At 34.3% G+C, this 144,179-nt stretch overlaps 9 protein-coding genes across 11 annotated transcripts; 5 read left to right on the forward strand and 4 right to left on the reverse strand.

The window, feature by feature from the left end:
* The first annotated feature begins 5,999 nt into the window (after window positions 1–5,999).
* Window positions 6,000–64,382, forward strand: LOC128178651 (uncharacterized). The gene is given in 62 exon segments (XM_052845915.1): window positions 6,000–6,065; window positions 8,106–8,269; window positions 8,868–9,196; window positions 10,799–10,942; window positions 21,055–21,211; window positions 21,364–21,519; window positions 22,150–22,286; window positions 22,392–22,562; window positions 23,932–23,975; window positions 24,103–24,134; window positions 25,063–25,163; window positions 26,182–26,343; window positions 26,446–26,492; window positions 26,976–27,089; window positions 27,592–27,714; window positions 27,993–28,073; window positions 28,316–28,327; window positions 29,543–29,644; window positions 30,381–30,409; window positions 33,786–33,883; window positions 34,106–34,297; window positions 36,209–36,267; window positions 36,358–36,368; window positions 37,885–38,009; window positions 38,462–38,593; window positions 38,788–38,840; window positions 38,932–39,039; window positions 39,235–39,345; window positions 39,659–39,696; window positions 39,781–39,878; window positions 39,961–40,122; window positions 40,212–40,261; window positions 40,358–40,380; window positions 46,281–46,396; window positions 46,468–46,638; window positions 46,805–46,863; window positions 46,963–47,076; window positions 47,459–47,490; window positions 47,868–47,968; window positions 48,524–48,682; window positions 48,998–49,044; window positions 49,244–49,357; window positions 49,481–49,609; window positions 49,726–49,845; window positions 50,732–50,769; window positions 51,020–51,117; window positions 51,224–51,391; window positions 51,568–51,617; window positions 51,704–51,726; window positions 51,840–51,955; window positions 52,036–52,179; window positions 53,603–53,661; window positions 53,755–53,868; window positions 54,008–54,051; window positions 57,310–57,401; window positions 57,595–57,750; window positions 58,130–58,176; window positions 58,293–58,321; window positions 59,297–59,400; window positions 62,912–63,070; window positions 63,721–63,764; window positions 63,881–64,382. Coding segments are annotated over 61 exon segments (5,976 nt in total). The 5' UTR covers window positions 6,000–6,065; window positions 8,106–8,152; the 3' UTR covers window positions 63,892–64,382.
* Window positions 64,383–66,549: 2,167 nt separating this feature from the next.
* Window positions 66,550–73,907, reverse strand: LOC128177063 (neuromedin-U receptor 2-like). The gene is made up of 3 exons (XM_052843586.1): window positions 73,892–73,907; window positions 73,678–73,741; window positions 66,550–68,105 (listed from the first exon to the last, which is right to left on the reverse strand). Exon 3 carries the CDS (start codon window positions 68,099–68,101, stop codon window positions 66,947–66,949), a length of 1,155 nt encoding a protein of 384 aa, XP_052699546.1. The 5' UTR covers window positions 68,102–68,105; window positions 73,678–73,741; window positions 73,892–73,907; the 3' UTR covers window positions 66,550–66,946.
* An 8,294-nt stretch (window positions 73,908–82,201) lies between these two features.
* Window positions 82,202–83,888, forward strand: LOC128177463 (C-C chemokine receptor type 5-like). Its single transcript, XM_052844172.1, has 2 exons — window positions 82,202–82,276; window positions 82,472–83,888. Exon 2 carries the CDS (start codon window positions 82,503–82,505, stop codon window positions 83,628–83,630), a length of 1,128 nt encoding a protein of 375 aa, XP_052700132.1. The 5' UTR covers window positions 82,202–82,276; window positions 82,472–82,502; the 3' UTR covers window positions 83,631–83,888.
* A 185-nt stretch (window positions 83,889–84,073) lies between these two features.
* LOC128178150 (uncharacterized) lies at window positions 84,074–88,562 on the reverse strand. 2 transcript variants are annotated; one of them, XM_052845188.1, is made up of 2 exons: window positions 87,710–88,562; window positions 84,074–85,171 (listed from the first exon to the last, which is right to left on the reverse strand). In XM_052845188.1, exon 2 carries the CDS (start codon window positions 85,164–85,166, stop codon window positions 84,267–84,269), a length of 900 nt encoding a protein of 299 aa, XP_052701148.1. In that variant the 5' UTR covers window positions 85,167–85,171; window positions 87,710–88,562; the 3' UTR covers window positions 84,074–84,266. The 2 variants fall into 2 exon arrangements, with proteins under 2 accessions (XP_052701148.1, XP_052701147.1); XM_052845187.1 differs by having other exon boundaries at window positions 84,076–85,171; window positions 87,389–88,558.
* Window positions 88,563–89,129: 567 nt separating this feature from the next.
* Window positions 89,130–96,196, reverse strand: LOC128178151 (uncharacterized). Its single transcript, XM_052845189.1, has 8 exons — window positions 96,034–96,196; window positions 95,363–95,518; window positions 95,111–95,171; window positions 94,299–94,359; window positions 92,730–92,807; window positions 90,920–91,027; window positions 90,561–90,680; window positions 89,130–89,443 (listed from the first exon to the last, which is right to left on the reverse strand). The coding sequence occupies exons 2-8, from the start codon at window positions 95,493–95,495 to the stop codon at window positions 89,225–89,227; spliced, it is 780 nt and encodes a 259-aa protein (XP_052701149.1). The 5' UTR covers window positions 95,496–95,518; window positions 96,034–96,196; the 3' UTR covers window positions 89,130–89,224.
* A 2,235-nt stretch (window positions 96,197–98,431) lies between these two features.
* Window positions 98,432–115,356, forward strand: LOC128178989 (WD repeat-containing protein 81-like). Of its 2 annotated transcripts, none has more exons than XM_052846442.1 (26): window positions 98,432–98,627; window positions 99,166–99,344; window positions 99,609–99,750; window positions 100,031–101,131; window positions 101,357–101,536; window positions 101,852–101,892; window positions 102,209–102,356; window positions 102,484–102,665; window positions 103,016–104,042; window positions 104,443–104,755; window positions 104,853–104,992; window positions 106,817–106,936; window positions 107,240–107,522; window positions 107,700–107,858; window positions 108,068–108,185; window positions 108,392–108,504; window positions 109,140–109,293; window positions 109,814–109,884; window positions 110,122–110,302; window positions 110,434–110,536; window positions 111,014–111,147; window positions 111,237–111,298; window positions 112,259–112,398; window positions 113,677–113,776; window positions 114,150–114,250; window positions 114,875–115,356. In XM_052846442.1, the coding sequence occupies exons 1-26, from the start codon at window positions 98,547–98,549 to the stop codon at window positions 115,001–115,003; spliced, it is 5,502 nt and encodes a 1,833-aa protein (XP_052702402.1). In that variant the 5' UTR covers window positions 98,432–98,546; the 3' UTR covers window positions 115,004–115,356. The 2 variants fall into 2 exon arrangements, with proteins under 2 accessions (XP_052702402.1, XP_052702403.1); XM_052846443.1 differs by having other exon boundaries at window positions 108,071–108,185.
* Window positions 115,357–115,516: 160 nt separating this feature from the next.
* LOC128178990 (dentin sialophosphoprotein-like) lies at window positions 115,517–129,713 on the forward strand. Its single transcript, XM_052846444.1, has 6 exons — window positions 115,517–116,451; window positions 118,960–119,064; window positions 121,841–121,893; window positions 123,562–123,678; window positions 125,831–125,975; window positions 126,751–129,713. The coding sequence occupies exons 1-6, from the start codon at window positions 116,268–116,270 to the stop codon at window positions 128,844–128,846; spliced, it is 2,700 nt and encodes an 899-aa protein (XP_052702404.1). The 5' UTR covers window positions 115,517–116,267; the 3' UTR covers window positions 128,847–129,713.
* Window positions 129,714–130,561: 848 nt separating this feature from the next.
* Window positions 130,562–134,159, reverse strand: LOC128178991 (probable 3-hydroxybutyryl-CoA dehydrogenase). The gene is made up of 7 exons (XM_052846446.1): window positions 134,010–134,159; window positions 133,174–133,310; window positions 132,833–132,938; window positions 132,398–132,492; window positions 132,041–132,137; window positions 131,699–131,797; window positions 130,562–131,464 (listed from the first exon to the last, which is right to left on the reverse strand). Exons 1-7 carry the CDS (start codon window positions 134,056–134,058, stop codon window positions 131,172–131,174), a joined length of 876 nt encoding a protein of 291 aa, XP_052702406.1. The 5' UTR covers window positions 134,059–134,159; the 3' UTR covers window positions 130,562–131,171.
* Window positions 134,160–134,324: 165 nt separating this feature from the next.
* On the forward strand, window positions 134,325–143,133 carry LOC128178992 (calmodulin-lysine N-methyltransferase-like). Its single transcript, XM_052846447.1, is given in 11 exon segments — window positions 134,325–134,348; window positions 134,350–134,612; window positions 134,936–134,997; window positions 136,760–136,820; window positions 137,487–137,541; window positions 137,964–138,027; window positions 138,566–138,632; window positions 139,432–139,506; window positions 139,599–139,662; window positions 140,073–140,201; window positions 142,924–143,133. Coding segments are annotated over 11 exon segments (942 nt in total). The 3' UTR covers window positions 143,002–143,133.
* The last annotated feature ends 1,046 nt before the right edge of the window (window positions 143,134–144,179 follow it).

Genomic DNA, 144,179 nt, shown 5'->3' on the forward strand with positions numbered 1-144,179 from the left:
CGGGGCGTTTAGATTTTAGGCCTGTCAGTTTCTGCAGAGCTATGAATTGTTATTTATTTCCATCAGAAATAATGGTAATCATACTTTGTGGACGTAAATATTTAACAATGAATTCTTACCTTTGTATTAATTTTGTCAAATGACTTTTAACCTTTAATCTTTTAGATTGGCAAAACTAATTTAATCATAAAAGTAAGAAATACATTTTAAGCTCAAATCAAGTTCTCTTTAAAGTGCTCATGAATTAAGGAAAGACGACGTTAAAGATTTACCTATTCATCAGAATACACATATATATGTCTTGAAAGTTCTTAAAAGAGTTTTAAAAAAGCTAATGTAGTTAGAAATCAACGAAGCAGCAGGTGGTTTGATTAAGAGAGGTATAAGTAACTAATCGATCTTGATTTACCTACCTTGATGTCACCATTAAAGGCACTGGCAACGTTCCTGGTTTCTGGACCAACATTTTAAATTTTTTTTTAAAGTAGATCCAGTGTTCTGTGATGTCAATACAGTGAAAGGGTGTGTTTGGCATACATTATAACCATAAAATAATAATATAAAAGGCCAAGATCGGAGCATTGTGACACGCCAGCATTGACTCTTCTAATGGAGTCTTCATTTGTAACTCACTTTACGAGGCATTCATGGATAGCCCTCCTCAACCAGATTACATCATCGACAAAACAATTTTAGAAAGCTTTATCTATCTATAAACTAAAAATCAACGCACCTACGATAAACAGCTCTACGAAAAAGCAAAATATCAATAATCTACGGACATTGGCCCGCACGAATTTTAATGATTCAAGAGTATATTCTTAAACATAACTTTTTGCATATTACCTGTGCAGCTTTCAAAATAACAAAACAATTAAAAAGTATTGCCACATACGAAGACAGTATATCACATGTTTGCAGTTAGAATTCAAGTTGTGCAATGCAGAATCCTTACGCTGAAACAGACGTGCCCTTGTGAAAAGGTTCGAATTCTCTTAGAGAAATTAGAAATTTGATATTTTTCTGTGATGTAATAGCAGTTGTATTGTTTAGAATTTATATAACCGTAAATTTGTCTAAATTATACTTATTATATTGATAAAAAATATGCATAACTACAATCAGGAGTCGTCTGAACAAAAGCTTTTTTTTTTTGGTTTTATGTATAAATTAAATCAACTCGTGTATTTTGAATGATCGACCAAAATTTCAATGTGCAGAATCAACTTTAAAGCGATATATGTTTACGAATAATGTCAAGTTAAGAAATAAAATAATTTGTGGCAAACAAGATGATCCGATTCAAGGTGTTTATAAATAATTGAATTAAATGGCTGAAACAGAATCAAATAATTTGCCATACAAACGAATTATCTTAAAAAGTTATATACTTCGCCCATTTAAACCAACAGGATATGTCTCCTTTCAAAGTTAGAAATATTCAAAGTAAATAAAGTAATTTCTTTATGGGCAAAACAAAACAAAAACCCAAACCAAACCAAACTGCATCATGGGAATGTAAGAAAAGGGAACCGGTTGGTGTCGTTCCCGAATGATTAGGTTTTTTCCACCCGCTTATTATGCGTCTATTTCAAACAAAGCAAACTTCAGAAATATTAGTGAACAAAATGTACACAAGTTTATTTTTGATTTACTAAAACATTATGACCTTTATTTTTAGTAATGTCAAAGTCGTAGTACAATCATAGCCGCCTCAACGTCAGGGGCAAATTTCATTAAGATCGAGGCAAAATAACAAATAACATGGTACCTTTTTATGCCGTTTGATTTTAAAACAAACCTTGTATATCATTTTTTTCCATTGAAATAAGGCTTAACTGATCGGGAAAAACTACTGTTATTTACCATCGTTTAAAAGCGTTCACAATATTTTATATAAAATCGGTCAAGCAGCTTTAACTTTTTTTCTGCATTGGTAAAAGCAATCTCCAATTCACCAACATCGGATATATGCTGTATCGGTGACATATCTTTCGATGGTTTGGCATTTCATAATTGTAAAGAATAAAAATTTACGCGGTAGAGAGAGGACGCGATTTAGGAGTATGAAGCATATCGTGAGTTTTAGTTTAATGAATCTGAATATAGTCAATGTAATCTTATCATACATCTATATAATTCAATTAAAAAAAGAATATGATTGTATGTGTTGTAAAATTATTGCATCAAATAAGGGTTTTTTTTAATTCCATTTCGCTTTTTTCTACACACACGAATAATCATTTTGTCTTATGGTTTTCTGCATTTAACAACTACTTTATTCCTCCGAGTATTTGTATTTTATCGTACAATGGCTAAAAATGCTATAAATATACGTAATTAGGGATCATTCTTTGAATATTGTGAGGTGATTATTTAGGTCGTGTTGTGTTCAAATCCATAATGAAGTACTTTAATTTTGGCTTTATTGAAATAGATCACGCCCTGACAAATCACCTCATATAATACTCAAAATGATTCCTGATTCCTTAGGAATAATGATTAAAGACATCTTAGTTTAGGATTTTCCTGAGATACCTTTGGTTTTTATCCGTAAGTTTGTATCGTCGTTTCGTGGACCATTAAGACAATAAATCATGTCTGCAAGTTTAGGGCAAGTTCAATCGTTGAACTACTTCATGTTAAGGTCGGTGGTTGAGATATTGAAAAGTTAATCATAGCACATAGTTAACACTACAAACGACCCTCCTACCGTGATATCGACAAAATGAACTGGGCCAACACGGTGCTCGTACACCAGAGGTCTGCTACAAATATCTAGATTGCGACGTTTTAAAAATTTTGCAAACACGCTTCAGGGCACGTTACTTTAATTCTTCGTGAAATTGCTTTATATTTCAATTTAGTCATAAGACTGTATTTAAAGTAACCGCATATGTTAAGTAAAGAAGCAAATGCAAAATATACGAATGAATTTTGTCCTCAAAGGCTGTGACTTCATTTCCTTCGAAAAATTATCATCCTAAAATCACAGCTTTTCTCTGATGCCAGGCATAAACTTGATTTTCTTCAAACTACATGTTAAATAGAATTTAAAATTTAAAAAAAGAATTCGAGCCTTATGTTTGTTTTGTCCAGATAAATTATTTAACATACAATTGAAATGGCGTAGCAACTACCTGGCACAACATTTACAAAATAATTATTTTATTTGAAAAAAATTAACATTTTTTCATACTTATAGTGATTTCACAAGAAATTGAGAGCCGATTTCAAAAAGAAACTTCAGTGTTTACCCCTACACTTAGAATAGTAAAGCGAGCTATGTGTTGCCAATCACAATGTATCACGATGTTTCAGCGATATATATCTATATATTTACTTATTCTACTGTCTTTGACTGAGATAAAACCACAAATAAAAAAAAGTACATGTATATTTAAATACAGTTTATCAATGACGCAGAAAATGATGACGAATTCAGGATTTTTAATGAATGACATTGAAGTGACATCGACTACAAACGTACAAGTAGAATGGTCATTTAGTCATTTAGAAACTGTAACAAGGGCACGCATGACGATGAATACCAAATATGTCAAGATGTTTGTACCGAAAAAAGAGAGCATTAAACATCCCAGGAGAAAAGGTTTCATCACTTGTGGAAAACCCAATAAAATGCCTAAGAAAATGGTTCGTAGAATCGCCGACTGACAGCAACCAATCATAGGATTGAATAAGTATTAACATCATGACCGAAGAAAGTAAACACGCGCTGACTACAAGTATAATACAAGTTTTGATTAATGAGCATAGAATCCTAACTACTGAAGCTGACGAAGATGGTGCTAAATTATGCGATTGCAATCAATGCCGTAAAGAGTTGAAAAGGGCATTACATGGCTACTTAAAAGCTGGTTAGGAGTTCCACCAAGCCTTATTTTAATCGCAAAACGGCCCGACTTCAGTTACTCCTGTCAGTTGGGATTGAATGCAGCCTGGTGATGTCATATAAGAAAGTCAGATGCAAAGAAGTTCAGACAAGGTCAGATTGCAAAATCCGCCATAACAGCAGTAGTCCAAGCAGTCGAAATCCTGTATAAAGAAACATACTCGAAAAAAATATACAGACAGAGAAGGGATTAGAATGTCACACTTTCAGCAGCAGGCTGCAATGACGTAGAAAAGGGATTGTGTAGCGCTGAGAACGCCAAGACAATAGGTTTAAGATCAGAAGGAAATTAGAAAATAACGAGTTGCAGAACTTGGCAAACCGTAATCCTGGATACGATGGGAGCCTCTGCAACAATTTATTATCTGAGCTATGGAAAAAGGACCAATACAGAATTGCATTTCTTTAACGATCAGTATACGATGCCTTACTATCACCAGCGAATCTACAACAATGGAGATAAGTCAAAATTCCTAAATTTAGCTGTTTGGGAAAAGACACCATAACTCATATCTTATCCGTATGTTCTGTTGCACTGAAATATAGACTGCACATGTTAATACGCGACAAAATTTCAGAGGGTTTGTAGATGTGTTGGAGAAAAAATCGAGGAACAGAAGACAGGCGACATCGAGAAGGGAGAACTTAAAAAGGAATAATAAATTAACACAAGAGGGTGGCTGGGAAAAGAGAATAGACCTAAACAGAAGCAAGGAACAGCGATAATTGCCATGGGGCCGACAATACCAGGAAGAAAAAAGCGACGAGGCACATCAGAAAAAGAGATCGTAATTTACGTACGTAATCGCTGACTGTAGGGGGAAGGGTTTTAAACCTTTATTGTTCCCAGCCGAGGATGAATGTAAAAGCGTCCTAGCTCAGTCAGTGTTAAATCTGTTTTAGAAGCTAGGGACTGTGTCGACAGCGTGTGAGGCTGCAGTTCGACAAGTCGTAGAGACAGAAATCTACGACTAGACTCTTATTCTAAACAAACAAAAACGGTTTTAAAAACCACATTGCACCCATATTATCGTTTCTACATCTGTTGTAATCAATATATAAATTAATTCTTTCTTTGTGTTCCTCGGATTTCCCTAATTAAAAAATCTCTTTTACTTCCACCGGTATTCACTTAAGTGAGATTAAAAAACCAAACTCTTATTCATGGTTATCATTTTTACGATTAAAGTATAGCTTTGTTTTATATGGCTTTATAAAAATATTTTCTTTCAATCAAACAATTCAATCAAAAGCAGATACTTTATCTAGAAACAACTGAACATTGAAGGGCTGGAGGGTCGTGGCTTTTCGTTTAAAGGTATAATTAATCCCCTTAAGAAAAAGAGTACTGCATAAATATATTGCATAATATTCAAACTTTGAAATATTTGGACTTTTTTATAGTTAATAGCTAAACAAATCATGTTCAGCAATTTAAGGAAGATCTTATTGTTAATTTGTTGATTACCCAGCCTCTGTAACATCTCAGTAAAAACAAAAAAATCTTATTAAAAAAACAATTTTCACCTTTAGAGATGGGATTTTAAAACATGTCATGTATTTACACTACTTGCCAAAAATCATATGATAAGACTTTAATCTTAGTTTTTTGGGCCACTAACATTACGGCTTTATCGGATAGATGTATACTCGTATGTAACAAAGGTACACTTAATTAATTTGTCTGCTTCAAAGAAAAGAAAACTATCATGCATATACACTGTATTGCATAGTCATCAGTTTAATTTCAGAACAATACATATTAAGTATGCATAATTGCTTTAGATTAGCAAACTCTAAGCGTCCTGATACCATTATGGTGAAGGCCAAACATCAGGTAAAATGATTATCAAAATGTTTTTCTCTTATTTTGTTGAAGAAGAAAAAAACCTCTACGTAAACATTTTTGTGTCGTTCAATTTTAATTGTTTGTACTGGACATTTTGAAAAACGTTGAGTAAACACGATCTGCCATTTATCTCCTTCGATCTTGCAAGAGTTTGATCTTTCGTTCTGACTACAAAAATATTTTTTTCTAATGTCTGTGTCATAAATCTTTTTTCTATAAAATTCACATGACTTAGAATTTTAATCAAATCAGCTTTAAGAACAGTGAGCAGCAAATCAGTTTCTTAATTTTCTTGTCCAAAAGGTAAGATTTGCATACATCATATCAATTTATAAATCTTGTTGATATTTTTTCTGTGCAAGTTCATAAAACAATTATTAAAAAGTTGTCAACTGTAAAATATAACCCGTAGGAATCTTTGTAATTATTGTGTAAATGAATATTTCATCAACCATATGTTATTTATTAGTCATTGTATTGGTAAGGTAAAATCTACATTTCATGATCAACAAAGTAAGTTTTTAAAATGAGTTGGTTTAAAATTAATAATTCTGAATGCCTTGATAGATCTTTTGCATGTGTACAAAAAGGGCATTTTTGATATTTTGAGATCCAAGCGATGAGTTAAAAAGCATAGTATTAATAATTACAACATGTTTAAGTGTTTGATATAACATGATTAAAATAAATAATTTACATGTTTATGTACAAAGCTTAAGGTTATATTTTCTATGTATAAACCCCAAATTTTGGTAAATTCTTTACAACATTTAATAATGAGTGTATTATTTTGAGAACATGCAGATTTCTTGCAAGGGAAATTATAGCTTCAATGTCACAAACAACATAAAAATTTCTTATACTTGAAAGGTTCAGTGTACATAGTTCTTTTGATGCCAGAAACTACTTGTTGAGGAATTTACTTATGTTAAAATGTAAATAAAAAGAAAAACATATTAAATAAAATTTCAAATAATGATTTATAAATGAGACGGTACAAAATTATCACATGAAAAAGTTAAAATGTGAGTTTCATCGTGGGCGACTATTGCAGACATAGTTTTCTATTTTAAGGTAAAGATCTAGTAAATCAAAGGTGCCTACAGGTTTATGAAATTCAAGATATAAATTATTTTGATGATGCTTCATAACAATAGCTTTGTTTCATAGGGTGAACCGGGGCTTGAGATTTTGGGAGACACAAAAAAAATGTTGTAAAAAACCATTTTCTATGAAATATGAAGGATAAAAGTAACAAATCTCGGAGTTTTGTGTATTTTTGACTGAAATATATCTAGAATGCCTTCAGTCTCGCCAAAACGGTATTACACAAGCTCTTGACCTCCTTTTTAAAATGATGTCAAATAGAATATAGGTACCGGGATTACATGTCTCGTGATTAAATATGGAATATAAATATATTGTTTTATTTTCTACATAATTTCTTTAAAGCCGTAAAATAAGGGGAAAGATTCATCAAATCAATTATGACATAATGGTTCTAGCACCAAAAAGACAGTCTGGAATTATTTACTAGATCTTGACCTTAAAAAACACCAAAGAATTGAGTGATCCACTCAGTTTTAAGAAAATTACAGGAAAATGCACTGTTTATGACATCACAATTACCCTTGTGAAATTTTAATCAGGTAACTATTCATAGATGTTTTAAATTATTGGTATTCTTGTGTAAATAAATGTAGAAATGTCAATTGTTTTACGTTTTTGATAAATACCTTAAAACAAGGCAACATATGACTGAAATTGTACCTTCACTCAGGTGACAAAAGTATATCATTTTTCGATTTACTACATATTTTATTAAAAACAAAAATTTTTCAAAGAAATGTTCAAAGAAAAACCCTTGTTCAATTTTCAAAAGACTTTAATAAATTCAGGATTTTTGTTTAGCTTTTTTGGTATCATATTTATATATTTTTCAAACGTTCTGTTTCAAAGATTTAGTATTTACAATCCAAAGTAAGATTTGTTGCCTATACATTGCAAACGATAATGTGTAGAACTTGAAATTATCCTGTGTTGAGCTTGAAATACCAAATTTTACTTATGTGTTTTCATAGAAGTATTTCAATGTGTGTCAACAATTGCAAATTGAATCCACTGTAATCAATTTTTTTCAAACTCTGACAAAAAATAACAGCGGAAAACTTAAAAAAAACCAGTCTTGTTTAAAAAATATATAGATTAATAAAAAAAAAAGACATATTTTGTAAATGCGTACCACTGATGTATCAAGAAATACATACATGTACAGGCTGATAAAATTTCACTATTAAATGGAACAACGTAAAGTTATTTCAAAAAATTTGAATTTTTTGCTAGAAATCTAAAAATTCAACGCCCTACATAAAACCAGATCTGTCAAAGGAATGAAACCTCTTTTGTTCTCACTCCTTCTTTGTCTGACATTAAACGAAGTTTATGGAATCTATGGCGGTTGCATGAGCTATAGCAGCAGTCCGAGCAACGTTCCTGGACATATCGAGGTAAATCAACTATAGAACTCTGACTCTGTAAGACTCGTTATTTATAGCTTAAAAGAAATGCGGTAAAACATTTGCTAATAATTTTATTAATATTAAATAAAGTATCTTGCCATTAGGGAAAATATGCTCTTGTTAACATATCTTGATATAACGTTTATTTATTTAGTTAGTTACAATGTAAATTAGTTCAGTTGTAATCTTGGTCACTACGTTTTCTTTCTCACAATCAATACTCATGTTAATATATACTTAGAATTGCAATGAAAATTCATATATATTTAAGGATTAAGGAATCATTTTTTGAGTATAATTAGGTGATAATTCTGTTCGTGGCGTGATGGTGTGATCAAATCCAATAAAGTCCGAAGGGCTCTATGATCTTTAGGTTGATGGTTCATTAAAAAAAAGCTGATTGCTTTCAGACCACTGATTATTGTATTCCGGACAAATATATTGTCTTCTGCTATGTAAATTTAAAATGAAGTAAGATCCTTGTTTACCTTTATGTAAACTCTTAGATTAATTTTGATAAAAATTAGTTTGTTTTCATTGAGTGTATGAATTTGATTGTTTATTTTCCTGGGTTTTTTTCGGAAAGGTAAAACTTTTTTTTCTCAATGGATGGAAACTTCAGCGAGGCCCATGTGAAAACTGCACAGAAAATGACGAAGGATCAGAAGTGACAGCTCGACGGAAGCAATACATAAATGCTACAAATGACCCTGAGGCTTTTGGAAAATGGTCGTTTGAATGGGAATTACGAGGTCCTCAAAGAATAGGATATCAAAATCTTACATATAAAGTCAACAAGAGGATAAGGGATGTTGTTATAATGGTCAATAAACACGAAGGCTGGGAATTAGAAAGTTCTGAGATAAATTTACTTGTGTCTATGAACACCAGCGAACCTCGCAGATTTGATATAATGTATGTAACCAAATGCAAACTAACAAAAAATTACATCAAAACTTTGTTAATTGTCATACACACAGTGCTTCAGTTTGGAAAAACTGTTCTGCTTGTTGGATCATTCTAATAGTGTCAATTATTTTGATTTCAAATTGAAATAAATGTTACGAAATTGTCGAAACGCCATTTACTCTCTACATGCAATAGATTGACTAGGAAAGCATAATACAGACTGTAAAATGTCTTACTGATTCATATACTAATAGCTACTAAAATATTACAAAACTCATCAGTTATAGCGAGGTCCTTGAGACAAATGTTTATTTTATTTTATCCGTAATCCGTCATATCCGTATAACGAATTCGTAATAATTACAAAATGTGTAGCAATCACATCGTCATAAATTGCAACAATTGTAAATACAAGAAGTAAGGAATCATAATTATATAAATACGGGTTGGTACGTGATCAAATCTACCATAAGGCCCTTGTATGTTAGTAAAAGTTATCTCTCTATCATCCAGAACTCAGCCTCCAAAAACAACTTAATTAAACATTGACGTTTTGCTAAAGTCCAAAATCAAATTTGTTTCTTTCTTCATCAGTTTTGTTATTTTCGTCTGCAAAATTGTTCAAATGATTTTTAACTTTTTTGCCCTAGAATGAATGATTTTTAAAATCCAACTTGACTTTAATGCAAAGATAAATTCGGGGTATTCAATCATTTAAACAGAAATCGGCTTTAGAGGGGCATGGTCACGATTTTGGTTAAAAATTATTTTTCCGATTTTAATATTTACAATGCTTCAGAAAGGCATTTTTAATAGGCAACCGAAATTTTAGTGTCATTTATTGAGTTTAAAGCGAGTTACAGAGCTTGAAATTCTTCGGTATGTAAACAAAGCGTTTGTTTACATTTTGAATGTTGAAATAAAAATTTTAGTTTTTAAACTTAAAATGAATATGTTAAACGTTAGGAACTGTTTATCCATGCCTAAAATAAATAAAAAGATATACAAATAAGATGGAAAAGATTTTTTTACTGGTATATTGAACCTATGTTAACAAAAACAGGGCACGAGCCTTGTTTACATTAGAAAGAATTGTAAGCACTTTATCTTGCTTATAACTCTACGAATCAATCTCAAAATTAATTTGATTATTAGAAATGCCTTACTGATGCATTGTAAACAATAGAAATCAAAAAATAAAATTTGACCAAAATCGCGACCATGCCCCTTTAAAGGGATTTCGTTTGAAACGTTGAAACCTGTGCGGAAGCATCCTGAAATGGAATGAATTAAAGTTTGTTCAAATTATAATTGTCCAGGATAGTTTGGAGCCACAATTAAGAGCTGAACATTATTTATTTTTTAACATCAATCAATAGAGATCTTTTCAGCTACACGGTTAACCAAAAAACTTGTTAAACGCTTAACGCTTAGATAAATAGTTAATCAGAATAGCTAGAAAAAAGCACGGAGAAATGTAGTAATGACAATATATCATTCACAAATATACATCACTTACTTCCAAATACTATAGTATACATATTCTTTATTCCTTTTGTCAAATTCGAACATCTTTACCTTTTTTGTCTATTTATCATGCTTTTCAAGGTTTGAAAATGTAATGGATGGGACTTTGACGAATATGGGCCGAGCTGTTCCAGCATTTCTACAAGTAAAAGTTGATCCATATAACCGGACTGACACAGGAAAACCAAACAGTAGTCCTGTGGTCTTAATAAAACCGTATTACAGGTGAGTTAAGTTTGCTATCTAAGCTCAATTTAGTTCAACAACACTCCTTCATTGATTACATATATTCATGACGTTGCTATTTTAGATAACACAAATACCAAATGTCATCGCTATATATGTGTGATAATTTCAGATACAGTTTTGGGATTGTTAAAAAAAACTTCCTGTTCAGTCATTTGTATCGCCACATTGCTATAGAAGGGAAAAGATATTATACAAATTTTGACGGGTTTGTCAGCAATTTTGATGAAATGAGCCACTGAAGAACAAACTAATTTTATTCCTAACAAATGTAAGAACGGATGAAGACACAAAGTGCCATCTTATTTTTATAGAGAAGTGTAGAGTTTACGATGCGAGTTTAAGCTTGGAATCATACCTTTTTAGCTCACCTGTGCTGAAAGCTCAAGTGAGCTATTCTGATCACATTTTGTCCGTCGTCCGTCTGTCCGTCTCTCAGTTCGTCTGTCCGTCTATAAACTTTTGACATTTTGAACTTCTTCTTTAAAACCACTTAACCAAATTCAACCAAATTTGGCTCAAAGCATTCTTATGGAAAGATGAATATAAATTGCAGAAATGAAAGAAAAATTTTCATTGAAAACGGAGAAAACCTCAAAACTGTAAAAAAAAAAAAGGGGGGGTGCATTTTAAAATAATTTCTTCTCAAGAACAACTGAGGCAAATTCAACGTAATTTAGCATGAATAATCCTTATGGGAAGGAAAATACAAATTGCAAAAATTATGGGCTAATTCTGTTTCAAATCTGAGTTATTACGAAAATAATAAGAAAGAAAAGGCGTGTTTATAGCATCCATGAGTCTTGGTAAAATGGTTAGGCATGACCGGGCCAGGGCAAAACAAAAGATTGACAGTTATGAATCTGCCAATCTCATTAAAATTTCAAGATATTTACTGACAAGTATATTTGTATTCGCTGTAAATATTACTGCAAAATAATGCGTAATTGGAATTGACGATTGCCGATCTGCCCCGGCTTTTATTTTGCCCCTGCCCGGGTTTGCTTACCCATTTTACCAAGACTCGTATTCTATAATTCTAAAACGAGGTTCTTTGTTTAAAGCAGCCATGACACTATATGATAAACGGGTCGATCTGACAATGACGAATATGTTTGTTGTGCAACAGTTCGTGTACGAAGGGAATCTTTGAAACATGCAAAATACATTGGTGCCGATTTTGTGAAGTAAATTGAGGCTAAATATTTCAATGCGTTGACAGTTTTCACATATGACGGTGGTGTTAGCTTGTTGTGATTTTTGTTTCGTTTTCATTTATGATTTGCGTTAACCTGGGAACTGTCGCTTGTATTTCCTGATTTTTACGTATCAAATCAAACAGAGTCTTCGGTAAATCAAACAGTTTACTGTTTACCTGCGCAAATTAAGCAACATCTGATGTATTAAGAAAGAACTAAAATGCAATTCATTCAGGCTATCGGTAATTCAGTATCATCTTTTGCGTAATGGTAGAATAACGCAATATTTTTTGTTGAGATGTTCGGCATTTTCTCGAGTTTATTCAGTTTAAATAGAGTTTAATATCACTGACGGAAATATGTAGATATATACATGTATATGATTCATTTTGAAAAATAAATCGTGTTCTTTATTTTTATAGTGCATGTTTCTTGTGTTTAATTGTTTACATTTTCTATTTACTTACCATATTTGAGTGTTAAGTTTCGAATTATAAGCAAGATACAGAGATTTGCTCACAATTCTATGTTTGTACACATATCTGAGGCCATTCATTTTTTCCATTTTAAATGCCGAATAGAAAATACCAAGTTAAAAATCTTAAGCTGAATGTAATAAACTCATGTGAACAAAATACATGTATGACTCAAACCTAGCAAAATTTTGAGCTCATCTTGCTTATAATTCTACGATTGACGCTGAAATTTTGGTTGATCATTAGAAATTCTATATGAATTAGAGTATGTTAAATACTTGTACACAAAAAAAAACTAAAGAATGATATGCTGTATTTAACTACTCGCTGGGACCCCCTCTTTATACAATGAATAATATGAAATGTGAAATGTGAGTAAATAAAAACGACATCGTTAAAACAGTTTCCATAGTTCTGACACATTTTTGTTGCGGAGTTGAAAGAATTATTGCTATTCTTAAGAAAATAGTACAGCGGACAATTATCCTGGTTTGTAGCCCTTTGTTATTTTTGAATAAAAATGAAAATAATGGGTGGGCCATAGTAAATTAGAGTGATGTGCCTGTCAATACGGTAACATTGATTTTTATAGCTCTTTAACATGTCACGTGACAACATTCCAGTGTATTCATCAATCAAGTGAGAGTAAAGTTATAAAAGTCACGAGTTTACGCGAGGTAAACAACAGTCATTTAATTATAATGGAGAAGACAAATTAAATTGTTGAATTTTTTTTAATTTGAGAAATTGAGCACATTGAGGTGCAATTTTCTTCTTCACATATATACATGTAGGATTTTTTTTTGATAAAATACAATAACTATTATATTTTTTTAAAAAAATACAATAACTAGTAAGTAGTTGAGGAAGAGCTTAAATAAATAAAATGTTATTTTTTTAACATGGGGGGGGGGCCTCTATGATGAGTCAAGTTTTATATGTAGGTTTAAGAAACAATGTCTACTGCAAAAAAAGGGGGGATATGGTGGCATATATCTGCCCCTTGTGGGCAATTTATTTTTCTATCAAATATGTCAACTGGAAAATAAATATGTTGACATGCAAGATAGTTATGTCAACATGAAACATAACTACGTTGACATGAAAGAAAATTGCAATCAAATGAGAATTATTAAAAGTTCAAAGAAATCTCAATTATCGCCCACATGTGACATCCAAGATGGTAGATGCTACTTATTCATATCAAAATACAACTTCTTTATGTTAACATTTATGATAAATATGTTGACATGCAAATTATTTATGTTGACATGCAACTTAGTGATATTTGCATACTACTTATTATGTCGACATGCAAATTAGTTACGTTTGCATGCGAGATAAATATGTTGACATGCAGCTTAGTTATGTTCACATGCGAGATAAATATGTTAACATGCAACTTATCAATTGCATGTCTACATAACTAAGTTGCATGTTAGCATAAATAAGTTGCATGTCGACATAAATAAGTTGAATTTCAATATAAATAAGTTGCAAGTCAACATAAATAAGTTGCATGTCAGCATAAATAAGTTGCATGTCAGCATAAATAAGTTGCATGTCAGCATATATCAGTTGCATGTCAACATAAATAAGTTGCATGTCAGCAAAACTAAGTTGCATGCCAGCATAAATAAGTTTCATGTCGACATAAATAAGTTGCATGTCTATATAGATAAGTTGAAAGTCAACATAAATAAGTTGCATGTCAGCATAAATAAGTTGCATGTCAGCATAAATAAGTTGCATATCAACATAAATAAGTTGCATGTCGACATAAATAAGTTGCATGTCGACTTAGATAAGTAACATCCAGCATCTTGGATGTCACAAGTTGGCGCTATTTGAGATTTTCTATAGTTTTCTTTTGATTGTAATTTTCTTGCATGATAACATAGTTATGTTGCATGTTGACATAACTATCTTGCATATCAACATACCTTTCTTGCATGTCGACATATATGATAGAAAAATAACTTGCATACAAGGGGCAGAGATATGCCACTCTAGGGGGATGAACTGACGTTACAATCACTTTAAAAGAGTTGATACAGTGCAATGAATATTTATATATTAAAATCTTTTTTATTCAACAAAATTGTATCTGAGACACCAGGATATGTTTTATTTTTTTTTGCATTCAAATTTACGTTGTTAATTTTATTTTTATTGATTTATTATAATTCCTTGTTTGATCACATGCTGTGCTCGCCCCAACGGTCGCACCGTAAAACGTATTAGTGAATAAAATAAATGTGAGCATTCATCCAAAAGAGTGCAATTTACAACTGTTATCTGTATCTGAAGAAATGTCCTTATTCGTCAGCTGTTCTTTAGCTTAGCCTTTGCAAGATTTTGAGAGGATTTTGGTGATTTCAGCAGATTTACAATATATCTTCAGTTAGAGCAATTTCCCCTTTTCAGTGCTTATTGTGACGTCAAAGCTGACGTTGGTTAAGTGTCGTCTTACTCTTTAAAACTCCCCTGAGAAATAAAAGTATGCGAAGTATACTGTTTTATTTACTTAAAACGCATGATGGTCTTAAAATTACACATCTTATAACCTTTTCAAAGGTTTTACTTTGATTAGTGGGAGAACGTGAGGTTGGTACGTTAGGTTGGAAACCATTGGTACTATGAATTGTGGGTCAAAATTTACTGACGCCGAAAAAATCTATCGGATAAAAATTGCCATGATTACAGGGAACTACAGGGACGATTAAAACAATGCATTACTGGTCCGATTTACTGACGCCAAAAAATCCGTTGAATGAATGTGCAACTAGTCCGAATTTTCTATTCACATACGCCTTGCCGGTAGAGCTCCCTTCGCTCCGGCGCTGCGCGCCAGCCAGCTGCGCTCGCTCTTACACAAACTAGACACAATATTAACAAAGACAGTCAAATATGTGACAGTTATGAATATTGCACAAACACACACCAATCATCACACATCCCTCATACTAAGAGAGCAATATATTTATGTATCGAAAAATTGACACTGTATGCTTATTCAATAACATATTTTTTCAGTGTGTGCTTAAAAAATCAAAATATTAACAGAATAATATTTACACACACACACACACACACACACACACACACACACACACACACACACACACACACACACACACACACACACACACACACACACACACACACACACACACACACACACACACACACACACACACACACACACACACACACATATATATATATAATTCTAGAATTGTTTTCTTCAATAAGCATTATGACGTCAAAGTATCATTGTTGACGTTATCACTAGGTAACGTAACGTAAAGTTTTAACGACTGTAAAACGTCTGAAGATTTTTAACAATGAAAGCGCTTATGTTTTGCAGTTAGTGTTGCTTTTTTCTTTTATTACATTTTTACCGGACACAAAATACTTTTGTTATATATATATATATATATATATATATATATATATATATATATATATATATATATATATATATATATATATATATCCGATTGAACCCTCTACCTAATGGTGGCTTTAAAACTTGTTCTGACACCAGATGTCTGTTGTGCAAACACAGCTCTGATGCAGACGACTTCACTAGCCCCATCACTGGCCGTACTTACAAATTTTTCGCAAATACTTCTTGTCGTACTGACAATTGTATATACCTCATCAATTGTAAATTTTGTCAGAAACAATACGTAGGGGAAACAGGAGACCTCCGCAGGCGCATCAATAATCATCGTTCCACCATCAAAACTAAGAAAATTAAAGAACACGTCGTGGAACATTTTAACTTAGATGGTCACAGAGGACATGACGGTTTTGGTTATCGATCACAACACAGACTGGACAGATGCGGAGAGAAAAAATAAAGAAAAATGTTGGATGCATAGACTGAAGTCATTCCCCCCTGACGACATGAACAAATTAAGTGACTTCACCAAAATGAACATCAACTAAGCGTAGCAATATCACCATCTTCATCCTTTTGGGTCCATATACAAATATTCATTCATGTAATTTATTCAACTTATTAGCTCATTCCTTGGTTTTGTTATTTTCCATTGTTTTTTATCCATTTTATTTTCTTTATTTAACTCCCATTAGTTTTTAGACTCTTATGTATATTCATGCGGTCTTTTACAGAGCCTATCTTCCCTACAAACCTTCACTACGAATTCTCTTACTAGTACAACTTAATTAACAGCAACCCTCAATAAGCAAATAAATTCGTTCGCTTTATCTTCTAGCACTTCTTCACAGACCGTCCGCTGCGTCGGACGGGATTTTTCTTTCTCGGGCTTGAAATCTTTAATACAAAGATGTAGCTGCCACGTTTCGATCCGGTGTTTATACATTTTTTAGTTTTTATATATTATCTAGTTTTTAGTTTAGTGTTTTTTTTAGAGATGTTTTTCTTCTTTCATATGTAGTTTTTACTTTGTTGTCCTGAAGAAGGGACGGTTCGTCTCGAAAATTTGATAATATTTTACTTTATTGTTCGTGTCGTTGGTTATTTTTAATGCTTTTTTTATATCTCATCTTATAACCGTGTATCTTTTGATCCGACACTATAGATAACGAGTGTTGTTGGTTTGTTAGTGCTTCTTATATATAAATATATATATATATATATATATATATATATATATATATATATATATATATATATATATATATATATATATATATATATATGTTAACAATGTAAAATATCTTTTAATGACATATTTAATTACATTAAACAGTGGGTTTTTTTTCATATGTGATATGAATTAATGACAAAAGTTGTGTATATAAGTTTGACACTCACCAAAAAATGTTTTAAATATTAAAAAAATCTCCTATGAATTTGTACATAAAATTTGCAGGGTTAGATCCTTCCAGATCTTTGCATTTGTTGTTTAGGAGAACCTTACAATTCTGTATTTTCACATTTGTGAAATCACCAGCAATACATTCTTTGCAATAATAACAGCTCAGATACCTTATGACTTTTTTTTCTACGGTGCTGTTTGAAAAATCGCTGGCAAGGGGGATAACTCTATTATTCTGTCATTTTCAACAAAAATTCGACAAATAGTCTATCAAACAAATCCTTAATTCTTAAGAACGGATTTTTATAAACCTTAGAGTTTAATGTTTCGTTTTCAAAAGATTAAAATACTCAAACTCTTTTTTCTTTATTTTACTGACAAGAAGCGATAATAAGGCGGTAGTCTAAAGTAGAGATAAATGGGTTAAGATTTGCTTGGACCCTGAGTTCCACGCACAAAATATATACGCGAAATGAAATCGGATTGAACGGGATAAATTCAGTTTGCGCATGACATACTGTGTATCTAGTTTCTGTGCGGCATTATTGATAGAACACGGAACCAGGCTAGCACATGTTATCTGAATCGGGAATGTATGCCATCAGCACAATCATGTTAAACTACAAAAGCGCTGAAATTGTAAAGTTGTCAGTAAACAGAGCAGAAACAAAGTATTCCTCTTAAAGAAGTGATTGGAATATGATATTTATTGTCAGCATCATGAAATAAGTTTATGTTATGCCAAAACAACATTCAATAGCATAAATTGCGATGATTTTTTTGTTTTCCTAAATAGCATACATGTGAATTTAATTTTAGGAGACGAAGCTGGTTAAATTGCAAATATATTTATACACATTAAAGGCAAACATGAGTGAATAAATATCTCATTGTATTCATGATAGAATTATTCTGTTAATTTTTCAACTAAAATTCGACAAATAATTTATCAAACAAATCCTTAAATATTTCTTCGGAACGCATTTTTATAAATTTTAGCAGTAAATGTATCGTATTTAAAAGATTAAAATACTCAAACTCTTTTTTCTTTATTTTACTGACAAGAAGCGATAATAAGGCGGTAGTCTAAAGTAGAGATAAATGGGTTAAGATTTGCTTGGACCCTGAGTTCCACGCACAAAATATATAAGCGAAATAAAACCGGATGGGACGGAATACATTTAGTTTGCGCATAAGCTACTGTGTATCTGGTTCCTGTGTAGCGTTATGGATAGACTACGGACTACGGAGCCAGGCTAGGACACCTTATCTGAATCGGGATAATATGCCATGAGCACCTGCATGTTAAACTTTAAAGGCGCTGAGATTGTAAAGTTGTCAGTAAACACTACAGAAACAAAATATTCCCCTTAAAGAAATAATCGGAGTGTGATATTTATTGTCAAGATCATGAAATCAGTTTATGTTACGTCGAAACTACAACATGCATTTAATAGCATAAATTGTGATGATTTTTTATTTACCTATATAGCATACATGTAAATTTGATTTTAGTAGACGAAGCTGGTTAAATTCCAAATATGTTTTTTACGCATTAAAGGCAAACATGATTGACTAAATATCTGATTGTATACATGATAGAATAGTGATGTGTCTGTATGAAAGTTTAAATCTCAATTAAAGGCATCAAAATATGAAATTAAGAAATGATTGGTATGTGATATTAACTGCAACCACAAAAAAACAAAGCAAAGTTACGTTTTCATAATTTATGTTCGTTAGAAATAGCACAACAAATTCATTGGCTGATGTCAACAGTCGTCGAAAGACACTTGTAGGTTTGGTAGGAACACAATATTTTCATTTATTACTCCATTCTGTACCTGTGTACACAGAGCATGCACATTAAGTTACACATACACATAAAATATAATACAAGGAACGAAGTTTTATTTGGTAATGATAAAAACCGTAGAATGAATAAATACAATATAATTTATGTAACATGTAGTGTATTCATCATTTTACCACTTTTGCAATTAGAGGTCTCCCCAGCACATGTTATTTTATTTAACCAAAGGGAAAGAGTCGATGAAATCTCACATAACCTTTTGACTTTCATGTTTCTGTTAAAAACACATTCATAAGGTCTGCGTATTGCAGTCCTTTTTTTATTTCAAAAACAGCAATTTGTTTTTCTTAAATGTAATTTTATGTCGGTTTAAAACCATAAAATAGAAAAGTCTTCGCCGGTGTTACTGGGAACATTAACAAATAATTGCGTTCATGTTTATTTTTTCATTTGCAACTGCCGATCCATATGTATCAAAACACAAGCCCGTTTTAACATTAATTTCAATGTAACCACAAATAAAGAAAGGGGTCGAACTCTGACCCAGATAAAAAACTACCAGCTCGCTTCAAAAGCCTAATAAATCAATTGATTTTTAAAACACTCGCAATATGCATGTATTTTTCATAAAAGTAATGTCTGAGATACACTCATGCCGAATTTCAAGTTGATGGGTCTTAAAATCGCGGAGATATACGACATTATTCTTTCGAAGTCGCCAGTTTATTTATATTCGGACATTTACCGGTCCAGGGCTCACGATAGGATTTTGCCTATGACAACAGCATTATTGCAACAAGTCGAGAAACATTCGCACTAATCTTTTAAAATCTTACATCAAATGCAAGCTACTCACATACAAAAGCTCCGATAAAATTCCTTAAATACTCTCCATACTGAACTTTTATTCTGCAATCACATTGACTTCTGACAGGGCCAACCATTTTGACGTCTTTGAGAAGGACTGATTCTGATTGGACCATCAGGAATATTAACCAATGAAACTGAGTTTAAAATTAGCTATAACAATGGCCGGTCTGGTCAGAAGTTGATGTAGCTGCAGAATAAAAGTTCAGTTTGGAGAGTATTTAAGGAATTTTATCGGAATTTAAGGATGTAAGCTGCATACATTTGATGTGATATTTTTAAAAATAAGTGCGAATGTTTCTCGACTTGTTGCAACACTGCTGTTGTCATAGGCACAATCCCATCGTGAGCCCTGAACCGGTCAATGTCCGAGTAAAAATAAACTGGCGACTTCGAGAACATAATGACGTATATCTCCGCTATTTTACGACCCATCAACTTGAAATTCAGCATGAGTGTATCTCAGACATTACTTTTATGAAAAATATATGCATATTGCGAGTGTTTTAAAAATTAATTGATTTATTAGGCTTTTGAAGCGAGCTGGTAGTTTTTTTCTTTATCTGGGTCAGAGTTCGACCCCTCTCTTTATTTGTGGTTACATTGAAAATAATGTTAAAACGGGCTTGGCCCCTGTGTATCAAAATAAATCAGATAAATTCTAATATTATGCATAGTTTACAAACTACATCATACGGTTTAAAATTATAAACTGTGTGGCCAATATTCTTTGTAAAGGTCCTTGAAAGAAAGACTACATAACACTGCGGTTTTATACAATAAAAATTTCCTGTTGATACGAGTGCTATGTAAAACTGGAATTATATGGATAAAACCTTCTCATATAAAGCGTTCAATCCAAACGACAATTTTCAGTAATCTGTTTTTGAAGAAATGGTTTGTTTTTTTCATTTTGTTTTAGTCTCGAAAACGGAAAGACGCATAAAATTCACATACCAGCTGTTGATGATGATGCTGATGTTATTGAATGTGAACTTTCTAATTTTATCGAAGCTGGGGCTTTCCAAAAAATAGTTAAAAATCTGACAACTATGAATATGATAAGGATGAATAGAAAGGTACTGTTTTATTGCATTTTTTTTTTTCAAATAACACACCTTGAAGATAAATCTAGTCCTATCTTTTTCAATTTTCACTACTCTTTAAATGATCGATTTAATGAACACAGGACAGTTATAAAATACTGACACTATTTTATTTCTTTGCAAAGGATTGTTTGCTTACCATCAACCTCAATAATTCAAGATTCAGCGTGGGTGACACTTTTGCTCTTCCAATCACAGTAAAGGACTATGGTAGAAAATACATTGTGACACTATCACGTCATTCCGCATATGAAACTCCATTAGGAAGAGTTACTTTATTGGTACGTTCTGATATTTTTAGAATTCATTTGTGACGATAAGATATAATCTTGAATCAGAAAATCATTCTTATTATCACTTAAGCTAATCAAGAGTCGTAAGAATGTTGTTTGGCTTTTAAAGACTAGTAAATATAAACTATGTCGAAACTTCACAAGAATGTAATTATGTCTTTTAACGCTTGCAGGCACTTTGCTAATTGTTGAATAGGGGTTTGGGCTGCCTCTGCATTTATTACGGCAACATATCATATTTGTTTATTGCAAATGTATCTTGAATCAAATTGCAAATGAAATGAAATGAAGTGAACAATAAATTCAAAATGTACTTTAATTCTCCTGAAGGAATAGTTATAAAACAAAATAATTCTTGAAACCGTATAAAAACTACAGTTTCTTGATTGAAAAAAAAATATTATTTTTATTATTATAATAGCTCCCGGTGACACAAATAATCGATAAGAAAATGTATGCAATTAGTATGATTAAAATAAATGACATCAGTTGTTGTGTAAAAATGGTGTGTTATATGTACCTACATTTTTTGGATCAAGTACCATTTGACATCGTTCATGTGAAACAGTTTCATTTAAAAAAAACGCTAGTTCATTGTAAATTTTATCTGTAATTCAGATGTATTTCAAAGTAACAGGAAGGACTGATCCTCCAGAGTTCATACCACCAACACCACCAAACAACCAAGCGTATACTGTCTATGTAGGCGGATATTTCTATATCAATGTGTATGCAAAGCCCACCGACACATCAAGGCAAGAGATATATCAATCCCTTTTCTTCAATCTTGAAATTTTTAATTAAGTTTTAGAAATGTTAGTGTGGAGTATTTTTACTCAGCAAATGTATATTCTAAATAGAAGAATTATAAAATTCAACTTTCTGAGAAGAGACAGGACACGCGTGCAAAAGACAGCGATAGAGTCCGTTCCAGGAGACCCAACTGCAGTGTACATATCAATGGGATGGTCTCCTGTAGACAGTGATATTGGGAAACACATCGTGTGTGCAAATGCAGAAGATAGCAATGGGTATGGTTAGATTCTCTGGAAATATTTTTATACCATTTGCGTTTAAGTTGTGGAAATGAATTTTTCACATCATTAAATGATTTTTTAACTTGCAATTGATAAATGAAATCTTCAACACGATATTTCAAAAACACTTTTTAAGTCCAAAGTTCATATAAATAGTTTTGCAAGTCATTGCTCGTCCAAAAATATAAACCCTGTTACTTTTTAAAATTATATAATGTCTTATAATAAGATTTTTTTCCTAATATCTTAACAAACTTGACTTTATTTAATTGTCCAAAACCAGACATGACTCCGTCTAGCTTTAACATGATTATTTTTTTCAAATCAAATGATTAAAATAAATACATCAATTATTTTTAGACTACAAACTGTCCTGTTAAAAAAAACATTGAGTTAGTCAGACCTATTTTAAAAACAATATTTCAAACCAATCGGACGATTTTTAGACCATTTTTGCGAATTTTCTATGCATCTTTCTTTTGATCGAAATGCTTGTAAGATAGGTTCCTATTCATCAAATGTTTGGTTAAAATATTGTGTTGTTCTCTAATAATGATTGGTACATTTTGTATGAAGGACATAGTAAAAAAATGTTTTGCAGTTCGCAATACAGCGATCCATCAAAACAAGTTCTTATTATCTATTTATAAACAAATAAATATGTATGATGCAATTTTTAATATATTAAACGATAGGAACATTTTTATATAAAGAATGCAAAATACAAAATGAATACTTGCAAAATGTGATTTATCTTGACACATTTTTGTATTTACATGGTCAACTTTTTTCTCTTTTGGGTTTTTGAATCATTTATGTTATATTTTAGAGTACTAAAAATATAGGGGTTAAGGACAGACAAGACGTTCCTCAATTTTATATAATTTTCCTTGATATTTCATTCCTTATTTATTAATATTAAAACCTGTTAATTCCCAAATTCAGAGTACATTACCAGGCTCGATTCGGAGCTAGAATATTTCGAATTTTTCTTAAAATAGCATGCAAAATGCATTTGAATGCTTATAAGTAAAGTCATACTATATATTTTCATTTGAACACGTTATATCCAAACAAAAAAAAGAATCATATTACATAAAAATATAATTATGAAATAACGAAGTGGAAATCTTCACATTGTGGAGATTGGAAAAATGGAAGATAGGTCGCGTCTGACCTTAAGTTGCTTATTTTCTTTTTACAACGTTTAGACCGTGTATACGCTCAATTCGCTCCCTCAATTTGAGATTGGAAAAATGCGATACATTATTTTTCTTCTGTAAATGCCTTAGTGTTTTGTAGGGAACCATCATCAATATTTATGAGTATAAAGAAAACTTTGTTTATGCAAACTTTATTTCAGAATAAGTGCAGTTTACTTGCGTTGCTTTAGAATTGACGTAAAAGGTAAGACAATTTTATAAAACAAAGTATAAAAATAAAATGTTCAATATAATCAGAGATATATCAAAGCAACAGGTATAAAAAATCCTTCGTCTTAATAAAACTGATGGATTATAAATATGTTTTACAGCCAGCATTTTTCGACCACATCCGCCTAAATCGGTAAGCTTTACTTTGATTTTTTGCCGGGAAGAGGAAGTGTTATTTGAAATTTTTATTCATGTTTCGCCATATTTAGCTCACCTGTCCATTGTCTGTCGTCGTCATCTTTGGCGTCGTTATTGTTGTAAACATTTTTATCTTTTTTTCTAGACAAAGATCAAATAAACTTTAAACAAAGCATCCTTGTGAAAAGGGCTTTTAAGTTTGTTCAAATAAAAAGCCAGGTCTACATTAAAGGAGATATTCATTAGAATTATTAAAAAAATTATTGATATTTCAATAAAAGAAAACCTTTCTCTCATAAACCTAGAAATATCAAACTATGGAAATATCTTCAGGAAGTGTTGATCTAAATTTGCTCAAATCATGATACCTACGATAAGGTTGGGACCGCAATATGGGTCAAAATGTTACATAGAAATATTTAGAGAAAAATATTCTTCTCAAGTGGCTTTTGAGGTAGATTCAAGTTTGTTCAAATTGAGATTGGGACATATTGAGTTAGGGTTGTGTCGATTTTTTACGTTGGGGTATACAAAGAAAATCTTTGATAAGAATCTTCTTTTGGAAATCAAATCATCCAGAAAGCTGAAACTTGTGTGAAAGTTAGTTTTGTGCATATTGAAATTTGTCAAATCATGATTCCCGGGAGAAGGGTGGGCACAATGGTGGGGATGATAGTTTTAAAAAGAAATAGACAAACTTTTTCTAACAAATACTGAAACAAAAAAATAGAGCTTTATATTACATAAAGATATGTAGATAAAACTTGGAAGATAATTTTTTACTTTTTAAGCAAAATCTACTGGGCTAAATTGTCAAAATATTTTCAATTTGATATTGTAATGTTGTTTCAACACTATTGTTGCTTTGGTGAGCAATGTGGCCTGTGGGCCGCATATTTATTAATTCGTTATATCCGTTATAGGGAAAGCCTTATTTTGCGTCAATTCCATATCCACAAGACATAATTTGCCATATTTATTCATATTGCTTGTTTCCTGTCTTTGCTGCGACAGACAACACAGGGTAAGTCTGATTGTTTGTTTTATATGATAAAAACATTAGAAATCACAGATAAAAAAGCTCACCGAGACGAGGCATCACCTTTATGAGGCATGACTTTTATGATATTATATGAAAAAAATAGTTATTAATCTTGGGAACCAATGGGCACTGTAGTGTGGTTTGATACAATATCGTATATCATATGTTAAAAAACCGTTTGAAAATCATTTGTAAATTTCAAACGGTATTGTAACCTAGAAATGGCTATCAAAGTGCACCTGCTCCAAACTCTTTAACTAGCTCCAAAAACATTAACCTATGGCTCAAAAGCATTCAAGACTGCATGTAGACTGCATTAGTATCATATGACCCACCATCCAGATAGGTAAAGTGACGTTTGGACCAGTAATAATTAAGATATAATAATTAGAGGGCACCAGCTTCAAAAACCTTAATCTCATCCAGAATCCCAAACCTGTGGTTCAGATCCCCCATTCAAGCCTTTCAGGTGCATTGGTATCATATGACCCACCGTCCATGCAAGTTTGGTGAAGTTTGTATGAGTGGTGATTTAGAAATGGATATCAAAGTCCTCCTGCTCCTAAAACTTTAACCTGCTCAAATAAACCTTAACCTCTTCCAGCATCTAAAATTCATAGGTCCAGTTGCATTATCCATGCAAGTTTGGCAAAGAAAGAACAAGTAATAAATAAGATACAGGACCTGCAACAAAACTTTAACCAGGTCCGGACGCTGACGCCTGGAGTATAGCATAAGTTCCTTCCGACTTCGTCTCGACGAGCTAAATTTCTTATGTAATGTAAAGGCAAATGCATATGCATGTATCATCCTTTAAGATAAAACACCATATTAATTGATTGAAAAAGTAACAAATCGGGGAATTATGTGAGGCTTAACATTGTAAAGTTTTGCAATATTAACCAAAGTGTATCTGTCTTTGTAAATGCACTTTTTGTGAAGTTTGAATCAGTAGTAACTTAGAAATGGCTAATCATGCAAATTATTTTAAAACATTTAGAGGTATCGTTGGAATCACTAGCACGGACACGAGCGTAGAAAATGTCACCATTTACTACAGCCCGGATGTGATAAATGGTACAATACACACCAAGATAGCAAAAGTGGAGTTCTTAGCCTTGACACCAGGTCCCCGAAAAATATGTTTGAATGCCACTGATCGGTAAATGTTCTATCTCTAATTCTTTTGCCGACGTAAAAAAGTTTAATATCTTTTTTATAACTTAAATGAAAATATAACCTGTCATTTTTATACATGTTTTAGATTTGAATGGACAGTGGGGTGTCTTATTGTCGCAGTTGAAAGACAGGGTAAAATTTAATTTAAGAATAATTATACAATGGTTTAAAGAAAGATATTCATCGTGAATAATGATTTCTTCAATGAATTAAAAGATTATTTGAAAATTCAGTGTTAATTAAAAACAAAAATTAACGTGAATTATACTTGACACATGAAGCTTGACGACGGTAAGATTTATCATTAGGAGCTATATAAATTAGTTGACGCTTAGATGACCACCTAACGCATAATGGCCTTTTGACGCTGTCCTTAGATGACCGCCGAACGCATAATGACATTTTGACTTTGTCCTTTGTTGAATTACTTGTAGTAACGGCTTTTAACATTTGTCACTTGATACAGTAGAAAGTATCAATTTTCCACGCAAATTTGGAATTTCAGCGAACGAAGTGTATTCTTGTAAAACAAAAGTACCAAGAAATGTGTCTACTTGTTATGTTTTAATAACTTATAACACGTACTCTATTTTATAATTTAATTTAATTTTATAGATCCATGTGAATCCAAACCTTGTCAAAATAATGGCAGATGCACAGCTTATAAAGATAAATCAGGTTTTATATGTACTTGCCCCGAACGATTCAATGGTACATTATGTGAAAGACGTAAGTAAAAAACATTCTTTATCATATATAGTCATTATATTCTGAAAGTCTTTAGTTTAATGATGTATACATTTTTGGTCACCTGAGTCACTCATTGACATTGGTCTTCGTTCGCTGTGCGTCGTCGATTAACAGTTTTACATTTTTACTATTTGTTGATTTAACAAATCCGATTGTTAGTATTTTTTAAGCATCAGCCTAAATTATGAAATTCATAAACTCTGGGCCTGGGGTTTAGGCCCCTAAGGGCTGCGCAAATATGATAACATTGATTGAAACAAGGAAAATCGACCTTTTGTTCTTATTCTATGTAATTTTATTTTGTCTTTAAATATGACAATTTCAATTGTTCGTGTCATGCATTATATATTCTGTTTACCGGCGGCTTAGTATCTAAACATTTATATTACATCCTACACTTTTAAGTTGCTTGTCGGCGCGATGGTGAATCTCCATTTACGTGAAAAATATCTCTGTGCTTTTTATGGTAAATGTGTTATAGGTATAAAAGTCTGCCAACAGAGACCTTGTGTTGGTTCTAATGCCTGCATTGATGTGAATACGCCACCGTACTTCATTTGTTTCCCATGTCCACCGGGAAAGACGGGCATAAGATGTGATGTCGGTGAATAGAGACATTCTGCATTTATTATCTCGTAGTATTTTTATACGATGATTTCATTGATATATAGTGAAATATCAAATACAAAAAACAAACACTCCCTTTCCACGATAAACTATTTTCTCATATATTGATAATCCACGAAAGTTACAAATAATTATTAGCCTTGTTTCTTTAATTGCAATAGTTCTGCTCCATTGCCTCTGGAAACTACCACAAACAAAATATTCAAAAGAAAGTTTAAACATGAATGTTGTAATTTAATGATTGTTTATTTCTAGATATTGATATTTGCCATCCAACCACATGCAGTGAATATAATATTTGTCAGCAAAATAATGGTTCTTATCAGTGTCTTTCTGGTATGTTGACTTTTAAATTTTTCAAACTTTTCATATAGGTTCCACTTTAGATTTCCGGTTTGGATGTTTTTTTCTTTGAAAGTTCATTGAATTATATGCACAAACTATTGCCAAGCTCTTGTTAAATCAATTGTAAAATCAATAGTGTATCTTTGATATACTTTATAATTGAGCACAAATCAAGTATATATATAAATATATATATTAAATGAGCAATTTGTACAAATTTTCCTTTTTTCCAGTCGATATACAAGGTAAGTGTTTGTTTCATTCCTCAGTAAACTTTTTAAAAAAGTTTTTTGCTAGAAACAAGACGATAGATTGAACCTTTTGAGACATACGTTGTTACTGGTAAATAAAAAATGCTAGATACGTGTTTTATGTTTTATGAACAGCCAACTTATATTTTATGAAAACAGATACTATTTATACATAAATGCTCATTCATCAAACGAGTCACCTGACCAGAATACTGCCAAAACAGTTAAGATCCAAAAATAGAATTGCAACACAAACCAAACACATCCCAAATACATGTATAACCTCAGGGCAAGTATCAAAAATTAAAAATACCTTATTGTACTAAATTATCATTATATCAATATACACTGAACATACGTTTTATACAATGTAAATGATAAATAACAAATGCATGTACCTACACCATAGTGTTATAAGTTTCTTTAAAGAATGCGTACGCTTTTGCAAATGAGGTGATGGTTAATCTGTAACCGAAAAAAAAACCAAACCTACCCCCCACCCCCACCCACCCCAAAAAAGATAATGACAATAATGACAAGAGAGTAGAAGAGGGGGAGTAAATCTTGAAAATTTGATAGTCCGGACAAATAATATTCAGAAAAACACCACAAAATCATTATTAATATATATAGCCAATAGTTTTAAAACAGTCGACACCATATCACTATTTATCATTATTCGTTGTTTTTTATATCAACCTTACGAGTTATTTTAAAAAGTAAATGTTTTTTAATAAGTCGAAAGAAATACTACTGCGTCAAATTTTAAAAAAGTGTAAAAGAAAATATAAGAAAATTGCTTTGTAAAATAAAAGATTAATGTAACCAAAAAACTTTTTTATATCTTCAAACTCATTTCTCTATGTCTATCAATTCGTGTTATACGTATATATAGCTTTAATCTTACGTTTTACAAGGATTTATACAGATTAAGCAAAGGATACAAACCAAAGCTATATATAAGTTTGCGCTAACGGTGTTCGAACTCAACAAACAGAACATATTGAGACAGAAAAAATGCGGTTAAATGGATGGTAGATAATTAAATAAATAGATACTTGTAGAAAATGAATATATAAATATGTAGATTAATAAATGAGATAGATAGATAGATAGAAAGAGATATATATACATTTTTTACAGATATATAGTTAAATAGATGATATCACATGAATGTAAGCATTGAGAGGTGTCTATTGTGTTTTATAGAGCAATGCCCTCATACTTGTTTGAAGAGCGAAGCAAGAGTTTGTGTGAGGAATCACTGTGTTTGTGCTTTGTGGTCTCAACATAATGAGACATGCAAGTCAAGTAAGTTTTAATAATTGTTGTTAACGTTTAAATCAAGAACATTTAACTTACAGTAATTATACACATGTAGTTTAACATAGCTTTAGAATTGTGTAATGAGATTTTATTACAATTATTATAAAGGACTATGTGCGGTATTATGCAATTTTTGCCCCCGATATTAATGTTTCATAAAGAACTTTAAAAAATTAAATTTAAGATAGATAAAATCATATTTAAAATAAGGGTGTAAAAGTTCATCACCACAGTAACGTCATACTGTAGAAATGACGTCATGAAGATTGTCTTTATTTGATAAATTGGTGTTTTGTAGCAAGATATAGGTTTTTTCGATGGTTTTTTATCGAGCGCAGGCTTGATTAAGTACCATTTATTAGTAAAGTGTGTATAATCATCTGAAGAAAAACGTGTTAAAAATCGCACTTGAGCAGACCTGCGCTCTATGCCTCCGAATGCAAAACATAAAGAAAAAAAAAGAATATTATCATTGACTTGCAAAATTGCGGGAATTAGGTCATTTAGGTGACGAAATAGATAAACAGCTAATGAGCAATGATAACTAAAATCAAGATTAAATTGATAGGCATCTCTGTACAATGATTTATGTAGATTTGATTTTTATACGATATTATTTAAAGAATTGGTTAAAACTGGGGGCAGATATTTGACCATACCAAATAAAGTCCTTTCTTATAATATCATAAAAGTTAATAAGTGTTAAAACATATTTTCGTAGATTATACAGACAAATCTAGTAGCAGCATTGTGAGTATATTCTTTATTTTAAGCATGATTTGAAATATCCTTTTCAAGAAATGCAAAGTAGTTTTTATCTGCAAGCTCAAATGAGCTTTTCTAATCACATTTTGTCTGTAGTCCGTCTGTCTGTTTGTTCGTCCGTCTATCTGGTTGTCTGTAAAATGTTCCCATTTCCAACTTCCTTTTCCTAAACCACTTGGCCAATTTCACCCAAATTTTGCACAAAATATAAATTGCAGATATAACAGGCCAGTTTTTATTTTAAAAAAAAAACCTCGAAACTGTAAAAAAAAAAAAAAAGAGGTGCATTTTTTAAATACATGTTTTTTTCTCAAGAACTACAAAGAGGAGAATATAAATTCCAAAATTTAAGTGCTAATTCTGTTCTTAATTTGAGCTAAATTCGAAAATAATAATTAAGCAGGGAAGGGATTCAATCAGTTTATCATATCACGAAACCGAGGCTCTTTGTTTGAAGCATGGATGCATGTTAAAGGGTCAATCTGACTAAGGTCAATTTGTTTGTTGTGCAACAGCTCACGTGCGAAGAAAATCTTGAAAAGTAACATGCAAGATATATTTGTGCCGATTTTGTGAAGCAAATTCAAGTTAGATATTTCAATGCCTTGTCTTTTTCACTTGTGACGGTGGTTTTAGTTTGATTTGATTTTCTTATCTTTTTTTAATTATTTGTTAAGGATTGCCTGCATTTATAATTTTTACGTATCGAATTGAATCAAACATAACCTTCGGTAAATCGGGCAACTGAATGCTTTAACAACATACTAAGAGACAATTCATTCAATTCGTAATTCGGTATGATCTCTATGCATTGGTTGAATAATGCAATATGTTTTATTAAGATGATTAGCATTTTCTCGAGCCTATGCAGTCTAATGAGATTATTTTCGCTGATGAAAAATGTATAGGTATATATAAGTGTTTTTTGTTTTAATGAATTGTGTTGTTTATTTGTTCTATTGCGTTTTTCTTCTGTTTTTTTTTTTTTTTACAATTTTCTATTTACTAAACATATTTGAGTGTCAAGCTTCAAATTATAAGCAAGATACAGAGCTTTATTCACAATTCTATGTTTGTAAGCAGAACTGAACATTTTAAATTTGAATAGGAAATATCAAGTTTACAAATCATAAGTTAATTGTAATAAACCCATGTGAACAAAAACATGACTCAAACCTATTAGAATAGAGAACTCTGTATCTTGCTTATTACTTTATGACGAGTGCTGAAATTTTGTTGATCATAAGAAACATTTTACTCAACAATAAATACTTGTACAGAAAAAGTATGATGTGTTATACCTACTTTCTTGAACCTATTCTTATTTGATAAATTATATGAAATATCCACAATTTGATAGTTTGCAAACGAATATATATAAAAAGACTTATTTTAAACAGTTTCCACAGTTCTGCCACATTATAATTATGAAAATACATCTACATTATCCTTTTTTAAAAGAAAATATTGAAGACAATTAACTTGGTTTGAAGTCATTTATTGTTTTTGAATGAAAATGAAAATAATGGTGGGCTTTAGTACAAAAGAGTGGTATGCCTGTCAATACATCGAATAGTTCTTTAACAACAATCTTTTATAAATGGGTAAGACCATTTAAATTATTGACTGTGGTCTTAGCAACTTTTGCCTCAGAGTTAAACACTGCGTACTGGCTTTCAGACTATCTGGCGATCCTATGTCCTTTTTTGTTAACTTTTAAATATGAGATAAAAGCTGTTAAATGAGATACATCTCATTGGCATTGCATATTCATAGACCCAAAAAATAATCAATTAGCTTTATATATATTTTTACTTAATCTTATAAATGCCCAGAGAATGAAAATAACCCTAATTTTTAGTTAGATTTTTTTGGTTTTCATAGAAATCAATACTTCAATAAAAAATCTTGCAGGTAAATGGTCATCACTCAGGTAACCACTCAAGTAATGAATCACTGTTGCTCTGATGAGCGATGTGGCCTAGGGGACTCTTGTATAGATTTCTTTCAATTGCTACCATGTAATGTATATCATTATCTTTAGACAAAGCCAATTTCGTTGATAAGGTTAGGACGGGGATTATTTGGGGTTTGTCTAAAAGAGGGGGTTTTATTTAAAGAGTTGGTATGTTTGTTTATGAATTCAATAATGATGATGTGACTAAAGTATAGATGAATGGAACATGTACCTTTTATAAAAGTAGCAATAAGGCAAATGACGTAACATAACAATTTTAATGAATGCCTACAAACCATTTGAAAAACAAACTTTCAAGTTTAAGACAAGGGGTTATCTCAAAAGAGTATCAATATTTATGTAAGTTAATCACTTCTTTTATCAGAGGATCCATAATAACACAATATTATAATGATATTGTACAACAGAACATAATTCCTTTACAATCTGTTTATTAAAAAGCTAAATATCTAAGTCTTTCTTTATATGTAGTCGTCAAAGAGAATAATATCAGGAACTTATATTAAGCTTAACATAATTACACGCTTAAACTATATGTCATATATAGATAATCAACGTTTTCATGAGATATCGACATTTGCCAAGTTAAGAAGAAGAATCGTATTGAAATTCTGTAGGGAACAAATATAGGGCCGTTCAAGATGAAACCCTTTTTTACAGAGCACAGAAATGTTTCTTTATGTTTAATACCCAACAATTTGATAATGGTCAATATTTACTTAATTATTGAATGACGATTAATGATTTCCTCTTTACAAACTGTTAGATTTATTATCTCTGCATACCAAAGTTTCTTAAAGTACACCAGTTTTAATTTAAAAGTTGTCATCTATCGTTGTCCATTATTAAAGGTATAAAGTAATCAAAACCATGCAAACAATTTCAAAAATGTAACCCATTAGTCAAGGGGCCGGTTGCAGATTGTTATTTTTCATATATGTTGTATGCTTAATGTTGTGTATGCACAATTTCAATATAAGAATGACTTACTATCAAGTTTGTGCGACAACCTTGCCAAATATAATAACAAAATGTTTTAAACCTGGATTGTTTTACTATCCTGTAAAATCTGCTCATGAAATAATTTAGTTTTAAAACGGCTTTTTCAATTAGATTGTACTATGTGAATACATTATATTTAGAAATGTAAAGTTTTAACATAAAGCGATATGTTTTTACAGTGACAAAACCCACATTAAGATTGAATTGCAGCAAAATCAAATGTATTTCAAAACGTTTATATTACAAAACGTTTATTGTATTATAAAAGTATTTTAACCAAGAAGGTAAAATCTTATTAAGGATCGATTATGAAAAAAAAATTAAAAACAACACATGCACATTTATGGCAAATGACAATTAATTACTTTATTCCTTTTGTAGATTCCGTATTTTGCAGCACCGACATTATCCGTAGGGTCTGTTATAATATGTGATTTCTATGAGAGAACCTGTGAATTCCCGGTTTATGTTTTTTCAGAGTAAGTTTCATATTTTGAAGGGAATATCATTAAAAGCAATGTTATTTGTTTATCATTTTTTGATTAGAATAAATTACTTTCTAAAGTAAAAATAAGTAAAAATAATTTTTTCTATCGAATTTTATTTCTTCACAACATAGTTCTTTTTTCTATACGACAATAAAAACTGTTGGTTTACGGGGATCAGTATTTTATATATAACTATGTTTTTGACAATTACAGATCTACTCCAAAGGTGTCTTTTTTTAGCAAAATGAGCATTTACAAATCACTTTATCGTGGCATTACTGTTTTGACATCAGAAAACAATACTAATCGTATTTACCAATCAACAATTGTGATTTCAAAAAACGAAGTCAACAATCCAAAAAATCAAGAATATGATCTTTGTCTAAACGTTGCCAGAAATACGACGTAAGTATTCATTTTATCGTACACATGTACATGTGTAAGTTCTTCAATAGTTTTGAGAACAAAGCATGTTTTAGTTTGTGGGTCACTCGGATGACCTATTATTATTAGTCTTCGTCCATCGTCCTTCGTCGTCCGTTAACAATTTAACGTTTAACTTCTTCTAAAAACCTTTTTTTTTTCTCTTTAGTGCCACACGTATGCTAAAAGCTAAATACATGTACCTCAAGCAATGTGAAACCAGTTTAACCTGGCTGTTGCCATAAAAATAACGTTGGCAACGCGCTTGAAGTAAAATTTTCTAATCAAACTTGCAATAATATAAAAATATATACTTAATGAAGCTAACTTGAATGCAAGACGGCTAGTGATACACCCAATTTACTGCAGACCACAGAATAAGAGGTAGAAGTTTGCAATTTTACAAATCTCTCAGTTTAGATCTTTATTCTGCACAAGCGAAACCAATTCTGTGTTCATGTATATTTAAGTGATGGAAGGCACCAAGTGTGAAGACAGAGGAAAATGAGCTTTTCAGTGACCCTATGTGATTATCGTTGAAGTGAAAATTCGTTTATGATGTGGCAGTTCAATTTTTAGGGTCACTGACAAGTATCAAATGTTAAGAAGAGATTCTTCACGCAATCGCAAGACCATTTGCCAACATCATTGGTTCAAATTCGTTCTAATGAATGATTTCGTCAGGCCACATAGAGAAAACATCATGAATCAGAACTGTGATGCGGAGACTGTCAAGAAAACTGAACGGACTTCGAATTCCCTAGACCTTAATATTATAAAGCATGTCTGGGATGTTCTACAGAGAAAAGTTCAGCAACGTGTTCCATCCAAAACAAACAATTTTGAAGTTTCTATGTTATATAAATGAGATCGTAGTCTCAGAAAGACCTTCCATTGACTCATTCGAAATTTCCCCCACTCGACAATTGGCTCTTATTTGAGAAAGGGGACCACCCAACGTTAATTTTTGTTGAACAAATTGCCGCGTTTTAAGTAAACAAATTATGCAATGATTGAATGTGAATGATTGGACATTACCTCTAATAGGGATTGTGTCCATAGCTGCTAATCTTTTTTTTCTTTCCAAGTGAACAATTACCATAAGTCTTTTTTCGAATGTGTATTACTTTACAGAATTAACTCTATTTAGAGATTTATTTGATTATATATATTCTTCGAAATAGAAAATATAAATGAGGAATTTCATAACTCTTTCTTTTTTGTTTAAGTATATATAAAATTCTAAATTACAAAATATATATTCTTAGGTAATTTTACAGTCGTTAGTGATGAAATGTATTTGTTACCAAGTCCATAATTCTCCCTTGTTTAATTATAAAATTCACCGACCATGGGGCAGGAATTTCAGGGTATTTTTAGGGTGACAAATATGGCCAAAAAGTAAACATATATTTTTCATTAAGTCACCTGAGGTATTGAAGTATTTCTACGACTTTTACTCCTCGATTTCATGAATCAATGTTTTTCAAACATCAAATAATAAAGCAGGGGTAAGAGTCACAGGGGTCACAGATTACGGTTTAAACTTTAAAATGAAGCTTAAAATGCAAACAAGACACTCCCTGACAGATCCATCTAAGATATATGGTACTCAAATGACTGTCAGGGTCTATGGGCATTTGTAGTTTATGTATGATTTATGAAGTTATGAATTTTAATTATTGCAAAGGTACACGGTAAGTATAAAGGGACAGTAAAGGTCGTAATAATCTTTATTATCGACAATAAATGTAGTAAATTGTATTATACGCACAATACATTTACAACAAATATTTTGAAAACGCACGCAAGATGATTCATGATTTTACTTATCTGGGATGATATTTAGTACGGTAATTTTTTGTTTAACAGCCGTCAAAATGTTTATTATAGACCTCAAGACATAACCGATAGACAATGTTTTCACATCGTGGATAGAGGAGTTCCATCAAGTAAGGAAAGCAAATACTTTTCGAAATTGTATTTATCCTGTCAGTATAAATTTAAGCATTATTACTTTTTTCTGCTGATTTGCTTTTTAGGGACAAATCATGTAAGTACTGCATGTTTTATATCTCGAATTATATTTTTGGATTTATAATCCCTGATCGCTGTACCTCAAATTTATAATTTAGCAAACCTGTAGCCCATTCTAGAAGGATTTTATTTTTTATAAGACAATGAAACTTCATACAAGATTATTAACTAACCGTAATTTTTAAACGGAATTTAAAGATTCAAATGTAATTTTCTTAAAATCTTAAATACAAATGCAAGAAACACTACCTTGACTATTTTACTATTACCCAGAAACCTATTTATAAACTTTTGAATTTAACTCAACAGTGTTTTCTTTTATTTTTGCCATAAATTAATTCAATAATACGCATTATTTCTCTTTTCATCCGACTATAGTGATAGTAGTTTTTGAATTTTATCTTTTCGCTTACCTCATATAGAACGACAAGGGCACATTTCATGCCTCAGTGCATTCAGATATTAGAAGTTTTGAGAAAAATATTACAACCACTGCACTGGTAAGGGATATCAAAAAATTAAACAAAACAGACTGATATCCAGACATACAGTACAGATCAGACCCAACCTAACAAAAAGTAAACCCCAACTAAACCCTGGGTTTACTTTCTGGGTTTACTCTGGGTTTACTAGATTGGACCCAGAGTAAATCCAAAGTAAACCCAAAGTAAACTAAGAGTGGACGCAGACAGTAGACCCCGATCAGAAGTATACCCCTGAAAGCAGACGATACATGTGTATTCGGAATATACAAGGGGCAGGAATTACAGGCAGTAAGATTGCAAGATAAAATACAGGTTTGCTTCACTCTTCAGAGTGTACAGTTGACTACAAAAGCAGTTCTCGAGTAAACCCAAGGTAAACCCCGGATAAACCAAAAGTAAACCCCGAGTGGACCCACATTTTCAAAAATTAAACCCGGAGTAAACCCAAAGTAAACCGAGAAAGTAAAGTTGGGGTTTAGTTGGGGTTTACTCTGGTGTTAGGTTGGGTCTGATCGGTACTGTACATTACTCAAAAATCTTTGATCATTGAAAAGCGTGTCCTTGTGTGGTATTGTTTATTTATCAAACACATGCAAATCATGCACTGGAGTAGATGGTGATCATAATTTTTATATAATGGTATATTTTTTAAGTTTTAATTTTATAGCAGCGTGTTATTTTTTTCCAAAGTATTTAAATAAGAGGCTATGTAGTCAACGTCCGCATGGAATAAGCTTACAATAATTAGCAAGAAATGCCATAATTTATTGACAACTAGCTTGAAAAATGTCTTATAACATGGCATGCGATTCATAATTATTCTTTGGAAATGTTTTTTCAACATTTTCAACAAAAATAGTTATATATAATTTGAAATTGTAAATTATAAAAATTTTGGTTTTAAGATACCTGTATTGAAGGATTGTCATAATTCTGGGTTTTTTTTAGTTTGCATGTTATGAAATAAAAATAAGTACCTTAATTATTCCAGTTCTTGTAATATCTTCATGCTTTTATTATTTAATATTATTATTTTTATCAATACAGATGTCACAGCTATATTCTAACTGTTCTTTTGCAATACCAACAATTCCGAGAGAGTCAGTTATTGGTTGCAAAAGAGGGCATTCTTGCCATTTTTATATGTATGCTGCAACAACGAATGGAAACTGGTAATTTTAGAATGTTTACCGTGGAGGAAGCAAGGATACTATATTTTTTCATTTATATAGATGTCATAATTAGAATAATTGGTTGTCTTTTGAAGCTTCTTTTAACTGTTAAACTGTCTTTTAGGTGATTAAGAGGCGTTCATGAGTCAAACAATACGCTGGTATATGAAATATTCGGTCGCACGTTTTACCAAAAATAATTTTCGTTTTCGTCGTTATTGACATCCGTTTAAAGTTGTTTTCCAACTGAAAACTTTGAATCCTAATATTATTAAAAGAGGCATTTTATTCGATAGTTGATTATAAAAATCGAATGAATGAATTTTACAATTACATATATTATCACATTTTTAATGGAAAATTTTGATAAATTCGCCCTTAACTCGTCAAAAGATTTGAAATTACAGATTCGTTTTAAAAAACTAAAATTTTTATTACCTTTTTGTTTTTAGTTCAGATTTGATCACAAGTGACGGATGGACTGCTGTTTTCAGCCCAGTATTCTTTTCGGGACTATGTAGATATGAAATTGTTCATATAAACACATCTTCAGTCGGAACAAATACAATATGCTTCATGATTTGGTAATCATACTTGATCGGATTGATTAAAAACAATTGTTCATAAAAATTTAGTGGCAATAAATGCATTGATTAATTGATTTAACAATTGTATGTGAAGATTTAGTGGCAATAAAGCATTAATGAATTAATTTAACAATTGTTCATGAAAATTTAGTGGCAATAAATGCATTAATGAATTGATTTTATCTTAACAGTTCACACGGAGAATCTTGATGTTACCAAATATACACCAACGATATTCTTGATCGTAAGTGGATAAATGCATCGATTCAGAACCTCTTTGTCAATTTTCTAATTAATTACTTTAATTAATGGGTTTTTTCTTGCTTTGAATTAAGAATGTGAGAAAGATCATTGCTTGAATAAAGGATACTGCCAGACAGATGCATCCGGAAATGTTCGGTGTCATTGTCAGGAAGGATTCTGGGGAGCGCGGTGTGAAAAAGGTACCCATGTTTTGTTTGTCTTGGTGTAACATGTTTTCTGCTTCAGCCAAAAAAAAAATAAAAATAAAAAAACAAGAATAAAAAAAAGTAAAAAAAGTAAAAAAAATATTTTTAAAGTAAATTTTTATTCACGTAAATTTGTTAATTTAGTCTGGTTTTATTGGTTTCATCGACGTAAGATATTTATTTTTAAAGGAATTTGTGAGAGTAAATTTTTTTGTCATAACAACGCCCTGTGTGTCTCAAATAATGGCAAGCCTAGTTGTTTTTGTCGTGGGGGATTTGAGGGTCCAACATGTGCCTTTGGTAAGTTTTTGTTGTAAGGATCTTCTTATATCAACAAATTAAGTTAAGAAAGCAGAAAAATTTGAGTTTGGTAGATTCTTGCTTCTATGAATCAAAAATGACTTTCGTATCCCCTAAAATCTTTAGATTTACTTTTTTCAAAGATATGGTAAGAATATAAAATTGTGTGAAATTCGGTTTTTAGTTTTGTATTAAAAAGTTTAATTGATGTTTACTAAGATCTTGCAGTCTGTAGTCTTAATTGGTCAATGATTTTATATATACGGATAACATAATATTTTCAAATATTACATCCAGATAATTATATTTACAGAAATCAATCAAAATCTAACAGATATGGTCGAGAACGGGGTAAGATATTTCGTTAAAAAGCCAATTTAGTTTCTCAAAACATCATATTCTGTGTGTTTTAAAATGTACAATGCCTTATTCCAGGGACAATTCACACATCTGAGTCTCTTCGAGAGCATTCCATGTTACATCAATACACCTTGTGTAATGCCTATCAGCATCATAAGAAATGTTCATTCAGCGTACGTACAAGTTCTTGAATTATAAAAAAAGAAGATTTGATAATCTTTCAGAAATTATTATTATCAGTCAATTTTCTTTTAGGCCTACAATTGTGGTAGGGTTCTCGAACGAAACGTTAGATGTTCAGTCACTCCAACTTGAACCATCAGTAAACACCAGTGGGATTGTTCGTGGAACCGTGACGGTCGTTGGTCACCAAATAGGGCTTCAAAGAATATGTCTGGATTCTATTGCTAATCCGAAGTAATTTACGTTATTTCACGAATTAATTTTTCATGTTATAGGTCAGTATGTGAAATATGATTGATATACATTTTTTTTGCTATTATCAGAACTGCTAAAATCGAGGATGAGATTTGCTTCCAGATCAATGTCGTACCAGGTACACATCATACTCCTGTTTATGTTGGACTGTGAAATTTGATCAACATCTCCATCTGCGGGTTCTCGTCTAATTCGTTTGTTACTTTTGTTACAGGGAATGTTTTGGAAACAGTACAAGTAAAGTATATCATTTAAAACAAGCATTCTGAGAGTATTGCATAGGCAATATACGTCCCCTACCGGTTTGTGGAAATTGTGAAAACAATGCACTGTTCTGCAGAATATCGAACCCGAACATTAAAATATTGGAATATAAAAAATTAATTTTCTAGAAAATATGTCAACCAAATGCTACAAAAGTGTAAACTTGATCTGTAGTTTGACATTTTGAAGCTGTTCAGCAAATTTTATATTATTCCTCAAACGCATAAGGAAAAAAAGTGTGGAAAACTGAAGTGGGACAGACAGACGGACGGACAGACGGACAGATGGACGGACGGACGGACAGATAGACAGACAGACGGACTGACGGACGCAGAGGAAAGCTATAGTCCCCTCCAGTGAAAACCGGCAGGGGACTAATAATTGTAGGCTGCTGTTTATAAAAAGTATGACTAAAAATTCTGTTACCCCCCCCCCCCTAAAAATAAAAGACACAAAGTAATATCTTTCATCAGGAGACGTTAAAATGTGATATCATATTCCAGTAAATACATTTATAAATTATTTAAATATTTATTTTAGTTTATTTTAAGGTTTAGGTTAACTCAGAATAGAAAACAATTCACTAATGATAATGAAAATCCATCTATTTTGTGCTCTAGACCATTCATTGAAGTGTTATATTTTCACTTAAAAAAAAAATCATTGACCTACTTTTTAAGTTAATGGCCATTGAATAGTTTTAAAAAATTAAGAAAAATCCCTAAAAATCTTATACTTTGAATAATTATTCTTAATTGTGAAAATAATACAAATTGCTAAACTCTTTTAAGGATTAAATATGGTTTCTTAATGGCAGTGTCACGATAAATACAAGGCATTGGGTTTTCATTGATAATTTTTATAACTATTTCAGTCCAAATTTCCTTAATCAGTTTTCAAACCCCTACACATATTTTATTCAATTTATTAAAGAATTTAGATAATGATGATACTAAAACATTTATGTATTACACTAATCATAGTGATCTTATTTTGGTGGCATTACCATTATACGAGGCCAATGGTCAAACTTTTGAGATATGGTGTCATATTTTTTTTAAGCATTTTTCAAAATTTTTGCAGTGTGTTCCATACGATTCTCTAAATGAAAAAGGTAGGATAAAACTAACAGTAAATGTGCAAAATTATGTTGACTAACAAAAAAATCTTAACTTTTAATATTCTACTACTGCCAATTATATTCTAGATAAAAACAAAATCGAAAAATTAAGTCCGAATTTCTTCTGTCTTAATACAGTCTGTTTGAGCCTTATTCCATAATATTGTGAAACTTTCAAATGTTTTGTCAATAATAATTCATTTCATTAAATCCAAAAACTGTGTTTAGAACAAATTTAACTCATGGCATTTAACTTTATATCAATCCGAATTTGAGAGCTCAAATCCTGAGTAAAACCCGTTCTTAAGGTATTCAATGTATAATGAAGGGATAGTGAACAATTTTGATTTATATTAAACCAGTTAAATATGTATTGCTAGATAAAAATGAAAGTGAAATGAACGACTGACAACATATAAGAAGCCGGTCATTTTGCACCTTAAAATTTTTTAAAGAGTTATCTCCCCGTGTTGAAAAAAAGAAAATTTTAATTTTGTCAAAATATCTGCGGTAAATTACGAAAGCCGAGAAGGATCATTCGAGATTCGAGATTCAAAATACGAGATTCGAAATACGAGATTCGAGATTCGAAATTCGAGATTCGAGATTCGAAATTCGAGATTCAATATCTAAATTAACCAATCAAATCATGGATCTGAAACCTGTATCCTAGCAACATCAAACTGTTCTAAATAAAGATCATTCGTACATGCTCTTTCCTACAAATAAATGTCTTTATAGCTCTTATATAGTGGTTATAACATGGTTAAATTAACATTGATGAATTAGCCCCACACAGTATAAACAATTAAATTAGAAATAACACTGTTGGCTTTGCGAATCTAAGTGGTTTTATTTGCCCTGTATGTATTTCCCCCCGAACAATTTTAACCCGAAGTGTATTCGCCCCAACTGTGTAAAAATCGGCTCGCGAAGAAAGATCTGTTTAATCTAAATGTTTTAGCTATGAAACGAAACTCAATGAAATAATCGACATGTCAAAATATAGGTTATGATAAAGTTTTAAACCATAGAAGATATAATGATTTACAACCTCAAAGACAAAAATCCAGATAAGAATAGTGTATTGTAGGGTATGGCAATGCCATTGTCGATATATGAGAGAGAGAGAGAGAGAGAGAGAGAGAGAGAGAGAGAGAGAGAGAGAGAGAGAGAGAGACAGACAGACAGACAGAGAGACAGACAGACAGAGAGAGAGAGAGACAGACAGAGAGAGAGAGACAGACAGACAGACACAGAGAGAGTTTTGTAGTGTCAAATTCAGTTTTGATTTAGAATTAGAATTTGATTTGATTTGTTAAAAGCATATATAGACAATAATTAAGCCTCTAAGAGGAGAAAAGAGAGGAGGTAGCTAGGATAGGGCAGACCAACAAGCAAGCTTTAATTTTAACGGTGTTAACGCACCTGTGATTTAAATCGTCTCTCTCTCTCTCTCTCTCTCTCTCTCTCTCTCTCTCTCTCTCTCTCATCACCTAGCATTTCCTTTTCCGTGAGGGGGTTTGGGGTATTTGTGATGTCTTACATTAGCTGGCGAAAATGATAAAAAAAACATGAAATTTTCTTTAAATTGTGTGCGGATGTTGTACTCCAATAATCTGTTTTCAGTATATACATTTCAAGAGGGGGGGGGGGCTATAAAGTCCTTATTAGTTTGCCAATTATTCTGTCCCCACTTTGTTTTCTCTTCGTTTTCCAGGTTTTTTTTATTTGGCTCGGCAAATTAATATAAAACTTTTTGTGTAGCTCCATAACGATGCACTGTAGATAAATTATGAGTAGATTTACTTTTGATAAACAGGTACATATCCGTAATTGATTTTTAATTTGACTCTTATAATCGGATTTAATATTCCAATAAATATAGGGTAGGAAAGAGTAGACGGGACTTTTTTGCGCATATCCTACTGTACCATTCATTCAACACAGGTATTAGCACTCATCGAGTTCGACTTGCTTTCCTTTTTTTCATCCACTGGATTTAAAGCTATTAATTTTTGAAAATATTTTGAATTTATGGCCTGATTATATATAAATAAGAGCTGCGCTGGTGCATCTATTTACCCAAATGGACCAAAATATAACCAAATGAATCTAAAAAATTTGACAAAATTAGTTTTAAACGTACGACTCTTTTTCAATTCTAATCGGGTATGTCCTTTAGAAAAATCTTGAACCACACACATTTTAGCAAATAAAACGACAATTGTTTCATTTTTTTATGGGGAGGGAGGTGGTGCCGGTAAAGGACATGTTTTGCTTGTGGCAGTTGTGCTATACTCTCATTTGTTATAATAGGTACATGTAATACTACATATTGATATAAAATGAAAGTTTCAAATTACACTGAACATAGCTTCTATCATGCATTTTGACCCGTGCGATAGTTTAAAACAATTTCAAAGCATTTAATGTAATTCAACCGATCATTTTTGAAATTTAATTTTCTTGATCCCCGCCTGATACGTCCGCCTTCTTGTATATTAGAATTACATTTACGTTAACCATATGTACACATTAACTTAATCGGCTATGTTATGGGACGATAACATTTTTTATCAATTTTTTGCAGGATATGTAACAAATAACAGTCTATTTGTTGGTTTTTGCACTAATTATTTGAGATAATTTGCCGCCATCTTTTATGCATTCCACACACCACTCACAGTTTCTTTATTTGGTGTTCTGTGTGTATGGCGACAAATTGGTAAATTTGCACCACTCACCCCTTGTAGCTTCATCCTGATTACATTTGATCTGGCTAAGTGTAATGTAGTAGTATATTAAATACACACATCTTTGTTTGCAGTGCTTATTTACATCCTTAGAGATTTACTTACAAAAAAAAGTAAACATTTGTATGACTCATATGTTATTATTGTCAATTTTGGTGCGGGGGGGGGGGTAGGAAACTACAGAGAAACCTAACTTGGCTGTGAAACATATGCTTTTAATCTTTCTTATTGATATATCAATGAATGAATTATAACAAAATACATGTACAACAATTAATTTTGAAATTTTCATGCACAATCAAATTTTTAAAAAGTTTTACTGTTCTCTGCACAAGAAATCGACAATGTGAACAAATTGGCACCCTATCATCCCTATCTTTAATTGTAGAGAGTAGGTATCCTTCTATATTGAAAACAATTCCAATAGTAAGACTCATAATAAGTTGTTTACTGAGGAAAAGGAAAACAAATTGTATTTATTGATAATTCCGTATGATGTGATAATATCTCAATGATTTGTTTATAATCATAGTACTAGTGTATCACTGTATGCATACATAAAAACGATAAGTAATGCTTATATTTATTAGTGAAACGGGACAGGTTATTTATATTTAGATTATTTAGATACATGTACTAATCTTCATGCGGGGATCTAGAAAGGAAGGGGTTAGGGGATCTGGACCCCCTCCTCGGGAAAATTGGAGCTTATTAAATTTACATAGTAAAAATTTTTAAAATTGGCCTAGGACCCCCTACAGAAAAAATTAGCTACGCTTATGAAGTTCTCTACCATAACCGCATTTTTACACAAAAGGGGTGAATAAACCCGGGTTTTAAACTATCACTGGTGGTGAAATACCCCAGGGTTCAAACGCATCAGGTGGAAATGCACCAGGGCAATCAAAATCACTTAGATCCACGAAGCACATTGCATTATTACTAGTCTACTTAGATATTCTGTGTAAAAGTAAATAAACATAATTATTTAGTTAGGTAGGGAGAAGTGAACAAAGCATTTATTAAGAGCTATAAAGACATTTATTTGTAGGAAAGAGCATGTACGAATGATCTTTATTTAGAACAGTTTGACGTTGCTAGGATACAGGTTTTAGATCCATGATTTGATTGGTTAATTTAGATATTGAATTTCGAATTTCGAATCTCGAATCTCGTATTTCGAATCTCGTATTTCGAATCTCGAATCTCGAATGATCCTTCTCAGCTTTCGTAGTAAATGATTCGTTTTATTTCACATTTTAATAAAGAGAAAGTTTATGCATGTATTAACCAAAAGGGTTTTACAATTTTAAGTTACTTTTTATAATATCTTATTAAAACATACGTTGCCCATAGACTTTAATGCAAAATTCAAGGTGAAATTAGTTGGACCATAATTAATATTTTGAAAATTCCTTTGGTGGAGTATTTTTATTTAATTACACCTTCAAAATGATATCATGATTAAGAATATCGGACCATTCATTTATTAGGTACAAAATATGGTCGTTCTACATTGAATACCTTAAAGACTCATAGATTGATAGGAAAATGTAATAATTTGAGGTTTAAAAGATGTTAAGGTAGACGTTGTTTCTAAAGTTTATGAAGACCCAATTTCAGAGGTATATTGTCAACTAATGAGAAAAAATTAACATAATGCCAAAAGGTTTTAAGTCAATATCAAAATAATAAGATAACTAAAATCGACCCTGCCAATGTTTTAACACTTCAAATCAATACATGATTTTAGAGAGAGAGAGAGAGAGAGAGAGAGAGAGAGAGAGAGAGAGAGAGAGAGAGAGAGAGAGGGATACGGTTAAGATATAAATCTGCTAAATAATTCTACTAGAAATTAATTTTCAAATAATGCAATCCCTTAAGCTACTGAAATAGGAAAATATTATACAATTTCTTGAAATGAATTTCAGATAATCATATTCCATGTCAACAAAACTTGACGAAGTATAAATAAATTCACTTTCACATATTTATAGTCAGATCCATATTTCGTCGACCCTACGCCACCAAATGCAACAGTGTTACAGTGTGTTGTAAATGAGCCTTGTTACGTCAATTTATGGGCAAGAAGTCAAGCCGGAGTAAAACAATGGTGAGTTTAATTATTGTGTTTGATCTACCAATTTTTTTATTGATTCAATATTTGATTTGCGATCTTTACAGTCCACTATTGGGGGTAAACAAAATCTTTGACAATGGAGTGTATGTCTTTCCGCTTTGGAATACGACCAATCAACCCTGCGTATATGAGAGCCTTATGTTGATACATAACATCTCAGATCTTAATGTTTGTTTCTCTTTGTCCTCTGACACATCTAATATACCATATCGCTAGTAAGTTGTGGATTTTTTTTGTTAAATGTTATATCAAAGTTTAGTGATTTATTGGTGATCTTACTAAAGTCTACACTACCGGTAGTTACTTGTCTTTTTTATATACATATATAAACATAGCTATACTAAGACTTTTTAAACCTTTCGTATGTCTTATTTATTTAAGCAGTCAAATCCTAAGAGACACAAGGTGTTATGCAGTTCGTGTCCTTCCAAAATTAACAGGTTACATCATTATTATTCTCTTTACTGAAAAGAAGTCTTCTTGAAAGCTCTAACCTTATTATCAGTTATACTAAGTGGTATTGTATCTCATGTGACCAGTAAAGGGACCCTGCTCTGGACAGTTCTGCTACAATGGCGGATTCTGCGACGGAAGTTCCTCTATACCTCGATGTATGTGTCGATCTGGATTTTCTGGAAATGATTGCTCCAAAAGTTAGTTTTTTATACATATTTTGAATTGGAATAAAAATTACATTGTTGATGTGATAGACACTTTGTATATAAGTACGTATTTTTATTGACATAGCAAGGAACCCGATGCATTGAAGTTTAATTTATGTTTGTTGTAACTATGGCCTTGAGGAGATAAACTTAATCTTAAAATTCACCCCCTCCCTAAAAAATATATTGAGATTAAAATCCTTGATGATCAGTGTTGCAATAAGAGCTTGATTAAAAGGTTTAAAGAGACTCTAGAAAAATCTTATCAAATACTGGTATTTTAATTTGTGAATAAAAAGTTATATAAGATATAAACGTCACAGGGACGAATCATATTCTTCTGTGTTTTAACCAATTATTTATTGTTTTTCAGGAACGACCGAATTATCCGTTGATTATAAACTGGTATGATTTTCTTCTTTTTTAAAATTTGTTGTTCTGCTTGTGTATGTATAGATAGATATGTATAGATAGATAGATAGATAGATAGATAGATAGATAGATAGATAGATAGTGATAATGAATTATGGGTTTGAATTAATGAAAATGATGAATAATGAAAAATACATAAAAACAACAATGTCAAAAGTCTTAATATTTTAAAATTGTTTTCAAGTACATTTCAAGTGCCTCACATGTGAACAATACAATACGCATGTTGTAAAGGAAATGTTATTACCACTTTTTATCACCTGGTTCAATTTTCAAACAGTTTTATAGATCCCATGTTTTATTATAAGAGCATGCATCAAAAAATATACTTATGTATTTCTTTGTTTTAGGTTCGTCCATACTTTCTGTCTTTCCCTCAGAGCGAATACGTAACATGCGTTCAAAATCAGCCGTGTAATTTCAGTGTATCTGCAAGTACTACAAATTGCAGGTAATGGTGTCATTAATTTTAAAATGAAATATTCCGATCATATTTCGTTTAGCTTAGCCGTTTATTTCACCGTTTTAAACCCACCTGAACTGATATATCAAATGAGCTCGAATATACGTAGAGAACATTTATTTCGTCAGTGTAAGCAATTCAGGTTTATTATTTTTATAACCACAGCCACTTTTAACAAAATTTACTTATTTTAAGCTGAAAATATTTCTAAAAATACTTTTTTGTCCAAACTACATGCATCAAACGTTGCAAGGACTGTTTTTACAATCAATTATCTGGATGTTATTTTGTAATCTTGACGAAAGAGAGGAAGAAGAAAGAGGACGCAATAGCTTTTAGATTTTAATAATCATAATTCAAACTTAAAGTTCAAGCATTTTAATGCAATATAATGATTTATCGTTGATAAATTGTTGTATGTGACTAATGAGATAATATCGAATGCTCGAGTCTCGGCATTTAAGCTTAACTGATGATAATAACTTACTCCAATAGTATTTATATCATTTTACTGTTTCATTATTTTACCTTCATTACTATTAGGAGTATTATCAAAATTGAAAACGCGCCCAGTAGCGAAGAGAATGTCACAATTCGCTACAGCAACAAAACAGTCGGGATGACTGAGGCAATATCAGGTGATGTTACAGTCCTACCAAGGCGGTTAGGAAGGAGATATATATGTCTAAGGGCAATCGACTGGTGAGTTTAAATCAAAATCAATTCCAATAAAATATTTAATTTTTTTACCCGTTGCATTCTTTTTCCGCATAAATACTCGAATAATAATAATGATATATAATTATCAACGTTATTAATTATCAAAACTGAGTAACGGCCCCTAATTCAAACGCATTGCTTAATTTAAATTTTTCAAGACATATTGTAAGACTTGTAATGTACAAACAAAAACACAAACATAAGGACACTGATTAAAAAACTTTATACCACAGAAGTTCAATTCACTCTTATAATGTGCTTCAGATGAATGTATCACATTTATCTTTTTATTGTTAGTAAAACGTTTACTCAGAAATGTCTCTTCATCACGGTAGTGAAAGCAAGTGAGTAGAAGTATAGTGATTTTTTAAAATCAATAATAATAGATACAAGTCTTTCCTACATAAAATTTTTTGGCTTTTTGCATGAACTCAACTTTGTCACTTTTGTATCGACAGTAAGCATGTATAAATCAAAGCTTAGATTATGATTGACAAATGTACGATTTAAAAAAATCCATTGATTCTTCTTATGGTTTTAAAGATCCGTGCGAGTCTTCTCCTTGCTTACACAGTGGACACTGCTTGGTTTTTAATGCAAAGTCAGGATTTACCTGTTCTTGTTCTCCTGGTTACACTGGAAAGTTATGCGAAATAAGTAAGACAAACAAATTGACATGGGAAAATGAAACAATGCAGCTGTTTAGTTTCAAAAGTAACCTATTCAGCATTATTCATGACAAACATTTGCCTCTAACCCTTGTTTACTCGTAATTCATAGAGATCAGGCCCTGTACGTCTAGAGACACTTGCCACGAAGGTTCAACTTGTGATCCTGTTGGTTCAGAATCGTTCTTTAGATGCGTGTGTCCTCCTGGAAAAACTGGAGTTAGATGTGATGTCGATGCTGGTAACTATTGAAATTATAAGTAATGATCATATCCTGAATATGAATAAAAAAAATCATGTTGTACTAAGAGATCACATTAGCTATGTTTTTATATCATTTTTAAATTCTGGTTTCAGGATATCAAGAGAAGTGCAGCAATTCATCACTTTGCAGAAACAACGCTGCTTGTCACTCGAAAAGCCAAACCTTGTCATGTGTATGTCGACTAGGATTCAAAGGAACCAACTGCTCAGAGAGTATTTATCTATATATTTGTTTTCTTAGCTTAGTTTACCAGCGGTGCCTTATGAAATATCACGTATTATTAAAAAAGACACAAAGTTGGTGATACACTAAACGTCTCTCTGAAGTAGCAGCGTCTTTAACGCACATATAACACGTATATTAAACGGTAGATTCATACAACTTTTACATCGTTGGTAGTAAAATGAATAAAAACTGTGTTTCAAAAGTCGCTTCGGAAAGTTCATTCTTGGATTTGGAATGCCCACAAACATATATGAGAACATTAAAGCCCAGTACGCTACCGAATACGCCGCAGTAGCCAATAAAATAGTGTTGTAGTTTTTACATACACCAAACGTTGTCACATACTCTTTACATCAAAAATATAAAAAAAAATATCATCTTTTCAAAATGCCTCATTGTTGACGGGATTAAATGCAAAAAATGTTATTATAAACCTATTATATTTCTTTTTTTAAATCAATTGTTACGTTGGAATAATGAAAATGCATTTTTATATGACGCTAGATTAAGAAATCACCCGGGGGGAAAATCATTGAAATTCCGTCTGCTAAACAACTCTGAATTTCCTTGAAAAGGAAAGCGTGCCTCATTTATTAAGAAAAAAAAACAAAGACGTTTTTCGATTGTGATATTGACGCAACTTAATAAAAATCAAAACATTAATTAAAAGAGCAAATACTTTCTGAAATGATTATTTTAGGGACATGGTTACAGTCAAACGCCACAGCTACTTAATAAGACACATCGGTATACAGCAGTCAACATTCAGCTCGTGCATTTTGCATCAAACTATTTTTTTAGGCATAGTACATGCACAACATAACATTTCTATAGATGTATTTATTTTAGTTATCTTTTTTTTTCTTGTTCCAGAAGCCAACGACAATCTGCGAAACGCAATGAAAACCGGGGTAACTCGCTTTTATTTAACGTTACAAAACTTTGGAGTCAATGTATATTCATTTAATATCATTGAAACCTTACATTATAAGCTCAAGTAACAACTTTCGATTGTGGTGTGGTTTTAAATGTAAGAGGAACAAAATTTGCATATTTACAATTCCATGCTTCATCAACTATTTCAATTTACAAAACATCACAATTACACGAAGATTATTGAATCCTTGTAGCTTAATCCCATGGTTGTTATTTAAACTTTAGGCAAGGTTTGCAGATGTTGCTATACCGAAGTCAGTCATATGCTATGTGGATTTTCCATGCCTTATTCCTTTTACTCTTACCAAAAGTATCTTTAACAAGTGAGTAGATAAATGTTTGAAAAAAGATTATACTATGTAAGATTAAGGCTGAAGTTACGAGTTTTTAGTGCTTTGATTTATGTAATTTCATTTCCTTGTATCATAGGCCTCAAGTTGCTTTAGGCTATTATGATCCATCTCTACAAATCACAAAATTAACACTGGGAAACACAATATCTGCTGAAGGTACATGTATTACACATGGGGTAACAGAGGTCGTCAAGAAATCCCTAGGATCCGCCCGTATCTGTCTAGATACTCTTGATAAATCCTGGTAACTGTCTTCCATTGATTTACTCCGTTAAATCTTACAATATAAAACAATCATCAATTTGAAGTTACAATAACAAATGTCCAACAAACGTTCCCACATTTCACCCTTTATTTTTACAAAGAATTTAATATCCATCTAAATGTTTTTTTTTCAACTAACTTTTTTTACATTAAAAGGCAGAAGTGGATTGAGGATGAGATATGTTTTCAAATGAATTTTATAAATGGTGAGGCATTTTTCATTTTTCCAGATGTTCAAATTGAATTTCCACACGCATATGTCTTATCAATGAATATAGTATTTTTTTTACAGGAAGCTATTACAAACATTTAACAGTAAGTAATTAAGTGATTAGTCATAAACAAACTATAGAGCAAACAAACCATCCCCAATGTCAGCTTGTATTGATACGCTTCGATAGAAATAACAATTTTATATTTTATTTTAGGATGTACCTCGTTTTGTACAGCCAACATTTGAGACTGATAGCTTATTTCAATGTTTGGTTGGAAGTTATTGTCACCTTAATCTATGGGCCGAACACGACTACAGAAAACAAAGCTGGTAACCTCTTTCTTTCTCCATTGGTTGTTGCTACATTTAAATTACTATAAGAATGTATTTAAACTTCTTTTTTATTGCAGCCCAGTTTTGAAATCTGAGAGCGATAAGAATTTGGAGATTTTTGTAATGCCACCTCTACACCAAACCATGTCACCATGCATATATGATATTTCATTGAAAGCGGACACGCATACCAATGCTACAATGTGTTTTTACCTAGAGGGGTATATTACTTTTATGTTTTTGTATATAAAACCTATCTTTTGGTAAAAATATCGAATTCGTAAATAAGTCTTTGACTTTTTAAAATACACAAATTTATACTTTTTCAACAAATTATTTTTTACTAGATCATCTGAGTCAATCGGGTGACCTATTGTAATTTTTTCAGTCGTCTGTAGCCGTGCCTCGCACATCATACATTAATAATGTGCGTTTTAGTAGAGGACTCTATTGTCCGGTCACTTGGGATGGGTGTGGGGGTTAGGTGAGATCTGTTTACTACGCATCTTAAGTTCTTCTGTTAGCGAAGTGCATTTTTAGTATTATGAATAACATAAAACTCTTTTCAAGATATTTCATTGTTGAAAACATATAAAAGCAGACAGTAAACAAATTATAAGGAAAATATTTCCCCTCTGTATTCTTGCACTATTTCAATATTCAGTCATAAACTTTATTTAAGTTTTTCACTAAAACTATAGATTAGTTGGGGTAAGATTTCAGGGGGAAGGAGAGCTATAACCATACTGTAATTATTTTGGCTTCTTAAATCAAGGTTTAGACTCCAGTATGAAGCTTGATTAAACACGAGATTTCCTGTGTATGGATTATGGTATTCAGGTGACCTTTAAGATCTTTAAGCTTCTTGTTATCACTTCACTTTTTATGACAATTTGTTTGTTTTAAAGAATTTACAAAAATGGGTTACTTTTTAAATAGTTTACTTAATTACTTCGGGAAAAGTATGTTAAATTTTGTAAAAGTACATGTTTGGAATTGCAGTATACTGTGTTATTGGCGCCCCGAGTAATTTTTGCCCTTCTACACTTGCAAACAGTTTCGTGCCCTCACGAATTCGCCAAAACACATTTCTGATTAAAGAAAGATATTTTGAGACATTTCAAAATGCTCAGTCTTAAATTTGCCCACTGACAACAAGGGCGAATATTTCCTAGTGTAAAGTACTCATAATTCCTTGAGGCAATTTTGAGCATGCAATGTAATTGTTTGAAAGATAAACTGTACCACGAAAACATTGTATACCAAGTTCAATAATCCGGACCGCTATAACAAATTGTACTCCATCATGTGCTTCTTACAAAGAAATGACTAATGATCATACAGGTTTTAATGATCATTGTTTCTAAAAAATGAGTTTTAAATTAGAATTGCACATATTTTTTATAGGATTTTTATAATATGAATGAGTAATACAAAGTTTTTTTTTATCAACTTATTTCAAAAATACCCTGTTTAACATCTAAATATAGGATTGTAATCATAGATACATGTATGCTGAAAAATGTAATGTGAAGTACACATTTTACTTCATCAAATGGATTCAACAAAATATCTTTTTTCTATTTTCGATCATCAAAATCTGCAATTAAAAATTAAATATATTTTCTTGGCAATTTATTTTAGAGATGAAGGTGTACAACTGGATAAAAGATGTTATACAGTCGAGATTTTGAATTCAATCGGTAAGCATTGGAAATTTTCAGATTAAGCAATTGATATAACTTATTTTTTGCATTTTTCCCAGAGTATAGATTTAAGATAAAATTATTCTTCAGAAAAAGGCTCATGCGCATGTAGAATGTGTTTAAATGGTGGATTTTGTGATGGTCATACATCGGTCAAAACCTGTTTGTGTCCTCTTGGCTTTTCTGGTGAAAATTGCAGAACTGGTGATTATATCAATGTTTCGTTTACATTTACTTAAGAAATGTCATGTGCAATCGCTATTTCAATGATTATATTTTGAACAGCCCTCTATATTAGACGTGTTTCATGTGCATTAGATCATACATTCCTTTGCATTTCTAGAACATGGCATTCGACACGCTGTCAGTCAACGTGCTATTCATAACGCAAGTTTTTGTTTTTTATTTTATGTTGTAATTGTTCTTAAATGATAAATGTTTTAACCGTTATCTTTTATTTTGACATATAACTGTCACGTTCAATAATTTCTCTCTGAAATAGATTTCAATCATAGTCAAATAAAATAAGGATAATTTTTCTTATTTGGTCTAAGCTGTGACATTTTGACTGGTTTTTAGGGCACTCAGATGACTTATTGCAATTTGTCTTTGTCCGTCGTCGTGTAGCGTGCGTCGTCCTTCGTGTTTAAACAATTTCACATTTCTAACTTTCTTTTGAAAACTACCTGGCCAGTTATTACCATTTTTGTTTGAAAGCACCTTGGAATCTTGGATAAAAGAAATCTAAATTTTAAAATTTATGACAATATCACTCCCTGGGCCTCATGGCGGGGTCAAATAGTGAAAAGGTCAACCTTTCAAAAATCTTCTCTACTCCCACAAATGTCGAAAAACCAAATGCATGAGTATGATGGCCATCAAGCCCTCTACCAAAATTGTAAAATCCAGGAATTCAGAATTTCTGGCCATAGAGTGCGGCTAATAAGACCATATGGTGAAAATTGTATGAAAATAAGATTATTTTCTTCTCTATTTTTTTATATATTTGAGATAAACTGAAGGCATGCGTCTAATATCCATGAAGTTTCTAACTTAATTGTATCAGGGACCAGGCCCAAGGGCGGGGCCAATATGGCTGTATGGTGAAAATGTATTTAAAGGTCATATGAAACGATTTTTAACACTATGATTTTCTTTCATGAATATAAAGCTTGGTATAAACAAATGTTAAAATACATGATGTAAGATTTTTTTGCCTTTGCATTACTGAGAAATAACCGATAAAACTGAGCACCTGAAAAAATTCTTGCCCGCTTATCGTTCTTGATTTTGTGGATTTATGACGTCACAAAGACCCACCGATGTAAACAATGCAGTAAAACTAGTGTAATTTTACAGTAGTTTATCGATTAAATTTTAGTTATTTTTGCATATATGAACGTGTCTTTCTTTTCAAATGAGATCATTTGATTTCGAAGTAGCCTACAGATGACTTAGTTTTAATTGGTCGTTAATGAATAAATCTAATATCAGCTTCTCACAAAAGTAAAAAATTATCCTTATCCTTTTGAAATAGAAACATCATTTTCTTCTTCGGTACGTATAATGATTGAGCTACATTTAAAGGGAATTAAAGCATCTAAATTGATTTGATTTATTTTGTCACGTAAAAAAGTATATAAGGCAGGCCAATGAAAATGTTTGAGGCATTGTGTACATAGTTTGTATTTAAGAGCTGCTATAAAATGCCGCAAAATTATTCTTAAATTTTATTTCGAAATAATATAAATTTCTGACTTATTGATATATACATGTAGCAATATCTTTAGAAAATACTTTGCGTACACGTGTATTAACGTTTTATTAAATTAGATCGCGGAAATATGGCATTTTAGGATTTAGAAATGTATCGGTAAAATAAATCGGTTGTTTGATAAAAATAGTTGTGAACGAATGTGAAGATAATCAACAGATTTTATTAAGAACAAGCATCAATAATGATAAAAAAAAAACGAAAGAAAACCATGCGGAAGAAAGTGAGATAAAAGGGATCTGTGAGTAAACACCGCACATAAACATTTTTAAATCAAAACACCGCACAGTACACGTTTCAAAAACAAAACATTTGAAGAAATTTTTCTTAGACTAAAAATAATTAAATGGTAACATATTTGTGAATTTGAAAGTGAAACAAACAATATAATCGTGAAGCGAATGAGGCACAATGAGGCCTACAAGTTGTTTAGAAAAAAAATCTTAATGAATTGCATGAACATGCAAATGGGAAAAAACGATGAGACTTATTTTTGAATTTGTCAATTTCAGTAAAAAGATCAAAATAAAACATATAAATATGCTTATATTAAAATAATATTATACTTGCATGTGGATCTATGAAGAAAATCATTTATTATCCCTGCAGTCTCGAAACTGAATATAATTATGTACACGCTATTACATGTAAATAAAAACGCACACGATTTCATTTCTTGAGAGAAAAAATACTGACGTGGTTGATTATTGTATAATTATACAAGTTTTTATATAAAATAGTATTTTTTTCCTTTTAAAATGCTGCAAAATGACATGGATATTTGTATTCACAACATAGCTTTATAAGGCGATTGGGTCTTACTGACGTCATAAGCAAGGGAGGTAAGCCGCGTAAGTCAATGTTCCTTTTCCCGATTAAGTAATTTTGATCGACTGTGGCGCTCACATTTTGCATAAAATATCCAAATAAGACTGACATTGTGTCAGTCTTATTAAATAGGCACTTATGAACTCATTCCCGTATATAACTCAATATGGTCAGGATATCGTTTCATATGACCTTTAATCTTCTTCCCTCTATCCACAACAGTGGAAGATAAACTAAACGCATGGCAATGAAGGTAATGAAGCTTTTCACCAAAATTATGAAATTTATTGCCCCTGTGTCGCGGACTCAGGCCCTAGGACAGGCCAAATATGACCATAATTATAGTAAAATGTATTTTATCTTAGAAAACTGTTTTTCTCTACATCCACAGCAGTGTAAAATTCATGACCCCTGGGTAAGGGGTTCAAGACCTTTAGATAGGGCCAATATGACAGCATAGTCAACATGTAATGAGTTTATAATATCTTCCTCTGTACCTTCACTGTTGTGGAAGATAGACTGAATGCATCGTTACTATGTACATAATGTACTGTTCTGAAATTGTGAAATTAAGAGCCCATGGGGCAAGGGTTGAGGTTTTAAATTTATTCGGGGAGGGTTAACAAATGTGGCCATTTAATGAACGAGTAAATTTTTAGGTCACTTGAGTCACGCGGGTAACCTATTACCCCCATATTTTAGGAAATCTAATTTAATTTCTTGTCATTGTATGCTTGTAGAAATAACATGTATGTATGTTGTGTACATTATAAATAAAACTGAAAATCATGAAAGACTCATCACTGAAGGCCTGGAAGTCTCTTTTTACCAAATCATTCTTCAAAATAAAGCTAAAATGACCCTCTGACAGGTCAATCTAAGCGCTATGGTACTCGGGTGAAAGTCAAGGCCCAAAGGCCACTTGTTTATCAGAAATTTGGGGAAAATGCTGGAAAAATCAAAATGTTTAACAAACATATAATATTTCAAAAAATTGTTCAGGAAATTGCATTAAATAAAATGTTTATTTTTGTGCAATGCAGCCTTTGTTGGGAAATATGCTTTTGCCAAGACAAGTCATTTGTCCGCTGAACGAAAAGTGCAATGTACAATTGGTATTGTTAACAAGAAAAGGGTGAGTTTTTAAATGTTTGATATTGTAATTTTATCTATGGTAACGTATACTAATTCACTATGGTGAAATAAAGATAAAGATATGTTTAGTATGTTCAGTAATCAGAGTCCCCATGAAGAGTTGCATACTTTATGGTTTAAAATTAAAATATTTGTAAAACTGGTATATATTCCATGATTTTCATATTTTACAGGTTCAAAATTGATATTAAAGTTGATCCTTCTAGTATCGAGATAAAGGAAAAGGAGGAAGTAAGAGTATCAGAGGACTTCCTTATCACTCTAACTTTAATTCACAAACACACTGGATCCCATCAGCTGTGTATAAATTTATCCTCAGAAATCCCAAGGTAACTTTTAAATGTTTATGAATTCGAAACACTTTGCCCTCTCCAATTCCCAATCATTAATTAAACACAGATCGTTTTAAATTTTAAACACACTCCCAGCTTATAAATGATATCCCAATCCATCGTTACGTCTTTGTAGAGAAAAAAATCATGGAGTTCTTAGAGTGTAATGATGTTCAGAAGAACCAGTAGACTCTTAGTACTCTTCTTTCATTGAGAAAAACGATCTCAACAGAATAACAAAATAAAAAACAACCTACATACCTTTAAAAATCATGCTGAAGAAAATTTAATAATTCAAAAAGAAGACAATACAATTGGTGAATAGATAAATCAAATATCTTAGACACCTCTAATGTTAAATTTTCATTTATTTTAGCTTCGTAACGGATAGGATTTGCTGTAATATTTTCACCAAGGACACAGGTTAAATTTCTCTCACATTGTTCAATTTTATCATAGAAACTATTAATATAAGTTTATAGATACCAATTATTTATTCATTTTTCATACAATATCACAAATACCATTGTCTGTTACAGATAATCAAACCAAGGAAGAGACAGAACAGGTAGTCAATGTGTTAAAGATGATATTCTTTTTGACAATAGAACTTGATATTTTCTGAAGACTCAAAACATCATGTCATACACTAAACATAGCATATCATCAACCTGCATTTTATCATATTCAAACCAAAACAATCTATACTACTATATTAAAATAATAGACTCGAATTTTTGGTCTTTAATACCGAGAAATTGGAAGAGCACTGTCTTTTATTTTATATGTTTTAAACATCATTGGTACTTGAAGATTACCAATTTGTTTTTATTTTTTCTAAGTTAAGCTTCGTTAATTAATTATCAAAGAAAATTCGTCAAAAAATCCCGGAAATCACCTGAATTTTTTGGATTTTATAATCTTGCGCTTGCGCAATACATTCACGCTAACGGGATCTTTAGTTTATGTTTCCATAATATCATACTTGCATGAATAAATACAAATACGGGTAAATGTTCATTGGGCTTTTGCTATATATTCTGTTCATATATATAAATGATTTCTTATGATAGAAAGTATGAAATAACAAATATACATTTCAACTAAGTACTTACTTTTGTCTTCGTGATGACAAAAAATATTTGATTACATGCAAAAAAGTTACATTATATTTGTGAGTGAAGATAGAATATGTTTTATCGTAAAAAATGCATAATGTCCTTCGGACCCAGTTTTACAAAGAAAGTACGTGTTCGTTGGTGAAAATGTGTTGAATTCTTCCATTCTATGGCTTAAAATTTTTAGTTGAAAGGTATTTGCAGTCTCAGAAAGGTTTGTTGTGATGAATTTGACTGTTAATGTCAAGGCAACTTAACTAACTTTCTGCAATTTTCTGCTACATTACGGGTTTAAGGGAGGCATTCTAACTGTGGTTGGGGCCTTTCCCAAGACAACTTAATGTTATTATCTGTTTACAATGTTATATAATAAGAAATTATGTTAAATTTAAAATGACTATGCAATAATCTTTTTTTCCCACTAGCTTTTTATTCCTCCATCACCAACAAATTCATCCGCATTTTCCTGTTCTCCGGGCTTGGAATGTCACATGATGCTCTATCTAAAACGAGGCTACTATAATCAATGGTAACAAAAACGTTAACTTGTTGAAAATCTATTTTAAAAACAGGCATTCAGAAGTTGGAGTTCTATTCGCTTTTCACTATTCACTATTCGAATGGCGAATAGAATTCTGTGGTCGGTTCGCTATTCAAATTACCGTTAACATGCTAATAAACGTAAATTCAAAATTTCATATAAACTTCCCTTTTTAATTAAAAAAAAAACATTTTTATTGTAACAATTATTACTCGCTGACCTCACCTGAATATTCAAATAATAAACACGACCATTAACAGGCTTAGATAGCCTGACGAATAATAGAAAATTTAGTAAAATACAATTATGATGGGATATCTTTCAAGGGGCTAGCTAACACCCTGTATCCCATATCTGGGCTTTCATATTTGGTGGGGATGGGACTCCGGGGAAGCCCAGTCGACCCTCAAAAGGAATTGGGTTTACACGGCCATTAACAGGCTTAGCTAGCCTGGCAAATAATAGGAAATTTTGTATAATACAATTATCATGGGATATCTTTCAAGGGGCTGGCTTACACCCTGTATCCCATATTTGGGCCTTCATATTTGGTGGGGATGGGGCTTCGGGGAAGCCAAGTCGACCCTCAAAAGGAATTGGGTTTACACGGCCATTAACAGGCTTAGCTAGCCTGGCGAATAATAGGAAATTTCGTATAATACAATTATAATGGGATATCTTTCAAGGGGCTGGCTAACACCCTGTATCCCATATCTGGGCCTTCATATTTGGTGGAGATGGGGCACCGGAGAAGCCCAGTCGACCCTCAAAAGGAATTGGGTTTACACGGCCATTAACAGGCTTAGATAGCCTGACGAATAATAGAAAATTTAGTAAAATACAATTACGATGGGATATCTTTCAAGGGGCTAGCTAACACCCTGTATCCCATATCTGGGCTTTCATATTTGGTGGAGATGGGGCTCCGGGGAAGCTCAGTCGACCCTCAAAAGGAATTGGGTTTACACGGCCAATAACAGGCTAAGCTAGTCTGGCGAATAATATGAAATTTCGTATAATACAATTATAATGGGATATCTTTCAAGGGGCTGGCTAACACCCTGTATCCCATATTTGGGCCTTCATATTTGGTGGAGATGGGGCTCCGGGGAAGCCCAGTTGACCCTCAAAAGGAATTGGGTTTACACGGCCATTAACAGGCTTAGATAGCCTGACGAATAATAGGAAATTTCGTATAATGCAATTATAATGGGATATCATTCAAGGGGCTTGCTAACACCCTGTATCCCATATTTGGACCTTTATATTTGATGGGGATAGGGCCCTGGGAATGTCCAGTCCACTCTTAAAAGGAATTTGGTTTACACGGCCATTAACAGGCTTAACTAGCCTGGCGAACAATAGGAAATTTCGTAAAATACAATTATGTCGGGATATCATTCAAGGAGCTGGCTAACACCTTGTATCCCATATTTGGGCCTTCATATTTGGTGGGGATGGGGCCCCGGGGAAGCCAAGTCGACCCTCAAAAGGAATTGGGTTTACACGGCCAATAACAGGCTAAGCTAGTCTGGCGAATAATTGGAAATTTCGTATAATACAATTATAATGGGATATCTTTCAAGGGGCTGGCTTACACCCTGTATCCCATATTTGGGCCTTCATATTTGGTGAGGATGAGGACCCGAGGAAGCCCAGTCAACCCTCAAAAGGAACTGGGGTTACACGGCCAATAACAGGCTTAGCCAGCCTGGTGAAAATTAAAACAATTTCGTATAATACAATTATAAAAGGATATCATTCAAGGGGCTGGCTAACACCCTGTATCCCATATTTTGGCCTTCATATTTGGTGGGGATGGGGCCCCGGGGAAGCCAAGTCGACCCTCAAAAGGAATTGGGTTTACACGGCCATTAATAGGCTTAGATAGCCTGACGAATAAACGGAAATTTCGCATAATACAATTTTAATGGGATATCTTTCAAGGGGCTGGCTAACACCCTGTATCCCATATCTGGGCCTTCATATTTGGTGGAGATGGGGCTCCGGGGAAGCCCAGTCGACCCTCAAAAGGAATTGGGTTTACACGGCCATTAATACATGTAGGCTTAGATAGCCTGACGAATAAACGGAAATTTCGCATAATACAATTTTAATGGGATATCTCTAAGGGGCTGGTAAACACCCTGTATCCCATATTTGGGCTTTTGAGGTTTGTCAATTACAAATTCATTGTGATTGATAAACTTTTAAAACTTAAAGTATAACTTGATATGTTAAGTGTAATACTTAAAAAATCACTCTTAATTCAAAAATTATCATGACTTTCTTTTGAATAAAATCATATCTTTGCAACAGCAATGTATACATATACATTTATCGTATTTGTTTGATAGATACATCCAATATTTGGGTATAGTCCACTAATGCATTTTCCATAGGCGGTAATGTTAACGTTATGGTTCATAGCTCCGGCCCTAATTTTCGTTCAGCAACGAGGGACCTCTTGAATGAAAGCTCATCAAATTGTCTCTTCCCTGTTAAAATTTCGTGGTGTGAAGTCAGATTCGTTTTCCGGCAAAATGCGTCTGTATTGAAAAACTCTGAAAATGAAAGTAAAAGTAGGGAATTTCTCAGTTTTGGAAAGGGTGTACATCAAACAATTTCAATACTTTTCTTCAAATGATAATTCAATTTTGACACTTGTTTTTGAAATTGCAAATCCTCTTTTCTGACATGTGTCAAGCATTCTGATTTAAAATGTCCCAATAAATGTATATACACTCTGCAAGTATAGGGACTATTTTGCTTAAAGGCACTACTTTGTTGTCCTACCGATTCTAAAAATAGTTAGAGGGATATACCCATTTAGATATAAAGTATATGTACATATACATATTACTCCTAAGAAGAGTTACAATATAATTTGAACAAGTAGTTGTAAATAATATATGTGAAAATGGTTTTCTTTTTAGAAAAAAAAAAGAGGAAAAAATTCACATATACAGAAACAAAAATTATTAATTATAAGAGACAGGGACTTAAGGAGAGAATATAGATGGTGATGAATGTTCCAACCGTTGAAATATATCTTTCCAATAAGTATCAAACAAATAATATTTACATTTTTCAGAAACAAAAGTTTTTCAATAAACAGTCTTCTGGTTATAGAAGTATTTTTTTTTTGAAATGCGTTTTCGTATACATCACTCATTCAGTCTCTATTTTCTTAACTTTAGTCTTGAGATAACCATTATAATATATATCTCAACGTCTTAAAAGCAGAATGGCGAAATTTACCTACCAAGCAAGGGAAAAACCGTTAAAAAATTGAAATTTTCCTTTAAAACTCTAAATATTTTTATCTTTATTTTGTTATTGTGTTCAATGTTATTATTGGTATTGAAACAATTTCATTAAAGGTATAAATAAACTGTTTTACTCGATTGCGCAAAAACATTCGCAATGAAACCTAATGTTGGCCAACTAAATGCGTTGTAATATTCAACACTCACTTGTTGTCTGTTTTTTACTCCAGTCCCGAGGTGTCCGTTATTCCCTCCGTCGGCGCCTCTGTTCACGTCTTCAACAATTCCGACTGCGATGTATGTTCCGTGGATGTTCTGATTAAATTATCCCTGTCCCATCCTGGCCAGAGGCTGCAACAGTGTCTACAGGCGACAGACTACGACTTTGGGTAAACATTTAAGAAATAAGGAATCATTCTTTAAGAATTCAAGGGTGATCAAATACGTTTGGGGCTGATAAATTCCATATGGGATTTATGAGAGATTTGATTAAGCACGACGGTATTTGATCACTTCATTTTATTCAAATAATGGTTCCTTATTCCTTATATTTATATACTGTGGTTTCATCAATATTCGTGGGTATCAATTTTCGTGGATTTTCTGAAAACCACAGTTTCAAGGATACGTAAATTCGTGGCCAATGACCCTATCAATACAAAATGTTAGTTGATATTGTTCTTCGATGAGCATTTAATTTCGTGGATCAACTTAACAACGAAATCCACGAAAATTGGTATTCAACGAATATTGATGAAACCACAGTACTTTTCAGCAATTGTACGATTTAATATCAAAAAAGTCATTAATGAAATGTATTTGACTCTACGTTTCAAAATAGAGTGATAGTGTTATTACAAACAAATGTAAATATTCTTCCAAGAAATCTAGACAAAGTTTTGATATACATATTTACGGAAATAATCGAAACGATCAATCGTTTAAGCCAAAATCTTGCTTTAACAAAACATAGTAGATATTCATTACCGGGCAACGCGACTGTATATTTATGTGTTCTTAATGAGCTTTAATTAAACAGGTCCACAGAGAGACGATGTTACTTTCTGGAAAACGTTCAGCACAGTGAGTAATGAACAACATTCATTCCGTAACCAGATTAAACACACAAAATTTTTAAAAAATACCGGCAAAATCATTGTGTAATGTAATTATGTCACAAAATTAATTTCTTTGACCAGCTTTCCCCTGAATGACCATAACAAAGCGGCATTAGTTCAATGAAGACTTTAATCACTACGAACCGACCCCAGAAAGTGAAATACTTCTGTTTCTTAGTTATAGGACAACTTTGTATCTTTTTTTTGTATAACGTACGTTTCTACCTAATCGGACAGCTTTGTGTCTTCTTTTGAATGTGTAAAATGTACCATTATATTGCATTTGCATATCTTTTATCTTCGACAAAATTAATTACTAATTGCTACTGATAAATTACGAATGAATGAATGAAATGAAAAGAAGCAATAATTACTTCTGATTAATACTGTATATATTTTCTTTTTAAAATGAGATATATGTGAATAGGTGCTTAGATTTGAATCAAATGTATTAATACTAAGTTAACATATTCCTTTTTACTTTCCGTTGACCTTTTGTTTACCTTAAATTATTTAGTCAATATAGTTAAATTAAAGTCAATTTCTATGTGTACTTTATCTGCTTGTGTATATTAAAACTAGTGAATTTCCCATCTTTGTTGAAATTTTCTAACAAATTCACCATTTACAATACTTGAAACAACTCTTTAAACATTTTTGATTTTTAAAAATGCTACATATCATATACCATGATGATTTATTAATTTCTTGATGAAATTTATAAAAATATTTCACTTCTGTAAATTCATTTACATGCTAATGACATTTAAAAAAAAAACTTATTAGTTTACCATATTTAAAGGTTGCGTAATTTCTCAATCTATCATATATAATTCTTCTAAGTTTGGCTTGTAATCTTTTGGTTGAAGCTCTTTATCTTTTATGCATATCAACTTACCTTTTTCTATCAAACTAATTCGATTTTAGCATTCTAAATGAAACTAGAATTGACCTTTTAAAATATATTGAATAAACTCATCCTAAGAAATTTGCGAAAAAATCGATATATATAGTTAAATTAATTTTGCTTTATCATGAAGATGATTAGGCAAAACTTTTTTTTGAAGAATTGAATTAGTTTTTTCACAGTAAAGAACGTTGGTATCAGTTACTTCGTGATTTTTCCCAGCGATAAACTCCTGTGTAACATTCCTTCCTCTATAAATATAGGTTTTAATTCACCTTTGGATACATATTGAATTTTCCTCAAATGTATTTTTGAATACGCAAAATTAAAAAATAGTTTCCTGTTTATCAAAATTAAAGCTGTTTATTTTAAGTTAATGTACTATTTCTCCACATATTGTTGATATTTAATTTCTTAAAGCAGCAAGGGAAATTTTCGGAGGTCAATATTTTTGTAAAATCGAGAGTTGCTGTACTTGAAGGCTTTTGAGTGTTGCTAAACCTCGTGAAATGATTTTTGGGAGTTGATTTTAATCAACTCTCCTATGCAGTTACTCTGGCAAACCGAAAGTGAAACAGTGTTTGGACTTAAGCACAAATCATTGATCACCGCTGACAAGACTTTGAAAATAATAGAAAAATTTAAAGTAATGTATGCTGAAGCATTGTTTTTCAAGGAAACTTATCAATAAACACTTTGAAAATAGTCAAATTTGTATACAATACGAACAACTAAGATATTTTTTTAGTCTCATGTATCCCTACGCCAGAGTTTAATATAGCCTAGTACAACCCCACGCTCGGCTGTCTCCGTAAATCTCCGACAAGCAGAAAGGCGCTCTTGCTTGTCGGAGATTAACAGAGACAGCCGAGCGTCTGGTTGAACGAGACTAGAGTTCGATTTCAATAGTGCTTGGATCCATAAAAATTTTAGAATTGCTTCGATTACTTATACATAGTTTGAAATCTATCTTTAAATATTGCACAACATGATTCATATGGGGTTTCTTGAAATCCTTGTCGGAAAAGTCTAAAATCCATATAATAAAAAAGTGTGTAATTCAAATACAGGCTAGAAACTAATTGCCTTGCAAGATAAGTTGATTTTAAAATAAATGATAATCGATAAAATCAACACCCATCAGCACTTCAGTACTTTGATTAAAGATTATCATTAGTTAAAGAGATCCCTGTTGTTGAAATTGATATGCAATATGTAGGCCCTATTGTTAGTCTTAAGTGCATTGGAATCAAAAGTAAAATGCGAAACTTGCGGCTATGACTGTTGCGTTGACTGTGAAATAACAAGTTACAGAACGTAGGTAAAATAACACGAAAAGTAGATTGATGGGACATAATAAAATTTACACGGTAATTTCTGACATGTGATGATGCAACATGCACACGGAACGGAAGATCAACCCTTTGCAGGGAATTAGCTGGGGAAGGTCTATAAAGCCGAAAAGTAATGAAAAATGGGCGAAATCTGAAAGGAGAGAAATCTCAGGAAAAACCACCATGTACAAAATCTTATCCATTCTGACTAGTAATTTTCCTCAGAAATAGGTGATAGGCTTTATAAAGAGTGAATTAAAGGTATGTGTGCTAAATGGGAACTGAGGAAATTCTAGTTACAGAGTTCCAAAGACACTCATCCCCTGGCTACAGTGAACTGTATAAATAAAAACTGTCTCCTGCATGCCATCTAAGACATACCGGTATAATCGAAACAAGAGCCGTTGATTTTATGATTGTTCTTGGCTTCAAATCTAATATCAAAGCCATGAGGATGAGCCAATCTTCACTATGACGACCTTTTACTGAGAATAAAACAAGAAACAGTCTTCACTTTTTGTATATTTATTTTGAACAACACAATTTAAATAGCATTTGCATGTTTATAATATCCTTTGTCTTGCAATTTTTAGGTACGATATCAATTTTCACAATATAACGATTATGATATTTACACCCAAGGGAAAATAAATGTTATGCAACAGTCTTTGAATATATATTCACCGTTTTAATGATGTAATATGACGCCATTTCATAAAGATACACTGTTAATTATTTACAAGACTATAACAAGCAATAATTAAAAACGTTTCGACAACACAGAACATTCTAAAAGAAATAAATTATTTTTTTTAGAAGTCAAGTTCCCTTGCTGTAGGTTTAGTAATAGCACGTGATGTTTTTGTAGTATGATTTAACTTTTGACGGAAACTCTTCATTTCAATCTTATTTTGAAACGGTGGAAACGTTTTCAGATTCTAAGTACTTTTTCCTGGTACTTATTTGAAAGTCCGAACCCGATGATTTACTACTCGTAGCTCGGGACAACCGTTGCCATCGGTTACAATGCAATATTTCCTTGAATCCTTGTCTAAACATACTAGACGTTAAAACATAAAGAAAGAAGTTGATAGCATAGTTGATCTGCTCCAAAATCTGTGAAACCTCCTTAAAGACAAGGAAACCTAAAGCATTGCTTCCAAACGCATTGACCCTGAGGAAAAAAGCACTCATGTGGAGTGCTGTCACAGGAGATATCAGAAGAATGTATGCAACCATGACCCCGACCAACATTATAGTAGTTCTGTTGGTGTCTTGGGAGGTGGCCTTTCTGGCCGATTTTCCTACCATCGACTTACGCTTCTGACCGTGTCTGGTCAATTTCAGTGCAATCATAGGGGTCATGGTGATAAGAAAACACATTGGAATTAAAGAGTAAATAGACAGACCCCCTAAAAGGAAGGCACCAAAGCGGCTTACTTCGTTTGGATCGCTTTTATCATAAACATCTGGGTGGCATATCCCCTTTGGTGTTATTTGAGAAGCGTAGCTCCATACTGAAGTGTACGTAAAAATGAAGATGTACACTGCCAGTATAAGACCAACTGCAACGCGCTTTGTACAAATCAGTTTTGCTTTCAATGGAAACCATACAGCCACAAATCTCTCCCAGCATATGAATACGAGAAACCACGATGAGGACATTTTGGCAGTTTTGAAAATAACGAAGAAAGCCTTGCATCCCACGTTCGACAGGGCCCGTAAATCTGTTTGGAATAAGGTCAGGATGAAGTTTTTATTGAACGGCTGTGTGAGTAGAAGGACGGAATCAGACAGGGCTAGGGCTATCAGAAAGATCCTGGAGGTCAGGTGGGTGAACCTCTTGGTCTGCATGATGATAATAGTCAAGGTGTTCCCCGTCAACCCTAGCACTAGTAACAGAGGTAGAAGGAAGTAGTTAATGTAGGACAGGACATCTATCGCCGTTCTCAGGGTTTCTGCTATATCACCTGAGGTTGAGTTACTACAAAGTTCATTGCTGCAGTTCCCAAACAAAGTCATATCTGTGGTTTGTAGTGTTTGTGGCAAAGATGAAGTCATTTTTCTAGAAGAAAAGTTTCATTTTAGAGTATTTAAAAAATACAAACCGGAATGGAAATAAAAAGTACACTTATAACAATACCTTTCAAAGTAAGTTTGTGCGTTTTCAAACTTATTAATTTGCAATATTGACATAATTTTCCCTTACTTGAATATAAGTAAAGTGTGAATACTATAATTCGATAATCTCAGAGAGTTGCCACTTTCTTTTATAATACTTTCATGTTAAATACTGAAATCTGATTGGTTTAGACGCAGTTGATAATTAATTCTTTTAACCTCAGCGTTAGCAACACACTTGACAACCGGTAACACAACGAATTGTTACATGCGCGCAAATTATTTGCGCACGGTTTGCCATTAAATTCATGTCATTTCAATATAAAACAGTAAAGTTTTCTCTGAAATGAAGACATTCAGTATAGTAAAATAAATAGTGCCTGTTTTGGAGGGTAAGAATTGAAATGGACACCTCTCGAAAAGCATTGTGAACCTCCGTTATGTGTCGGTTGACAATGGTTTTCTCAGGGTGTCCATTTCAACTCTTACCCTCCCAAACAGGCACTGTTTATATATGATATGATGCCTGATGATAATTAAACAAGGAAGACAGTCCTTCAACAGTTGCAACGCACCCATGTTAACAAAAAACTAAGAAGAAAATTATGTATTGATACAAATCGCAATAATTTTTCACGTTTATTTTCTGTTTTTTAATCCCTTCTCTGTGGAAATTAAGGGCGATTTATACGAATTAATTAAAAAAATGACTTTTTATATATCATCACATTCATGATTGTATTAGAGTACAATGTTAAAGAAAGAGTGGTGACGTCAATTGTTAAATATTTTTTTCAGAATACCGATTTATGTTCAGAAAGTTACTTAGCATATTTTTAGAAAATCTAAGATAATTAAAGATTAACGAAGAAGCAGGTGGTTTGATCTAGAGCGGTATGCAATCATAAGGTCTTGATTTGCCTGACTTAATGTCAGCATTAATTCTGTGTGATGGGTTGTCGACATCACGATATCATTTAATTAGATTCTATCAAGAAGTCATCCTCAACATCAATATTGATAAGGAGTTAACGGCACTCCAATATTGTGTTCTTAAAGTATGTTTGTCATTGGAACCGTGAAATTGGTTAAGCCTAGAGGATTGTAATTAGTTATAATATGGGTTTTTTGTGTTTCCATATAAATAATGTTTATGATTACGTATTTTAGAAGTATATAGAAGTACATCTTGTTGTATGTAAATTTGTAAATATCAAGTGTTAAAAAACCATTGGGGAAAAAATCGAAAGGATCGTAACTTAAAAGATGGCAAAGTAAAATACAATAATTATTAAGAGGTCAAATAGAATGCCTTGGGTACGTTCAACATGTTTTTGAAAATATTTGTTTTTAATTTACCTGAGTCACTCAGGTGACCTTTTGCTGTCTGTGTTTGTCCGCCGTCGTTTTTCTACGTCATTCGTCGGTCGTAAACATTTTTAGCTACTTCTCTGGAGCCAGTAGAGCAATTTCAACCAAATTTAGAATAGAGCAGCTATAGGTAAAAGGAAGTAAAATTTTGAAATGCATTATCCCTGACCCAGGAGCCTTAGAGGTGGGGCTTAACATCAAAACTAACGAAATCTCTAAAAAATCTTCTTTACACCTGAATATCAGGCACTTAAGGAGGCCGATTTTGGGTTTTTTTGCGGAAAAACCATATGTAATTTAAACCAACTCTAGTTTATTTGCGAAGGTTCATGAAAATCGACCGTCTGGTTCTTTTTAGGGACCATCTCAAAATAGGGGGACATTTACTATAGGAATATATAGGGAACTGTCATTTTCTGCACATCAAAGCAGTTTAAAAAAAATACTACAATAGCTTTTTTTCTCAAATTGTTATATATGATTAGTAATATCATTTCCTACCTTTTGTGTAAAAAACACAAAATTCTACCTTCTGGTTTTTAGTGGGGGCCATCTCAAAATATTAAAATGCCCCAAATTTTGCTATATATTTGGATCATCACGAATGATGACTGGTATAATGGATTCATTCCAAAAATGAGGAAAATGTCCTCGAGGATAGCATCATTCTGTATATAGAATTTCAACAGCGTACAATTTTTACTTTTTCTTTTATGTTATTCCTTGTAACGTACTCCTACAAAGCTTCATTTTATCATAACTTCATAAAAGCGCAATGGCAATGCTCCCCTACCGCACAACGAAAAAATCGTATTAAAAATAAAAATGTCCTTTAAAAATCGAAAAAAAAATTCTGTATTTTTTTTTATTGTGTTCAGTTTTATAAATGATATCGAAAAAAATTAATAAGAAGTATAAATCAACTGTATTATATTAGAATGCGCAAAAACATGCGCAATGCAAACTAAAGTCGGCTTCCTTAAACTGTTGGCATGATTGCAGTAAGCATTGATCTCTCTACCAAAATTGTGTGAAATTCATGGTTCCAGGGTCAGAGGTTCTGGCACTAGGGTGGAGCTCTAATGATTATACTGTGAAAATCCATTCATTCTTTGAAAATCGTTTTCTCTGCACCTGGGTATTGAACTAATGAACTAATTACAGAGTTATGATGAGGAAAATGTCACTTCAAAAATTGTGAATAATATGGCCTCTGTGTCTAGGATTCGGTTTTCAGGGGGGGGCTATAATGGTTATATTGTAAAAATACATTAATTCTTTTAAAATCTCTCTCTCAAAAAAAAAAAAAAATTTTTACTTTAAGATATTGTATTAGATCAAATCTTTACAAATTTTTATAAAGTGCATTAAGGTAGTCCATCCATAACTAAAGCAAATTTAACAATTTTGATTGATCAAATTCATATTTTAAGGTTAATATGAGGCTAATATAAACCAAACTTTGGATTATGTATGTAGTCACTGAAATGAACTTTTTGTACTTAAAACTTTATCAAAGAGTTGTCTGCCCTTTGGGAACAAGTTTTAAAATCATTTCCTAAAATATGTATGGTAAATCATGAATTATTTTAGCATATTTAAGGAAAGGGAAAGCATTTGCAGCTTTTTACCAAGAGGAATGGGAAAAAATTATTTAAAATGCAGTTTTCCCATTGACTTCAATATTAACTTCAACATATGATTTTGTTAATATTCGCTTTTTTTTTAAATTGCTAAGGTGACTCATTGTTATTTAATAAACCTTTCATAATCACACTAAGATTTTAGTGACCAAACCTGCAATCTATTAGATATGAATATGATAGTTATGGGTGGACTATCTTAATTAGAATTTGCAATGCCCCTTTAAAAATGATATCTACAACCTTGTTTATGATATCTGATGCTAGTTTATAAAAATATTCTGTCTGAAAACCAGTTAAAATGTTTAGATATACTAGGTCAAGCAGCAGAGCTAATGAATAACCTCTAATTGGATATCGATGATTTTACGGTATTAATGTTTATTTAAAATGACGAGAAATAAAACTATACAACGCTTATAAGGTCCTCTTTGAAAAACGAACGTCATATTTTACTTAAATAGGAAAAACCCTATTTGATAAGTATCAAATATGTTCAATAGTACTCTGATTTTTAAAGGTTAATTTCTTTTAATTTTTACTAAAACTTCACGAGTATTATTATAACTTTAGTCGTATTAAAACTCTACGAAGATAAATACGAAATGAATGAATGCATCAAATAAAATTCTACACATAGCTAATAAAGTTTCTTCAGTTTAGCATTTCTAGACTTCAATAAATTAGCTCCGCGAAACTATGATATCCTTCAAGTGTTCCTTTGTTGTTATAATAGCATGGATTGTATAGGCTTAAGTCAATAAGTAGAGTACCCTTTCTACAGTTAATTAAAAATGACTTACAATCATGATAAAACTAAAACAATTAATGATTGGTACGTTATATCAATGGTTAGCTCTCTTCATGGAATACAAACGCATTATGCTACAAGCACTAACATGTTAAATAAGATAATTATATAGCACCGTTATTTTATATCAAGGCATTGAATAAGCTTCACTTTTAGTAGGCGAATTTTACTTCCTATTAATATTCTTATGCATATGTGAAGAAAAACGTGATTTGAATCATTATGTATGTAACTGTGTACATGTTTTACTTTCAAGGCAAAAGGATAAGAGTAGCGTTTTTATAATTTGCGTGTAGTTAAAGATTTAAATGAGGTTGTCATTGCTTAGCAGATAAAGCAGTGCAAGGCGCAATGCGTGCGCAAATAGTAAAATTTGCCTGATGCCCCATAGGGACACAATTCTGATCGGCCGAAGCCGATCACAGAAATGAACAGAGAAAAAAAGTATTTCTAAAGATAAAACTACTAAAAACTATCGGATACTAGAATGACAAGTGCGATAGATGTCAGAAAAAAGTTTTGGGTTTTTTGGGGGGATTGCAGAATTTAAATGTCAATGTGCACTTTATGTTCAATGTGTAATCAAACGAAATAATTCACGATTACTTTAATGGGAACTTGGTTTAGATTTAAGCCAAAAAGGACCATTCGCTGGATAATTATGCCGGATAATAATTCAACTTCCTTAAAATCGTACATTATGATAGATCATTGATGAATTAAGCATTTCAAAGCTTTTGTTAATAATGAATCTAAGTTGAGATATTAATCTTCATTTTAAAAACTCTTTAAGAAAGTTGAAAATAAACGATAGGGGAATAATTCTACTGAAGGATGTGAAGAAGGTTCAACAGGACCAAGATTTATTCTACATCCTTTTGAAATCTATATCTGATTAGATTTGATTTAAAATCATGAAAAACTGTCCTCCCAAATAGAATTCCTGATCAGAAATACTTTTATCATGTATATGAATCAAAATTTAAACAGAATGATACATACAATTCCATTTCATGTTCTGTATATCCTAAAGAAAAAAAGGTTATAAAATCTAAACTGTAAATTATGGTTTACCCTGCCGCAAAAATACAACTTGGTTCCATGCGTATATATCCAGCATAGTGTTAATGTATGTGTATAATAATAAAACGTACATGTGAAATAAAAAGCAGTTTGTGAAATAAAAAGCAACAAACGTATCCGTAATATGGAAAATGGAGATACATTTTTATGATTGTAAAAAAAGCATACAGTTTTAAAAATTTAAGTTATCAATTATTTTTTTAATTTTTAATGGTGTTGTTCGTTTTTTCTTTTATTTTCAATGTCTTGTTTCATGTCTTTATTAATATCTTGTTTGAGGGCTACGAATTTTTATGTCGAAAAAATTGTTATCAAGATATTTGGAAAATGGTGGGTTTAAATTTAAACCTCCGATGAACTTAAAATAGTTTTTTGTTTTTGTTCATATTTTTTAATGTCAACTTTTTAAAAATTTATCTGTATGTATTTGTTATACTAGTTTTTTCGCATAGCACGCATTTCATTTTTGTTAGTTTTCAAGTGATTAAATATACAGTACACATTTATTGATTTATTGCTTTAAATAATGCATTCAATTTTAAATGTTAAGATAAAAGATAAACTAGGAAGGAAGCCCTCTCGCATTCCGGCACAAATTAGAAACTTACCTTTACTGATTTCCTATGTGTCTCAAATTTCAGATGTTAAAATGAAATAAATATCGTTGATGCTCTGAAAAATACCAAACAAGAGTCAATGACAGTCTTTGATCCTAGAAATCCAATCGAATCAAATTAAAGTTAATTATTTCAATTTTATTGACAAAAGCAATAAGGCTTGTGAGAAATGAGTAGGAAGCTGTGAGTTCAAATAAAGACCTACCTTGATTACCGGTGAGAGGGATTTCTACCTGTGTCCGTCAGGGAAAACCTTTATATACCAGCGACTGGCTGGTTCGATAAATTTATCACATGATGTTTGATATCACTATATTAAACAATGTAAGCTGCAATTTTCATATCAGAATTTTTTTATTGCAAAGTTAACTACCTGTTCTTAAATTACAAAAAGGATTTATTTACCAAACCTCTAATAGTAATATTTTTGTGGTTACAGCTATTAAAAAGGCCCTATAGAAGCAAAATTACATTACTGTCGTCCAATGCAAAACTTAGTACATAAATACATATTTATTCTCATAATTTTTGTTTACCATTTTAATGCGTATCATAAACGGTTTTTTTTAAATATTTTAAACTATTGTTGTAAGATAAAAGATAATATTTAAATTTATGAGGAATTATTATCGACACACACATAGTTGTTGTAGGCATTTATCATATATACGAATCGACGAACTCAATAAAAATGAACCACCATGAACATTTCACAGTACTCTATGGTAAGATAGTAAGACCTAGGATTAACTGTAATATTTTGATAGAATACCCAAAATTCCGGAAATATCATTTGGTTTTTTGGCATATAAGTGCATTTTTTTTTTATTTCCCTGCTATTTCGAACACAACCATTAAAACTGAGGTGGCCAATAGTCAAGAGACTGGCACAACATTGTTCACCAGCTGTTACTGATTAAGCATTCCAGAACGTATGTGACATAGTAATGATTAGATATCATCGTAAAGACTCTTTACAACTCTAATCAAATTTTTAGCATCGTTAGATATTTAAGGTTAAATCTTTCTCCAAGCCATAAGGCATATAGGGCCGGTGTTGTATAGCAGTTTTTCCCCCATAGTAGCTTTTCCCCCCGGAAAACCTACTATATAGTAGCATTTCCCCCGGGGGGAAAAGCTAGTATATAGTAGCTTTTCCCCCATAGTAGGGTTTCTCCCTCACGTTTTTGGTTTAGATTTTATAAAAAATGTTTATGGAAATCCAGTAAGGATTAAAATCAATGTTTCTACACTCCCAGGTTGGATATATCTGCATCCATCTCATTTTTTTCTGTACAAGTTATGTTTCGTTTTGCCGATTTTTTATTTTTATAGACAATGCTGAAAATTGAACATGTGTGTAATGGAATTACACATAGAACTTTATTTAGGTAATTAATTTTAAAAAGTACTTGGTTTTACAAGATGTACAGTTATATGCATAATTATCTGTTCTGAAATTGTAAGTGAAAATGTTTTAAAATTTTTTCGATAAATCTATCAGTCGGTCTGTCTGTTTGTGCAAATTTTATCCAGGCTTAACATCTGTTTTAGAGAAATTTTGTTTCCGATGTTTCAGAGCCCGATGTTTAAAATTCTATTATTATGATTATAGTGCAGATTCTTTAGGGTCCAATATCTCATAAACTAGAGATGACCATATCACCATATTTTCACAGTGGCAGTGGTTTACCACTTGTAGATGACTCTGAAAATTTCAGCCCTCAGGGTACGGGCCCTAAATGTTTCAGGGCACGATGTTTAAACCCCCTTTATAATGATTGAATAGTGTTCTATAAGTAGGAACCCGAATCTCAACTTAGCCATATTTTCACAGTGGTAGTGGTATATCACTAGTATTAAAAAGTTTTAATATATTAAAAAGTATTTTTATGAGAAACAATCGATGTTCAAGCTGTTGCAACTAATAATTTTATAACGGAAATTTTAGAGACATGTGTAACCTCGGCAAATACATTTACTATAGTATGAAATTAAGAAACGATATATGTAGTTAATTGTAGATGTTGTTCTTTTGATTTTTTTCGCCTTTACCTAAGTCAATTTTTCATAGTTATGTATGTACAATGTAATAGGGTCTCGTGTAAAATACCCACTTCTGTACTTAACTATGTTTAATTTGTATAATATGATGAGCTGCAAAGCTTAAAGAAATAAAGAATGAATAGTAGATGACTCTGAAAATTTTAGCCCCAGGATAGGGACCTTTGTTGTTTCCGAGCCCGGTCATTTAAAAGTAAAAAAAAAAACATTTAAAAATACACACTAAAATATTTCTTTATTAAAATAGTTGAAAATTACGTTTAATTCTGCTTATCTTTTTAAATTTACGAACAAATATTTTTAAAAAGGTACGCGGGTAAATTCATTCCAAAACAATTAATCAATTCATAAGATGACTAATGATATAATTAATAACTAGATAAATAAATCAACATATTATTCATAAAAGTAAAAACCGAATAACAAAAATAAATAACCAACCTAAGAATATTTGATATGCGACTTTTTTACTTGTTAATTGATTAGAAGAACAAGCTTATATTTAAAAAAATAAATCAGCTCATCACAAAGATGTGTTAGTTTTTTTGGTTTTTGTTTTGTTTTTTTGATTGTTTCATTGTTCGAAGAAATAATATGGTACACAAGTAAATCTTTATTGCAAAAATATGAAACAAATAGTATGATAAGATTTTTCGGTAAGTGAACCGTATATCTTGTTTTATATGGCATCGTTTTCAAAATTGTAGATTTACAAATCACGTTGCAAACTAAAAAGCGGAAACATTAGCAATTAGTGAGTGATAATATATACATTATGTTAATTCAGGCTCCATTTCACATTTTCCAAAGTAACCAGCAAACTCGAGATTCAACAAATGTAAACATATTACTCTTTGGGTCTCCCAATCTTAGCGATAATGATAATAAATACATTTTTTATATGGTCCAAAAATTTATCATCGACAGTAAACGATTTCAGGGTACCTAGTGTAACCTCGACACTTTTTTTTTACTTAATTATATTCTCTTAATATGTAAATAGCGTCTAGGATATATTTATACAGGGATGTATTTCATACATGTATTTCCTTTGGTGTTTTACTTCAAATTGTTCTGAACATAATTGTATTGTTTTCCTTATAGTATAACATGAAGTTATACGTTCGTGGGTCGATTAGCTCACTAGTTTAAAAATAAATGCACTTGTAATTCCAACTCACGAACCCATGCATATGTCAAAATGTCTAGTCTTGATTGATACATATATTGGATGTCTTTATCTCCTCTTTTATATAAGCTTTCTGGTTCTTAATTTAATCATACATACATGTAATTTGCACCTCTCATATTTTTTCTTATCTAAGAGAGGGATTTGTATAAGCCTTTTGGCTTGTTTCCCAATCTTATTGTACTTTATGCCAAATACATGTACCTGCTATTGTAAATTATCAATAAAATATTGTTTAAACTAACCAGCAAAGATACCGACTTTGTTCTGTTTGTGAATTCGAAGCCATTTCATTTTTTTTTAATGTTTAAATCAATGAACCTCGCGTGTCGTAAAAAATGTGCTTAAAAATATAAATATGCGTAACTTTGAAAAAAAATTGTAAACACTAACTTTACACATGCCTTTAATACATAATCAATTATAATACCCCTTACCCATGATTTAGAACGCCATCAATCAAAGTGAAACATTTCAGTTTTCTCATCATATCATTTCACCCTGTCTCTCGTTTGATATTTAGAAGAAGAAATATATAATTGTATTTAAGATCGTCAATTCTAACGGTATTAATTTAAAATTGATAGCCTTTTGGACGAAAGGAGCAATACATTTCCACCTCTTATTCCCTTCCTCTACAAAATTAAGTCAAGATTGGTCAGTTAATACCTGGGAGGGGCTTAAATATATATGTTAATAAAGTTCAAAACCGGCGTATTTTCACTCAAATGTCTCACGTGTTCATAACGTCGAAGTCAAAACCGTAGATAAGCATCGATTATATGAAAAAAGATTCGAGGTATTCCGAAATCCGTGTAAAATTAAGGTTTTCCAAAAATGTGTAACAAAAGGTAAAATTAAATGATGATGATGACACATTATTGTTATGAAGGCGCGTGCCTTTGTTCATATCAGGGGTAAAAAACCATGTATTTTATTCTATGTATTAATAAATGCCCTAATTATCATTTATTATGAAAATTAATATCATTTCAGTTATTGCAAATTATTGGAACGAATGGTCCGCCATAAACATGACCGGAATGTAAAAAAGGGGGAAAATCCACTACATAGTAGTTTTTCCGTGGGGTTAATCTGGCTATAAAAGGGGAGAAAACCCACTATATAGTCAGCTTTCCGTGGGGGGAAAACTGCTATATAGCCATTTTTCCGGGGGGGGGGGGGGCTGCTATATAGCCATTTTTCCGGGGGGAAAGATTGCTAGGGGGAAAAGGCACTATATAACACCGGTGCTTATAAAGAATATAATACTGAATGGTAGATTCAACTCAAACAACTGGACAAGTCTTTACACTGTTTGTTTCGTGTATTGGTGTTCGGATAAGTATCAGTACAAGCTCGAACAACACTAACACGGCTATTGTCTGATATTAAAAGTTTGTATATAGTAATTCGAGAATTATTTTACTTGTACCCCTCGCTCTGGACGAGGAAGATCTACCGGGGAAAAGGACGAGAAAGTTGGTGGGAAATTATGACGCAGTGAAAGGACGCCAATCATTGGTTGGTCCCAGGGTTAGTTACAAAACACAGGTCTACACCCACTTTCCTTCTTCATATAACGGGTACATCTGCCCTCATCTATATCATCATTATATCACAGCATTTATTACAATGTCAAAACATTTTTTTCTGTTTAACGGTAATGTGTTGCTTACAACAACAGATAATGAATCTGCAATTGTTAAAACCTCTGTACCTTAAATTCATTAGTAGAAGAAACGTCCACTCCGTATGTCAAACCGACAGCCCACTGCTGTGGTAATCACAAAAGAAGTTTTAGTCATACAAAATTGAAAGAAATAACCATATACAACATTATCGACACAAAACCAGTTAGTTAGGTGCTGAGATTTTAACCTACAATTGAATTTAAAATTACAATAAATCTATTTATAGTATGAGTTAATGTCAAATTTCATTCATAAGTAAGATTTTAAGTTACATTAAACAGGATAGGCTTAATCTAATATTTTTATTAATTCGGGTTTTTTTTTAATTTTCGCTGTATTGCATTGTGATACTAAAATACATGGATATATCAAGATTCAAAACTACTTTTAGATGAAGAATAGATAGGATCTATTTTTAAAAAATATCCTTTTATTATATATTAATTGATCGCACAAAGAAGTAGAATGTTAAAGAGTTGGTGAATATTTTAAGTTCTATTTTGATGCCAGGTTTGCAGATAGATGGTTTTATACTTCTTAACTATGGTTTGGGTTTTAAAGGGCTCAATGGCCGTGGCCGTGTTTAGACTCTTTTGATCTCTTTTAAAAGAAGAGCCCCAATGTGAAAAATGTAGCAAAATACCAAATTTAAAAGGTAAAATATATGGATTTTTTTCTTTGCTACATGGTAGTTTATAGCATAATCATTCATTTCTAAAAATGTTAGGAAGATCTTATGGTTTATTAGTTGACCAGCCTCCTTAAAGGGGCATGGTCACGATTTTGGTCAAAAATTATTTTTCTGATTTTAAAATTTACAATGCTTTAGAAAGGCATATTTAATAGGCAACCGAAGTTTGAGTGTCATTTGTTGAGTTATAAGCGAGTTACAGAGCTTGAAATTCTTCGTTAAGTAAATAAAGCGTTTGTTTACATTTTGAACGTTGAAGTAAAAATTTCAGTTTTAAACCTAAAACGAATGTATTAAACGTTAGGAACTGTTTATCTATGCTTAAAATGAATAAAAAGATAGACAAATAAGCCGGAAAAATTTTTTTTACTGGTATATTGAACCTATGTAAACAAAAACAGGACACGAGCCTTGTTTACATGACAAAGAATTGTGAGCCCAGTATCTTGCTTATAACTTTACAAGTGACTCTCAAATTTTATTTGATCATTAGAAATGCATTTCTAATGCATTGTAAATAGTAAAAACTTAAAAATAGAATTTGACCAAAATCGTGACCATGCCCTTTAAGATTTACAAAAAAATAATATGACCCACGTTGTTTAAGAGCCTTATGTAGGTCCTCCACACAGAGATGGTCAGCCTTATGTAGGTCCTCCACACGGAGATGGTCAGCCTTATGTAGGTCCTCCACACAGAGATGGTCAGCCTTCTGTAGGTCCTACACACAGAGATGGTCAGCCTTATGTAGGTCCTCCACACGGAGATGGTCAGCCTTCTGTAGGTCTTCCACACGGAGATGGTCAGCCTTCTGTAGGTCCTCCACACAGAGATGGTCAGCCTTCTGTAGATCCTCCACACGGAGATGGTCAGCCTTCTGTAGGTCCTCCACACAGAGATGGTCAGCCTTATGTAGGTCCTCCACACGGAGATGGTCAGCCCTCTGTAGGTCCTCCACACGGAGATGATCAGCCTTCTGTAGGTCCTCCACACGGAGATGGTCAGCCTTCTGTAGGTCCTCCACACAGAGATGGTCAGCCTTCTGTAGGTCCTCCACACAGAGAGATGGTCAGCCTTCTGTAGGTCCTCCACACAGAGATGGTCAGCCTTCTGTAGGTCCTCCACACAGAGATGGTCAGCCTTCTGTAGGTCCTCCACACAGAGATGGACAGCCTTATGTAGGTCCTCCACACAGAGATGGTCAGCCTTATGTAGGTCCTCCACACGGAGATGGTCAGCCTTACGTAGGTCCTCCACACGGAAATGGTCAGCCTTATTTAGGTCCTCCACACGGAGATGGTCAGTCTTATGTAGGTCCTCCACAGAGAGATGGTCAGCCTTATGTAGGTCCTCCACACGGAGATGGTCAGCCTTATGTAGGTCCTCCACACTGAGATGGTCAGCCTTCTGTAGGTCCTCCAAACGGAGATGGTCAGCCTTGTGTAGGTCCTCCACACGGAGATAGTCAGCCTTGTGTAGGTCCTCCACACGGAGATGGTCAGACTCAGAGGCTGTACTATTTACATGATTCGAAAGAATGTTTACTGGAGGCCAGTAGCCCTTTTCACAAAAAATCTTAAGGTTTTTCGTAAGATTTCAACTTAAGAATATCTTACGAGAAATCTTAAGTGCTTTTCACGAACGCATTCGTAACAGGTTTCACTTAAGAATTTACTTACGAGTTATCCTTTCCCTAGCAACGATTTGAATTCACTTAATAATTCTAATAAAACAGAAGAAACATATAAATTAACCAACATTCGAATAAAAAAGATGCAGAACTGAAATTATATACCACTTACATCGAGTGAAATCAGTGTGGTGTAGTAGAAATCAAAATATGACGTCACAATCACAATGTGTGTTTAGTGTGACGTAGTCCTGAAAATCTTACGAGAAAAATTTGCCGTAAAAATTTTTGGAGAATTTATTTATGTATTTTTTCAACAATAACTGCTATATAATGCGAAATAATGGTATAATGCGGCTTAAAACATTAAATTCAGCTGTTTTTCTTGTATATTTTACATAATACGATTATTATTTACAGTTTTGAAATACTTACGAGAGGGTATGTGCTATCGTAAAGTTACGACAAATTTTACACGTAAGAATCTCATAAGATGTTTTGTGAAAATGAATAAAAACTTTTAAAAGTTTTCACTTACGATAAAAATTAATCGTAAGTTTTTTTGTGAAAAGGGCTACAGGGAAGCAGAGCCTACATAATGTTCTATCCGGAAATAAACGTATCGTTGTTATAAAGCCAAAAAATACAATCTCGTTCAAGATATAAGTGAAGACAAATTACCGGGACCCTATAATGAATGACGTAACTAAGGAAACTGGTCGGATTCTTTAATGATGTATTAGCGTTAACAATATTGCAGTTTTGTCTGAAGGTTTTTCCAATAGGTAGGAAGAAAAAATAAACTGGAAAGGTTTCATTGTAGTATATTGACAAAGTCAAAGAGTCAACCTAATTGTCTACCCGCCATGATGACACTGCTCATTTGCCATTGATGTATCAGGAATGATCTACATCAGTCAAACTAATTAACAACTAATGAACGATAGCAGTATTCTTCTTGGTATGGGGTGTGAGCCGGCCAGCGTAATGAGAGAAAAGTCAATGTCTCAATTAGTGACCGATACTAAGACGGCCTCGACAACGCTGTCTTGTATACTATTGTTGATTTTCCTAATTAATATCAACAAATTGTACAGAGCACAAAGATTCTTTCACGGCTTGCAATATTGCTAATAGCATGTGTTGATGATATCCTTTGGATTTTATTTATATTCTCCATGAATGTCAATTTGCAAAAGAAAATTCCAATTTGGGTCCATGATATAGATGATCATACTAATAATCACAAGAATTATGACCAATGAAGGCGAGTATAAGAACTTTACCAAACTCTGAACGTTCTCAATTACTGTTACGCGCAGGTAAGACCATATTCTCGTGTTTTCAATTCAATAATTCAAAAAAGTTATTATTAAACTATATGTGTTTTTTTCTGTTACTATGTATCAATATACAAACTTGCGTTTACTTTTAAAGAAATCAAAATATTAAAAAAATATATTTACAAATTCACTATCTTTGAAATTTACTAATTGTGTGTATTTTATTTTTAAAAGGGGTAAAAATATATATTGACTGTCTTTGACAATGAACGAAGCTACAACTATTGCTGTTAACATAAGCGGTCCAAACACCAGCAGTTCTGAACAGAACGGGCCGCCTAGCTCCTGGACGATTTACGACGATGCATTGGAGGGACTGGCCTACGTGAACTATGTGTTGCTGCCCACCATGCTGGTCCTAGGAATTGGGGGAAACATCCTCACAATTGTCGTCATGATGTCGCCCAAGTTTCGACAACTCACTTCCCGAATTTACTTGATTTTCCTCGCGTTGTCCGATGTAACTTTGCTCTTAACTCAGCCATTTAATAAAATGTTTGTTATAGAAATGATAGGATCCGATGTCAGGGCTTTATCAGACGTAGGATGTAAAATTTTCTTTTGGTTTTTCCGGACAGGTAAAATGACATCATCATGGTTTGTCGTCTGCTTATGCGTTGAAAGGTTCATAGCGGTTTGGTTTCCACTGAAAGCTAAAATTATTTCCACACAAAAATCCGCAGCATTGCTGATTTTTACAGTATACTTAGTCATAGGATCTTTCAACGGGGCCTGGACAAAAAATTCAAGAATTCCCGCTGATGGCAAATGCTATCCGGACTATTTTGACAAGACCAATAAATACGATGCGGAAGAATACAAAGCGATGCTGACAGCCGGCTCTAGTTTGTACTCGCTCGTCCCGCTCTGTATACTGGCCACCATCACTCCGCTCATAGTTTTTAAACTTGCTAGGCATCGCGAACAACGAAAACGCCTCGCCACTTCGACCAAAAGCGACAGCTCCCAAGCAACCAAGACGACAGCCATGTTGATTGGTATAGTGGTTGCCTACTTTACACTGGTCCTTCCAATTACGCTTCTACACAACATAGCTTTCTACTTGGGCATGAAGTCTTTCGGGGACAACCCCAAGGGGTTCCTTATTTTCCGAGACGTCGCTCAGATCCTGGAGCAAATCAATTACGGTATAAATTTCTATCTCTACGTTCTGACCTCCACTCAGTTCCGGGAGCAGTTGAAGTTGTCCGTCACTGAGAACAGGCTGGTCAGGAAGATCCGACAGGTCACCGAGTCATCCAGCGGCAAGACAGCATCAACCAGGGCCTCCAAGGATACCGCTGACAACCCGGATGTCAGCAACAAAGTTTAGAGCGAGACAAAAACTTTTATATTAAACGGAAGATAGAACAAAGCCGTAATGTACTGATTTTGTAGTATACCGATTTATACCTAATTTGCAGAATGTTTTATCATAGTTATGATGTTGTTTGTTACTTTCTTATAATAATAAATTAATTAAAAAGTGTTGTGAAAACTTGCTGTTTCCAAGCCCAAAATTCTTGATAAGAGTTGTTGAAAGAATCCGTCTGTATATCTGCTTTCTATTATGTTTGAATGAAAATCAATATTAAACATTTTAAATGAATCACTGTTGATTCTTGAAGTCATAACATTGCAATGCAAAGTGTTGGAGATTTAAAACCTCATTGCAAATACCGCTTTGTTACTATTAACAGTTGGTATTGTTTCTTTGAAAACTATATTGGATTAAAAACAAACGGACTGTTCGGATACATGACTCAAGAAAGCACACAGAAAAATTTAATTTGTATTAAAAAAACTTTCGATTAGCAAAATTAAGTCAATTAAATAGGAAACAAAACAAAACAGTGTAAAAACAAATGCGTATTGGCTTTAAATATTAGAGGCTGTGTAGACCAATGTACATGTATTTGACACATAGGCTCAAACTTTTCTTTGACTTCATGGAAGTCACATCTGGTCGTCACTTATGGGACATCGGCCTCATGCGAGAAGTCCCCGTTGGACCGGCTTGTCTAGGTCTAGAGACAGCCGCGGACAGTATCCTTTGTGGAAGAGAGGTGTGTTTAAAGATTCTGTCTGCGGGTCGAACGTCACTTCCTGCTGAGATGGGTTTGACCTGCGGCGACTGAGTATAATGTGTTTCCGGTGTTGATACTTTCTTTTTCTGAACCACAGGGATGTCCGTTTGTCGCAGGAAGTTGGACCGTTTCACTCTCCTATCCAAAAGTTCTTCACTCTGTCCCAAGAAATTCCCGACTTTCATTTCAATATTATTGTAGTTTTCTTTTTCCGTCTGTTTCCAGTTGCTTAGAAGACCATTGTAGAATTTATTTCTGTCCGTTATTTCGTCCTCATCAAAGTACCTGCACTCTGAAGCCTTGGTCCCAAGTCTACCAACGGACCGACATCGACTCAAAAGAGCTCTATCTTCCCGTAGCGCACGCGCAGTTGTCGGTCTTAGGTCAATTTTAGACTTTGTTTGGTCCGAGACGAGCGAGGGATCAACCTCACTCCCCGGCTCGCTCAGATCAAGTTTAGGTTTGAAAAAACTTGAGACCCTATTTTTCAAAAAAGATGGCGGTCCTGTTTTGGGTCTGGCGGGAGCTTTCACTGTCACGGGTATACTAGGCATTCCACTGTCGTCACGTGGCTCTTCGATCTCCGTCCGTGACCTCTGAATTTCTCTTTGCCTGTCTCTAATTCTTTTAAGCCTCTTTTTCATCTCCTTTTGGGACCTCTTGATGTCGGCAGCAGAGTTGTGTTTCTCTATCTTTATTGTAGAGAGTTCTTTCTGAAGAACCTTTTCGTCTCTCTTTCGCGCCAAAACCAACGCAATCTCTTGCCTATCTACTGCCATCATTAGCCCTGAAATACAACAAGATCATCGAGCTATACTAAGAACCCACTGGTCAATTCTTCTCATATTATACAATCAGAAATAAACAAATTTCATTAATCATTGCTTGCTGAATAAACTGTTTAGGAGTTCAAAAAGGAATTTAAATGATTCCTTGTATCAGAGAAAATTAAATAGATGTCATATCTGATCCTTTAACACCTGTATTCTTGGTTCTAGTTTAATGATTGCTAAGCTTATTGTATGTGATCTTAAGAGTCCCCTCTCCATATGAAAACGAGCTTACGTAAATTGAAAAGGTTTCGCCCACTCATTATAGTTCTGTGTGCGATGCTTTGTATTGCTCAAATAAGAAAAATCGCTTTAGACTCTTGGAGGGAACTTTACAGAATCAAAATGTTAAATACATTTTCGACATTAAGAAATCAAATGAATATAACTTTCAATGTCGTTTTAATTGCATGTCTGTCTTGGGAATCACTGGTTCAGTTCCAAGTATTTTTAACTCTCTTTAATGTAAGACTTTCGCTAATTTCAAGGCTACTGGATTTTAGTCGTTTAGGTTCTGTCATCATTTCTAAGATTTATTGACGATTGGATGGAACAGGAGCGGAAACAATTAAGGAGACAACCCGTACCAAGTCTTGTTACATCATGCCCTCCAAGAGTTATAATAGAGCTCAAAATAAAGTCGCATTATTAGAGAAAGCGTCCATTTATGTGTTCGGTTAAAATTTGGGTTTTTGTGACAATATGTCAATGGTAAATATTGTTATATATGGGATTTACATCTCTCAAAATATTTGGAGGAAATAGTTAAACATACAGATATGGTTCCTGTGAGACGTCCTATTTAAACAAATTGAATTGTGATGTGAAAGTTCTTGTGTAATTTTAGATTAAATCGCCAATCTGCACGTGAATAATGACAGTCATTGAATCTGTATTCGTTAGATAATATTTATTATAGTTTTATTTTAGATTTGATTTTTTAATTAATCTCTACTTATAGAAGAATCGTAAGACTTTGGGAAGACTAAAGCAAAAATTCGTCGGGAAGTGAATCAAAGCATTAAAATACACTTTCGTACTATTTAATTGGGCCATTCCACTCAATTTGAGGGAAAACAAATTAAGTTATGAGAGAATGAGATATATCCTTATTAGTTACTTCACAAAACGTACCTCAAAATGTAATTAGTTTCCTTTTTTAAGATATATATGTATATATCTATTTTCGTCGGGAAGTCAATTTCGGTTAAAAATCTACCTTCGCGGGATTTCATTTTACCATGCCACTCCATTTGAGTGTAAAAAAACCATTTAGTTATGAGAAATTGAGAGATTTATTATTTCACGAGACGTCCATGTACCTCAAAATGTATTAAGTTTCCTTTTTTTGAGATAATATTTACATCTATATATATTTACACCGAGTATGATTCCCTCAGTTAAGGAAACATTGCTAATTCATAGCTCTATATCGATTGGTTGAAACCTACAGCGACTGAAGAAAAATTGCGGACTGCGCGAAATAATCATGATGATGTCAGACTGAAATTCCCATAGAAGACGCGATTGGCAGTTACTGTTGGATAACGTTCTGTACATTAACAGGAATTTTACTTTTGCGTAGTGAATTTTACTTTTTACAATCAATTTATAAATTTTTTTAAAGAAAGATGCTATTTTTTCTGCAATGTCGCCACCTTTATGTCTCCCATAAATCATCAAAGAAAGCATTTTATTGTTTAATATTGCAGAAAAGGTGCATGTAGTCAAACATCCTTTTGATCAACAAGATTGTCTGAGTTCAAACACTTATTATATGTTATCGCAATATCAACGCGCTGCGGGGGGGGGGGGGGGGGGGGGGGGCATTAAAAAAGAAAATGTTTACAGAGGAAAACATGATAGAGTGCTAACGTTTCTATATAATTATCCTTGCAAGATCGACTTTTGAAACATCAAAGTTGTGCCAGATTATAAAAGCTGTGCTGTTTTACTTTTTTGTAGAAAGAAACTTGCGAAAATATTCCAACCTCTAAATAACGTAATAAAAGTATCAAATGTTTATCAACAGTTCTGATTTTTGCTAAATATACCCACCCTACCCATCCGTATGTTTGCCCGTATGTCTGTTGTTTTAACCATTAAAGAGTTCGTGAGTCTTTTATGAGTAATTCGTATAGGACTGTACATTTCTTATAAAAAAAAAAACTTACGCCTTTACTCCTTCAGTCTACACGAGTGTAAGGTTCCTGAGCGTGCGTCACATACAAGTATTGATACAATGTGGCATGAACTTATGTCACATAGCCCGTCCTCTGCGAAAATTCCTGTCCCGCAGTACACACCGCGTTAGCATCCGCCCGCGGTGTAACACCGTGTTTCCTCAGTATGTATGTCCGTAATTTTTCGGAAGTTTCTAATCAGTAGTTTGGGTATCGGCAATGTTTTCGAATACTTTCTGCCAAATCACCGTGAAACCCTCACCGTAATGGCTCAATATACAGCCATACGTGACATCCAGGAAAATGATATACCTCGATAGTCCTGACGGAGAATTAAGGTTAAAAAAAATCAGTTCTCTTTTGAATAACCGGGTTCCTTTGGATTGTGGAGGCCTGTCACTGATCTCGTAGTCCCGGGCTTTACCGGGTCCGTACCCCTCCTGTTTGTGTCAGTAGATCCAATGATAGCTCACCCCGCCAACACGTTTGAAAGAGCCGCTGATTGGGAATGCAATACCAAACAATGCATTAACAATAACTGAATGGATCTATTATAGTGTTTAAATAGAAGATTTTGAAATGACATTAGCTAAGGAATCATCGCTGTATAGCGGGATTGGAAGCGGATCAGTGGATTCCGTGTAGTGAGGACGGGTCCTATCTCCCCAGATCAACACGGCTCACAGATTAATCCCTCCGCTCTAAGACTGCGCCTCTTCTTGACAAATATTTAATCCGGGCAGCACGAGTACCTATACCAACATTGAACACGACACAGTGTTTAAACGGATGTGGTATCAATTACACCTATCTCACGGGCAAATACAGACATTTTACACCGACAGCGCGTGTCAGACTAAGGTTTTCAAATATTTTAAAACAAGCAGAGCAATTAAAATAAATCGGAGGACTCTGATCTTGGTTACAATGTTATGCTCAAGTTTCACCTGAATAGATGTATTCTCAATTAAGCTATGTTTGGACGTTGCGTCGGACGGCCCGTTTTGCACGGCATCGATAATGTGTTTGTAATTCATAAAATCCGGGGTACACTTTATTGAAATTAAAATACGTCGATAATGCTGCTAACTAAACATATTGTTCCACAAGGCCACTGAAAATAAAATACTGAAATTGTGAAGTGTAATCCTGTTATGTTTTAAATATCTCTGCAATGGAACTACCCTGCGAGCTCTCCAATCCATAACTCCGTCTAGGGCTGTGTTTAATTCATGCTGATTTTTAATTAATATTCAATGACATTACATATCTGAATTGAGCGCTGGAGGTATGCATTGGTATATGTTCTGTAAACAAAACTAGCAAATCCCCAATATTTGTGGGCCCTCAAAAACAGCAGAGATCCCATTGTCTGGAGCCAATATCAAAACAGTATTAAGTGCCGCTACAGTGCAACTCAACCTGTGCACAATGAACTCATTTCTTTGAAAAATCACCCGATATTGTCATTGCATTCAAAAGCACTTATTTCTGTAACTACAGATTACTTCATTAAACTCTTCAGGTAGAATTCTATAACAGAAGCAGGTGCCCGTGATCACACTTACTTCCGTTTTCTCTTTCTCATGTTTCTTATTTAAAAAACATTTTGAAAAAGGTTTTCTGCTTGACACTGAAAACTGATATTATTGATGATTCGCTGATAATAAATAATCTATTCATAACTAAGAATGTGGTCTCAATTAGTTGAAAAAATAAATAAAGAGAAAAGCACATTTGTTTCTTTTATTTATAAATCCTGATTCATGTCAAGCGCCAAGCAGGTAGGTTTATTGTCCTCAGTAACTACATCATGCTTTGATGACGTCACTGTATAGAACAACACTGACTAAGTTTCTTTTTCCGTTTCCGGACCCGGAATTTGTACTTGCCGCCGCGCATCGACGTCCGGAATTTTCCCACGGGCTTTATCCTCTCGGGAATTCTTGTGACGTCATCAACTTTACAGGGCACGCTGGGCTTCCTCTTTGTTGCTCGGTCCAGAACTTCGGGGGGTCGTAACATATGTGGATGAAAACTTTTCATCTTTTTATGTGAAAATAGATATAAATCAATAGTGGCATGTATCATTTCATAAACAACAAATTATAAAGTTCGCTAAGAATAAAATTTGTTGGTCACTTGATCAAACCCTATGAATCCCGTTTATTACATGTATTCACGTTTTATTTACGTATAGTTTTTTTAATGTTTATAATAATGCAAGTGTCCAGCTATAAGCTCGCGCGATGATCATGTATATAAAAATATGATGTCTAAACCCGTTGAAAATTTCACACAAAAATAAAATTAAAAAAAAAAGTGTAATGCTTTCTTTGGGTTTGTATAAGGAAAATGTAAAATATTTAATTTTATTTCAATAAATGTTAACACGACTGACGTCACATATAATATTACAAGTACCATACAATGTGTAATTTCTCACTTGAGGACGAGGGCCTGTTACTTCTAGCACCCTTTAGTGATATCCTTTTTTGATTGCATAAAAAAATTTATTTGATAAAAACCCCAAAACCCCTTTTAATGCATATTAGATAGCATATAAATTGCAAAGTCTTTCTGAAGTTATAAGGGCTGGATAGTAATACATGTATGTTTGTAACATTTAAATCTTCTAAAAAGAATATTTCTGTACCTGTATTAAATACAGAAATGTTCAAATTAGTTAAATTGGTTTTCTTTTTTAACTAACTTAAGTATGCATTCATGTGGCTTTGCCCCCCCCCCCACTTTTTTGCAAAGTTAGACCTAACCATTCGGTACATAGCATCACAGAGGGTTCAGCCCCCCCCCCCACTTTTTCTCGCAGCAAACATAATTGTTCCTAAATTTACCTTGAAAAGATTGAAATATTGAGAAGTTGGAGTCATAGGTATACTAGCAACCCCCCCCCCCCCCCCCCCCCCACGGATTAGGTATTTTGGAACTATAGGTATACTCCCCCCCCCCCCCCACAACGGATTAGGATTTTCATGATTTGGGGAATAAGGTTTTTTTGTTTTTGCTTGTCAAGATTTCTGAGGATTATTCTAGCCCCCCCCCCCCCCCCCACACACACACACACACACACACACTTTCAATTTGGTTCCGACGCCACTGTATTAACAAAAATAATTAATGATTGCATCATTCTATGACCTACCACCTGTGGATTACATATCTCTGTCACGTGATATGCTAATTTCTGGAAGGCGACGAATACATTGGTCCCTGTTTTGGCGCTAGTTTCAAAATAATCAAAAGCCATCTCCTTGTTCGCAAACTAACAGGAAAAGAAAGAAAAGAAATTCTAATGTATATAGATGGTATTCTCTATTGATATCTTGAATTGTTCTGTTGATATATTATTTTTTAACAAGCGATGCATGTGTTTTGGTTTGTGTGTCATCGAAGCAATTAATGTAACAAATATCAAATCGTAAGAAATCCATTATAATACTTTAAGGGTATGCTCGTTTAGAGGGACCATAGAGGACCAGATGAAGGAATCTGATTGGTTACCTTTCTGGCCTCCGACACGGACACTGCCCTCCTCTCTGTGAGGTCGCTTTTGTTCCCAATCAGAATGATAGGAACAGACTCGTAATTACAGGCGAAGTTAGATACACACTGCAAGATACAAATCTCAGAATAAGATACACATTGCAACATAAAAATCTCAGAATAAGATACACACTGCAACATGCAGATCACAAAATAAGATTAACGCTGCAACATACAGTTCTCAAAATAAGATACACCCTGCAACATACAGATCTCAGAATAAGATACACCCTGCAACATACAGATCTCATAAAGAAGATACACACGGCAACATACAGATCTCAGAAGAAGATACACACGGCAACTTACAGATCTCAGAATAAGTTACACACTGCAACTTACAGATCTCAGAATAAGATACACACTGCAACATAAAAATCTCAGAATAAGATACACACTGCAATATCCAGATCTCAGAAGAAGATACACACTGCAATATCCAGATCTCAGAAGAAGATACACATTGCAACATACAGATCTCAAAATAAGATACACCCTGCAACATACAGATCTCAAAATAAGATACACACTGCAACATACAGTTCTCAAAATAAGATACACCCTGCAACATACAGATCTCAGAATAAGTTACACACTGCAACATACAGATCTCAGAATTAGATACACACTGCAACATACAGATCTCAAAATAAGATACACCCTGCAACATACAGATCTCAGAATAAGTTACACACTGCAACATACAGATCTCAGAATAAGTTACACACTGCAACATACAGATCTCAGAATTAGATACACACTGCAACATACAGTTCTCAAAATAAGATAAACCCTGCAACATACAGATCTCAAAATAAGATACACCCTGCAACATACAGATCTCAGAATAAGTTACACACTGCAACATACAGATCTCAGAATTAGATACACACTGCAACATACAGTTCTCAAAATAAGATACACCCTGCAACATACAGATCTCAGAATAAGATACACCCTGCAACATACAGATCTCAGAAGAAGATACACACGGCAACATACAGATTTCAGAAGAAGATACACATGGCAACTTACAGATCTCAGAATAAGTTACACACTGCAACTTACAGATCTCAGAATAAGATACACACTGCAACATAAAATTCTCAGAATAAGATACACACTGCAACTTACAGATCTCAGAAGAAGATACACACTGCAATATCCAGATCTCAGAAGAAGATACACATTGCAACATAAAAATCTCACAATAAGATACACACTGCAACATACAGATCTCAAAATAAGATACACACTGCAACATACAGATCTCAAAATAAGATACATCCTGCAACATACAGATCTCAGAATAAGTTACACACTGCAACATACAGATCTCAGAATTAGATACACCCTGCAACATACAGATCTCAGAATAAGATACACCCTGCAACATACAGATCTCAGAATAAGTTACACACTGCAACATACAGATCTCAGAATTAGATACACAATGGTACATACAATCTCAAAATTAGACACACACTTGAGCACACAGATCTCAAAATTAGACACACACTGGAGATTACAAATCTAAGAATTAGACACACACTGGAACGTACAGATCTCAAAATTCGACACACACTGGAACATATAGTCTCAGACAAGTACTAAAACATATAAGTCGCAGATATCAAAGTTATGACAGACACCTATTCTTAAGAACCAATTGGTTTTAAACAAGATATATGAAGAAGCAGAGTCCGTTGAATAAAAAGAATGGTTTTGAACCATTCCTCAATTTAGTACAGAAATGAATGATCCTTACATTATTGATAGATTCCAACCAAAAGGAGAGATGTGTAAAAGTAGATCTATCTGCTATGTCAAACACCACGGCGATCCCCTGTAAAACGGAAAAACTAGTTACCATATACTTGTATGGCTATTACATGCATTATCAGTTCTACTGAAAATAGAGATATTTGGAATGTCAAACAGCATAGCGATCACCTGATAAACATAAAAATTCAATATCATGCATACTGTATTTTTAACTGTTATTTCAGCAAAACAAAACTGCTATGAAGATTCGAACACCACAGCTATCCTTTATAACAGAAAAATCAAATACATGTATCATCCTGTATTTCTGTTTCAGAGAAAATTTCAATTCACTGAGCGGCTGTACTATCGACCATATTTCATGTTGTTAAAGAATAACCATATTTGTTTGTTTTAATAAGACACTGTAGATTATTAAAATTTATTTGTATATAGTCCTATAATAATTTGTATTATATTCTTGCTTTGCCCAAGAGAGGTAACTCGCGTCTCGTCATCCCCGGTCTGACCGACATGCTTCACATTAATTTTGTGATAGCTACTCTCATTAGCCCGTTCCATTCATTAATCAAACCTCGATTCTCCAAGACAGCTTTATGAGATGATTCAATGGAAGCAACGTAGTTTCTTCCCGTCATGCAAACACCGAGTTTGGTTCTGCAGCTCCCGGTGTTTGAGTCCGGGGTCACGTAGACTGATACGAGCACTGTCGCTTGTTGTCCTCATCATTAACGTAAATTCGAAATTAATTAAACTTGTACCGGAAAACTTCTCATAAACCGCATTTCGTTGTATTTAATCAACCTGATTTTCATTACCTAATATAAGCAGGAAATTTGCGAAGAAGACTACGTACGATACAAATATTATTTCTTACTTACAAATGTATCTATAAACATATATATATATATATATATATATATATATATATATATATATATATATATATATATATATATATATATATATATATATATATATTCTCCTGTTTCCCCTTATTATCTTACTAGTACAACTTATTTAACAGCAACCCCCAATTAGCAAATTAATTCGTTCGCGTTATCTTTCAGCACTTCTACACAGACCGTCCGCTGCGTCGGACGGGATTTTTCTTTCTCGGGCTTGAAATCTTGAATACAAAGATGTAGTTGCCACGTTTCGATCCGGTGTTTAGATCTATATATTATTTAGTTTTTATTTATTATTTAGTTTTTAGTTAAGTGCTAGTTTTGTAGATGTTTTTCTTCTTTCATATGTAGTTTTTATTTTGTTGTCCTGAAGAAAGGACGGGTTGTCCCGAAAATTTGACAATATTTTACTTTATTGTTCGTGTCGTTGGTTATATTTAGTGCTTTTTTATACCTCATCTTATAACCGTGTATCTTTTGATCCGACACTATAGATAACGAGTGTTGTTGGTTTGTTAGTGCTTCTTATAATTATAACACTTATGTATCTATAAACATTTTATATATAACACTTATGTATCTATAAACATTTTCGGATACCTAGTAGATTATAATTAACCCCCTTGACCTAACTGAGACCTCACCTTGACCGCTTTATACTGTTGACGTGTCATGGACATGAACCTTCTCTGACCCGCCGTATCCCTGAAACAAACACTCACGGATCACACACAGATTGGTGTACTTCACAGAATTACAATTAACATTGGGTTTTAACCAAAAAATGAGTACATGACTATGACGAGTAAAACTCTAAAAAAGAACTTTTCAACCAAGTTGTAAGTCGGTCTCCATTCCATTTTACGAAAGAAAAAACAAGGTGGTTAGATTTTTCACCTACCATAAATCTTAAGTATCGTTTTTTCCACACGGGAGTTTGACTAATGGAGAAGGTTGATCGGCACGATGTTTGGAATTTGATAGATTATACGTATTATTATTCTAATATAAATGACATAATACATGTTTGTATAAAGATAATTACTATATTTAAGAATTTTCTGATCATCAAATCAAATTCCCCCTAAATCCACAAAAGATAACTTTCCTGTGAGCATTCATTTTGCTTAGATGTTTAAAATAGAGCCCTTCTGTATTTATTAAACAATTTGATATGAAATATTCCGTATATATATCAAGAGAAACAATTTATAATGAAGAAAAATCAAAGCAACATGACCCAAAACACAAACAGTGAATGCATTGGCTAACCAAAGATGTTCTTGCAATAAGTGTCAAATAATGAAGTTCTAAACAAGTTATATACAACTCGCGTATCGGAATGAATACATGTAACTATGATTTCTATTTTGTTATTTTGTTTTCGATCGTCTGTTTACTTCAGATTCTCCATCGTCGGGACTCTAATCTTGATGTAAACAATCTTTTTACTTACCATATCATCATCTGGATTAAAGCTCCATCCACTTCGAAGGGCTTTGTCACAAAATCGACAGCTGAAGATTAAATGTGACCGTTTATACTTGCTATGGTGTGACTTCAAATACTGGTAGATTTAACAATATATTTCAATGCTTTTAGGTTACATATAATCATAAATACATGCTATCTAGAATATTCATGGACTAATTGGTCAATAAATAAATTGACACTGACAGTATTCATTGACTAAATTATGGTTCGTTACCGACTGTGGGTCTGCTCTGTGGCGCAAACTCATATCCCATCAGACATCTCAAAAGCGCCGTCTTGCCGACGAAGGCGTCGCCCACAATCAACACTTTGTAGGTGGCGGCACAGTCTGTCTCCGAAAGAGGCATGTCGTCGATAGTCTCATGGCTTGCTACAAATGGACAAGTTCAACCATCGCTTGGGACTTGAACACAATCATACATATTCGTATTCTATTTTATTCTTTAAACACTTCGTTTTAGTTCTTTTAAAATAGCTGTAATGTTAATCACCAATGTTCCTTTTGATAATTGAAAGACAATATATATCTCCAGAATATCGTTTGAAAGCATGAAAGTTTTAACAGAGCATGTTTTCCAATTGCATACATTTATTTTGACAATCTTGTATCAGCGGTTCATGCCTGCATTTCGCGTCGCCTGGATTCTATAACTGCATTTTATCTTAATTCGCGCGACATTTACTAGGTTCGTTCACATACTGTAATTTAATGCCAAATAATTCAACGAGTACCTGTTACTTTTAGGTAATTCAATAAACTTGTTGACAAGTTATTTCTACAAGCACAAAAAGCTAGAATAATTTGTTTAAAAAATCAAGATAAAATATCAAATTCGGTTATTAAATGACTGACCTTAGGTATTAGGTATGATGTATATTACTCACCTTACCACACCATAGTTATGTATGAACTCGAAGCTATTCTTCAAAAGTGAATCAGCAGGAAATATTCTGAATGGAACTTGAATACGAGGGATTTTATTCTGAAGGAATGTTTACACCTGTTTCCAAAAAATTCCTCACAAAATGAGAGACTGACATAGACTGTAGATCAGTATTTGTAAACTGTAGCCGCTGCTCCCTCTCTGTTTACACGAGAGATCCGTCAGTCTGGCGTGAGGCCGCAACTCCGGCCATCATTACATTATCTATGTGATTAATTTAAAGCCAATCCAATACACGGCATGTACACGTCCAGGGAACCTCTCTCCGCGGGGACTACACAGGATCACTCTGTGTACACGGCCGCCGTGAGATGACTCTGGGGTTTCCTAGGATTAACTGGGTTTTTTCTTCTTCCCCTTTCCTTTTCAACTTTTGATGGACATTAGAATGATCTTAACATCAACCAGGGCGTATGGATGGAGTTCTTGTTCCGCTGTGGTAAAAAAATGATACAGGCTTAGCTCCAATTTCTATATCTGAAGGTCAAATCATGACGATCTTTATACTAAACTTTTAGTGTCGAGAACTACTGCCCTCGTCACGTTAAAGAGCCCAGTGGGGTGGTTGGAGCAGCTAGTCACCCCTCCTTTTTCCCACTGACTTAATTATGAAAGAAATTAAGTAGATGTAATTCTGTTTTCGTTGGTACATGTGTAAATCCCCTCCTTTAACTGTATTCTTTTCTTTTTATGAAATGATAGTTTTATATAAATTAATAATTAAGTGTAGTTATCGTGAATTTTAGACCTGATTGAGATTTGTAAAATGTAAAACAAAAATTGCTCCATTTATTTAGAATATGTATCGTAGTATTTATATAATTGTGGATATAAATGGGTGTGGTGTTCTTTATATTTCATCATACCGGTATGTTTCATTGATATCTACACAAACATCCAGTAAAAAACGGACAATGAACCAGAGAGAGAGAGAGAGAGAGAGAGAGAGAGAGAGAGAGAGAGAGAGAGAGAGAGAGAGAGAGAGAGCGTGGAGTCTTATTGCTGATGGGTTATATACCATCTCAACTCAATATCAACAGATAGTGAAATCGTATCAACATTGGGACTTATCAAATTCATGCATTCACTAAAAAATCGCATAGAATATGTATCCATGTAATTACACAATGCTGAATCAGCGCTTTCCATTACAGATGTTACAGGAGAAAAGACTTTCCACCTGGTGTCCGTAGAAATGGTGGAAACATGTCAGCAAGGTGTTGCCAGAGCTCGGACAGGTGCGAGCTACCAGTAACAGCTGAGACTGGACCAGCTGTTGAATTATTTTGTCTATTACTTATCTCCATTTCATACTCATACCTTTATGTATGTTGAAACCCAATTTATTTACAACAGACATTGCATGGGATACAGATATGTTTATATACAGCATATGCGCTATCTGCGGAGTGTGTGTGTGTGTGTGTGTGGGGGGGGGGGGGGTCCGTAATTGGAATATTGCATGCACATAGCCTAAATAACAGAGATGTGTCAACTGATCGAAATCTCGCGGTCCCTAGTGTAAAGTATTCCAAGTTTAAATCAGTATATCTTTCTAATAAACAGCTAAAACCTATTACCAAAATATTCAAAATATTATATTTTTATGAGTTTATGTCTTATTAAAAATATAAAAGAGGAGTTTTAGGAGATCCGAGATTTTGCCGTTGTTTTATAGCTGGCCAATATATTTTCTATAAATTAATCCTATTTTTCAATTACTTGTTTAAAAAAAATGTCTAAAACCTATGCACATTTCTCATTAAAACAATATACATTTGGTTTAAGATCATTATCTCAGTTTACTAATTTGTAGTTCTTAAAGTAAGGTTGGTCCCCTAACATTTTTTAACAACGAAACACGCTTATGGCGGAGATGCCAATATCTATTATATTTATGTCTATGATGCATTGAACCTGATTTGATCATTTTTTTCAAAGGGGGGGGGGGGGGGCGGGGTGGTTCTACGTTACAAGTGTTTTCTTTAAAGAAAATTACCCTGAGGCCAAAACAAACAGATAAGAAATTCTAATGAAAATACGATTAAATAAATAACGTTACAGTGACTTTAATAATGAATTTGCCACAAAAAGTTAGGCTAATTATTAATTAAGAATTTCTTTGTTTTCAGTATTAAGACTACCTATATCCAAGCAAGTTTTTGCTTAGAATATAGATTTTGAGATTTTTTTTAATTTCTGATAGAAAATATTTTTAAATTCTCAATATTTTTTTTACAAGAGTTTCAAATTTGCACATTAGCTACGAAATATTTTGTTATTTTGGCGGATGTTTATCAATACGAATAAAGATTGTACAATTTGTCATACACCGACGATCCGGAAACTGATAATTTCTTCCTCCCCCGGCTGATATTGTTTTGGTTTGGATCCCTGTTTACAATGTAAAACGGCAACATCTGACGACAGACCTTTTGAGGCTGTCGCATAGAAATGGCTGACACGATTTTCGAATCGTTTGGGATACCCACAAAATTTTTGAAGCAACTGTCAACAACAAAATTCCTTGGATTGGTAAAATATAATTTCTGCCGTTCCGTTTCATTTGTTTCTATATTAAGAGCAGAGGCATACATAACATGTCATTTAAATGTTATTAATGTTTCTGCTAAGAGTGAAAAAGAATGTGTGCTGATCCGGATTTATTTATTCTGAATCCATTTATTTCCTAGTATTTTAAAATGTTGAGTCTAAGGAATGACAATTAACCACTTCACGATAATTGCGGTACTGCTTTCATGCAGGGCGAATTGATATACTTTGCCGAAATTTTAATTGACAAATTACCAAGTCTACCAGCTGATCAGCATATTCAATGCTTATTGTTTTACTCTCTTTTTATTAAAGTTGCAGATCTGTAGCTATAACAAAAAAGTCAGGTTGACATGTCGTATAGCTACAGTTCTTCCCATAAAAAAAAAATGCATTTTACGGCAGCTGCATACATAATCTTGCTTTCATTTGGGACTGATTTGCGTCTTTAGAAAACCAAGCATTAAAAATGTATAGCAGGTTTTTTCCTATTTTATAATTACCTTTCTTTAATTTTTAGGTAACAGAACCTTGGCTTCTGTTGCTGGTACAAAAGGGAAGGTGTCCAGATGACCCAGACTTAAACATATCAGATTCAGAAATAGAAGGTTTGCTTGCAGAGTCAAATACACAGATCCCTCAGCCATGGGTCAGAATTGTCATCAAGATCAAAGAACAATGTACTCACCGTGAGCAAAAGTAAGTATTTCATGTGAAGAATGCTGTGACTGATTCTCATCAATTTTTCCCCACAAATAAAGTTTGGGATATCATGTTCAACTTTCAAGCTCAGTCTCATCATTTTGACATTTTACATTTTTTGGATTTTTAAAAAGAACATTGTTTTTTTCTAGTGAGATTTTTTATCTATAGTTTTAGATATATTGTTCATTGATAATTCTATTTTCATGTACAAACATTATTTATATCTTTAAAAACCTATGTATTTTGATTTGATAACAGTGATCCATCAGAGCAGAATGCCATGCCCCACACATTACATGGACACTTGGACAGTGTGCACCAGCGAGTGTACCTTGATATGTGGCACTCTGTCTTCTGTATGTATGGTGAAGGGAAACTCCCCACAACAACCTCTCTGCAGGTATGTGAGACAAAGGTGCATTATTTAAAGATAAAGCCAATTAGATGCAATTATTGAAATGTATCAAGATAAATGCACATACATGTGTCATGAAGAGAAGCTACATGTATCTACTCTCAATTCTAGTGAAATGAATTTTATCAATCATCACAATATGATTTTGAATTAATTAAAAGTAGCGCAATTAAAAAGAATTTGACATGTACCATAGTTCAGTACATTTTATATGAAAAGAATTCAACGGCCGTTATCATTTAAGCTTTTCATTTCCTAAATTCAGGGATTCCAGAATTTGACAAAGTTCCAGGAAGGTATGCAGGACCTGAATGTGTCCCGATTTCTTTTGGGGGAGAGTTGTACTCCAGGTATTATCCCTGTGTACGCCGTCAAGGAGAAAGGGGATAGCCTGATTGTGATAGAGAAATACATTCCACACACCATCCACAGCATCCTGGCCTACAGCCCCGCCATCATCAATCTGTCCGTCGCTAAACCTCTCTTCCTGTTGTATCAGATCCTGAAGATAATGGTAGTGGTCCACGGTCACTCTGCCAGGGTCGGTGACCTGAGTATTCACAACGTGCTGGTGGACTCGAACCTTTGGGTGTACAAGTCAGCGGTGAGCATGGACAGACATACGACAGAGATCGCGCTGAACAGGAATGAGAGTAGTACAAATGTGGACACCGTCACAAACTCTCGCATCGATGTCACTCTCCTAGAGAAGATCGAGTACATTGAGCCCCCTCAGTTGCAGCAACATTACAACCAGCTGAGTGTGGAGCTCAGGGATTTACCTGCCCTGGTGGACTTATGGGTCAACAGAAAACTGTCCAACTTCAATTACCTGATGATACTCAATCATTTAGCAGGGAGAAGGTTGGGTGACCCTAATCATCACCCGGTATTGCCATGGGTGATGGACTTTTCTGGACCAGACACTGGGTTAAGAGACCTCACTGTATCCAAGTTCAGATTAAACAAGGGAGACCACCAGTTGGATCTGACATTCCAGACATTTTCTAGTGACCACATTCCTCATCATGTTCCTGATGTTCTCTCTGACATCACATACTATGTATATAAAGCTAGACAAACTCCAAAGTCTACATTGTGTAAATATGTCCGTTCAAAATGGGTTCCTAATGAGTACCCACACAGCATGCAAAGAATGCAGGAATGGACTCCAGATGAATGTATCCCAGAATTCTTCACAGACACTACCATTTTTACCTCCATCCATGAAGATCTCCCTAACCTAGAGCTGCCTAACTGGTGTCAGTCGGCTGAGGACTTTGTGAGGAGACACCTGGAGGTCCTCGAGAGTGACTCGGTGTCTGAGGACCTCCACCACTGGATTGATCTCACCTTTGGCTATAAGGTACTGCTACCTGATAATGTGGTTAGACTCTATCTATAGGCAGAAAATCTTTATGTGTTGTTATGATTTCTACAAATGAGAATGAATTTATGTGGAAAGTATTGTTTTGTTGTCATCTATCCATCTTAATTGGCAAAGTCAAGGTTTTGTTTAATTACATTACCCCATGCAGTTGTAACAGCCCTGATGAGTGAAAATGACATTTACCGTCTAAATTTCTTGTAGCTGTCAGGGTCTGCTGCGGTACAGTGTAAGAACGTCAACCTACGATTGGTGGACAACCACACTGGGGTGATGAGCCATGGGGTGGTCCAACTGTTCACTGAGCCCCACCCCCACCGGATCCCCTCCTACACCTCCATCCAACCCACACCCCCACGCCTACCAAAGAACATGTTTATTCCTGTAAGTAGCAGGGGGTTTATTCAGGTTTATATTTTTACGTTAGTCATAGGTTTTTAATCACATCAAATGATAAAGCCGTGGTAACATGTAACTTTCTTTATAAAGAGTTTATCCCTGTAAGTTACACAATATGTTTCTTCAGTCCTTTTAAACATCTGTAATTGATATACTATACTTACCTTTTTACACTTTGATTGTAGATTTTTTAAATCACACAAAATGATAGTCATGGTGACATATAATGTATATATATGTAATATATACATTATATATGTGATATATAATGTATATATTACATATGTTAATCTTTTGTAGAGTTTACCTGAATTGCAAGAAGAGAATAATACAGATAGAGGGTAACCTTTCTTCCTTTTTTTGTCTTATTTACACTGTCATGTGTTATGAAAGTACAAACTTAAGGTACATGGTTTAGTGTCTACTGAATAATTTGTGTAAGCTCAGTTAGAAGAGAATTTCGATGATATACTTTTCTCTAACCTAGGTCCATTTTAGAACATTTACAGTCATGATGCTTGAGTATTCAGATATTTCAAATTTTCTCTTGTTTGTAGAAAGCAAAATGCTCTTAGTGCTAGAGTTTTTTAAATCTAATCTAAGAGATAAATAAAACTAGAAGAACTTTTTTGAACCATTGCTCTTTATAATGTACAGGCAAATTAAACAAATTAAAGGACCTGAGAGTGATAGAATTACCCTGCCAAAGATGTATGATCCTCTCGCTGATCTAAATCAGCTGGAGGCTTCATTTTTATTCTCCAGTAAAACGTTCAAACAAATGCCAAAGAAAACAGAGCAAGAAGTAAGTGTAATTCTCTCTGCGTGTATTGCATTACCACCAAATTTTTGTTAAGTTCCTAAAAAATTGTTTAAAGCTATCGTACCTACATGTAAGCATGGCGTTTTTGCAACCTGTTGACTATCTGTAGGCAGCCCTTGGACTGGACTGTGTGACGGACGCGGTGTGGAGGGACGTCCAGAGCTTCGCCTGCCTGGCCTGTGAGATCTTCTTGAAGGACCAGGTACAGTTCCAGGACAGATCCTGGTCCCTGGATGACCGCTTCACTTACCTGTGTCAGGTGTACAGGGAAAACCCCAGCGTCATGCCAAGGTAAATATTCATGGACTCTAAAATGCAATACCAAGGTCAATTACCATTGTCAGGTGTATAGGAAAGATTTGTTGGTATATTGAACCAATTTCTTTGTCTTTTTGAGACCAAAAACAGTAATCCTTAGTTTCTCTGTCTAATAATTAAACAATAATATTACAGTAGCTGGCAGAATTTTTTTTATTGTACAGCAGATTTTGTAAAGAAAAAATTAATTTGAAAAATCAAACAATATCACAAGATTTGACATAATTTAGCGATGCCTAAAAAACTGAACATCAATTTTTCATTGTTCCATACATTAGTACGGTAATAAAGATAATTGATCACCAAGTTTGTCTTTGTTGTAGGTGCATTGTCTCTCTTGTTCAGGAGGTGCTCTACCTGCACAAGTCTAAATCTGCCCTGGAGAACCTGACCACTAGGCCTCACCTTTGTCTGTTCAGGTACCCTACAGTGAACTCCAGGGGGCTGCCTCCCCCCACCCCCGCCCAGCTCCTCCACCCCTTTGTTAACCTGGTTCCCTTCCCAGCCTACTTCCCCCAGCTGTACGAGTGTATCTGTAACCTGAAACACAAGGAGCAGGAAATAGAACAAATCCGATGGAAAAACAACAACTTGATGGAGAAAGACAAGCTCATTAAGGTCATCTCCAGGGAGAAGGTCACTATCCTGCAGCACTTCCTTGAGGAGAACCAGGGTTGCTATGGGGAGGAGGGGATTGAGCTAGTTCTGCCCTACGTCCAGGACTTATTTGGCCAGGAGGACACTGCAGTGCAGGCAGCATGGTCACTCTTCAACCTCATTGGACAAGAACTGGGTCAGAAAGAAACATCCAGGATATTCCTGCCCTATTTAGTGAGAATATTTAATGTAGAGCAGTCAACTCCCAAACACATGAAGATTTACCACCGATCGTTCCTGGTCCAGTTGTTGGTACGACTCGGACTCAGCGTATTTCTTCACAACTTCTCCACTCTGCTGGTAGAGGCTGTTGCTGGGTACAGGGACTACGTATTTGAGGACCTGTATGTAGACAGTGGGTATACCAACAACGTGGAATCCCAGAGGGAGTCGGTGCAGGAGCTACCTCCAGTGAAGGAGGAGTGTGCCAGCGATGATGATTCCCAGTCCTATGAGGACACAGCTCCTGAGGAGGGCAGTGAGGACGAGTTTGTTGGGGATTACGATGGTGGTCAGATGGAGTCTGGATCGGTGGAAGATGAGGAAGACGCAGAGCAAATGAGTGATATGTCACAGGACGAGGATTCAGCAGACAAAACATCCATCCACAGTCTGTCAGGGCTGATTGACCCCACCCAGAGGGAGGAGTCAGTCAGTGACCTTGAAGAGGACACACACAGTCTGCAGTTCCAGGTCAGTTGTTTCTGACACTGCAGTTATTATATTTATAAGGGAATTTATTTCAATGGGTTTTTTTTTTGGGGGGGGGGTGTAAATTTTGTAAAAAATGAAGCATTTGTGTTAAATTTTCATTTGTGTTAGTTATTTCTTTTATTTTTGAATATTTTATAGTTCATAATAACAGATATCATTTCTGCATGATTTCTAATTTTTTTAAATTCTCAAATGCTAACCAAAAAGTAAAAAATAGATTATCACAAAAAAATACATGTAGATATACCGTATCATAAGATATCCAGTTTTTTTTTTCACTTGGGGCCTATTATTAGGAGCACAGCAGTTGTAAAAAATATGTTTGAAACAGAATAAGGATAAAAGTAATTTGAGATGTTTGGGTAATTGTGTATTTAAGGATGATGGAGAAGATAGAGACATTAGTCCCCAGCACAACTATGCGGCCACTGACACGAGAGGTGCTCAATTGGCGACCTCTACAAAGGCCTCAGGCATGGTGCGCAGTGAGACAGATGAATTTGCCAGCACCATGTCGGAAAAGTCCGAGTCAGAAGTCGTCAATATCAAGGACGTAGCCACAGAGAGCATCAAGTGGTTGTCACGACGACTGGGCTGCGTACTGACGGCTAAGTACTTGTCTAGAAATCTGATCCGTATGCTCACTTTATGTTACCTTGGAGATGAACAACTCATCACCATCACAGATTCAGGTTAGATGTGTCCAATGTATTATTCCAATCTTGATGAGATTTTGATATACATGTAAATATGCATGGTAGTTTCATTGATCTTGTATATAATGTACAGAGAAGAGGTTCAGTAAGACGTCGCGCCTCGTGTTTGGAGACAGAAATGCTCACCGAGTGTTGGAGTGCCTGTCAGAAATCTCTCAGTTATATGGACAGCAAGTGGTGCTACTGCAGTACATCCCCTGTACAGTAGACATGGTAGGTGTCTGGACCATTCTCAGTACATCCCCTGTACAGTAGACATGGTAAGTGTCTGGACCATTCTCAGTACATCCCCTGTACTGTAGATATGGTAGGTGTCTGGACCATTCTCAGTACATCCCCTGTACAATAGATATGGTAAGTGTCTAGACCATTCTCAGTACATCCCCTGTACAGTAGATATGGTACTAGGTGTCTGGACCATTCTCAGTACATCCCCTGTACAATAGATATGGTAAGTGTCTAGACCATTCTCAGTACATCCCCTGTACAGTAGACATGGTAAGTGTCTGGACCATTCTCAGTACATCCCCTGTACAATAGATATGGTAGGTGTCTGGACCATTCTCAGTACATCCCCTGTACTGTAGATATGGTAGGTGTCTGGACCATTCTCAGTACATCCCCTGTACAATAGATATGGTAAGTGTCTAGACCATTCTCAGTACATCCCCTGTACAATAGATATGGTAGGTGTCTGGACCATTCTCAGTACATCCCCTGTACAGTAGATATGGTAGGTGTCTGGACCATTCTCAGTACATCCCCTGTACAGTAGATATGGTAGGTGTCTGGACCATTCTCAGTACATCCCCTGTACAATAGATATGGTAAGTGTCTGGACCATTCTCAGTACATCCCCTGTACAGTAGACATGGTAGGTGTCTGGACCATTCTCAGTACATCCCCTGTACAATAGATATGGTAGGTGTCTGGACCATTCTCAGTACATCCCCTGTACTGTAGATATGGTAGGTGTCTGGACCATTCTCAGTACATCCCCTGTACAATAGATATGGTAGGTGTCTGGACCATTCTCAGTACATCCCCTGTACAGTAGACATGGTAGGTGTCTGGACCATTCTCAGTACATCCCCTGTACAATAGATATGGTAGGTGTCTGGACCATTCTCAGTACATCCCCTGTACGGTAGACATGGTAAGTGTCTGGACCATTCTCAGTACATCCCCTGTACGGTAGACATGGTAGGTGTCTGGACCATTCTCAGTACATCCCCTGTACAATAGATATGGTAGGTGTCTGGACCATTCTCAGTACATCCCCTGTACGGTAGACATGGTAGGTGTCTGGACCATTCTCAGTACATCCCCTGTACAGTAGATATGGTAAGTGTCTGGACCATTCTCAGTACATCCCCTGTACAGTAGATATGGTAGGTGTCTGGACCATTCTCAGTACATCCCCTGTACGGTAGACATGGTAAGTGTCTGGACCATTCTCAGTACATCCCCTGTACGGTAGACATGGTAGGTGTCTGGACCATTCTCAGTACATCCCCTGTACAATAGATATGGTAGGTGTCTGGACCATTCTCAGTACATCCCCTGTACAGTAGACATGGTAGGTGTCTGGACCATTCTCAGTACATCCCCTGTACGGTAGACATGGTAAGTGTCTGGACCATTCTCAGTACATCCCCTGTACAGTAGATATGGTAAGTGTCTGGACCATTCTCAGTACATCCCCTGTACGGTAGACATGGTAAGTGTCTGGACCATTCTCAGTACATCCCCTGTACGGTAGACATGGTAGGTGTCTGGACCATTCTCAGTACATCCCCTGTACAGTAGATATGGTAGGTGTCTGGACCATTCTCAGTACATCCCCTGTACGGTAGACATGGTAAGTGTCTGGACCATTCTCAGTACATCCCCTGTACAGTAGATATGGTAGGTGTCTGGACCATTCGCAGTGAACTCTTTATTAAACCCTAACTTGCCAACATGAATGTTTAAAAAGCCTAACCTTTGTACTGTTATTGGAGAGAGGTACTTACAATCGATGATTACTCTTTCTAGGTAACTCTTGCCAAGAAAAGGCTGACCCAGAAGGGAGAGGCGGGGCTGATCAGTGCCCTAGTTTTGATGCGCCATGTGTTACCCCTGATCTCAGACACCAGTCTTATGGACATCCTGCAGGTAACTCACTTTTTCTCAATGTAGTACATGTAAGGAATATCTATGAAAAATTAATACAGCCGTGTTCATGAATTTATAGAATATGTATTCATAAAACAACATGAAACCTGCATTGCAATCTACCTGCTTCATTTTTTAACCCAACGGGGTTAAAGAGTTAAGATTTGATTGAGAATACTAGTAACAGTAGTTTTGACAGTTTTTCAGCTGACAAACTGCCCATATTCAAAATTCATTACTTAAAACATACATGTGTTTAATTGTACTGTATAGCTCCCTTTATTTCTGGATTTGTTTTTGCAGGAGACAATAATAAAGGAGGTCCTTGGTCCTACAAGTAAGCTGGTTTCCTCCCCTTCCTATCACTTCCCTGGGGGCAGCACGATTCGGACAGTGATCTGCCATAAACTGGTGGACGTTGTGTACGTGATTGGTCTCCGGCTCGGGTTCGAGATGACCCGGAACCAGATGACAGGGGTCCTCAAGGACTTCTTCTCCTCCTTTAATCAGGTGTATGGCCAGCAGATGTTACGCTCTGAGTCCTCACAGAGTCTGTCTGATAACAAACAGGGGGCAGGAAACCCAGGTGCTTAATATAAAATGGTTACAGAAAATGTCTTAATTTACATGTAATTAAACTACATGACTGTATAATCAGTTTTGGAAGATAAAGCTTGTTTAAAAATTTTCCATGTATTAGTTGTTTATAGTGAAGCAGTGATTAGAAGCATATGGTAATGTGGTTTGGATGTCCATTTTATAGCTGGTTCATCAGATGACTACTGTAACATCAAGATAGACTCCCACACCAATGAGTACAGAATAGGGACACCGGTCAGTATCCAGAGTCTGGACTCCCACCACAGCTCCTGGACCGTCCGTAAATCTCACTCCCTGGCCCACAACCACACCGAGGATAAAGGTACCACAGTACAGCAAGGGGGCAGGGTTCACAGTACGGCAGGGGGGCAGGGTTCACATTACAGCAGGGGGGCAGGGTTTACAGTCTGCTGTTCTCTCATCTCTGACAAAGAAGAAAACTGCAGCAGCAGCTGTATAGTATGAGTTTTTACACACATATCATACTCGCATATTATTCTAATTTATCTTTGTTTTGTTTTTCATTTTAAGAAGACTCACCAGAGGGTACTGTGAAGGATGTGGAAAAAATGAAGCAGGAGTTGGCTGATGTCTTCAATCCCGAGCTTGCCATGGCTTCTTACATTCCATTCCTCAGAATTTTTGGAAAGTAAGTATCATTACGCATCATTGTGTACTTTATAAGGGGGCACCTACTGATGTTATGTTTCTTCTAGTAATGGTAGATGTTCCCACTTACATTTTGCGAACTGAAGATTCAGTTCAATACTGTTATTCCTTTTGATTCAGAACCTCACTGGCTGAAGTAACAATCAGTATTGTCAGTTGATGTAAGCTTTCATTCTGTGATTTTAGCACTCACATGGAGCAGTTCCTTCCCAACGAGGACCTCATCAGACAGCTATGTACCCAGTATGATGTCAATGTGGGACAGGTCGATCATTCCTCAGAGCCCACCTCTCCTACAGGTAAATCCTCACCCACAATGAATAATGCTAGAGTGGGACAGGTCAACCATTCTTTAGAGTCTACTTCTTACAGATAAATCCTCACCACCACTGAATAATGATAATGCGGGGTAGGTTGATATTTCCCTAGAGCCATCCTCTTAGAAAAATGATAACAGAACTTTGATTAAACATCTTAGGATAGATACATGTAAATGCCTTGGATGTTTTGATATAGATTTTTAGCCAACATTTAGTGATGGGGGAACTTCCCTTGACAATGGATAAGACTTGAATCCTGAGAGGTCATGCTGAATGTTTATAATCTTAAACTAATGTGAATTCGTACAAACACCAGCTACGCAGTAAAAAAAATAAATTTTAAGTATTACATAACCATTACTCTATCTGTAAAACTATTTACATGCATCTTTATTATTTTTAATACTTCTTTACTTTCTAAACACTAACTAAACCCAAACATTAACGAAACTCAAACATTAACTAAACCCAAACATTACATGTAACTAAACCAAAACATTAACTAAACCAAAACATTAAATAAATTAAACCCAAACAATTACTAAACCCAAACATTACATGTAACTAAACTTTAACATTCAAACATTAACTAAGCTCAAACATTTCTCTTTCAGAGGAGTACATTCCTCCCCCACCTTCTGAGCAGTCAGCCGCAGGCCTTGTAGGCAACAAGATTGAGGTCGCTAATATCCAGACGGATCTGATCCGATTCGGACCAATTCACCGCTCCTCCAGGATTCTCACTCTGGATCCGGATGAAACCAAATGGTAAGTAAGAGAAAAGCGACTGTTTCCAAGAAACATTTATGTACGGTATCTGAATTTCAGACATACATGAAAATATCTTCTTGTACATGTAATGTGATATCTTAAAGGATCAAAGTCTAAATATGAATTTCAGACAAAGACATAAAACATCTAAATGTAGTGTGATACTGTACACAGGGAAATATTCACCCCAGTTTTACTTTTTTACCCTTTCGCCCTCATTGTCAGTGGGCAAATTTAAGTCTAGCGAATTCTAATGTCTTAAATTATTTCTCTTTAAACACAACTGTTTCTGGGCGAATTCAAGATGGGGCAAAACTGTTTGCAAATGTAGCTGGACTAAAATTACATGTGGCAAAAAATAACCCTGTATACAGTAAATAATACTTATGCACAGTGGATTTTGAATCTTTATTTGAATTTCCACTTTTGTTATTGTCCAGTCTAGGACCATTATATATCCATTTCTGTGATTTCTACTGTTATGTCCTCATTTTGTACATATGAGTGAAATTTTCAGTGAATACAAAGAAAGACATAAACAGAGGCACCTGAAGGGGAACTGGCTGGCTTACTGGGAGCATGAACTAGGTATTGTCTAAAGCTTCTATGAATTCCATAGAGATCAGGATATTCTAGTTGTGTATCTATTGTTGGTTGATTTTATGTAAATTGAAAAATGTTACATAATTTTCAGATGTCTGGAAATGTTTTGAATTCATTCGTTATTATGAATATGAAATCTATACTTTATATATATATTTGTATGGATATGTAAATGATAGCGGTTACTAAATGATAAACCTGATATTGTTTTCTCCTCTATAGGACTAAGTGAGCGAGACTCCATGTTTAACTTCAAACAGATCAAGCTGCAGACGTTCGAGGGACACACCAGCAGCATTCGCGCTCTGGTCGCCCTGGACAACGAGAACTCCTTTATCAGCGCCAGCAAGGATAAGACTGTCAGGCTCTGGTCCATACGGAGCTTTGGGGACGGAAGTGGGAGGTAGGGGCAGACAACTCTGTGTGACCTAATTCTCCATATCACTTAAAATATAAAGTCCTACCCAAAGACCATACATATTAAACTTTGAGTAGTTGTGGTTTAACATGAATGTAATTCCTGGACTCTTGTAGATGTAAATGTCAGGAGACATACAGGGAGCACAAGAAGTCGATTTTCTCCATTGTGTACCTGGATTCTGTACAGCTGGTGGCGTCCTGTGATAGTGCTGTCAGAGTGAGTAGTCATCAAGATGGGCTCATGTAATAAATGTTTCTGTGGTATGGTAATATCTTTCTTAACTCCATCCCATTGAAACTAAGGGATGGATTATTTCTCCATCCACAAGTCCAAGTTGTCTTATTTATCGTCATGAATTAAACTTTTAAGATTATATTGTATATACTAAGCTAAATAAAAGTACCCCAAAACAAATCCCCTCCCTATTTCCCAAATTAATTTCTGAATTCCACTTATTTAACACTGCAATAAAATTCAGTATGGTTGATATGACCTTTATTTATGGGTAACAAAGAAAAAACTGCAGTAAACTGTGTGCATTCTGCAGACATTGCACATGTAGATTGGGGATGGGGAGCTAGGGTAGATTGTTTATGCAGAATATTCTCAGAATGATTCTACTCAAAGTACGTATGTAATAATTAAAAGCAGCTTAATTACTCAAGTAAATGTTCAAATAATTATGTTTCATAGATATGGGATCCATTTGTCAATAGAACTTTGAGACAGTTAGATACAAACGGTTCAAACCAACCAATCACAGCCATGACATCACTTCCCGCCCCCAGCACGATGGTCGTCACGGCAACGAATGAATCTGTTCTCAGGTCAGTTACATGTTTTAAATGACTCTTTAGTACAGGATTAATGTCCTCTGGAAGTTTTTATCATTGGATTTCTGTCTGCTTTGATTTAGGTACTTAGATATGAGAACTGCTGGGTATGCACACGAGTTTAAAACCTCAACTACATCTGCTGGTAAGTGGAGACCAAGATATGTAAGCCTGATGTAATAGTAATAACTTTATTCATAAAGAATTATTTAATGGCTTACTTGTACCATACATGTATGTACCTGTATAGGATAATTCAAATACTGTGGTTTCATCAATATTCGTTGAATACCAATTTTCGTGGATTTCGTTGTTAAGTTGATCCATGAAATTAAATGTTCATTGAAGTGCAATTTCAACTAACATTATGTATTGATTGGATCATTGGCCACGAAATTATGTATCCTTGAAACTGTGGTTTTCAGAAAATCCACGAAAATTGATACCCACGAAAATAAATGAAACCACAGTACATTTCAGAACTTGTTTTGTTATTGTTTACCTTTTTAGAAAGTATACTCATTAAGGATAGAGGTTCAAATGTGATTTACCACCAACAGAGAAATTTGTTGATGTTGGTTAGGTTTAAATATAGTTCATGTACTCACATATGCAGCATATGGCTCAGTGGTCATAGGCGTTAGGCCAGTAACCAAAAGGTCGCTGGTTCAAACCTCAATGTGGTCACTTGATATTGTGTGTTGTGCACTTTGACAAGGCACTTCATCTACATTGTCTCAGTCCACCAAACTGGGATTGGGTACTGGCTTATGCTAAAAGTTAACCTGCTATGGACTGGTGTTTAATCCAGGGGGAGTCACTGACTCTCATCCGCTTAGCACCATGGAAACTGTGGATAAGCATTGACTTTATGCACCTTAATGGCATGGGGAAGGATTTAACTTGACATGTACTCACACTGATAATGATGTTGTTAGATGACTATTTGTACATTTAAGTAAATGTACTTTGTTTATCAGGCCTCATTTAGTGAACAAAAACAATTCTGATTTGAAACTGTTGGTTCATGATCCTTTAATATTTTGACAATACCCTGTATTACAGGCCTGATCGTTTAACACTTTGACAACACCCTGTATTACAGGTCTGATTCGGTCCCTGACTGTCAGTCCAGACAACAGCTGGATCGCCATTGGATTTTCATCTGGACTGATGTCATTGCTGGATCAAAGAACAGGGTACCTGATGGCCACATGGAAGGGACACGAAGGCGAGATTCTACAGGTAACAGGGGAGGTTATTACAGCTGACACAACATATACACTGTACTAGATAACAGAGAATACAGGAAATTATATTCTGGCATGCTGTAGGGGAAATTTTAAAATTTCAAAACAATAAAGGGTATTTTCCAAAAAGAGGAACAAGAATTCACACAACTACATGTACCTTTACTTGCATAATAGAGCATTTGTTTTATTTAAAATAACAATTTGTTACAATGCTTTTCTTTTTCTTAAAACAACTTCACTCTCTAATTTGATTTTCAAACACCAGTTTCTGCAGTATTGATGTGAGGTACATGTATCTCATGGATGTGAGATTGTATGCTGTGGATGAGATAGACAGTATGCCATGAGTGAGATTGTATGCTGTGAGATTGTATGCTGTGAGTGAGATAGTATGTTGTGAGTGAGATTGTATGCTGTGAGATTGTATGCTGTGAGATTGTATGCTGTGAGATTGTATGATGTGAGTGATATTGTATGCTGTGAGATTGTATGCTGTGAGATTGTATAGTGTGAGTGAGATAGTATGCTGTGAGTGAGATTGTATGCTGTGAGGTTGTATGCTGTGAGTGAGATTTTATGCTGTGAGGTTGTATGCTGTGAGTGAGATTGTATGATGTGAGCAAGATTGTTTGTTGTGAGCAAGATTGTATGCTGTGATTGAGATTGTATGTTGTGAGTGAGATTGTATGCTGTGATTGAGATTGTATATTGTGAGATTGTATGCTGTGAGTGAAATTGTATGTTGTGAGATTGTATGCTGTGAGTGAGATTGTATGATGTGAGATTTTATGCTGTGAGTGAGATTGTAGGTTGTGAGTGAGATTGTATGTTGTGAGATTGTATGCTGTGAGTGAGATTTTATGCTGTGAGTGAAATTGTATGTTGTGAGATTGTATGCTGTGCGTGAGATTGTATGATGTGAGATTTTATGCTGTGAGTGAGATTGTAGGTTGTGAGTGAGATTGTATGTTGTGAGATTGTATGCTGTGAGTGAGATTTTATGCTGTGAGTGAAATTGTATGTTGTGAGATTGTATGCTGTGAGTGAGATTGTATGATGTGAGATTGTATGCTGTGATTGAGATTGTATGTTGTGAGTGAGATTGTATGTTGTGAGATTTTATGCTGTGAGTGAGATTTTATGCTGTGAGTGAAAATGTATGTTGTGAGATTGTATGCTGTGCGTGAGAGTGTATGCTGCGAGTGAGATTGTATGCTGTGAGTGAGATTGTATGTTGTGATTGCTCACTTTACTGTCCTTGATTTCACAGGTAAAAGCTTTCAACAAAAATACCTTTGTATCAACCTCTTTTGATAACACAATGAAGGTCTGGAACTCTGAGGACATTAAGGATGCTTGTATACTTAAAGGTAAATACTTACTGAGCTGATAGGTGAATAAAAACTTTAATTACATTGTTGAACCAATATGCTGATATCAAACATGCAATGAATTTTGACAATACTTTGCAATGATATTACAATGTAAGGTATATTTGTTACATGGTTTGTAATTGACCGAACACGGTTTATACATACATTGTATGGAATTTACTGACCATGTATAAACCATATCATATCAAATAACCTTGTAAATTATGTTCCATGGTAAATAATAATATATAGGTCAAGTATAAACCATATTAGGTCAACTGACCTTGTATCTGATAATAGGTTACACAGAGCGGGCCCACAGCTCGTACATGTATGATATATATTTAGGTCACATTTGATATATATTTAGGTCACACAGAGCCGGCCCACTGTTTTACCTTCTTCAGAGACCAGGTGATCAGTGCCACCACCGGGAACAGGATAGGTGTACATTCCTCTGTGGACGCCCAGGTACACCATCTTGTTATATTGTTACACAGTGTGAACATGCATGTTATTAGATTTATTTTGAAAATGGTAAAATTCATATTTCATAACCTCAATTAAAGTTTTGTGTTACCTTATATATCAGGAATGTGATATTTATATGATATTAGGAGTTAATTTTTATGCCATGGCCTGCAATGGAAATAGAGTAGACATCTGTATTCATTAGATCAAAGAATCAGCAGCAACAAAAAAAAATCTTTTTACAATATTAGAGGATTGTTACTAATATTAAATCAAAGCAAAACGTATATTTAAATCATATGTCAATTACAAAAAAGTTTTCTGAAATGAATTAAAATGAAACAGTTACAGCCTATAAATTCACAGAGCAGTTGGAGAATTTGAAACACAATCCTTATAATATAGGATATCGCATGTTATTCCCCTGTGTCAAAGAAACACTACCTCACTGCAAGGATTCAGTAGGTTTCCCGTTTTGTTGATCAATATATATTAGTACAAAGTTAGGATGTAAATGTGTAAGGCCATGAAATAAATTCTGGTAACGCATGCGGAATTTTAAACCTGTTGTATACATAAAGTTTTTACAATCAAGCATTATTCAGTGAGGGTTTTTTTTTTCAGGCGAGTTTTACCTCCGCCAAGTTGAGGTCCGACACCTTTAAAGGTGTGTTGACCAGTCTGGCTGTTCTCCCGCTCAACCGGACCCTGCTTCTGGGCGCCGACAACGGCAGTATACGACTGCTGTGTTAGAGAGTTCACCCCGATCACGCGTCAGTGTCACGTGACTATTGCTGTATTAGAGAGTTCATTACGAACACCCGCCAGTGTCTGGGAATGTGTCAAAAAGATTCTATTATTTGGACAAACCATAAAATATATATCGAATCAAAGTTATTTTAACATTTTAAAAATGTTGACTGTGCTATTTGTTGTTTGTTTGTTTGATTCCATAGCCATGTTGTCAGTGCAATAATACTCGCTCTTGGAGCACCGAGTCACACATGTATATCTTGTCACCCTGCAGTGAACGTTATAGTCATTGTATTTTTTAATTTTGATTTATTTTCTATTTTTATAGTATGCAATAAATGTCACTAATTATCCGACTCTGATACTTAATAAAAAAACAAAAACACTCAAAAACCTGTCCGTCAGCAGGTGTATACCTGGTCTTGTCGCCTTTTGGTCACTGTGTGCACGTACGGGGTGACAGGCTGACTGGTATAATTAACACGGGCGCTGACGCCTCACAGTCACTGGTCATCAAATCCATGTCCCTGGTGCAAGGTGGGCGTGTCCCACGGCCAAAAAGTGACACAATCAGCCTGTCCTTGTATATCCTAGCATTTATATTGGGCTGTATATCTTATTGCGTAACTTTATCCATGGATTGTATTTGACCGTAAAAATCTAACAAAGTTTTAACAAAGAATTACAAGGCTGATGTAATTATTATTGTATTAATCCCGTCACGCCAAGCAGTTCCAAGGTTTAAAATTCCAGCAGTGAGAATTCGCGTGTCGGCCCCGTAAGGTGGCCCGGTATAATCGCTCGGTGTCGTTATTCACCTGTAGCTATTTTTACACAGGTAAGAGGGAATCTTGGAATGCTGTTTATCTACCTTGGCAAATCAATATTTACACCGTAGAAACACTCGGAATGCCAGCTATTCAGGCGACCGCTTCGGACTGACAGCGAGGACCCAGTGTGTCCGCGTACTTTCTGTTTCGGCCCGTCCCACGACTGAGTCTGGTGTGGCCGTGTGAAGTGATCACTCATGGATGACCGCGCTTCACATTCCAGTGACAGTTGTTTTGAATGCTTAATCTGAATGCGGGACAGGCATCGCTCACCATTGTGACAGACTGCAGGCCTTATCCCAAACACTTCTCAGATCATTCAATTCAAATATTTATTTCTTAAGAGAACCCCGTATTTTATCCACATCAAAATTGATGCCATGCGACTGTGATATTTTATTGCTCTGGATTTTTAATGTGAAGGAATTCCTGGAATGAATTCGGTAGGAGTGGTGCTGTTACTGCTGGGGTGCCTGGCCCTGGGGGTCAGGGGTCAGCAGCCCTGTCCGGACCAGACCGACCCCGCAGTCATCGTCGTGGCCACAATCTTTGCTACACTGGCTGTCGTCTTCATCGTCGCTGGAGTCATCTTCTTCTTAATCTGGAGACGACGGAAAGGTGAGGTTTCATTCAACTTTAGGGGTGCCCCCGACCCTTGGTCTTGTGTAGGTGTCTTATTTCACCACTGTACCATGTTGTCCAGTGGACGGGACGATTGCCTTTGTTGTAAATTGTTTATATTTTATCTTTATCTGGACAGGTGCAAATCATCGTGTTTAAACTTTGACACCTACAGTCACCTATCAAATACACACACACGCTTAATGAAGTGTGAATTATCGAAATTCACAAAGGACATAATATCTGGGGAAGTCATTCTAGCGGGGGCAATCAGACGGCACGGGGTCCCATTCTGCCGTCGCCCAGAGTCAGACGTTCGCTGAATGATGAATAGGCTTGTTCCCTGACACAAGCCACTAGTGTCACACGAGGGTAATAAAACGCTCAGGAATGCTAGGAGTTTTTTGTCGTGGAGTATGTATATTGTACAGACCAGGTCGTCTTATATGTTATCCACAACACGTGGTCAGTCCCTGGACCAGTTTAATTGACTAAAGTAGTAGATCGCTGATAATTAGGAACCAGGGTTTATATACAAACACCGAGAGTGCCACCCAACCCAAGTATTTCTGTAACAAAATATTGTTTTAACTTCTCCATACAGTCTACACGCGACCTAACTTTCTGTTTGGTCACACTATTGATACCCCCCCCCCCCCCTCCCTTCCTCTTCGATTTGTTTCCTTTATGGAGCTGGACATAATAATGGTCAGTGATGACCTTTCCCCCCCCCCCCATTTACCCATGATTTAATTCCACCGGACAGTAGGATGGTCAGTAATGGTGTACCCCTCCCCCCTCCCACCCATGCTTTAATATTCCGCCGGACATCGGGTCAGTGATGGTACCTCTGTCCCCATGCTTTAATTCCGCCGGACAGTGGGATGGTCAGTGAATTGGAACCTGTCCAATCCCCGAACACTGAAAGACCTCTTTATTATTAATGAAAACAGACGTCTCCACTCATTGAAAAAACTACCCCGGGCAATAAACGCATTATAGGGTTTAAAGTTTTTAGAAGTATGCGTCCATGAGTAGACCAAGAATAACCTTTGAAAGGAATACTTGTATATCTAAGTACTGGGTCCATGAATGGACTACTTGTATATCTAAGTACTGGGTTCATGAATGGTCTTCTTCAGTTCTCGTATATATCTATAAGTACTGGGTCCATGAATGGACTTCTTGTATATAATTAGTGTTTCTGTCATTCCTTTACTGTCCATATTTGGCGGACAGTGCTGCTTTTATTTTTCAGACTACATCCTGCTAAGCGGGATGTGAAGCACGTGCGGAGCTAGGAAACACAAGGCGAACATTGTGTGACGCTGGCACCACGTGCTTGACTATCAACACCCCTGGTGGGACACATACTCTGTTGAAAAGTCATACTGTAAAATTATTTAACGTCACAGCGAGATTGTTCCACACATAAAACTCTTTCATCGCCTGTAGAATAAAGAACTTAGATTACTTTATTCAAGCTGTCTTTGCATACTGTCGTTTATTCGTCCATCTTGCTTTTACCAATAAAATCCATATCCATATATATATTCGGGTTATCCACTTTAAAAGATCTTATGAAACCTATCACCCCTTTCCCCCAAAAATATATCCATAATGTGAAGCAGGTGCATGAGAATTTGACCAAGACACGGTGTAAATATGGTCTAAATTTAATGCTGATTTATTGATTGTACGGACTGAATAAAATTTCGTTCAGTGCATTGCCTAGCAGAAACCGCCTGTTATTGGGAAGAACTGGGGGTACCTGTGTATGAGAATGAGTTGTGTACCTCAGTGCACCGGCCTGACCCTACAGTGGGTAACCCACGCCGCACAGAGCGTTAAGATGGTGGTTTTGATTCTTCAGAAAGCAATTCGTCACTACGTCCACTCAGAACTGTATAAGCGGCTTTACAGCTAGGTCCTCAAAGAGGGTCCCTTCAACAAACTGACAAATCGGCTACAGACAATCCTCTCCATCAGAGTCAGGGACAAACAAAGCAGGGCTAAACAACAGGACCGGGGACAGGCTTGTAATACCTGTGACGAGAGGATCAACCCCAGTCTGATCAATCAGGAACGGTCACAGAGTCCAAATCCCCCCCCCCCCTCTCTCTCTCGTTGAACCTAAAATACACCCACGTACCCCACAATATCACCATTCTATAACATGTCCTCCCCATCGACTTAAACATTTTTATCAGCAAATCACTTTGCAAATGGCGATTTCTATCTCTAGAGTAATCATTTTGGATTACTACTGTCTTTTACTAATTAATAATTTTTGATTGTCAATGAGTTTATCACTACTTTTGAAGTTGAGTCACTAAATTTTTCTTACGTCTTGTATATTTGGATTGAAATATTTCTGATTTTCTTAAGTGCATAATGGCATATAAGGTTGTATATAGAGATAAGAACAAATTGTTATTCGTTGGTAATAATGCGCGGGCACTTTGATAACATGCGGCTGTTGTAACGATATTTCTGGGTTTGTAGATCTGAAGTCAAACAAGAGCCCCGTCACCCACGATGAGAGGAAGCAGGGTGTGGCCAATCCCGCCTTTATTGACGGGGAGGGAGACCCGGGCCTGGTGGAGCAAGGTAAGATTTTGCGTGTGTTGATTTAAGTCATTTTGAGAATGTTTCTACGAGCCCAAAGAGATCACGTTGACTCGAGCTGTATCCCTTGTTAGCAGTTCACAGATGATTTTACTACCATTAACCGGTCGCACTGACCGAAATAGTTAATAAATATTGACCCCGAGCTGTGCCACTTAAATTCATAAATATCCATAAATTAATTCAATATATCACAGAGTCTGTGCCTCAGGTTGCGTCCCATCCTATCAATTGAGCTGACCGTCACAACAAAGATTACATACGTATTTCATAGAACAATTAATAAGCATTACTTAATCGTGAAAAGTACCCCAAAGCCAACTGAGCTGAACGTTTAGGCCCTGATGGAAACACGTTGATTGCTATTAAAATACAGACGGAACCCTCCAATGGATTAGAGTATCGTAGACATTCTCTGATGCTATCGGAGATATTTTTTGTTCAACATATAAAGAGAAACCAGGAGATAACTAGGGGCCAGTAATGTCGCGGTAGTTTCTCGCCGCTTCTGTACACTTGATATAGCCATTACCCGTGATAACATCAGCCCAGGGTAAGGAAGCTCTGAAAGCTTCCATAAACAAGCGCGACAAAGTTAAACAAATACTGTGGTTTCATTAATATTCGTTGAACACCAATTTTCGTGGATTTCGTTGTTAAGTTGATCCACGAAATTAAATGTTCATTGAATTTCAATTTCAACTAACATTTTGTATTGATAGGAACATTGGCCACGAAATTACGTATCCTTGAAACTGTGGTTTTCAGAAAATCCACGAAAATTGATACCCACGAAAATTAATGAAACCACAGTAGATGTTAACAGGACCCACTGGTAACAAAACGACGAAGATAGCTGGATTATGTGAGAGCGTTACATTTTGACAACTTAATTACAGAGGACTCGATCTGTTAATTATTATACAGTTTTAAACCTTGTACACCATTAACTAAGTTCTGTGTTTTGTAAATTTGTGGAATGTTTTAACTAGTAAAATCAAATTTACATTCTTTCACATGCCTTTTTTCCACGTCATAACATGGTTGACATGCATTCCTGAAGTTAAAACATTTGACGGACAAGAAACCAAAAGAATGTTTACAAATCTTTACTCTTAGCTATGGTCACGCAATAAAACTCAGGCGGCGTGCAAAATGAGCTACACAAATTAAAGGTTGACAAATTTATCAAATCTCCAAGTTCTATGTCATTTTGTTTTCCTCCATCATTCCACGGAGCCTCGAAAGAAAGGAATGCCGTAATCCATAGTATATACTATATACAGTGCCATCTACTTTATGCGGCCGTCAGGGCTGAAGATTGGGGCCACGTGATCAGGGATAATTAGTGATAGGGGAGGGGGTATGCATAATGTATGATACCCGTCTATAAGCTGGTTTCTGTTTAAAATACAGTCAAACTCCGTTTATCTTGAAAGATAGGACTGTCTAAAAACTTCGAGATATCCAATTTTTCGAGATATCGAGGGTTCAATACCTATTAAATTATCATTAGCTAATATAAATAAATAAGTGGTTTGGAATAAAAACTTCGACATATTATCCATTGTATTCGATATATATCAGTTTACCAGACATCGAAGTTCAACTGACTAATGTATGTTTGTTTATGAAAAAAAAAATGCATTTTCTTGAGTCGTAAAAATCGATCATGCAACCATTTTCTTTGAGGCATACCATCCCATTGCAAAATATTCACCCAATATTATTGAAATTATCTTAATGTTCCATCGGTTGTCTAAGAAATAATTCTCGGTTTATGATCTCCGGTAACAATACGTTGCGATTGCTTTTTAGAGCTGAGGTTTGGTCAAAACCAATGGCCTACATTTTACCTACATTTTTAAGACAGGTCAGAAAGAAATCATATCTGAGTTCTAGTAGACCTTGGTTACATGTCAGACCGCTACCTCTTTATACATGTAGACAGGATTCATGATTTCATATTAATCTTTCTACTGAATAATGATATAGGACGATATATGATAATTTACCAGTATTGGACTTTTTTCTGAAATTAACTTGTTTTCCATTCATTTGACGCAATAAACGTTAAAAGAATTGAAATTCAAACCAAAAGCCGAGATACGTTTGATTTTAAAAACACCACTCTGGAGCTTTCGGTGGACAATGGCTGGAATCATTGTCTTTTAGGCCGTGATCTGGATTATCACACGGGTTTCTCCTCTAAGGTTCGATCTTTGTTCCCAGACATGCGCTGTCAACCTGAACTGCCTCGGACAAAGTAGTGATCTGTGTTTGGCTGGTCGTTATTGTAAGTGTCAGTCATTACAACCATTACAGTGACTAGGCAGTCAGTGGATTGATTCACACAATTAAACCTCGCCGTAATTTGTCTTGCAATTAAGCCAGGCCCTGTGAATTCACCACACAAAAGTCTCCGTCAGTACATTGTGGTTGTTAAAACTCCGTTTTTCTTCACGCATGCATATTTTCATTTATGTATTTAAAATTTTGTAATTTGACCCCACTTTGAATTCTGAGAAAAAAAAATTGCTGCTAATAATATGTTTCAATAGATAAACATTAAGCCACAGTGTTGGGAAATCTTTTCAAAGAAAGAAAAAAATAAGTGATGTAAAATTTCTGAAATAATTGGACTTCGTCTAATATTTCTTTAATGTAAATTACCGTATACAATTGTAAATGATTGAATGGACAATGTCAGTGTCATCAGTGTTAGACTATATTAAGATGGTTTTTTTTCTTTGTACAGGTGTTGGGGGGTACATACAGTGTAGAGAGTACACGCATTCTCCCAATCACCAGGTGAGTCTTTGAAGACAGGTATACAGGTACATATACATACAGATACATGCCTAATATCAGGTTATACGTGCACCATGGGTCTGTAATTGCTTATATTTATTGCCATGCAATTTTATTGGAAAGACTCGTATCTTTATTGCCTTTAGAAAAAAAATATATTATAACACTGGCCCGTTTGCACACTTTTACACACATGAAAGTCATGAATAGAATTTATCTAGACTGAAAGATTGTGAAAAAACATTTTAAAAAATATAATTCTTAAAACATCTAATATCGCCCCAAAACTGAGGTCGAAATTTCATAAGAAAATTTCCCGGATACATGTGAAAAACCAAAGTTTTTACAGTGTATTTACGACTGACATAAAGATGCTGCTTTGTTGGATTTTATGTGACACCCAAGCTAATGTTTGAACCACAACAAACGATATAGGCGTGCCTCCAAATCTAAATTCTAAAGTGAGAGAAAAAAGTATCTGCCTGTGAAATCAGATATATTTGAGATATTCAGCATTCTTTTAAATGTTAATGGACTTAACTGGAGGCATTTAAATGCATAAAACGTTTGCAAATGTAACAGGAAAAATATATTAAATAAAAGGAAAATATTATTCAACAACGTATAGCTAACATTGTCCCAGTAACAATTTAATGTTTAACGCTTAATTCACAAAATAATAAATTGCTTCCTGTGCACTCTAAAATTCATTTATCAAAAATTAAAAAGCTTAAATATTTTAAAATATGAGAAAATAACAAATGACTGACACTATGAAGAAATGTATTATAATGAAGAGCATATGTTCAATATATTATATTTCAGAATACTTAGTTTTAATCTTATACTAATCAATATAATGATTTAGAGATGAATAAAACGAGAGACAATTAAAAAGAAGATAATATAGGCCTACCGAACTATGAAGGGAAAACTGTGCCCGAGAGCATGCTACATACACCATAAGAACGAATGAACTCTTCATTGTATGAATACAAATGTAATGTGTGTGAATTATCTGTGTTCCTTTGTCCTAGAAAGAATGTTCTATCACATTGTAATAGCAAGCGTCCATTCGTTATACATGTAAATGTATTATGTTCATTTCAAAGGTGATTCTGTTATTACGGTACTATCGCGAAGATGCAACAAAAATACTTGTATTGATGATTAATACACGTAATGCAGCGATAGATTGAAAACAAGAGATACACTTGCATTGACACAAACAAAATATTACGATTATCGGTAATTTACACAAACAAAATGTTACGATTTTCGATAATGTATATGCATAACAAAGTATACGATTATCAATAAGTCATACCGTACAAAACATAACGATTATCGATAAGTTATACTTTTAAAAAAAAAAAAAAAATAACGATAATCGATAAGTTATATATAACAAAATATTACGATTTTCTGTAACTTATACAAAAAAAGATGTAACGATTATCAGTGACTTCAACACAAACAAAATATTATGTTTGTTAGTAACTGGTAAACCGTTTTTTTTTTATTATTATCAATAACTAATATAAAACAAAACATTACTACCAGTATTATCGAAAACTTATGAATACATGTATTACGATTATAATCGTTTTACGTTAAAATTTCCGTGATATATGATGAAAATAATATGTAAATGGTTTTTGTTTTTAGAACAAGACCCCCACGGAGAACAGATCCTCGTCCCCAAAAAAGTCCTGGTCTCCCATCTCAAAGTCTGACCTCCCTCCGAAACCGGGGTCACACGGGTCATTGGACGACCTCTGTATGGTAGGTATATACTGGCCTTGACCTCTGAATGATAGGTGTAACTGTTAATGTTGCTTTATCATTATCGTGGATATAAAATAACCCGAATAGTCTTGTACGTTAGAGGTGATCGGTATAAAAACTTGTTCAGTATATTCTGTTCAATTCAGGAAAAAAAAACTAACGTGAATAATTGCTATAAATTAAAGAAATCAGATAAAGCAGGGACCTATTAATGAATCAGATTTACAGAAATCGTGTAACTTATTCAGTAGGTGAACTGTGTGAAGTGTGCATTATTCATCCCCCTCGGCAAACCTATTGATCAACAGAAGACTCTCTCAGTAAAAAAAAAAAAACCCATGATAGTTCAAAGTCGTATATTACTTACGAAGTCGTCCCATCTATACATATACATAGTACGTGTATTTACATAAAGAAAATGACATGACTGTTAAATTTCCGGAGTTGTCATGGTTATTGTATCAGCTGATCACTGTAGCGGGCCGGGGTAACACGGACTGAGGCAGGTTTACGATGGGCGGATGTGTGAAACATGTAGCGATTCAGTTTAATTCTCGTGTTTATTTTCTGATGTCCCCACATCACGCCTGTTTATTAGGGGCAATAATGCCGTTTTAATGGAGCCAATGACCACTCACTAATGATGAGAGATAAGCCTGGTCCTCAGGGGGTCAGGCATCGGAGGGCGTTCGATATGAATGGACTGTGTTTGTTGGGCGGTCTGAATGGTGTAAATATATATATATACGTGTAGTGTAGATAGCTGATATATGTCTATTTAATGATGGAGATACACTCAAGTGCTGTGTCAATATCACTCAGGTAAACAAACCGTCCAAATATACGTAATCAGCTGTAGTGTATATCAGCCCCTCGCCGGATTGTGTGGGGTTATACTACGCCAAGCTCTCCACGACCAGATATCAGTGACAGCCACCGGCATCAGGCGATAAGGACGCTTATTTCCTATTTATCAGGCCCATTGGAGTAATCGTATTGCTATAATCCTGCTATTCAGCACCTATTTAATAATTTACAAATGACGACAATGATGTTTATAGTCCCTGTCCTGGGGAGAACAAATCCCCACTAACCCTCAAATCAGTGCTCATTGTTCAGTTGCTGCAAGATTTTCTTCTACTGGTATCCTAGCTTAATTCTACACAACTTCAAGTCACTTAATTGTATGCAAGACTTTCTTCTACAATAGCAGTTGATGATAATGTCGATCTTTAGTTTCAATGCCAGCCTTTAAGTCACTTGTGTTTGTTCATCCTTGTTTTAAACGTTTCTTCTACTGATGCTTAAATAATATGATGTCCCCCTATTTATGATCCATGTGTTGCATTGGATGGGGGATGCTACATGCCTTGTATCACCAGTCTCCAGAAGAGATGCCCTGGCTCTACACACTCAATTAACTTGTACATACAGTGTGTGGTACCCAGTGGCTTCATTAATAGACTAGAAGGGGGATGCAATGTCTCTCGGTGTCCACTGACAAAGGTTTACTGCTTATTTGACTCACTCTCCTCTTGGGTCGGTGGTTTGTCGCTGCCAGATGGTGCCGTGACCTATAGCGCTGTAAGATGGCGCCAATCTCAACACATATCAACTGTTGATCGAATATGATGCTTGCAGTTGTCAATAATCTACATGGACCCTAGTAAATCAGACAAAACTATACACAGACAAAGGCCGGCTATAAAAACATAACAAATTAAACATCGATCAAATGAAAAACAATTCAGTTGTTTATCTGAACAGAAATAGAAAACGTTTTATTGGGAGTTCTATTTTAAACTGATAGATTATTAAAAATAATGACAATGCTACTTTATTCCTAGAAATGGTTATATTCATATCATTTTCGACTCGTCTAATGGCCTAGATACAGATACTTTAATGTTTAATAATGCAGGGAAGATATAGTTTCCCTCTTTTAATTATAAAAATTTTTGACCATTGTTAAAACTCAAAATTTGGCTGTTGTTTTGAAACCAGATAAATAAAAAAATTAATTAGAACATTCCCTGTTTAGCCTACAAATACACGATTTATGTCAAGAAGGACAGACGTTTTGTATCAATGTTGGCTGTATGTTTATAATTCTAGGACCCTGAAATCACCTTTATGTTTGTAATTCTAGGACCCTGAAATCACCAGTACATGGCTCCACAGTCAAGACTTCATAGGACTGGGCTTCAACATCGCCGGAAGTATGAGGGACGGGATATTTGTCAGCCAGGTCCACAACCGTGGTCCTGCGGTGGAGTCCGGAAAAGTCCACGTCGGTCAGTATCTACTCATCTGCGAGTCTGGCACAGTGTGGTGTATTAGGGGGTGGAGGGGTGGGAGGGGTAGAGATAGTTGGGACCTCAGAAAATATTTTAAATTGATGTAAACACAATAATTAAGTATTCCGACTTAGTCCAACTACAGATATACAACTATAGCTAGGGAAACGATCGGTCCATATGCTTGATAATGAAGGCGAATGAATAAAAACCCAGACCGGAACCATAACATCCATATTAGTCGCACTCTAGGTGAAGAGGTTTTAATTGAGTAGATTTATAATAGTCACTCATAGAGAAAAAGGAGATATTTCACCTAGAGAGAACCTATCTACATTAATTAATTCGGAAGGCCATTTCCTGTTCTGTTAATGAGAAGAGAATTTTATACCACACACATTAAGTCGTAAATTTCATCCAGTTAATTTAATGTTGGTGGACAATTATTAAAACAAATAAACTTAGCTTTTTATCTACGATAAAAAAAAAGTATAAAAAGATAAAATATGCATAAGGTTTAAAAGAGAATGCTTTTTCTAATTCATCTTAAGGATCTATACGTGATGTTGATGTATTGCTGACAGGCTGACAAAACATTACAAACAAACTAAAGTCGTAACTGTACATAATGCACTTGTTCCAGAATTTGTGAACAACAATTCAACAACAATAAAGTTATCACATTAATCTAAATAACTGATTGAAAAAACGAATGTTTCCACTTGCAAGAACTTGTGAACTTATAGAAAATGACTCTGTATTTAATTTTCAGGGGACCGCATTCTAAGTGTGACTGTATCCTTTGAGAACATGGTATATGAGGACGCCCTTACCATTCTCAGCTACGCCTCCCCGTACCCGGTCAAAATCACGCTCCAAAAAGAGCGCCCGTCCAAGGCGCGTGAGAGGCGAGGAGGGCATCAGAAGGTCATCCTGAGCCACCCCCTGTACCGCAGTCAGTCCATGGACACACTGCTCAAGATCAACCGAGAGCCGGTCTACACACCCAAAAGAAGCATGAGTGAAATGCGGCAGTCAAAGGAGGCTCGACCCAGCGTCCAACAATCCCTCCGCGTGGATGTAGACACAGAAGGTAAAAGTAGTTCCAATAGTTCGCCGGAAATCCACATCACAGCCGATGTGGAGCAGGGCGCCAGTCCGGTGGAGAAGCAGCCGCTGACCCGCCTGGTTCCTCCACCCATTGGAGCGGATGATGACGATGATACCCCACCCCCGCAACCATCCATCCCTCCCCCACCCCTCGAGTTCAATGACAGTGTAGATGGTACGGTGTCCTCGCCCAGTTCTGCGACTGAAAGGATGCAGTTTTCATCTGTGTTTGATAATCTGAATGAACAAGACAAATTAGACATGATACGTTTATCCTATGAAGACCCGGAAACTAAGCTTAATCCTGAGCTAGATTCCAGTGTAACGGAAGGCAAGGAGGCAGCATTAGCAGACGTGTCCTTCAAGTCCGACAGCACGGTCACTGAGGCGGAACCGAAATCACCCAGTCCCATCAAACCGGAACGAAAGAAAAAGAAATCCTCCAGTGAATCTTCCAGTCTGTCTTCCTTTGAGGAATCAGGCGATGGTCAGATGTCTCCAAGAGACACCATGCCGGATATAGTGGAGGACCATATATCTGTGTCAATGTCAAAGACGAACAATGCAGCACCGAGTCAAAGTGACTCCGAAGTGTTCGAGGACCTCATCAGTCCTCAGAAATCAGACAGAAATATACACATATCATCGGACAAAATTCAGTTATCGTCCCTGGATATTACATCCAACAGTGTGGATGATTCAATGGAGTCTCCGAGGGAGGCTAGTAGGACATTAGTGGATTACAGCTTGTCTGACATGGAGGGGACATTCAGGCCCCAGACCCCGGAGGACACACCCTCTGTAGACGAGGACGTCATCACTCCTGTACATCTGAAAAAAGGCGAGCTAGAATCCTCCATTCTACGCTACTTCAATGACTCTGGGAACACTTCAACATCCACCGTGGAGCACCATCAGTCGCAGCAGGGGGATTCCCCAAACACCACCGTCACAAGTGTGGAGTTCAATCTGAACATGAACAACAATAACGATTTATTCTCAACTCCCTACCCAAAACGGAACACCAAAGAAGGACAAAGCGGAATGTCGTACGACATATCCATGATGGAGCTCAATGACATAGAGAAAAAGTTAAAACAGAATTCTAGGGGGGCTGTGAAACAGGGTGTGGCGTTCGAGGTTCGTGATGACGTTTTATCGGGTAATACGGTGCTGTCTCGGCTCTCGGAGGATTCCGAGGGGGGTAATGTGGCCAGGACTAAATCTTGTGAAGACAACCTGGCAAAGAAAGCTATGTCGGACAGCTCCCTGAGTTGGTCCGGGAAGCGACTAGTCCGCGCCGGGTCGTTCTCGGAACTTCCGCAAGACGATTCCAGCGACTGGATGGACCATAATTCTATAGACAATGACGAAAGCATCATTTCTCAGGAGGAAGACAAAGAAACGTTCAACTCATCAGAGGAAAGCCTCAATAGCAATAACAAAAACGGACTGCTGAAGAAAGCCAGGATGTTCGGTGCTCGAGAAAACCTCGCCAATCTGTCTTCAGACAATTCAGGGTCCCAACAATCGATACCCGACTCCTGGAGTGGGGAGTCCGGCACTCCACCCCCCTACCTCAGTAAACACAGCGACCAGAACGGGGGAAACTCCTCGCGCGAGTCCACTCCGGTCAAAACCCCCACAAACATATCTACCTCTAACCTATCACGTGATCCTACGTCATCCACCCCCGAGGGAAAGGGACCGTTCTCTCTTTCAGGGGACATAACTGTGGGCGATGAAGAGGACTGTTAACTTAATTAAGTGTTCCTAATATTCATATCATGTTTAAAAGTTTAGATAGCTGCAGTTTTAGCGTTTCTTTTATTTATTCAAATTCAACATATCTGGAAAAACTGCGACTTTATGAATTGAATAGCAAATGTTTTAAGTTTTACCGTGACTTTTTAAATAGATTGATTTTTGTAATTTTTAATAAACATATCTTATCGTTGTTACAAGCATTTTGAATATTTTACACACTAATTTTTATATTTCACAGTGAATTATCGCATATGTTTGGGTATTCCCCTCTGACTCTGTGTATTGCAGTTGTTTCCAGCAAAGGTGCTTTTTAAGATCAAAACAGTTATCGCCCCTTTATTACGCCAGTAGTTTATGATCAATATATTTTTTATATTCATGTTTATCTTTTTAAGTTTTAAATAACGATTCATATACTTATGCACTGTTTGATTATGTATAAATTGAATAATTTTATAGATATATTTTAATAACACACAGTACATGTTTGTATTTCGTCGTCCAATATATGAAATTATCATCCATCTATATCCCTGTAACTATTTATTGTAAATAAAAGTAGAAAGAGATTACCGAAAATGAGTTAATGACAAAGTCACTGTGTATCTTTAGCGAATGAGTATCAAGTGCTGCTCTATGTATGTAATACATAACACACATCTGTCATGCACGTGAAGTACACGTGTAAAATACACGGTACTCGCGTGTAAATAATAAAAAAAGGCTTGGTTTCGGGAAGTGTTCAATTGTTTATATAATCTTGTACATATGTAATTATTAATATTCATTTGTTTTTATTATACATGTTTTATATATCTATTATTATTAATAAATATACTCAAGTTCCAATACATTTAATACACGTCTATTAGTTCTTATTAGTTTCTGATAAGATCAGTGTCAGACTGTAGATACTCTGACATTTGGTTGTACTGATCCACGGAAATCAGGGTAATACACATGTATGTCAATAGGAAAGATGTTTAAGTGTGTGTCTGTGTCTGTGTGTATTTATATTGGAAACTGGTAGACGTCACAGACAAAAATTAAGACTATTGTCAAGCTAAAAGACAAACAACCATGCAGTGAGTGGACCGACTGTAGAAAAGGAAGTTACTGCAGTAACGATACTTGTTACAAAACAAGATGAAAAAAATCTTACTCGTTCTTTAAAGTTCTTTTTATAAAAACATGAACAAGACGCTGACATGTATGTGGAAGTAGGTATGTTAAAGACCCTAATAACAGCTCATGTTATGAATAACAACATGAAACATACACATCAAATTTCTCTGACTGCGTGAACATGAAACGTGCTATTCCTTCTCACGAAAATTCGCAGGATTTACTGCCAAAGTAGTTCCTACTTGGACCAAATTTACGGAATTTTCTAGAATTGCCTCGTTATTTCAGAGTCTATTTTTTTAATAAATAAAGAGTGCTGTCTCTTGCAGAGATTTTTCAGACTTCCATATTTTCATGAACCTCGATTTCTGTAATGGCTGTCAAGGGTTGTCTTTCCCGTCACATATTTATCTAACCTAGACTGTCTTTCAATGATTACGTTCATGTTTTTGTACATGTCTAATTTAGTTTGCATTTCTTTCCTGTATCAAACATTCACCCTCTTTTTGAAGAGAAGGGATCCCAGTCTATTGGTGAAGTTTGATGAATCTTACATAGACATATAACAAATATTTGATACATTTTTAAATAAAAACATATTTAATAAATAAATGCAACAATAAGATACATGTACAAAGTGCTTGTGAAAGACTCTATATTGGGATCAAAAGTTCTGTAAAACAGCCGTAATATACATGTGACACAGTACAGGTGGGTCTTTAGTTTTTTTCATGACAACATACAGATAGTATTTACATGTATACTATACTAAGAAAAAACCAATAAATGATTAATAAGTGTCTGAAATAAAAGCAAGAATATTTATAATTTTGCCTCTAAATTCCTTTAAACAGTAGTCAGGCCAGTAAAAGGTCATAGAAATACACATATAGAAAGCTAGACTTCACTAATTATCTAACTGTCACAATGCCCCTTAGACTAGACAAATATATATAATTGGTACCGGTACATATAATTTGGTGTTATAAAAATATATGTCTGACCCCTGAACCCTCCTAACCGAACATGCAGGTCATTTATCTCTTTCCCCTCCCACTAAATATTAAAAATAAATGTATAAAACATTACATGTATTTCATAAACTAAAATTTAAAAAAAAAAGTAAATTAAAAAATTTAATCTCTGGGATTCCCAATACAAGCATAGCATTATGGCTGGAATAGCACAGCATTAGGAATGGTAAACTCGAATGACCTCTGTGATGTCCTTTCTACAGATAGGACACCCGTCCCGTCGGTTATGTAACATTTTGGAGCACTCGTAGCAGGTGATCATGTGATGACAGGGACACAGCAGACAGTCTCGCACTCTGTTCATACAGATCCCGCACTCTGTGTCAGCTGGCGTTGGGTCACGCCGAGACTCCTTCACTGGGGCTGTATTACCCTCGTGGGACAACACTGGGATCTTCTTCTCAAACATGCAGGGAATTCCGGATGAACTCAGGAGCTGCTCTGCCCTCACTATATACAGGAAACAAGGCAATAAAGAACTGATCAAACAGAGGACATCAATAATAGTCAACCATAATAACACAAAGGATGTACACGCATATCAGTATTTATATAAGTGTATGTGTATTGTGTAAATATAATAAATTACTAAAAATAAACTAAGAACATGCATATATTTCCCATCAAGGGATACAAAAGCATGAGATATCTGTCCATCTGTCTGTCTGTCCATCCTTAACTTACAAGCTTTCCTTTCTTCTCTCTGTTCTTCAGACAAAATCAAAGGATGATTTCCAGATCGAAAAAACAATGTCTTCCCCATCTTTTCTAACATCAAGCGAACTATAATACACAAACAAACTTGTAATCAGTGATTCAATTTTTGAATACATGTATATTAGATTTTAAACTCCCTACAACACTAAAACTTAACTTTGGCTCTGCTACTCATCAAAATCAATTTAAACAAATAAGGCTGAATGTGTAAGATAATACATGTACTTAAAATACTAAAGGAAACAAAATATTTCACCAACAAAAAATTCTTACACCATACCTTATTTTTCAAAGCATATTTTTAAATACCTCGTTGCATTGATTTTTGTGAAGTAAAGCTGGCCGGATTGATTTCAACCTCAGGAATGTAGTACACTGGATAGAGAAATCTCAGTCCAAGAGATCTCTACAATAAAACAAGTCCAAAAGTGAAACAAAAAGTCATGCTTTTTCTTGAAGACATTCCAGGAATGGAAACATAGTTTCCATACCAGTAATTCCAAAATTTTCTGTTTTAATCAAAATTATAAGAAATGAGAAAAGCAGTAAAAGAGTTTGAATTCTCATGGCTTCTTAAAATGAATTGTTGCCAGACTGTTTTGTAAAATGACGAGAAAGAAAGAATTTTTCCTGAATGGAGGATGTGCTAATCAGAGTCCTCCTCACCTCCTTGTTCATTACTCCAGCCATGACATCATCAATCTTGAGTCGCAGTGTGCAACTGCCAATCACTGTGTCACCTCGACATAGGTGAGACACTCCTACAAGGCCCAGGGTTAATCATCATTAACATAAACTTATCATAAATATACAATCCAAACATTCAAGTACCCTAAGTCAAACTCCCTGTACATAACAAAACGTAAATAGTATGGTACAAATTCCAACAATTGTTCCTTTAATCATGCACTCTTCTATTAGATTACGTCACATATAAAGCTGACCTGTTCATCAATCTAGTAATAACTAAAAATACTAAAGAACTCTCTGGGATGACAGTCAAAGATTTTTACACAAATCTCCAGTATAGAGAGCAATTAATGCAATTCATAATGGGCCCCAAATCAGTGTACAAACATTTTCAGCATTGTTGATACTTACTCTCTAAAAGATCTTTCTTGATCTCCATATCCTCCTTCACAGCCTCAAAAATAAAGTCAGCGTCATTTACAGTTTCTTCCAAACGACTCATGCACATAACCTGGCCCTGCTCAAAATTATAATTTATATATTGTATCATTTCCTGTCATGCAACCAATATTCTGTAATTCATCTACATGTACTGGACGAAGTGTACTAGTCTTTTGAAAATAAATACTTTTATTAAATTGCATACTGGACTGCATACTACTTTATAAATAGAAGAAATTGAAACGCTTGATACAATCTTAATGTATACATGTACAGGTACTGGCCTTTTTTAATTAATTTGCTTCACTCACCACAAAGTTCTTCTGGAAAAGAAGTCCATCCTCCCTCAGTTGCTTCTTGTCGTCTTCTATAATGTTATACACAGCGTTCAGTGCTGGGATGCTGACGTCCCATATCTTCACTCGATGACCATGGTAGGCTAGCTCACCTAGAGGGTTTCAGCATTTATCAATGAAACTTTATCTATGAAAAATATTGCAGTGTGAGTTTGCAACATAGAACCAGAGAGGTTTGGGTGATGTTGTCTATAGAAATGTATTTTTCAGGGCTTGATAGCCTAGCAGCAGAGACAAAACATGTTTTTTATGTCTCTGATACTAGCAGTAATTAAGCTGGTGCAACTTTCTCAGGCATCTTGTTCTGGCATTCTATAGTTTTTACAACACACGTGTGTGTGGTATCATTAAACAAAGAAAAAAGGCTGCCAAGAATCAAATAAAGATGGTTAACATATTGGACCTAGCGTATTGATGCCACATATTGACAAATAATCATATAGACCCACGGGCCCTGGAAGTTATTGTAAATATATTGCATGTGCATGTACTTTTTTATACATGCACATGCAGTATATTTACAATAACTTCCAGGGCCCGTGTATAGACCTAGTCCGAAATATCTTATATATTTACTGATCTTTTTTAATGATTTTGATAGGTTAGTTGCAAGGGGAGTAAAATATCAAAATCTTTTAAACAAGCCAGGAAAACGTCAGATATTTTGGACCAATACATCTGCAATAATCATAATGATCCCAGGACGTGCGTTTAGGTTTTGAATACATTTATTGCTTAGTTCGAGGTCAATTCCACAAGCAATATTAAAATAATAAATCCTAATAACATACCCGCTATTTTTGGCCCCAGAATCCCACAACCTAAGACGGCAATCTTCATCTTTTTTTCAATTTTTGCTCTACATTTGCAGTTTGTTTACATCATTATCCACCATCTTGAATTTCACAAGCATTGAAGAGGGGTGTGCATTATTTGTTGAAGAAAATCTTAAAATTTAAATATAAGAACTTAAAATTGTACGTTAAAATAAAATGTATATATCAATAGCCTAAATATAATTTAATTTTTAAACAAACTTGATAAAAAAAACCCAATATGAAAAAAATATTAGAACAGATGCGTAAATAAATAATAATTACTCCAAGATGTTTTTAAAGGCCGGCAACTCTAGATAACTTAAAAATCATGAATGCATGTGATGTTCGTCCACATAACCAGAATGACAGAAAAACAAAGGCACTCCAGCGATGGAAGATTTTAAAACAGGCACTTACAGGTAGCAGTTCCGCAGAAACATGCGCGAGCGATGTATCAGTTCGGCGATTCTCCAGCTTTGGTTTACTGAAAACAGAAAAAATATCCACAACCCCTGAAGGCAATGTGTGGTTTCGATACACAGCACCTGGAAAACCAGGTTTCTGTATGTCTGTCAGGTAAGAGGGATCTAATAACCACAGGCAAATTAGGTTTACAGGTAGGGCCTAATATTTTTTTTTTAATATTTTGTTATTTACTTCTGGAGGAGGTTGATTGCTGTACTGTAGATTAAATTGCTCTTTTGGTTATCATTTTTTTTTATATTTCACTTATTACTCAATACTCATATCCATAGAAACAATTAAGGTATCAGTTTGTCTGTTTTGAAAGCACATTTAGTTAACTTTTTTATACGATTATATACAATTTCAATCATATCGATGGATCTGAGAGATTCAAAAAATAGTACATTAATTAACTGTGTGTGTTTGTTTTCCAGACATTTACCTGGGACTATGGATGCCAACACTCTCCTAGGTTTCAACAATACAGGAAATGTTTGTAAGTAATCATTTAATCAGCTTCTTACCCCACACACACCTGTACACCTGTATGCTGCCATGCTTTGGGGTGCATAGCCAAAGTCTCCATGATAAAAATTCATGAGCTTTACATTCAAACAAGTATTATTGTGATCAAAGTTTGAAAAATTACATACTGATTCGTAGTCAAGTTCGATCAGTTTGCTGCATGATATATCATTTATACAGTTGAAAAGACTTGATGGCTTTATTTTAGATTTAAGGAAAATTGTCAAATATTTTAAAGAGTTGTCTTTCCTACTAGAGGAATATTGATCTATATAATAACAGGGTAAAATTAATATTATGAAAAAGAATTTCATCAGGTCATTTTTCAAAGTTTGATTCATCTGCACCAATATGCATGAATAAAGACTTGACTTGTCCAAACAAATCCATGACAAGGGTACATAGATTACAGCTATTCTTTCTCCAAAATAAAGTAGAGTTAATGGTCTTTAGGACAAGGTCTTCAACAATAGTGATCCCCACGTCACTGTCTCAGTAGATGATGAGGTCCACTGTTGCTGTCACGGTAAGTGTTTAAATCAGTGTCACAGTCACAGTTGGCACTGTCGCTAACAAACTAAGGTCCTATGTCTCTGTCTCAAAAGGCTCATACTGAGAACGTGTACCTGTCTCAGCAGGTGCTTGCTGACTGAGGTCCCATGTCACTGTTTCAGCAGGTGCATGCTGACTGAGGTCCCATGTCACTGTCTCAGCAGGTGCTTGCTGACTGAGGTCCCATGTCACTGTTTCAGCAGGTGCTCACTGCATGACAGGTCCCATGTCACTGTCTCAGTAGATGCTTGCTGACTGAGGTCCCATGTCACTGTCTCAGCAGGTGCTTGCTGACTGAGGTCCCATGTCACTGTCTCAGTAGATGCTTGCTGACTGAGGTCCCATGTCACTGTTTCAGCAGGTGCTTGCTGACTGAGGTCCCATGTCACTGTCTCAGCAGGTGCTCGCTGCATGACAGGTCCCATGTCACTGTTTCAGCAGGTGCTCACTGCATGACAGGTCCCATGTCACTGCCTCAGCGAGTGCTTGCTGACTGAGGTCCCGTGTCACTGTCTCCGCAGGTGCTTGCTGACTGAGGTCCCATGTCACTGTTTCAGCAGGTGCTTGTTGACTGAGGTCCCATGTCACTTCCTCAGCGGGTGCTTGCTGACTGAGAACCCATGTCCCTGTCTCAGCAGGTGCTTGCTGACTGAGGTCCCATGTCACTGTCTCAGCAGGTCGCTGCATGACAGGTCCCATGTCACTATCTCAGCAGGTGCTTGCTGACTAAGGTCCCATGTTTCTGTCTCAGCAGGTGTTGACTTACAGAGACCCCTTGTCTTTGTGTTTTTGTATTTGCCACTGAGGTTTTATGTCACTCACCAGTTGATGCTGACTATTATGGTTCTATGTCAGTGTGTCTCGAAGTGCTGAGATTCAAAGTTCCCATGTCATTTATAACTTGGTGATCATTTACTAAGAAAAACCATGTGACATTGTCACAACAGAAGCTGCTTTGCTGGACTGACAGGCAATTGGCAAATGAGTGAAACAAACATCAGACTAAATACAACAATCAAATTTGAATCCCACAAAGCTCTAGATCTGTTGTACTTATAATACCAGTACAAGTATCTGTACCAAAACATTAAAACTAGGTTTGTATTTCTGTACCAAGCTACAGTGAAAGGTCAGTTGAGTTGAGTCCTTAGATTTGACACATCTTTATTTACCTGTTACAGGTGTGTGGCCCGCAGAGGAGGTCATGACTAATTACTGCTTCCAGCACTTGGAGAACTTCAGGTAAAATTATCCAGGTAGAGAAGGTTAATCATATTATTGATCACTATTTTGAATCAATGTGTAAGAAAATAAAGCTGCTTATATCTGGTTTTCATAACAGTTTTGGAAAATGAGTCATTCAGGTTTTTTATTATGATTTGTGCTCATTTGTCAACCTGGATGATGCATTTGTATACCTTTCTGATGCCAAATCTACTGTACACCAAATCTTTGTTTGTTTTATTGTTATCAATGGGCTGATTTAAAAAGCAGAGACAATAAATCACAATGCTTTGCATATACAAATGCACTAGGTAAAATATTAAAATGTGGCAAACATTAAAGTTTTATTGAGTAAAAAAGAATATGAATAAAAAATAACTTAATAAGCAGTTTCTGCACAATTGAAAGTATAAAGCTTAAAATTTAAGGATAGAAATCAATCTAAGCTTTTAATTGAACAATTTAGATTTTATATGAGATTCTATAAAATCATTACCGGTATATGCTAACCAATTTAGAAACCATTATTGGGCATAATTTCATCCGTAAATTGACACTACATGTACATATTTGATAGAAAATTAAAAAAAAATTCTGATGCAATCTTTGTCCCACATGGGGCTGTACTCTTAATTATACAGCTATATTTGATCAAGAACGATCACCAATCCTGATGTTTTGTAGTGACCTTGCGGTGTGTGAGTTGGGTGGAGGAATGACCTGTCTTGCAGGTCTTGCTGTAAGTTTCACATCACAACATGCATTGGCTGTCGGTTTTGAAACATATTATTTCAAATGAAAATGTTAACTGTTATTTAATTGATTTAGTTTGAACAATGAAACATATTACTTTAGAACCATTTAAACAAGACCTTGGACTTTCAGTAGGATGTAATGATCTATTTCTTGCGTCAAAACAAGTTAAAATGACGCTGGTTTCAAGCAAAATATACACCGATTGCGTAGTTTAGGCTCAAAAGCCAGACAAATCTTGATGATTTCAAAGAGCCATAGCTGAGTGGCCTACAATGAAATAGACAGGGCTATGTCACATTATCGTTTGACTTAACTACCCAAAGTCCAAGCTCTTGTTAAAATGGTTCTATGTTAATTACTACATGTATTATAAAAAGATGTTTTAGTAATGAAATAACTTTGCAGTTGGCCCTTGAGTCCAAGGCAGCCCATGTTGTGTTAAGTGATGGGAATGAAGACTCCGTGGAAAGTATGTTAAGATTCCACCATTATATTATCTCTCTCTCTCTCTCTCTCTCTCTCTCTCTCTTATGTTTGTCTCTATGTGTCTATCTCTCTTCTTTGCTTCAACAAATTCATTTTCCATTTTTGATTTTTTTTAAAGCCTTGATATATATATTTCTGTTTGAGAATAATTAAATTCATTTTCCATTTTGAATTTTTTTTAAAGATTTGATGAGTATAACATTTTGGTATATCTGCTTTTTTGTGTGCCACAAAATTTAAAAAAAAAACAGGGTTATAAATATGTAATTTTTTTAATCATGTCAGTCATTTTTTGTTCAGCAATTTTTATGATTTCCAATATTTAATTTCTGTGTATTGTACATGTAATTTCTGCAATGTGAAAGTGATAAAAAAAAAGCAAAAATTTAAAATTTGAATATCAAAATAAGTGAATAAATGATATTGGCCCAGCTTGCAAAGTATGGCCACTATTTTGCAATAGAGCACTAAAAAATATTTCAAAAAACATATATATGAAGTAAATTATTTTTAAATTTCAGATCTGAATGTAATTCTTGAGCAAAAAGACAACCAATCAAAATTTGGAAAAACTAAAGTTTCATCAAGGTATTGTATTAAAGGGACTTGGACACGATTTGAGCTCAATTTTTTTTGCATCTAGAATGGTAAATTTGGGCATTTTAAATGATACTTTAAAATTTGAAAGTCAAATATTGAGTTCCAAGCAAGATACGCAGGTCGAAATTCTTTGTTATGTAAACAAAGCTCGAGTCTTGTAATTGTTTACATATGTGTAGTATTGTTATAAGTTTCAATCAAATGTTGCTTTTTTGTTAATAATATTATTCATAAACACATTGGATCAGATTATCTTGTTTAGCATAATATATTTGTCAAAGAAATGACAATTTCTGTAATTTGCATTATTTGTAAACATTTGTATGACTCAAGCCTTGTTTACCTAACAATAATTTCATACCTCTCTATCTCGCATATAACTTGGCTTCTAACATTCAAATTTAAGTCAATCATTCAAAATGCACAAATAAGCAATTTTAAACTATAAAAAGTAAAAAATAAAATTTTGATTCAAAATCGTATCTAGGTCCCTTTAAACAATAAAATGATAATCAATAATAAAATCAATAAATATGATTATCTTATCATCGACTAATTATTGACTTTTATTAGTATATTATCCACCTCTTACCTCAAATAACTTGACTCTGAAGTTGTACAAAGTTTTTAAATATTGAAATAAGGGAATGTAGATTCTGCCGTTTGATTTTTGTTTTAGGATATTTTTGTTTGCTGGGTATCTAAATGTAGATTCTGCCGTTTGATTTTTGTTTTAGGATATTTTTGTGTGCTGGGTATCTAAATCCTTATTTCTGCCTTGTTGTAGACTTATTCGCTGGGGTAAGGATGAGACTCACCAAGACTTGCATGGAAGCTTCGATGTCGTCTTGTGTGCCGACTGGTAAGACGCTGTCATTGTTTACCACTGCGTTTTAGATAGGTGATAAACTGGTAAAAATAATTCTAAATGTAATCTTTTTATCTTTTTTTCAGTTTGTTCTTTGATGATGGTAGAGCTGACTTAGCAGATTTGATATTTGACATTCTGAAACCCAAAGTAAGCATTTTAAACTCAATAACAAGGTTAGCTATGCAGTATTGCAATGCATAAAATTTATTATTTGTCTGTTACAGCCTGAACATCTAAACAAGATAACAGTTATGTAAACTAAGGAACATTCATTGGTGTTAATTTGCCAAATTTATCAATTTTTTTTGCAAAAATGAATTGCTATTTGTATTAATTATCGTACACATATATTTATCAGCATTTTTTATGCCAATATTTGTGTTCTGGACTTGTCATGTGTTGTGACATTGGATCATTGTTTTGTTCAAATGTTCCAATAATTTATTGACCTTATAGGCTCAAGTTGAGCCATTGTCTTTGTTTTGATTCAGTTGTATTACTAACTTTGGTGTAGAGCAATTGAATTAGTTTTTATTAAGTTGTATTACTAACTTTAGGGTAGAGCCATTTTGTTTGCTCCACACCGAGGGAATACATTCCAAGCCTTCTCAGAATTAGCTAAAGAAAAATTCCATGTAGAAGTACAAGATAATTACAGCCAGGAGGTGTGGGGACTCCACTGTAAGGTAAGTATATATCAGCATAGTAAAGAAGATGCCTTCAGGATTTATTGAGTAAATTAGTCAGTTTACATTGGGAATCAGCATAGTTAAGAAGAAGAAGAAGAAAAGCACTGTATATTTATCTAAAGTAAAGTAAACTGTTTGAATCAGCATTGTCAAGTAATGCATCTATGAGCTAAGTACATAAGATTTACATTTTAAATTGGCCCTGTAAAGTAGAAAAATATGTAGTTTATAATATATGCATAACATTATACAATATTACGATGTTTAAATAACATTGAAATGGACAATTACAGTGGAATAGTTGTAAAGTGTGTTATATTGTACAATATTGGAACAAAAAGCATCATCACAAAGTAATACAATAGATATTGTTATTGTCATTAGAGGTCATCATACTTAAGTATTACCTAATATATCATCATGCTTAAGTATTACTTAAGGGTTCATCATAATAAAATATTACTTTAGAGATCATCATTCTAAAGTATTACTTAAGGGATCATCATACTAAAGTATAACTTTAGGGATCATTATCATAAAGTTATACAATAAATATTGTAATTGTCAAATAGGGATCATCATACTGAATTATTACTTAAGGGATCACAATACTAAAATATCACTAAAGGGATTATCATAATAAAGTATTACTTCAGGGATCATCATACTAAAGTATTACTTAAGGGATCATCATACTAAAGCATTACTTAAGAATCATATATATAAGTATTACTTAAGGCATCATCTTAAATTATTACTTTAGGGATCATCATACTAAAGTATTACTTGAGGGGTCATTACCATAAAGTTAAACAATAGGTATTGTAATTGTCAGTATGAATCAGCATACTTAAGTACATTGTATTACTTTAGGGATCATCAAATTTAAGTTTTACTTTAGGGATCATCATACTAAATCATATCTTTAGGGATCATCTTGCTAAAGTATTACTTTAGGGATCATCATACTAAAGTATTACTTTAGGGATCATCATACTAAAGTATTACTTTAGGGATCAGTATGATAAAGTAATATGTTAAGAATTGTCATTATTAAGTATTTATTTACTTTAATAGGGATATTCTCTATAAACTACTTCATCAGAGATTATAATTGTGAAGTAATTCTTTAATAGGGATCATCATCATAACATGATCTTTAGATATCATATAGGCAGTTTACATTGTGAATCGGCATAGTATGGGATACAATATTTGAGGATCGTCATTATAAAGCAATGCTTTAGGGATTATCATCAATAAGAAATACTTCAGGATCATTATAATATCGTAATAATACTTTAGGGATGCAAATTTATTAAGTAATACTTAAGGGATCATCATTATAAAGTAATACTCTAGGGATTATTAGATCAATATTTTAGGGATTATCATGTAAAGTAACACTTTAGGGATCATTCTTCAGATGAGGAGTCTGAATTGTAAGGCATCAACATTTGCTTTATACTGCAAAGGTTAGGATTTTTGAAGTAAATACAACTTAAGGGTAGGACCTTTTTTTGCAAAGACCTTTAAAAAAAGTCACAGATTGTGATCTTTGTTATAAACCATAGACTTTAAAGATTTGTACATAATGATAAGATCTTGATGTGTTATTAAATCTTTTAAAAGTCACTAAATTGACTTATAAGTTAATGGTCAGCAACTTTTATGCTTAATGCATTAATATTACGTCATTACTATAATGATGTTAAAACTCTTTGTTTCTTCAATTATTGTGAAAGTTCACTTTAAATTCCAAGTGGATGTAAATCCATGAAACTAAGATTTAAGCTTGTTTTATTCATATTTATAAAGGTGAAAAAATGTAAAATAAACCACAAATTATGAATAACCTAAAAATTATGATTATTATTTTACGTGTTTTGAGATTGTAGACGGAAGGCAAAAAATATCTGGTTTTTGTTAAATTTCTGACACCACTTAAGCACCAATTTGCACACGATTGTATGCTCCGCTATGACCTCCCTCTGAAGATTTATATCCAGTCATTTACATATTCAACATCTGTGAAGACACTGTTTTTAAATATGCTGAATGCATTTAGATGCAGGTCAGGTCAATGTGAACTCATCTATGTAAAGCATGCCTGGCTGTTCTAAAACCATTCACCTCGAGCATTCCATGCAGAAATAATTAGCTTAGAGTACACTGAGATTACTCATTCTCTTCTTCCTCTACTCTTAGAACAACCATAACTAAAAATCAAAAGGTCACAGTTTCTCATTTGAATAGTGAAATATATAAATTTAGAAGCTATCTGGAATAAAATTAATATATTTACAAGACGTGCCATATTTAGAGCTCTGGTATTGTTGTGGTGAAGTTGTCCTTGCCTGTCCCACTCCAAAGTTTGTCTTTTACCAGGAAGCGAAGTTATCAGGAAGTTCTCTGCCCCTATCTTGGTTTTTTTTTTTTTTTAGATCGATCAGTGAAGTCATGTGATACAATATGTGCCAACTACAGCATTTTATTGAAGGACTTAAAAATTATCGCATAAAATTTTTGAAAAATAACTTTATAATAATATTTTTGAAAAAATAGTTATCCTTAAAATGACATTGAAGGGCAGAGAATATTTGCGATTGACGCATGTTAAGTGCATTTCCAGCATTTCTTTTAACAATCCGGAATATTAAATGGAAGTGATATTCTTATATTTATAAAAAAAAAATCATTTTTTTTTTAAATCTTTAAGATGAAGTCCACTGGCAGTGATATGTATGATGAAAACATTCATTACCCTCGCCTAATAATACTCACCAAGGCAGGCTGACGATCCGTGGTCATCACTGTGAACAACGCTAATCTGTGATACAATGTATTCCAAATACTCGCTGCATATCCAAACCAGTGCAACGTGGATTATTCCTCATTTTATCATGGAAATAAAATATGTTTTATATGAGTTGTTTGAGTTAAAATTTTTAGTTCAGCTGACTGAAGGGACACCCGAGCCTATCTGACCTGGCCCTGTAGTTGTGAGTCCGCGATCTGGACTTTTCACAGTTTCATCCGTTCGTCCAGAATCATAAAAAAAAACTTCTGTAAGTTAGGTAGTTTTACAAAATGTGATCCTAATTTCCGAATCACGACACTGGTTTTTCTGATTCCGTATCACCTTTCTCTAAAAACCAGGATGAGTTACACCATAAATAACGTCTTTACGATTAAATAGAGTTCCCTTTACATAATTTTTTTTTCAATAAGTAAACGTATATTTGATTCCACAAAAAAAAAATTGGTAATTAATTTTTCTTTTTAGTTGAAGGATGTGATACAAATTTTTAACATTATAAATGTAACTTGGTCGAAGGAGCCACCTGCCTCCCAAAGACCTATTTCAATACGGGGTTTGATATACTATACATGCAGTAAGGTTACTTACTAAATTTTAATATGTTTGTTTATAAATATTAGGCACACCACTGTAGTTTGCTTCAGGACATAGTTGCTCAAGTGGTCTTGTGTTGGTTTTAAAATATTGCGAAGCCCGTATTTTACCCATGTATTATTTTAAATTTATGTTGATTTGGTCGTATTTGTTACAATTTGAAGTTGAATGTAAATAAACACCATGATGATTGTCCCCTGTAGTTAAGTAAAGTATTTCACAAGGCCGTTATTTAAGCTGATGGGTTGGCATGCCATCACCTGACTGTGTGAAACAGGTGTCGCGTCTCTTAAAAAACAAACAATCTACCGATGTCTTTTTTTCTAAAGTACATTGTATAATTTTATAGTTTATAACGAAAGACCAGCATTGCATGGAAACGCCCACACAAACTATATATATTTTTGTCATTAAACACTTTATTTTAAGATATTTTTTGTTTTAAATTAGATAAAATTAGGATAGCAAGATATGCATTGTACAATAAAGTGACAACATGTGTTATTTAACACATTGACTTTAATAGGTGTTTACTGTTTGAAGATGGGGAAAACCTTAAT

This window comes from Crassostrea angulata, chromosome 3 (assembly GCF_025612915.1).
Source record: "Crassostrea angulata isolate pt1a10 chromosome 3, ASM2561291v2, whole genome shotgun sequence".
NCBI classification, from domain to species: domain Eukaryota; kingdom Metazoa; phylum Mollusca; class Bivalvia; order Ostreida; family Ostreidae; genus Magallana; species Magallana angulata.

Bases quoted from the DNA above. Each gene is read 5' to 3' on its own strand.
- LOC128177063 (XM_052843586.1), bottom strand. From the start codon at position 68,101: ATGACTTCATCTTTGCCACAAACACTACAAACCACAGATATGACTTTG.
- LOC128177463 (XM_052844172.1), top strand. From the start codon at position 82,503: ATGAACGAAGCTACAACTATTGCTGTTAACATAAGCGGTCCAAACACC.
- LOC128178150 (XM_052845188.1), bottom strand. From the start codon at position 85,166: ATGATGGCAGTAGATAGGCAAGAGATTGCGTTGGTTTTGGCGCGAAAG.
- LOC128178151 (XM_052845189.1), bottom strand. From the start codon at position 95,495: ATGCCTCTTTCGGAGACAGACTGTGCCGCCACCTACAAAGTGTTGATT. The intron at 90,681-90,919 runs GTAACCAATCAG...TTTTCCTGTTAG, and splicing joins CCGTGTCGGAGGCCAGAAAG to TTTGCGAACAAGGAGATGGC. The intron at 89,444-90,560 runs GTAGGTCATAGA...TCACATAAAAAG, and splicing joins AGATATGTAATCCACAGGTG to ATGAAAAGTTTTCATCCACA.
- LOC128178989 (XM_052846442.1), top strand. From the start codon at position 98,547: ATGGCTGACACGATTTTCGAATCGTTTGGGATACCCACAAAATTTTTG. The intron at 98,628-99,165 runs GTAAAATATAAT...TTTAATTTTTAG, and splicing joins CAACAAAATTCCTTGGATTG to GTAACAGAACCTTGGCTTCT. The intron at 111,148-111,236 runs GTCAGTTACATG...GCTTTGATTTAG, and splicing joins ACGAATGAATCTGTTCTCAG to GTACTTAGATATGAGAACTG.
- LOC128178990 (XM_052846444.1), top strand. From the start codon at position 116,268: ATGAATTCGGTAGGAGTGGTGCTGTTACTGCTGGGGTGCCTGGCCCTG. The intron at 116,452-118,959 runs GTGAGGTTTCAT...CTGGGTTTGTAG, and splicing joins AATCTGGAGACGACGGAAAG to ATCTGAAGTCAAACAAGAGC. The intron at 125,976-126,750 runs GTCAGTATCTAC...TTTAATTTTCAG, and splicing joins GTCCGGAAAAGTCCACGTCG to GGGACCGCATTCTAAGTGTG.
- LOC128178991 (XM_052846446.1), bottom strand. From the start codon at position 134,058: ATGAAGATTGCCGTCTTAGGTTGTGGGATTCTGGGGCCAAAAATAGCG. The intron at 132,939-133,173 runs GTGAGTGAAGCA...AATTTTGAGCAG, and splicing joins TTTTCCAGAAGAACTTTGTG to GGCCAGGTTATGTGCATGAG. The intron at 132,138-132,397 runs GTGAGGAGGACT...GTTTTATTGTAG, and splicing joins CTGGAGTAATGAACAAGGAG to AGATCTCTTGGACTGAGATT.